General features: G+C 40.3%; 2 protein-coding genes, 3 long non-coding RNA genes and 1 pseudogene across 7 annotated transcripts; 2 read left to right on the forward strand and 4 right to left on the reverse strand.

Annotated features, from left to right (window-relative positions):
* Positions 1-500: 500 nt before the first annotated feature.
* Positions 501-2,831, reverse strand: LOC122489899. Its single transcript, XR_006299038.1, has 3 exons — positions 2,721-2,831; positions 1,458-1,535; positions 501-794 (listed from the first exon to the last, which is right to left on the reverse strand). It is a non-coding gene; the product is annotated as an uncharacterized LOC122489899 (long non-coding RNA).
* A 1-nt stretch (position 2,832) lies between these two features.
* Positions 2,833-84,617, forward strand: DSE (dermatan sulfate epimerase). 3 transcript variants are annotated; one of them, XM_043592163.1, is made up of 6 exons: positions 2,833-2,931; positions 30,836-31,304; positions 72,037-72,290; positions 76,810-77,049; positions 79,437-79,644; positions 81,953-84,617. In XM_043592163.1, the coding sequence occupies exons 2-6, from the start codon at positions 30,889-30,891 to the stop codon at positions 83,700-83,702; spliced, it is 2,868 nt and encodes a 955-aa protein (XP_043448098.1). In that variant the 5' UTR covers positions 2,833-2,931; positions 30,836-30,888; the 3' UTR covers positions 83,703-84,617. The 3 variants fall into 3 exon arrangements, with proteins under 3 accessions (XP_043448098.1, XP_043448099.1, XP_043448100.1); XM_043592164.1 differs by lacking the exon at positions 2,833-2,931 and having other exon boundaries at positions 31,195-31,300; XM_043592165.1 differs by lacking the exons at positions 2,833-2,931; positions 30,836-31,304; positions 76,810-77,049; positions 79,437-79,644 and having other exon boundaries at positions 72,208-72,290.
* Positions 84,618-96,508: 11,891 nt separating this feature from the next.
* LOC122490523 lies at positions 96,509-97,866 on the reverse strand (annotated as a pseudogene).
* A 6,087-nt stretch (positions 97,867-103,953) lies between these two features.
* Positions 103,954-108,873, reverse strand: LOC122489900. Its single transcript, XR_006299039.1, has 3 exons — positions 108,779-108,873; positions 107,351-107,537; positions 103,954-104,067 (listed from the first exon to the last, which is right to left on the reverse strand). It is a non-coding gene; the product is annotated as an uncharacterized LOC122489900 (long non-coding RNA).
* A 4,354-nt stretch (positions 108,874-113,227) lies between these two features.
* Positions 113,228-115,078, forward strand: CALHM6 (calcium homeostasis modulator family member 6). The gene is made up of 2 exons (XM_043592166.1): positions 113,228-113,913; positions 114,513-115,078. Exons 1-2 carry the CDS (start codon positions 113,383-113,385, stop codon positions 114,933-114,935), a joined length of 954 nt encoding a protein of 317 aa, XP_043448101.1. The 5' UTR covers positions 113,228-113,382; the 3' UTR covers positions 114,936-115,078.
* A 4,873-nt stretch (positions 115,079-119,951) lies between these two features.
* LOC122489902 lies at positions 119,952-122,396 on the reverse strand. The gene is made up of 2 exons (XR_006299040.1): positions 121,822-122,396; positions 119,952-120,207 (listed from the first exon to the last, which is right to left on the reverse strand). It is a non-coding gene; the product is annotated as an uncharacterized LOC122489902 (long non-coding RNA).
* Between the last annotated feature and the right edge of the window lie 8,773 nt (positions 122,397-131,169).

Consider the following 131,169-nt stretch of genomic DNA (forward strand, 5'->3'; position numbering starts at 1 on the left):
ACGCACACATGCACATTAGCTGCTGCTCTGGGACGACAAAAGAAAATATAATTAAGTAACACATGGATTCTCCATTGATGAGAATATTCATCAACACCATGCTGATTCAGTGTCAGTTGGCAGTGGAAAGTGCCTGGGAATGAGGACTTGAATGATGACACGGCACACAGACCGAATTTGCAGAAGACAAAATTGGAAGGTAGAATTACTCAATTACATCAGTGATATTCAACATGTCAACAAGCTAGAAGAAGAGGCCTAACTTAGCACAATCAAACTTAATGGAATCAATCACATGTTAAGTGATGAACACCAGCAATAATGAGTATAGGTCAGGAAGGTGTGTTTCTGGGCAGTTGTGAAAAAGACGACTGCTTCAGAATTTTAGTGGATTGTAATATAGGAGTCATCAGGGTAATACTGCTGCCATAAGAGCCCACAGGATTTACTTGAGGAAATACCGTAATTAGAACAAAGCTATTAACCATTTTTTTACTCTGTGTTATTTGGGATGAAACCTGGAATTTATTGTTGGGGTCACATTTTGAGAGGGACGATGACAAAAGAAACTGCCTTCCGAGAGCTCTTCAGAAAGGATGAGGAAGAGCTGATGGAGTTGGTAGGTACCCAGGCACACTGAAGCACTCTTCTGTGGAACTGATGTGCCAGATGCTTCCTGGAAAACACCAGAATGGCAGATCTTCGAGGCCTGTTGTATGGGGTGGGGGGTGGGGGGCAGGCTTTGCAAGAGTAGATGTTATCCAGAAACAGATTCCAATCAATTGAAGGCAAAACTGGGGGTGAAGAGGGGAGCAAATGACAACGGGTACTAACACTTTTGAAGAGTTCTAAATCCTGGTTGCACATTATGATTACCTGGGAAGAGATTTTAAATGCTTATGCTTAGATACTACTACCCCTAGAGATTCTGATTTATTGGTTTGGTATGGAGCCCTCATTAAAAAAGTATTTTTATCAAAGCCCCTCTGCTAATTTAATGATCTAGGTTGGAAACACACTGAACTAGATGACTACTTTGTTGAGAAATTAAATAAATCAAACCAGATGCTTTTTCTAAAGTGTCTCCCAAGTTTGAGAAGATCAGTGGAAATTAACTTCTGGATTACCTTTTACAGCTAGGCACTTTTACAATTAATCCTAATAATTGAATTAATACATTTAAATCCCTTAGCACAGCGTCTGGCATGTCGTAACTCTCAAATATTAGCTATTTTTATTGTATCCTCTGTATAAGGGTTCAATGGAGGGATTGTATCTCTACATTACAGATGAGGAAACTAAAGCTCTGCAGTCAGTTTTCTAAGGCCTCTGGTAGGAAACTGCAAGATAAGCACTTAAACCAGATTACAGCCAGATCTAAATTAGAAAGTCCTTTCTTCTCAGCCCCACAGGTCACCTTTAAACCTTTTGGAAGTTTATGCAAAACAGTGGTTTACCTGTGTGAACATTTAAAGATTTAATAAAACCACTTCCTCTTGACCTGTTGGTAAGTAATCTCTCTTCATATGCATTTTCTGAAAAAGAGAAGCATAAGAGGAGACATCCACTTTTTTTCCCTAATGTGGCCTGGTGGAAACTTCTCTGAAGGTCTTGAGAACCTGCGAGGACAGGGGAAATGGAGGTGGCCCTTTAGAGCTCAAACAAAGCACTTGGAAGTGAACGAAGAAAAGACACTGCTCTCAGGTAAAACATCTCCAATTCTAATGAATGGGTAAACATCTGTCACTTTTGTACAGCCTGGCTCTGGTAGGTTTGATTACACGCTAATACGGAGGGAAGCAAGTTAGGCCTTAGGTCTTTTAGAACACCTCCCTGGAGCCAGGTTAGACCAGGCTGCGCTCAGTGGCTGCTTAAGAAAAGAGTGGAAACTTCTCCAAGGGGGATTGTGACGACGACGACGACGGCGACGACTACTACTAAGGTTACAAATCCTCCACCTGAAAAACTGTTGGATAAGACATCTCTGTCCTCTCCTTCTTACTCCCTCCCTCTCCCCGCCACGCGGGCCTGGGCGTTAAGGTAAAAACTGCATACAACGGCTCTGTCCCTGACCCCTTTACCTTTGATGATTAAAATCCGTTCAGTTTGCGGGGTTCAGTGCTTTCGGCTTTAGTGATCTTAAGATCGTTAGTGCAGTTAAAGGGGAGAACTGCGTCTAAGTAGGTGATTTCCTCCCTTACTCTCTGAGAGTAAAACCAAATGCTGGAGGAAAGGAGGAGTAACTGTTGTGGAGAAGGGGAGGGGAGTGGGCAACAGCCCGGGTAGCAAGGTTCTCCGCGTTTTCCTCGATTTCCTTCCCCGGGCTGGACGGAAGCATCAGCTCCTCCCCTCTGGGCCTCCAAAAGTATCTTTCTGTTCGGGGCGATTCCAGAGTCGAACCCGAAACGTGTGGGTCACTTAGAAACGAGAGCAAGTTGGAGCCAAAGAGGCCCGGCAAGGCAGGGGTGCCTGGAGTTGGGGCCCCAGTGGAGGGGAAGGCCGAACTCAGCGCCGAGCCGCGAGTCCCAGGAGAGGAGGAGCGGAGAAGAAGGAGGGCGGGCCGGAGGTCGGGGTCCGGCGGGGAAGGGGGTCCCCGTTTCCCCCTCCCCATCTCGCCTCCCCGGGTTCTGGTGACGTTGCGGTTTCCTCCCTCTAGCCGAGCCTCAGCGCCCGCCGCGTCCCGCCCTCCTCCTCCTCCTTCGCCCACACCCCTCACCCACCCGCCCGCTCGGCTCGCAGTAGCGCCGCCCGAGGCTGAAGCGGCGCATCCCGTGGCGCGGCGCCCACCGGCACCCGAGGCGCGGCGGGCGCGCTGAGGGCTCGGCTCAGAGGGCGCCGGGGGGCCCGGGCGCCGTGGAGTGAGGGGGCCGCGGAGCCGGGGCCGAGGCTGGGGAGGCGACGCCCGGGAGGACGAAGCCGCGGCGGGGAGCGGTAAGCGGAGGGGCGGCGGCGGTCGCCGTTCTGGGCCCCGCGCGGCTCATCTTTCTTCCGGGGTCTCGGGCGGGTCGTAGGGTGCCGGCGGGAGGCGGAAAGCCACGTCCCCTGCCCCGCGCGGAGCGGCGCGGGCTGCGCGCCCGGGCCCTGCGCGGCTGGGCTGCTGGAGGGCGCGCGAGGCGTGGAGCCGGCGCCGTGGGCTTCCCGCGTCCGGGCAGCTCCTAGCCCCTTCCCAGCCCTTGAGCGCCCAGCGCAGAGTCGGCGCACGGTGAGGACCCCGAGATCGCTTTCGGTGCCTCGGCGCCGCGATTTCCCGGCCAGCCCACGGGGCTCCCGCTTCTTCGGCCGGCTGGGTGGCACAGCCTCGCGCCCTGCTTTCCCTGCGTGCCCTGCTAGTTGGGGAGGGGTTGGTGATTGTCGTGTGTGCGGACCCCGGCGCGGGTAGCCTCTCTGTGCGGCTGCGGAAGCCCGGGGAGCCTGTCCCGAGCGCCCCCCCCCCCCCCCCCCACCTCCCCAGATGCTGGATTCCAGCGCCGCTTGGCTCCCCCGAACCGGGAGAAATTGTGGGTAAACCTCACTCGCAGGCAGCTCCTGGTGGTGGTGGTGGTGGTGGTGGTGGTGGTGGTGGGACGCCTGACTCACAGGCTGGGAAGCTCTGTAAGCAATGCCACATGGGCTCGAGATCTGTCGCGGCTGGAATCCGAGCTAAGTTTGTGACCCGAGAACTTTCTCGTTTTCATCGCTCATTTGAGGCAGCAGCCTCCGCTTGGGCTGGCTGGCTGGCATTAAAGGTTGAAACCAAACCCACTGCTTAAAAGCAGGAGGTGAGCCTAGTTTACCTGGGATTCCTTAGGTCAGGAAGTGACACTTTTAATTTCTAGGGATCTTCGTGTAATGAAGTTCTTAAATTTGTTGTTGTTGTTAGTCATGGCTTAGTTAATGATACATTAAATTTGAGAATGGACGTTCTCACTTAGAATTTTGACAGAATTTAATTTTTCGGGAGTCCCCTTCAGTTTTTGTTGTTGTTGTTGTTGTTTTGTTTTGTTTTGTTTTTTTTATGTCTTAGTAAGTGATAACCTCTGAAATGCTATATGTGCAGTATTTGGTAGAATGTTCAGACAGTACTCCCAAAATGGGATCACAAAAATGTAATGCTCATGAAAGAATAAAATACAGGATTATCTGACCATTTGTCTGTCATGTGTTAACTTTTTTCTTTCAAGTTCACCATACAGGCACAAGTCCTTTTATGAAGTGTGTAGGTTAGATGTGTTTTAGTATAAATGGAGAAAAGATGAAATTTAATGCCTCCAGCATCTAGTGACCCCTTTGTGTGAGTACAGCAAAAAGTGCAGGACACTGCTGGTAATTGAGGGGATATACAGAGATGTGTAAGAAACTGCCCTAATTCTCTTGAAGCTTCCAACGTGGAAAGGGAGAAAACATAAATAAAAAGCACCTGAGAGTTTGAGCTTGGGAAGTGTCATTGTCCATTGATGGGCATATCATGTCAGTATCAGTATCATCAATTTTTGGTTAATTAAATAAAAACAGTGGCCTGCAAAGTACATTTTTACATTCAGATTAATAAGTATTGATAGTACGGTCACCAAATAAAAGGGAGTTCTCCAAAAAAAAAAAAAGAATTTGGACAAAAAAAGGGAAATTTGCAACAAACAGTATAGGCCTTTGCCACCCTGAGGATTATTAGGATTTTGCTGGTTCTGCTGGGTGAAAGCTGTTTAATGTTCCTCCCTCTGAGGTTAGGGGCCTAGTGTGGGAAGACACCTGGTGAGAAGTCAGCTGGGTTGGCCACATGAGGTCAGGACCATTATAGTGACTTATAAAATTAGTCCACAGATTAGCAAATACAGGTTTTCAATGAGATTTGTGGTCTGGCTACTCAGTATTTTGCAGTGCTGCCTGGAGGGGACATGGTGGTCATCCATGAAGTTCTGAACTTTACAGATGTCCTTCCTCCTCCAGTACTTGTTTCTGTTTGTCTGTTATTTATTTTAATTAGAGAATGAGAGAGAGAGAGAGTGTGTGTGTGTGTGTGTGTATGCTTGCCCTTGAGTGAAGGAGAGGAAGAATCCCAAGCAGGCACCACATTCAGCACTGAGCCTGATGTGGGTCTTGATCCCATGACCCTGGGATCATGACCTGAGCCAAAATCAAGAGTGGGACACTTAGCTAACTGAGCCACCGAGGCACCCTCCCCTGCTGTGCTTTTTTTTTTTTTAAAGATTATTTAATTTCTGAAAAAGTATTTTGTATCATAGGTGAAAATGCATTCTGCAATTACATAATAAAATATTTATATATATCTTAATGTACTCTTTAGTGGATTATTTTGGTATTTATTTGTACTGCTTTGGATCACACTGTGTTGTGTGAATGATATTACATTATTCCCATTCAGTATTACAATTACAGCAATGATTGGAAAGGAATAAAGGATAAAATATTTAGATTTGCATTTCAGTATATCAGTAATCAATGTTTTCAAAGGGGGTAAAGAACTAGTAAAAGACTAGCATTTCATCATTGCAGCATATATGAAGTATTACTTAACCATTAGCATGTTTGAGTCTAAAATATAATTGGTATTCTTACTCTTTTTCAACCCTTCCTCCCCAGTGAAACAGAGAAATACTGTTATTGTCCTGGGATGTGTTTGTGGCAGGTCTTTGAGGAGGTGAAGAACATCATCGTGGTGGATATTGGTATTTCATTTACTGAAAGGGGCTGGACCTTTACTATTCTGAAGGATTGGGTAGGGCACATGATGAGGTTCGATGGGCATCAGCCTTCTGAAGGAGTGTGTGCAAACAGAGGACAGAACAGTTCTTGTTACTGATGCCTTAGGGTTTTCTCATCTTGGAATTACATTATCTTCCCCTAACTGGGGGTCACCAAATTACCAGCAGATGTTTGGATGACACAATAAAATTCTCTAAACCTAGAATCAGTGCCCAACATAGCAATTAGGCAAGTGTATAAGCCCAGAGTACCATAAAGAGAAATTATTTCCCCATGCAATTCATTTGGTGAGTTAGTAGTGGCAGAATAGGAAATAGAGATTAAAAATCCCAGATTCCTGAGGCACTGATCCATGCGTCCATTTGGTGACAGCAATAATTGGAAATGGATGAATTTCAAAAAGTCTTACCAACTCTAATGCCCAATTCTAAGAGGAAATTCCCTTTTAAAAATTAAACTCTGCATTAAGTGGATAATATCTTTAATTGAAGTAATTGTTCTTTGAAGAAAATCTGTTACCGAATAAACTCAGTCCCATATTCTGGCCCATCTAAATTTACTGTTTAAGAACTTCTAGTCTCGTATAGAAGATTGGTTTGGTTAGCTCGCAGTGGAGAAGTGTTACAGAAAAGATTCAAACTAGTGGAATGTATTAGGTCAAGAGGGGCCATTAGGATTAATAAATTCTTGCTTACAAATTCATATGTGTGTGGACAATTGAAGGAACGGAAAAGTCCCTGATAGATCATATGGCTATACTAATACTTGCATTTAAAAATCGCTTAGGGGGCGCCTGGGTGGCTCAGTCCGTTAAGGGTATGACTTCGGCTCAGGTCATGATCTCACGGTCCGTGAGTTCGAGCCCCGCGTCCGGCTCTGTGCTGACGGCTCAGAGCCTGGAGCCTGTTTCAGATTCTGTGTCTCCCTGTCTCTCTGCCCCTCCTCTGCTCACGTTCTGTCTCTCTCTGTGTCTCAAAAATAAATAAAACATTAAAAAAAATTTTTTTTTAATTGCTTAGTACTTTAAAATTTTTTTCAAATCTTATATTTTCATATTTTAGCATAGTGGAAATGGAGAGTGATATAGAGCAGGTGTCTTATCCTCATTTTAGGGGTGTGGAAATGAAAGTACTGTGAGGGTAAGAGACTTGTCAATCATTTTACAAGTAATTAGTGGTCTACCTTAAACATGAGAGGAAACTATGTTACACATTTAATTCTACTTTGCTCCTTTATGACTCCAAGTGCATGTTATTAAAGACTCTTACATTTCATTTTCCTACAGATCTAGTTTATTATCTCCTTTACTACTCACTACTGTCCAGGGACTGTCAGCTCCTGTCAAATGCTTATGTGCTTTCCAGACTTCTGTACACTGGCTTTTTACAGACCCCCTTCCTACAGCTCCCTCCACTTCCACTCTGGGCTTTGTAAGGATTCCATTGTGGGAATGGAATTCTCTTCTAATTCTCGAATTCCTGCAAAGCCCTAGGCTCACCGCTCAGTCCTCATTAGCTGACTTCAGGTCTTTGGGTGCTTTACCCATGGCGTGGCTTGCTCCTGCCTCTCAAGGCAAGCTCCAGCCTGTTGAGGGTGTGGAATCCAGATCCTCTTTCAGACGCCCAGAAGAGTATAAACCTGCAGGAGGCAGAGTGTTTGCAGAGCCTGGTGGAGATCACAAAGGAGAAAAGGGAATGATTTTAATTTGGCAAGAGAAGAAAAGAGAGTTGAAGCCATCTGTTTATTTCTTGAATAAAATAGTTTGTTCAGTTCTTAATTCAGAATAACACTGTGAGTTTTAATGTGTGTTAAGATTACCACTGGATTTCCTTCTAGTTGTTTCAACTCCTTTGAGAGATTTTGTAAGCATGAACTTGGTGTCATCAAATGTTAGTAAACAATTCCTGAAAGAACAGATTTGCCTCTTCAGTAATAGGTAGAACTATAAACATACTGATAATAAGTGTAGTTTGTTTGACATTTTATATTTGGGAATGGTTATAACCATCAGGTAAGTATGGTCCTGTTTTTAAAAAATAGAAGGCATATGGGGCGCCTGGGTGGCGCAGTCGGTTAAGCGTCCAACTTCAGCCAGGTCACGATCTCGCGGTCCGTGAGTTCGAGCCCCGCGTCGGGCTCTGGGCTGATGGCTCAGAGCCTGGAGCCTGTTTCCGATTCTGTGTCTCCCTCTCTCTCTGCCCCTCCCCCGTTCATGCTCTGTCTCTCTCTGTCCCAAAAATAAATAAACGTTGAAAAAAAAATTAAAAAAAAAAAATAGAAGGCATATATACAGTTAATTAACATATATACGACGTATCCACTGTAGGTTATTTGTGTCCATCTGCTTCCTACTAGACAGGGTCAGAGAGAGTTTGCAACTGAACGTATATGTCTGCATGCCAAAAAAAAATTTTTTTTTAAGTTTATTATTTCTTTTGAAACAAAGAAAGAGAGAGAGAACCAGTAGGGGAGGGGCAGAGAGCGACGGAGGGGACAGAGGATCTGAAGCAGGCTCCGTGCTGACAGCAGAGAGCCTGATGTGGAGCTCAAACCCATGAACTGTGGGATCATGACCTGAGCAGACATCAGACTGAGCCACCCAGGTGCCCCCCAACCCCACCAAATTTTTTTCATATTATTTAAGGAATGAATAGTGCCTCTCTTTCCCCCAGTTAATGTGAAAAAAGTAGCCAGAGAAACCTAGTAGGATTCCCTGTGTGTGTTTAAAGTGGTACACATTGCTCTTTAATAGAAATTGAATAGGTCCGCAATCAGTTAAATTGCTGTCATTGAAATCTTTCTATTTGAAATATTCATTGCATACGCAGATGGCTTAGCGTTGTAAATTTGTATTTGTTGATTAAATCAATGCTTCTGCATTTTTCTCATGTGTAACAAACTTAGCTACTAAGCAAAAGGCACTTAATGCATGCAGATGTTATACCACAACAAAGTTGAATCAGCATTTCATAACTCTTAAAAGGAATTTGTAAAGGAAATGGGCTTACCAAGCTTGTGGGTCTATAATATTTTTATTGATGAAGTACACAGGCCATATACTGGCTTTACTGTTGGGAGTCTAATGGCTATTGCAAGAAAAATGGGGGTATTTGTTAGCAATTCATGAAGTGGGAGGTAAAAACATTAGGTTGGTTGTATAAATTTTAGTGTAAAACATAGTAATCTCCAGATTATGTTGTGAATCTAGCAGGAATTACTCATTTACAAAAGTAACAGACTACAGATTGACACTGATTGAGGATACTCCCTGAGGCGCCTGGCTGGCTCAGTCAGTAGAGAGTGTGACTTTTGATCTGAGGGCTGTGAGTTCAAGCCCCACGTTGGATGTGGAGCTTCCTTAAATTAAATTTTAAAAAATTAAGACACTCCCTTAGGTTGAAGTATGGAAAGGGTTATTGCATTGCTAAAGTTAGCTTGCATCCAGAAAGTTGCGTCAGTGACAAGAAACTCAAGAATTGCATGATAAAAATCACCAAGTACTTTAAAAGTGTCCCATGCCAAGGTACACTCAACACCCTGACACACCGGGTAGAGCAGTAGTGAAGACAGCCTGGCTGCGGGACAATACTGCTTACCTTCTTCACAGTTCTGACTGTAATTCTTTCTTCTTGAACAGCACTTTTATTGTTAGAGTCTACTGAGAATAGACTGTAAGTAATGGATTTCTAGAATTCCACAAATTCTGGTGAAGAACTTTTCTTGGGGCCTTTGCTGTTTAATGATATCATTCCAGGAGGTACAAAAGGGGCCAGACTCACCAACCATGCAGCCTGGGGGCCAGCTGCATTTTGGAATCACCTGCAGTGTTTACACTTCTCCCTGGGGGGGAATGGGCCTGGCCGGAAGGAAAAAGTAGCCTGAAAGGGAATGTTGAACAGCTGTTTTCCATCTTCCCTGAAGAAAAAATAGAGGAAATCGACTTACAGCAAGCATCAAGAGGGATTTATGCTAAATACAGGGAAGTTTTTCTGAATGTTTTAACCTTTAGAATGGCTTTCTGAAGGAGGCCTTTGAGTTTTTCTGTGTTTAGAAAGATTTAAGTGAGGCTGTCCTGGAGGGATATTAGCTTTTGTCTTCTCAGGTTCTAAATTTATGAGTTTGGCTCATCTGGATATGAAAATCATGGGAATTAAAAAGGATTTAAGTATAGGAATATAGAAGAAATGGTCAGTTTTTGTGTTTGAAACACAAGTTGCCTTCATAGTTTCTACTTAGCATTTTTGTTTATTAGAACAAAGTATTTGCTCACTGGCTAAATGTTTATCATGTGTAAGAGTCCCGCAGCCTTTATTCAGGTACACATTGTAATATCTGAAAATTCCTCTTCTCTCTGCTTAATCTGTTCTCCCCCAAACAGGTCGGTTTTCCCCACATTTCTTTTTTAATCTAGAAAACCTTAAAAGATTTTGGCATCAGACTCTAGTATTCCATTTGGGCTTTTCAGTAATATCTTTTCTGTTTTTCTGCTCCATTTTTTATAGTATAACTAGACTGTCAGTAGTGGCCACAGGAACATATGGGGCATTCATCAGTTATTTGGTCAAAATACAGAGGTTGCCTATGTCAGAAAGAGTCTGGAAACTTTTCTCATTTACCAGACTTCTTATTACAGTATTTATGGTTAAAAATAATAATGGTATTTATAAAAACAGAATGTGAACTTCGTTTTTCTTTAGGAAGATAGAATCTCCAAGAGAATTGATTCTGTGGTGTCAGGCCGGTGGTTCTGTTTTTTCTCAATATTAAAATTAGTCCTTAAGATGTAATTATCTTAAAAGCAGGTTCATTTGGATGCGACATTAGGTGTTGGAAAAAGCACTCTCAGCCATTATTGGGTCACTGGGCAAGAAGTGAAGCCCAGCAAAGTCAGTGTCTTAGGCAATTGGAATTAAGTGTTTCAACTTACTTTTACAGCCCATGGTTTTAAAGCAGTTTTGAAATGTTTTCACCATGACCCTTTTCAAAGACAACTCTGATTCTTGGAAGCACTGAAAAACCTGCAGAGTTATCTTAGGTACAAGTGTCTTTTTGCTGGCCCCTTTGGTGGTAAGGTTAATTTCTTCTCTCCCTCCTTTATCTTTACTTTTAAGTCTTCCACAAGTTAGAGCCTATTGATTCTACTGAGAAACCCAGTAGAAGTAGAGAGCAAAATAAGAACCAATCTGTTGCTTTTATGCAATACTCCCCATTTGTCCTTTCTTAAACATTAGTGTGAAATTTAGGGGTGCCTGGGTGGCTTAGTCAGTTAAGTGTCCTACTTCGCCTCAGGTCATGATCTCACGTTGGTTGAGTTTGAGCCCCGTGTTCGGTTCTGTGCTGACAGCTCAGAGCCTGGAGCCTGCTTCAGAATCTGTGTCTCCCCTCTCTCTCCGCCCCTCCCCCGCTGGCACTCTGTCCGTCTGTCTGTCTCTCTCTCTCAAAAATAAATAAACATTAAAAAATGTTTTTAAACACTGGTGTGAAATTTTAAGCACCTCTGTTTCCTCTGAGAAAATCAGCATTGTTCAGATTGGATTCATCACATGTTAATAACCATGTGTTCTAATAACCTAGAACCATTTGAGTTCTAGGATTTTCACCGTTAACATTTTTAGACTTACTGTGACTTGTATAGAATTATTCCATATAAGATTCAAATTAACTAATAGTATTTTGAGTATCTGCTGTAGGAACGTGGGAACTTTACAAATTCAATTTCACTTCTACTTGTTGGATTTCATCTTCCAAGTTTCAGGTTAAGTTGGTCCACTCAGTATCTCTTTCTTGGGGAAGCAATGTGTATAGTATTTATACTACTAAGTTGCCATAAGATGATAAATCCTGTGCCTAAAGAAGCTGAATTGAGCTGGCAGCATCAGGGTGGTTATATAACAGATCCTTCTTTTTTTCAACGTTTATTTATTTTTGGGACAGAGAGAGACAGAGCATGAATGGGGAAGGGGCAGAGAGAGAGGGAGACACAGAATCAGAAGCAGGCTCCAGGCTCCGAGCCATCAGCCCAGAGCCCGACGCGGGGCTCGAACTCACGGACCGTGAGATCGTGACCTGGCCGAAGTCGGACGCCTAACCGACTGCGCCACCCAGGCGCCCCAACAGATCCTTCTTTGTGTGCCTACACCTTTTTTTTTCTTGTTGGTGAAGCCACTGAAGTTTGGTTCAGTGATTGCAAGTTTTAGAAGAGATAAGTCTGTGTTACTTGGGAATGAATGCTTTGATATATAACTTCTTCCAGTGTACTTTTGAACCTGGAGAGTTAGATGAAAGAACATTATACTTTAAGCGATAGAAATACTGAAAGGGTTTAGTCATTCAGCAAGTATTTGCCAGGTACTTCTGTGTTTGAAGGGACGTCTGTGTGGAGGCAAAGAGGGGAAACATACAAAATAAATATGACATGGGTTTCCAGCCTTGGGGAGCTATAAAGTCTGGTTGGAGAAGGATAATCAAGTATGAAACTTGATGAGAACAACTAAGTGCTGAAAGGGCCGAATGCATGCAGTAGAATTGCAGGAAGGAGAGAGCTGTAGGATTACATAGGCAGAGAATACCCATCCAGGAGCGGAGAATGAATTGGGCCTCAGGGGACTTTATGCCAAAAAGGGGAAGGGAGAAAGCATCACAAACAGGGCAGCTGAACCAAAGCACTGGCAGAGGAGTCAGCAGAGAAAGGGAGTGGCTGAGAAAGGAGAAGTTTGGGGAGAACATGAGAGAAGCGTGGGAATTCACTTCTCCTATAACATTCTGTTTCCTTTCTTCATTCTGCATCTACTCTTTCATTGTTTTCCACAAGTACTTCTTGAAGGTCGTATTGCATGTAGTCAGTGGTACATGACACTATAGGAAAAGACCAATTAGTACTAAATGCATACATTAGTAAACACATATAAAGCTATAGACATTTTTATTGACACCTTTTTAGGTCCAATTCAGGTACCCCCTTCTCAGTACATCCTTCTTTCTCCACCCTAGCCAGATGTGTTAACTTCTCTAAATCTCAGTAGTACTTTGTCATTCTCTTGCATACATCCTCCTTTTTATTTTAGTGGTGTGTGTAAAAATTTTATTTCTTTTGCCATCTTCTAAGATGGTGTTGTAAGCATCTTCTTGGCTGGCATTATTTCTGATTTCTCAAAGAATATTGAACAATGCAGGTATGAGGCCAGAGGGGAGACCACTTATGGATGGAGTTGCCAGGGAAGGCTTCATTAAGAACCTTGTGTTCTTTGAAAAAGAAAAGAGGTCGGGTGTGGAGCAGCACAGAGGGGGAGCCCCATGAAAGAGAGTGATAGTGGGAATAAAGAACAAAATGTGAGTTGTACTCAAGGAAGAGCAGGTAAGTGTGAAGAGAGAATTTGCATAGGGAAGAAATGAGTGATAAAATGAAGGTAGGTAAGTGTTAGGTTATGGAAGCTCTTGCATGAGAAATTTGTTTGTTTTGTTGTTGGAATAGAGGCTCTTGAGTAGGAAGGTGGTATAATGGTGATTCTTTAATTTGTAAGGAATTTTGTAGTTTACAAAGACACTTGTTTTGTAGGTAGTATGGTCAGCCTGTGGGTTTCTCTCTCAGCTCCTTCGCTTTCTATGTGACCTTGGGTAACATACTCAACCACCTATGCCTCAGTTTCCTCATCTGTAAAAAGAGGATGATATTAGTATCTACATTATGGGCTGTGGTGAGATTAAATGAGTTAATCCATGTGAAATACTTAACATGGTTCCTGGCATTTGGTAAGCGCTATATATATTTTTTGTTTATAGCAGCCTCTGGTTCAGATATAAGAAATACGACCTCTACTTTAGAAATGAGAGAATTGTGGAGCTAGGACTGTATGTTAGTTTGGTAGAGCTGCTGTAACAAAGTGCTTCTGAGTGGCTTTCACAACAGAAATTTATCGTCTCACAATTCTAGAGGCTAGAAGTCCAGAATCAAGGTGTTGATCAGTTTGGTTCCTGTGAAGGCCATGGAAGAGACTCTCTATTCCACGGCTTTCTGCTAGCTTCTGGTGGTTCCTGTCAATCTTTGGTGTTCCTAGACTTGGCAATACTTCACTCCTATCTCTACCTTCATCGTCATGTGGCATTCTCCCTGTGTGTCTCTCTGTCTCCAAATTTCCTATTTTTTAAAAATACCAGTCATACTGCATTAGGAGCCCGTTCTACTCCAGTATGACCTTATCTTAATTGTATCTGCAACAACCCTGTTTCCAAATAAGGTCACTTTCTGAGGTACTGTGGATTAGGGCTTTTACTTAGTGAACTTTTAGAAGACATGGTTCAACTCATAACAGATTCCAAGTCAGATCTTTTGAGTCTACCATACGGTGACCATGGTGTGCCAAAAGGATTGTGGGAAAGGGGAGGAATCTGTAGGTCTATATGAGAGACAACAGGCTTTCATTGGCTCTTCTGTCTCCTCTTTGCCTTAGACCTGCACCATTCCCTGAATAGTCACAGTGATGGACATGCCACAAAGAGCCTTGGGATATCAATATGTCCCTGTCTTCTGAAAGGATCTTTTGCATTTCTTTCTTCTTCTCAGCATGGTAGTCTCTGTGACTTCTTTCCATTTGGGGATTAGAGATAAGTTTAGGGACATTATACTTGCACTGGATAATTTCAGTCTTCCCTATAAATTTGAAAGATATATCACTGTCCCAAAGTATAGGTGATAAAGGAAGAAGTGAATACTTTTGGAAAGAGGCAAAAGTCCACAGTATCAACAGCAAGGATTTTACTAAAGGGTCGATTGGAGATGAGTGAGTGGGTAGATATGCAGAGGTAAGATAGAAGTTGATGCCTCAGGTTTATAGTTGGGATTGAGGTAGAATGAACACCTGGTCCCCCTCCCCTGCCTCGTTTAACTCAGGAATTGCCTGACAAGTGGTCATCTAGCCTCCACATTCATTTAGGACTAGACCTGAGAAGAAAGTTTACAAAAGGATTAGTACAAAAGGCGTTTTCTCCAGCATCCAGCTCAACGAAGAGAATGCCATCAGGTTTGACCAAAAGAAACAGCTAGGTGGGACCTGGCTGTGAGCAGAGATTGGGTGAAATGGGTAGGGCAGATATGAGAGGCATATGTGTAGATTAGGAGATGTGGAGAATGGGGCCAGATTCCCAGATGCTAAAGATAGTATGAAATGTAGACAGTCAAGTCAACTGGATATTCACCAAGATATCCAGTTAAGCATGCATGACCTTGGACATACAGACACAAACGTTAAATATCTGGCCATATTATAGGCTCTGACTTGGGGTATTTCTGGCAGGATACTTTTTTTTTTTGGCCTGTGGATCTGTGGCCAGTGCTTATTCTTTTCTGCCCAGTTATCAGAGTCTCCAGCAGTTTAGTAAAGCTTTTCTTTTCCTTAAAGATTGTTTCCTAGTAGTAACACTTTATATATGTATAGAAACTCACCGTAATAAGATATTTAGCACAAAATAACAGGAGTGGTATAGATGTACAAGAAATAATAATTCATTAGAAAGCATCTTTATTCTTTTAAATTCTCCAGATAAAAGAAATGTCAGCAGTACAGGAAATTTTTTTTTATTTGTAAATAGCAGCATTAATAAAGCCCTTAGACCAAACCATTAAATAATAATAATAATAATAATAATCTTTGGGAATATAGTTAAAAGGAGGGTCATGAAGGGAATCACTCTAAATTTCAAAACAGAACAACCTCAGTGAAAGTCTTAGCACCAAGACAACTAGCCAGTGGAAGGAGAGGCCTGCCCGGTCTGGGCAGGAGTGGATGGGAAAAGTGGTGGAATGTCTAACCCCATGTAAAATGGGCTGAAAGTTTTGAGGTGGCGTTTAGAAAAAGGCTTTGAGAAAAACCCAGGCAAACCATCCATGGACTGTTGGGAAACCAAATGAGATACTCTGGGTGAGGAGTGAGATCTGAGGTGGGCCAGGCACCTTAACAAGGACGTGGCAAGACTTAGGGGCACAGCAGTACCTCTCACTTATAGTGCGAGCTTTGTGCTCAAGGGAGGGTTGAGAAGGCAGAGGCTATGGTGCCAGCTGTCAGTAAACCGTAATCATTGCCCTGCGTAACCTTGAAAGGGTCAAGGTTGTAGTACATTTTACCTCCAAAGGGTTTGTCTTGGTACACAAAGAATTTTATCACTTCTCTATATGTAGTTATGTTTGTATAGTTATATGATTATATACATAATTATCCCTCAGTTTTTAAAGGTTTACATCTTGACACATTAGTTAATCTATTCAGTAAATGATCTTTGCATGTTTCTTAAGAGCTGGGCACTCTTCTAGGTGTTAGGGATATAGCAGGAAGCAAAGTGATCCCCTGGAGCTTAATTCTAGAGGATGGAGCTAGGCACACAAAAGAAATAAGTAAATTATATAGTAGATTAGAAGATTATTAGTGCTATAAAGAAAAAATAAAACCCGGAAGGGAGTTAGGGGATGGTGACGATTGACTTAAGTAAAATGAACACAGCCAACCTCACTGAGAAGGTGACATTGAACAAAAACTTAAAGGAGGTGAGAGAGCAAGCCATGTAGATGTCTGGGGGTAGCGTTCTAAGCAGAAAGAACAAGCACACAGATGCTGAGGAGGGAGCGTGTCCCATGTGTACCAGAAGAGCAAGGATGCCACATGGCTAGAATGGGGAAAGAGAGAAAGAGCTGTAGGTTGTGAAGGCAGAGAGGCAACGGGGCCAGGCCATGTTGTATCTTGAGAGCGATTGTAAGCACTTTGGTTCTTACTCTGAATGATGGGGAAGCCGTTGGAGGGTTTTAAATGGAGCAGTGACATAATCTGAATTGTGATCGAACAAGGATGGCTCCGGCTCCTGTGTTGAGAATGGCCATTGGGAGGTAAGGGTGAAGTCAGGCAGACTAGTTTGGAAGCTTTTGCAGTGATTCAGGCAAGACATGGTGTGGCTTAGGCATTATGGCAGTGGCGAAAGTGTCTGGATTCTAGGTATATTTTGAGGATGGAGTCAACAAAATTGGCTGATGGTTTAAACACAGAGACAGAGTAGGTAAGGGAAGGAGCGGGAGTTTGGGCCTGAATTGCTGGCAGGATTGGTTGCCAATAACTGAGATGGGCAAGTCCTAAGAAGACAGTGCCTGCATCTTTGGGTTAATTACATGTATGTATCATTGTTTCACAGACCAAGTCTGTGGTATTCTGAGTTTTGATTATGATTCATGAGAGGACATTTGGAAAGTACTCAGGGATTTTGGTGCCAAAGAACTATGATCTGTGAGACAAAAATGAGAATCAAAAAAAGTACATATAAAAATGGTTGAGAATGTGAAAGGCAGTGAAAAGAAAAAATTAAATTTTGTCATTGGTGAGTATTTGAAGATTGGAAACATGGAAGAGTGCTTGAATATAAGTAAGGAATGAAAAAGAACTTTAAATATAGCGAGAAAAACATCACTCTGCAGTATATACTCAGTAGACATACTCATGAATGTATATATGTATCCAGTAAATGAAATTTTAATTTTGATTATGCTGGAATTATGGGTTTGATGCCAGCAAATTACTTTCCCATGAAATTCTTTTAAGCTTTTTGCCTAACTTCTGTGTATTTCGTTTTTTATTTTTTAAATATTTTTAAATATTTATTTTGGAGAGAGAGAGACAGACAGTGTGAACAGGGTAGGGGCTGAGAGAGTGGGAGACATAGAATCCAAAGTGGGCTCCAGGCTCTGAGCTATCAGCACAGAGCCTGATGTGGGGTTCGAACTCACGAACCGCAAGATCATGACCTGAACCGAAGTCCGATGTTCAACTGACTGAGCCACCCAGGCACCCCTGTGTATTTTTTTTTTAGATACTACCTAAAGCTTTCAGGCGGTCTGTAAGTACAACACTGTATATTCTGCTGTGTCCTGTGCTTCAACGGCAACATCCTTGGACAGAGACAGAATCATTTTCCTGGGGAGAAAAAATCAGCAAAAGTTGAGTGGAAAAGAAGATTTGGTGAAGAGTATCACCACATTTTCTAATGGGGCAAAGTGTGTGGCAAGACTTTCATGATTCTAATGGGAATTTAGATGATTGGACTAAAAAGAAGGTTGGGTGGGGGCTTCCCGCTGACCACCATTGGGCCCAGTGATCCACTAGAAAGTACTCACAAGAAGCTGTTTTAATCATGAATATGGTTTAACAAAGCCAAAGATACAGATTAAAATCAGCAAAGGGACATGGTACATGGGGCAAAGTCCAGGAGACACCAGGCACAGGCTTCCAGGTGTCCTCTCTCAGTGGAATTGTACTCTGGCAACAGTATGGGACAGCAGGTGCAAAGTGTTGCCAGCCAGGGAAGCTCACCCCAGCTTGGGGTCCAGTCATGTAGATGTGGAGCACCTGCTTGGCTGACTTCGGCTCTTCAGACTCTAGCCCCTCAGAGCAAAGATAGGAGTTTGTCATAAGTCACATTGTTAGTACAAACCATCTGGTCATGTTGGGTACTAGATGGCCTGAGGCCTCAGGTATACAAAGGCTTTTTATCAGGCAAAATATTACAAAGGCTCAGAGCCCATCTCCTATGAGCCAGACAAGGGCCAATCCTGAAGACAGGCCTTTCTTAGAAATTTTGTAGGGTTTGAGCAGTAGGCCTATTGAGTTAACCCATTCCTGCATAGTGTGGTAGGGCTTTGAACATGGTATTAGTGTTTCTTAGAGTCATTATCATTAGAGGGTAAACCTCTAGGACCTGATCTTGGAGGAGAATGATATAAGGACATACCCAAAATATACAGTCTTAGCTAAATTCATAAATGAGTGAAACTAAGTAGATTACACGTGAGAGGTTAAATGTGTTTTGTGGTACTTAGGCTGAGAATCTATAATTGATGTCATGACTCATTCCACAGAAGTTTGCAGATACAGAAGTTTACTAGAAGAATGAACCTGCAAGTACATGTGGTATTGACTAAGATCAGGGAAGAGGTGGAAAGGAAGAAGGTAGCCCTGAAGTTAATGTCGAGGCAGAGGAATTGGTTCATTCAACTCTGGAGAAGTTCCATGAACTGCTGTCTGCAAGCTGGAGCCGAGGAAAGCTGGTTGTGTAACCCCAGTCCAGGGACAGGAGAAGGCTGATGGCCCAGCTCAGGCAGGCGGGCAGACAAGAGAGCAGGAGAGCGAGTGTGCACACGAATGAGAATGAATTCTCCCTTCCTCCACCTTTTTGTTCAGTTCAGACCCTCAGTGGATTGACTGAGGCTCACCCACATCAAAGAGGACAGTCTCGTTTACTTGGTCTACTCAAATGCTAAGTTTTGTGGAAACCCCATCACGGATGATCCAGAAATGGCCAGTCAAGTTGACATATAAAATTAACCATCACAAATGGTAAGAAAGGAAGTCACATATAAAAATCAAAGGGGAGCGTTGGTCACAGAATTAAAGGTAGTTTTATCCACAAATTCAAGGAATTACATTATCAACTGAAAGTTAATGCATATTGCCATTTAGGGGAAGTAGAAAATGTATTTCAATCAAACATCAGATTTTTGAAGTTGTATTTAGGTTTAGAAGTGATTCCTTTCATCTTTTAAATTTCATCAAGACTGGGGTTTCTAGGTTTAGGATGTTTTTCTGACTGTAAACACATGCGTCATTATGGTATATCTGTAAGCTTTATCTCTCTATATAAATATTGGTTGATGAAGAAATTGTGTTAGATTTGAAGATTTCTTTTCTTCTCAGATGTGTTCAGTTACTTGGAATACGTCGCCTAAACATTATAAATGTGCAGTTGAGCAGGAAGGAGAAACCTCTTGGCTTCACATACTTTATATTTGTCAAAATATTTTGATATTTTTAGGCTCCTGATGACTCTGCAAGATTCTGAACACACAATGCATTGTACCTATTTTAAAAATAACATTCTTCGTGTGTTAGTTCTGTGAGCGTTTCCTCCTGCTGTCATGGCCCCCTTGCTCTCAGTTGGACTGACCTTGGCAGTCTCATCGATAAGAAGATGATGGCTGCTAGCACTTACAGAACACCTCCTAAATCCTAGACACCCTTTTAATGTTTTAAGTAAATCAGCTACTTAAAGATCACAGAAACCCTATGAGGAAGGTATTATCCAGTTTACAGAAGAGGAAACAGGGGCATAGCTAGGGCTGTGGTGGTGCTGCGATTCATTCAGACCTTGGAAGTCTGGTTCCAACTTGTGCCCACAGCCACCAATCATGTTCTTTCCTTTCTTTTCTTTTTTTTTTTTTTTTTTTGAGAGAGAGAGAGAAGGTGCAAGTGAGTGAAAGCCAGATTGAGAGAGAGAGAGAGAGAGAGAGAGAGAGAGAAAGAGAATATACCAGGAGGGCAGAAAGAGAGAGGGAGGAGGAAAGAGAGAGTAGTGGGGCTCACCTGAAACGGGGCTCAAGCTCACCCTAAGCAGGGCTCGAGCACACCCGATGTGGGACTTGAACTCACGAACTGTGAAATCATGATCTGAGCCAGTCAAATGCTTAATGACTGAGCCACCCAGGTGCTCAGCCACTAACCATGTTCTGAGGTGAATGGTGATGGACAAGTATTTTGGGGGAACTCTTACCAGAAAGTGGTAAATGCTTTATAGGTGTTATTTAATCCCCCAACTGTTATATGACACAAATACTATTTTCATCTTCATTTGAAATAAGGGACTAGGTTTTTAGATAGTTATAGTTGACTTGTCCAGAGTCACAGAGCAGTAAACCAAGGCCACTCTGATACCCCTCTTAGCCACCTCACCAGTCTGCCTTCATCAATCTATGGCAAGAAGAAAAATTGTATTTTAGTTTTCATGAGTATTTATGGTTTAGTTTAATTGTTATTTGAAGCTATATGCAGTTGCATTCAGCCATGGGCTTCGGTATCTTTATCTTCCTTTCTATGCTTTATATTTTTAGCTAGTAATGCCAGAAAAGAGTGTTTTCATGGTTAAAGCTATTGCTGGGAAGGCCATAGGTGGTTTTGCATACCCTTCCAGGAAAGCTTTGGTTACTTACTGTTGAGAAAAATTTTGGAAAAAAAAAATATTTTTAATTTTCTTTTTGGACCAGGTATAGTCAATCATCAGTTAAATAAATTATGTTGGACAAAGGGAGAATTCTATTCATCTTTATTGTCAGAGTAATGTAAGCTCTGCAGTTAAAAAAACACAACTCAGAAACATCATTTTCTTAGATTTTTATCCTATAGTTATTAATTGAAGAGCATAGTTTTTCTTGTTTACCTTTTTTTGGTTTGTTTTTTGTTTTTTTAGAAAGAGAGAGTATGTGAGCAGCGGGGAGAGGGGCAGAGGAGGGAGAGAGAATCTTTGTTTAATGTTTATTTATTTTTGAGAGAGAGAGAGAGAGAGCACAAGCAGGGGAGGGACAGTGAGAGAGGGGGACATAGGATCTGAAGTGGGGTCTGCACTGAGAACAGTGAGCCTGATGCTGGGCTTGAACTCACAGCTGAACCGACTGAGCCACGTAGGTGCCCTGAAAGAGAGAGAATGTTAAGCAGACTCCACACTCAGTACAGAGCCTGGTGTGGGGATTGATCCCACAACGCGGGAATCGTGACCCCAACCCAAATCAAGAGTCAGTGACTCAACCAACTGAGCCACCTGGGCACCCGTCTTGTTTAGTTTTTACCCCATGCCTAGCATGGTTCTTTGACTTAATAGCTGCTCAGTACATAACTGAGTTAATTAATTAATGTTTATAAGTAATTCTTAGCCCCTACATGGATATTCCAGTTGTGGAAAAAAGTGCATTGGAAAACTTCATGTTCATAAGTTACTACTTCTTAAAAGTTTTGGAATACCAAAAAGAAATACAGTTAATTATACTCAGCATTATATTATTCTGAAAATAGTATCAGAGTAAAAAGTTCTGAAAATACTATAGGATATGGTATTCCAATACCATCATTAAAATCAATCAAGGGGTGCCTGGGTAGCTCAGTTGGTTAAGTGTCCAACTTCGGCTCAGGTCATGATCTCATGGTTCATGAGTTCAAGCCCTGCATCGGGCTCTGTGCTGACAGCTCAGAGCCTGGAGCCTGGTTCGGATTCTGTGTCTCCCTCTCTCTCTGCCCCTCTCCTGCTCGCACACTGTCTGTCTCTCTCTCTCAAAATTAAATGAACGTGAAAAAAAATTTTTTAAAGAAAATCAAAATTGTAATGAAGAGGTACCAATTAGAAGATGTCCAGTTGTTAGACTGCTAGATAAACTACAACTGATTTATAGCTTAGAAAGTAGAACCGTTTCGGGACTCCTGGCTGGCTCAGTCAGAGGAGCATGCAACTCTTGGTCTCAGGGTCATGAGTTTGAGCCCCACAATGGATGCAGAGATTACTTAAATAAGTACAACTTTTAAAAAAGTATAACCATTTCATTTCCTCTTTGTAAGCAAAATTAGCTACTTCAGTGTTCTCCCAAGTGATTTGTAGATCCTCCACCACACCTCTACCCTGCTTTCACTTTGCCTCCGTGAAAGTACAGATTTTACTTTCTTTCTATTTTCTGTAAGACAGCCATGCTCTCAAAAGCTGGATCTGACTTATTTGCTTATTTATTTAGGTAGTACCTTCATTTATTTGTTTTTTAAAGTAAGCTCTATGCCCATCATGGGGCTTGAACTCACAACTCTGAGATCGAGAGTCACGTACTCTACCAACTGAGCCAGCCAGGTGCCCCGAAAGCTGGACCTTAATGGTTCTTAGTTTTGTAGTAAGGTGCACCAGGCAGACAGAACTCTACTGCTAAATGATGCCTTCAGTTTGAGAACCACTAAATTACTTACTCAAGTAGCCCTCTGGTGAATGGGATCTGGAGCCTTCATTTTAAACATAATTTCGGTTAACCATTCTCACAGAAGAAAGTTATAGTTATCATTGTTGGCCTAAGAAAGAAGTGAGGTCCAGATTATATTGTGAGGAAATGTGTTATCTTCACAAACACTTTCCTGGGGACAGTGTTGGACTGCACAGAGCTGCACTTAACTTACAAACCTAACTTCAAGTTCCTCCAGTGCTGAGCATGAAGGTGATGTGTGCCATGATTATACATGGTGTGGTTTTGCTGTGTGGGTTCAGGGTTGTAATTACTCCCTCAGTAGCGTGTGTAAATTCTTAGGGGTTCCATATGCTGTAATTTCATATCGTGGATTTTTGTTTAGAAATGACTTTTTGGGGAGATATATTTCATTTCATCCTAAATAAGGAAAACAATAAGCCCTCAGTAAAAGGAACTTTCAATTTGATTAAGAGCCCTTGGTTTTAAATTTTTCTTTTTTGGCTGAGTCTATAGGCTTTACACATCAGGGAGTATAATTTTAGGGAATGATTGTATAGTACCAAAACCATATGTTTTCTTAGGATTTGATGTATGTAAGAATAATGTTAGATTTATTTCACTACAGAAATTTATGAAGGACATATAAGGTTTTATTTTGATATTGAGGTAAAATTATTTTTCAAAAAATTATCCAAATTATACATTTAATAAAAATTGAAATAGACAAGTAAGGAGAACCTTAAAAATATGTACATTCCGTTAGTTAAAAAATCCGTGGAAACAGTGGAGTAGTGTGTGTGAGACCACAGCAAGTTGTTTCTCAAATACTTGGAAATAGGTTTCTCTGAGAGTTAAATCCCAAAATAGATCAGAGAAGGAAATGTGCGGCTCTGTTACAATACGTTAGTGCTCTCAGGGCATCAGAGTTGCCTAAAACCCAATTAGAGGCCTAAAAATGAGGGAACTTGGTTTTCAGTGGAAGAACACACGAGAAAGAATTGCTGACGTCTACAGTGTGTATACATTTTCCAAGGAAGAGTGTTCTGTTGTCTGGTCAGCAGTTCTGCTTTAGCCCTTCATGGATATGGGCACATCCAGTTCTACTGTGGGAGGTATTTGTCCTAATCACGTAACTAACTGACTGCTGGGCCCATCCATTGGCTTGGGCAAACTGGAGCCAGTACTCTTGAGCTGAGCTTGATGGGTTTGGTGGCAGGAGCTGTGGGACATGTATATTTTGCTCTTCTTTCCTAAATGATTCAATTAAAAAATGTTTGTTCTTAATGATACCCCAAGGGCATCTGTGATAAATGCTGACAACACAGCCTCCTTTCAAGCAAATTATGCTCTTAACTGGTTGAGTTACCCCAATCCCAGGGCCTCTCCCCCAGCAATTATCTAATAATTTTACTCCTTGTGTACATTTCTGATAAAGTCAGAAAATATCTCCCAATCTGACTGATGGTTGTATTTCTTATGAATGAATGCACTGATACCCTGGGAGAGAAGGGTTTTAGTTTTATCATCATCAGATAGCACATCCCAGGATGATCAGCTGGAATACTGATGACATTGCCTGAGCCAACAGCAGACCCTTGAGGTTAGGGTCTTATCAACTCAGGCAGTGGCAACAGATGTCTCCCAAGTACTCATGCATCCCTTCAGTCATATAAATTTGTTACTAGGAAACACTCCCCAGCCAGAGATTTTCTTTTCTAGTCCCTGTTATATACTGGCTCTTTTGAAAGAATACAGTAAGAAGCAGTCACCTTTTATACACCCAAGAATTACAGACCTTGGGAGGCAGTCAAACTCAGATAATCATTTATTTAATCATTATTCTTTTCTTTGAGGGCCAAACCCCTGCCCAGTACTTAAAAATCTCAAGGGTTATATTCATTCTTTTCCAGTGAGTATTGAGCGAGCTAATGAAATATGTGTTAGAGTCAGGAGCATTGTGTTTGAGTTTCAGCTAAGTTTCTTTTTTTTTTTTTTAATTTTTTTTTAATGTTTATTTATTTTTGAGACAGAGAGAGACAGAGCATGAATAGGTGAGGGGCAGAGAGAGAGGGAGACACAGAATTGGAAACAGGCTCCAGGCTCTGAGCCATCAGCCCAGAGCCTGACGCGGGGCTCGAACTCCCGGACCGCGAGATCGTGACCTGGCTGAAGTCGGACGCTCAACCGACTGAGCCACCCAGGCGCCCCAAGTTTCAGCTAAGTTTCTAACAAGTGCTCGACCTTGCTCAGTCAGTTAATATCTGTGATTCTCCTTCTTTTGCTCCTTTTTCTTTCAAAAAAACTTTTATGGATGGATTAATATAACCTTGCATGCCCCAAACTTCTTCCCTTTTATTAAAAATATTTATAGAGCTCTGGGGTGCCTGGTGGCTCAGTCGGTTAAGCGTCTGACTTCGGCTCAGGTCATGATCTCAGTTCCTGGGTTCGAGACCTGTGTCAGGCTCTGTGCTGACAGCTCAGAGCCTGGAGTCTGTTTCAGATTATGTCTCCTTGTCTCTCTCCCCACCCTCAAAAATAAATAAACATTAGAAAAATTATTTATAGAGCCCTTCCTTCATGTCAGGTTCTATGTGAAGTGCATCACATAATATTTAATCACTCTGTGAAGTGATGGATGAGAGAATGGAGACTTTGAGAGCAGGAGTCAGTTGATCAAAACTAGCAGACAGCAGAGCAGGGGTTTATACTCATGTCTGCCCAGCTCCATGCCCGGTGTTAATCATAATGTAAGAGTGTTTTTAATCCATCTTAATTTGGGACATGTTTTACTTTCTACAGGGTAATCTCAGTCTTCAATCCTTATACTTTCTACATTTTCTGAAGCCAAGGAAATTGAAAGACCTTTTGTATCATCATGTGTTTCATTTATAAACTGTCCCAGACCATTTGGAAACCTTCATTTTTGAAACTCGATGTTACTAGTCTAGTTTCTAGTTCTTTTTCTTCTCGGCATATTCTTTCTGTGCTTTCTTTGTGTAAGGATGGCAAAAATGGAACTTTTAATGTCACTGAATATTGTTAAAAATTTCATTAAAGAAAAGAATGTTGGCTTATTTAAGAGATTGGGTTCTAGTTTTGCCTGTAAGATACTGTTAGAGAATCAGTAGACACTAACTCTAAATACTGTTTGTAATATTAAGTTATTATAAATTAAAGATCAAATGTGTGAAAAGCATTTTACACAAAATTTCTCTGTGTGTCAGTAACCATAACAGCTGCAGTGGATTGTTGGAACCAGGATTAAAGCAAAATAATTTTAGGCTTATTGTTGCTTTGTGAGGACCTACTTAAAACAATTAGAATTCAGGCATCCTCTTAGACACCTGTTGTGTTATTTGGCTTGGCCTAAGCATAATGTCAAACTTTGGACTGCTACTGATATAAGCAGGGTGGAGATGATTAAATTGCTGTCTCAATTATCTGGTAGTGACAGGTTAATTCTTAAATGACTACAGTATATTACAGTCATTGATTAGGTCAAAATTTAGGAATGTTTTCCTTTCCGAGCTGTGTTGAGTGAGACAAAAGAATGGGAAGAAAAGCTGGATAAGGAAAGTCAGTGTGTTATAGGAGAAGAGAAAGACTTTTAGGGGAAATGAGGCTCAGTAGAGTCATTCAGAACTATCCTGAGAATTGAACTATGGGTAGACTGAAATATTAGTGGCACCTGCTGAGGGTTGCTCGTGATTTTGCCGTATTGAAAATGCTATGCTCTGAGCTGGGCCAAATGCAGCCTGAAGATTGAAGGGAGTTGACAGTGCTCTGCTGTGTCTGCAACACACTGAACTGGGGGGAGAATGGCTTGAGAGATCATCCACAGACCTCTGAAAGTATAGACTTGTCCAGCGTGTGTCTGTGTGTGAATGAGTGTGTGTGTGTGTGTGTGTGTGTGTGTGTGTGTGTGCGCGCGTGCATGTGCATGCGTGTGTGTGTGTGTGTGTGTGTGTGTGTGTGTGTGTGCTCTGAGCTGTCAGCCCACAGGCCAACACGGGGCTCGAATTCAGGAACTGTGAGATCATGACCTGAGCCAAAGTCGGACGCATAACATACTGAGCCCCCTAGATGCCTTCTAGTTGGCCATTCTGGTAAACTCAGTGGCCATTGTTTTACTCAGCATTTCAACATCTTCCAGTAGTCATTCAGCTATCACCTTCAACAATTTTTGCCTTATCTATTTACTTTTTTTTAATATAAACTTTTAAACTTAAATTTGTTGTAAATAGGAATTTTATATCTGCTGTTAAAACTTCAGGTTAGATGTACTAGTTATAGTTTTTCCTAACATACATTGAAATAAGTTGGCATAAAACCTGTCCATCTGTGGTCTACCTAAAATTATCTTGAGAAATGCTCCTTTCATGTTATTCCAACTCTTCACAGAGTGGTACACAGAATGCTGAAGGTAGAAGTTTAAATATGTATATATTAAAATAATTTCTTTAATACGTATTTTTTTTTCAACGTTTATTTATTTTTGGGACAGAGAGAGACAGAGCATGAACGGGGGAGGGGCAGAGAGAGAGGGAGACACAGAATCGGAAACAGGCTCCAGGCCCTGAGCCATCAGCCCAGAGCCCGACGCGGGGCTCGAACTCACGGACCGCGAGATCGTGACCTGGCTGAAGTCGGACGCTTAACCAACTGCGCCACCCAGGCGCCCCAATACGTATTTATTTTTTAGAGAGAGAGACAGAGACAGAGAACACAAGTCGGGGAGGGGCAGAGAGAGTGAGGAGACACAGAATCTGAAGCAGGCTCCAGGCTCCAAGCTGTCAATGCAGAGCCTGATGAGGGGCTCGAACCCACGAATTGTGAGATCATGACGTGAGCTAAGGTCAGAGCTTAACCAACTGAACCACCCAAGTGCCCCCCAGAAGGTAGAAGTTTAAAGAGGAAACCCAAAGACTAGAAATAGGGGCTTTTTAATGGAATTTTCTAGACAGACTTAAGATGGTAGACGTCTCCTTTTAGGTTATCAGCCTCAGTAGTTTGGGTTAGGCTTTAATTAGGTTTAATTTCTTTCTTTTTTATCTTTCTTTCAAAATTATTTTTAGGCTGCAGGAGTTTCTAGGCCTTGTAAATAGTTTGTTTCCTCTATAAGTTTCCTAGCAGAATTTTTTTCTGAAAAATTCTAAACTTGCTTTGGCTTCAAATAAGGGGGAATAAGGTTTCTCCTTTCTCATTTTTAATGATGATAGCTACTCTGCCAGTCCTAAGCCCAAGGGTTAATTCAGTTCAGCCAGCATCAGGAGCTGCCTTTTCCTCGTCAAGCACAGTGTTAAGCCCTGTGATACAAAGAGGAAGCTATGGTCCCACCTTCTGTGAGGCACAGCATATAAACCGCCAGAATAGTTCCATGTGATACAAGGATGTGCCAAATACAGAAGAAATGAACTCTTTGGGTAGGTCAACAAAGGCCTTAATCACCAGGAGAGCTGCGAAGGCTGGGTGGTTGAGTGCAATGTAATAAGAAGGCAACATAGTCTGTGACACGATGAACGCTGTGGTCCTTTCTTTTCAGGCAGTCTTTGTGATTGTTCTGTGGAATTTCTGTGGGTTCTGCATCGATCCACATGGTATTCCAACAAGAATTAATGTCTTAAATGTGTGGTAGGTAGCTCACAGCCTTTCTGCCCTCATACCCGCATGTGAATTTGAAGCAATAACTAGGGAACTTTCAACAACAGTTGGCATGTTGAGATGGCATCATTCCCAAAACAACATCTTAATGAGGTTCTGTGCTTCAGGAGCAACTCTTCTTGTTTAAATACACTTAGCCATGACCTACGTAACTGGACGCAATGTGGCAGAAGTGCCTGGGATCACAACATGAGTCCTACATTGTAAGGGATCCTCTGGAGCGCCCCACTACCTCAGTAACTCTGGACCTGAGTAGGAGGATAGTATGGATAACAGGAGGAGGAAGAGAATAAAACCAATCTGCCTGTAGCTATGTTTAGGGAATGTTGGTATAGGATCTAAGACAAATTCTAGTCTCCCAGTGGGTTCTTAGCCATCCCTGCAAAATCCAGCACCTCACAAACACCTAGAACGTGAGCTACACATTCAAAAATGAGTAGTTGAGAGAAGATCTTCAATTAAGCATCAAAGGAAAAACTCCTAATCCATCCTCACACTGGGTGCCTAAAACCTCCAGAGTGTTAATTGCATTGGTAACTGCATCCAGCCTTAGACTTTGGGGGATTTAACATATGCAAGCTCTTTTTTTAATTGTTTGCATGGATATTCAATGAAAAAGAGCAAAAAATAAGCCTCGGAGTGGAGGTGGGGGCAGTGGGGACTAAGCATGACTTCAGACCCAGCCATGTCTCTGTGTTGCCAGAGACCACACCCCTCCTCAGATATAACCACGGAGGACTATTTCTTTTGGCCAGGCCTCTGACCTTGAAGGGTCTAGCCAGCCGCCGTGAAGCTTTGGGTGCTAGACATAATATGAGTAGATTCCAAGAGTTATTTCTATTTCATATATTTTATTTAGCATGGCTATACCAAATTTTTTTTTAATTCATCACAAGTTCTACTCTTGAAATACATCTAAAATGCTTTGCAAAATTGCTGCCATTGAATTTCATACATATAGTCTAAAACACATTCAGAAATATAAAGAATATTAGAATTAATGGCAGTGTCCATAAGTGATGCCATATTGCCTTTTTCTTGGAGATACAGCAAGCTGAGAGTGTGGATTGATCTCCAATGTGTGTTAAATCTTTAGTTTTCTTTCTTGTGAATTTGATGAGGCAGTTTTTCCTTGGAAAAATAGTTTGTGTTCAGCTGGGGAGGTTGATTTTTCTCCATCAGTTTCTCTCTTTAATAATTGAAAACTACTGTTCATTATTTACATAAAACTGTCTTTTTCTGGTCTGCTTTCTATAACCTTTCCCCTCTGAAGAATTTTAAGAATTCCCTGACTTTCCTCTGGGGGATTTTATGCCTGCTTTATCCCAGATGTAGGACATAGACTAGGCTGAGGTTTTCTTTTTTCTTTTCTCTCTTTTTTTAAATGTTCTTGTATTTGAAAGACGTTCTTTTAACCTGTGCCACTGAAAAAAGGGTTTTTAAGAAAGTTAAGTGGTTAAGAAAATATGAGCTTGGTTTCAATGTCTGACTTACTGGATGACATACCAAAATCCCATGTGCAAAATGAAAAAGTGGGCAGCAGTGTCAAATAATAAGGGGAAAATGCACACATGTTCTTTCAGCCTTTTGATTCTGGGGTTTTATTTTCTGAGTGAAGGCCTGTCAGTTTCTAGTCCCAGCAGCTCCTTGTCTGGTCTTTCACTGCATACTTGGCTGATGTCAGCCCAGGGATTGCAAGGGCTTGGCTGACGGTTTACCCTGCTTTGTCTTCTCCGTCCCCACCTTCTGCTGACACAAAGAGAATATAGCCTTACTCGTAATATTTTGTCTGCTCACATTCTTACAGATGTATTGATCCTAATCCCTGCTTTAGAATGCAGATTGTTAGGAAGCTGGGAGAGGCCAGAGTAAAGGAGCCTATATGAAGAAAGACAGGATTAGGATGCCTGGGTGGCTCAGTGGGTTAAGCATCCGGCTCTTGATCCGAGCTCAAGTCTTGATCTCAGGGTCGTGAATTCAAGCCCTGCATTGGGCTCCACACTGGGGGTGAGGCCTACTTAAAAAAAGAAAAAAGGAAAGACAGGATTTTTCTTCTTTCCTAATGTCCATTCAGATTCCCAGACAACATTTCACCACCAGCTTTTGGTTACTGTGGTTTTCATATTAATGTCTAAAAAATACCATAAAATCTAAACTTTTTTTGTATGACAAAGTGTGAGAAAAATACCAAGGAGAGTTTTTCTTCCCTGCTTGAGCAAATATATTACGTGGTTTCCCCAAGTCCAAAGTTCTGTTTCCCTCAGTGAATATATATCTGATGTATCCTGTTTAATTGATTAATTAATAAAATTAGATTATTTTTATTTAAGTATGGTTGAGACACAGTGTTACATTAGTTTCAGGTGAACAACTTAGTGACTTGGCAGTTTTGGACATTATGCTGTGCTCACCACAAACGTAGCTACCATCTGTCACCATGCAACGCTATCATAATATCATTGACCGTATTACCTATTATGTTGTACCTTTTATTCCCGTGACTAAATTATTAGGTTTTAGTAAGTCTCTTCCTAGCTCAGATTTTTGTTGCATTTTTTAAAAAAACCTAAATCCATAAGCTTTATTTTTTAGATATTTAGACCTCATAATACAAGCAAAGTTGTGTTTCCTATTGGTCATGTTCCCCTGGTTGACATACCCTTTTCTTCCTTTTTCCTCATGTAGGATCTTTCGAAGATGGTTTGGCTGCCTTGGAGACTTGGAGATCTGATGCCACGATGAGGACTCACACACGGGGGGCTCCCAGTGTGTTTTTCATATATTTGTTTTGCTTTGTGTCAGCCTACGTCACCGACGAGAACCCAGAAGTCATGATTCCCTTCACCAATGCCCACTACGACAGCCACCCGATGCTGTTCTTCTCCAGGGACGAGGTGGCGGAGCTCCAGCTCAGGGCTGCGGGCTCCCATGAGCACATTGCCGCCCGGCTTACCGAGGCCGTGCACACCATGCTGTCCAGCCCCTTGGAGTACCTCCCTCCCTGGGACCCCAAGGACTACAGCGCCCGCTGGAATGAAATTTACGGCAACAACTTGGGCGCCTTGGCAATGTTCTGTGTGCTGTATCCTGAAAACATTGAAGCTCGAGACATGGCCAAAGACTACATGGAGAGGATGGCAGCTCAGCCTAGTTGGTAGATTTTTGTCTTTTTCTTCTTACTGTATTAACTCTGTAATTTAAAGAAATGAATTTATACTCAGATGAGATTTCAGAGGTCAGATTTTCACATAGGTGTGTGTGAGTGGAGGGGAGGAGTTGCTTGTTATTTGTGGTGTCAGCGGCTTATGAATGGTCCACAGTTTCAAAAGACCCAGTAACGTCCATGTTTAAAGTTAGCAGGAAAATATTTAGCTACAGCCTAGCCAAAGAAAACATAATTTGTTGAATTGAGTAAATACCATCATCTCAATTGTTGAGAATTCTTTCCCCCCTGTTTAACAAGCATGTATTACGGTCATCTGGCTTTAGATTTTGCTTGAGCCCCAAGTGGTTAAGACTTTTGCCAACAAGAGTTAGCCAGTTAAGATCTCTTTACATTTTATGACAATTAGGAGCTAAAAATGAATGTGATAGGATTAACTGGCAATTTATAAACAAGATCTTATCCAATAACTACCAAACTATACTTATCCAAGAACTACCAACATTAGGAAAACCAGTGTTGTGTAATTATGTGAGGAATTCTAATTACATAATAATTTACTTCAGATTTCCAAGATTTGAAAACAAACTTACTACTTCCTTGTTGATTAGCTTAAATTTATTTTATTTGTTTATAGTGAATGTGTCTACCTGCTGTCAGAAAGATAGGCAATGAGTTGATTAGGGATCCTGTGGGTATTCTTACTTGAACTGTGTTTTTTGTTTTTGTGGTTTTTTTGTTTTCTTTTTTGCTGTTAGCACATTTTTATTTTATTTATTTATTTTTAATATAATTTATTGTGAGGTTGGCTCATATACAGTGTATACAGTGTGCTCTTGGTTTTGGGGGTAGATTCCTATGATTCATCACTTGCATACTTAAACTGTGTTTTAATGCATATTCATGGTATAATTGCACCAAAAAAATACAAATTATATGAAATATCCTTTTAAAATTACAGAGGCTGCTACTTTTTTATAGGGCTATAGACAGCTCATTTTTAAATGCTTAGAAAAAAATCAGTGAATACATATAATGCTGTGATGAGTTATATCCCACACATCACAGGGGTGAAAAATGGTCATTTGCAAGCTTCCTGAATTCAGTCAATATGGTAATGAAATTTAATTCTTCCCAAATTTCTGCCAGTATCATCAAGAATGCTGTTTGCTTATAGAGTTTGAAGGGTTTTCTGGAATTTCTTAATGAAGAACATTACGGAAGACCTGGTGTTAAATCCATATCAGAGCTGACTTTTTAAGATTCGTTGTTAGGTGTGTATAATCATTTTGAAGCTTATAATATTTTAGGTTGGAAACAACCTTTTTATTTGGTTTGTTTCAAAATTGAGCCATGTATGCAGTTGTTTCTGATTTTGATTTTAATTAACTGAGTTTACTCTATTCCTGACACCAAGAAAGAAAACAAAATATGTGTGAAATTTATTTGATATTTGAACTATGAGATTATATTATCAAATGTTATAATTACTCATTTGACATTGTGCCATTGGCTAAAATGGCAACCATTAAATACTTTATTTAGGAAAAAAAAACTGTTGCCTATAAAGCTGTTTTTCTTTTCTTTTTAAAAAAAGTTTATTTATTTTGAGAGAGAGAGAGAGAAAGCACACAAGATGGGGAAGGGTAGAAAAAGAGGGAGAGAGAGAAAATGCCAAGCTGGCTCTGCACTGTTAGCACAGAGCCTGATGTGGGGCTTGAACCCACAAACCGTGAGATCGTGACCTGAGCTGAAGTCAAGAGCTGACACTTAACTGACTGAACCACCCAGGTGCCCTTTCTTGTTTGTTTGTTTGTTTAATGTTTATTTAAATTTGAGAGGGAGAGAGTATGCACAAGCAGTGGAGGAGCAGAGAGAGAGGAAGAGAGAGAATCCCAAGCAGGCTCCGCACTGTCAGCTCACACACTGACAAGGGCTTGATCCCACAAACCACGAGATCATGACCTGATTGGACGCTTAACTGACTGAGCCACCCAGGCGCCCCCGTGTTTGAAATTTATTTGGAGATTTTACTCATTGTTCAAATGACTTTCTAAACTAGAACATCTGTTTAATTCACAAAGTTTTCCTTTTGGCCTTGTTCCATTAAAATGCTCAGTGATGCTCCCCTGGGCCCTTTTCTTACGCCTGTAAGAATCTGAAGGTAACGCCAACGAAGAAGGCTTAGGGGAACATAATGGTGGTGTGTCTTTTATCTGGTATTAAGAAGAAGTACATCTGAGGTGTACATGCATATAAGTTTCTTAATGTGGTTTATTTTTCAGTTGAGTATTTTGTAGGTAAAGAGCTAAAAGGTAACATCTCTATATTCACTTATTTAAGGCTTTGGGGCCATCGTAAAAGAAAAGTTACAGGAAAATACTATCTAATTATACTGATATAATATATAATATTCTGTATAATATATAATTATATGTTTGATATAATATATAATACTAATATAATTATACTGATATAACTGTTACGTGTCCATTTTATATAATGCATACCATAAAGTACAAAGGGAGTCTGAAAGATTGATCCCAAGGGTGGTAGTGATTGAAAAACAAGAGCGTGCAAAACTTCTTTCTTCTCTTAGCATCATACTTGCGTGGGTCTCCCAGTACCCCAATGCGTGGGCTGCACAGAAAGATGAGTCCTGTCTGTGTGCTGTATGTGCCTTTGCAGAGATGCCACATTCTCTCTCACACTCTCCTTGGTTCTTCTGACTTCTTCATAGTAGTAAAAGTAGCAGAATAATTTAAGTTTGTTCTTAACTTAGTTCTAAAAATCAAATTCAGGGGCCCCTGGGTGGCTCAGTCAGTTAAGTGTCTGACTTCAGCTCAGGTCATGATCTCATAGTTTGTGGGTTTGAGCCCCGCATGAGACTCTGTGCTACAGCTCAGAGCCTGGAGCCTGCTTTGGATTCTGTGTCTCCCTCTCTCCCTACCCCTGTCCTGCTCGTGCTCTGTCTCTGTCTCTCAAAAATAAATAAATGTTTAAAAAAATGTTTAAATAAAAGCAAATTTGAAAAGATGTCATTTTTAACCTCTGTATAAAGTGGCAAATCATTTTCAGCTGTAGATCTCATCTTCCAAATGAGAACTAGAATTTGGGCTGCAGTTGGCTCTGTATTAGATGAAAGCTTGATGAGAGCTTGGGACTCCTGGTGGCTCAGTCGGTTAAGCATCCAACTCTTGATTTTGCTCAGGTCATGATCTCATGATTGTGGGATCGAGCCTTGCATCCGACTCTGCACTGAGCGTGGATCCTATTTGAGATTCTCTCCTTCTTTCACTGCCCCTCCCTACCTCAAAAAAAAAAAAAAAAAGTACTTAATATGAAATCATTTGGAGAAAGCTTAATGACCTGATACCCTAAATCTAGAGCTGGTAACAATAGAAATGCATTTTGATTCACTTAAAGTAAATTCACTTTTTATATAATTCAATTTTTATATAGTGTCACCTAGTCACTAGAGCAAGGTCTGTGTATGTCATTGGCCTTTGGGGGTATTCTCATTTATAAATGGTTGCTTTCTACCTTCAGACCTTACATAGTTAAAAAGAACACAGCCAGGGGGTGCGTGGGTGGCTCAGCTGGTTACTCATCTGACTCTGGATCTCAGCTGAGGTCATGACCTCATGGTTTGTGAGTCTGAGCCCCACATTTGAGCCCAATACTGGACCCTGCACTGACAGCATGGAGTCTGCTTGGGATTCTCTCTCTCTGCCCACTTGTGTTCTCTGTCTCTGTCTCCCAAAAATAAATGAATAAATAAACATTAAAAAAAAAAAAAAGAACACAGCTAGACTTCAAATAAATATTCTCCATCAGTTCCCCACCCCCCCAACCTCCCAGAAGCTTAAAATTTAAGATAGGAAAAAAATAAAAGCAGTTCTTAGTAGGGATTTAAAGAAATATCCAGAAAGTCAATTTTTGGAGTTTTGGGAGTCAGCATATATTACTCTACTTTCCTAAAATTTTCATGTGTATATTTTCATTTACTTATTTCTACTATACCTTTCCTCCCACAAGACTGAGGAAACAAAAAATATAAGATTGAAATTAGAAGTAGCTGAGAAAGAAAGGGAAAGAAAAAGGTTGGGGATATCAGCTGAATTAAGAATGAGACCGTTGTAAAATGTTGTCCCTCACAGACCATGAGTGGGCCAAAGTGGGCCCGGCGTTTTTCGACAGCAAAGAGAGTAGGCTTCGTTAGTTCTGAAGTGTAGGGTGTCCATGATATCAAAAACGGATCAGTTATTTTACAGAACTACTACCTTTGAGCCAAGCACCAGACAGAAATGTCTCCTGGGGTTTGGGGGAAGAATCTTCCCAATGATCTCATGAACACCCTTACAGTGCACGTGTGATGAGTTGCTTGCATGGTGCTGTTTTTTACGCCAGACCAGACTAATGTTAAAGGCAGGGTTGTGTCTTTGGCTCACACATGTATCCTCCAGCTCGTAGCATGGCATGAAGTAGATTTCTGTCCAGTGAATGAATATACCATAGCATCCCTGGATAAAGCATCTCCAAAGTGAAGTTCATTGAAATACAGGGATGTATGGTTCAGCCTCAGACCACTTTTTTTTCCCCTAGTCTAGCTTAATCCTTCAGTAGAATTTTGTATATGTATCGGGCAGGCTCCCTGTACATTGTGTACCTCACTTAAGCTAGCGATCAGTAGATACCATTATACTCCTTAGGAAGTTCTTGCAGGGATCTATAGCTAAAAACAAACAAAGGAAGTAGAAAAAAACTCACTCGTGATTATTGGAAAACACTACAGATCCTTAACCTCTTAAGAAACGTGCAGTTAGGTTGATCCTATTTTACTTAATAACGTGAAGAGATGAGTGCATTTAAAAGAGATTTAAGATAAGATTGTAACAAAAAGGATTTGTTGTTCAGCTCTAGTTGATAGCATATAGCAATCCTGTGTGCATTTCCAGGCAACAGGCTTTTTTGTCTAAGCATTGTACACCCTGGGGAACGGGCCTTGCATAGTGGTCTTTGGAGGCAAAACAGTGCTGGCAAGAAACTGAGGTTTCCACAGGTTTAAAAACCTGCCATTTTATTCGCCATGCATCCTTTGGCAGGTGTTTTACCCTGTAGAAACCTCAGTTTCTTCATCTATAAAATGTGGATGAGCCTTCCTGTGCAAAATAGTTCTCGGGATTAAATGAGATAATGCATGTAAAGCTTTTAGCGTTATGTACCTGGCCTGTAGCTTTACTAAAAAGCCTATTATCTTTAGATATGAACATGCAGTTTGATTCTCAAGTTTCTTGATACACACTACTCTGTTTTACCTGCTCTGTCACTCCGGAGTTGTGTTTTTGAGAAGGATTCATTGTGAATCATGCTTTCTTCCTTTCTTTATAGTATTTTTGCTTACTTATCGTCAGAAAATAAATCACAGAGGAAAGAAATTACTTCATTCTTGCATTGGAGCCAGTCAGCTACAGGAAATCAGAACTGGTGAGGGAAACAAAGAAAGTTGAACTTTGGGACAGAGAAGTAATTGTACTTTGATTTGCAACAGACTGAGTACTAAATCCTTGCCTATGAATCGCAACTTCTGGACAGTGATATCCGAGAGTGTATTTGCAAAATAAAATAAAATAAAATAATAAAATGAAGGAGAGGAAAAAAGAAAAAAGAAAGGAAAGCCTCTGGCATATGGAAATGAACCAATCAGTCTTATTCCTGTACATTCCAAAATGAAGTGTGTGCCTGTCTTTCTCAGTGTGGCCTGCTGGCTCCGAATGCAGTTCCCTACAGCTGTTTTGCAGACTTTTTACTTTTCTAAGTTGTTCGGTAAGGCTGGGAATCAAAGGAAGGGGGAGGGTGTAGCTGGGTCCCAACACGCGGAGCCACAGCACTGTGAGTAAAAAGATCAGGTTTTCCTCTCCTGACTTTACAGTGGTGAAGACTGGGAGGCTTAGCCCAGAATGCACCTGGAAACCATTGGATTCCTGGGAAACAAATGTTGGGCTCTCAGAAAACCCAGCCCCCAGTTCTCCTGCCTTTTTGTCATTCCTGTTTCTCCTTCCTTTTACCCTTTCCCTTATCGATTTGCCGCTCTTTTTCTCTGTTCTTCTCATTCTGTGATCTAGAAGAAGTGATCCCTTTTTACCCTACTTCAGATCCTTGAAAATAGAAGGCTAAAACTGATGACTATGAGGCTTTTGATGATAGTCAGATGTTTTATAAAAGAGAGCCTACATTTATTTTATTTATTTTTTTAAGTAAACTCTACCCCCAATGTGGGGCTTGAACTCATGACCCTGAGACCAGGCGTTGCATGCTTTCCTGACTGAGCCAGCCAGGCTGCCCGATGATCAAATTCTTAAAAATGTATAGAAACACATGTTAGGAACCTGGCCACTGGGAATTCTCTTCTTGGAGGCTATTTAATAAGCAGGTTGTTGCCAGTATAATAATAAACGAAGACATTGGGTAAGGATTGAGATCAGGTGACCCATGGTGGGAGGAAGCATGTGAAGAGTGGCTAATTGAGAGGTGACGTCGGGTGTGCGGGTTAGCCGAGCATCTCCTTTGGGGTATGATTGTTCGATACACAACAAGCAAAGCGTTCTCCACCTATTATTTCAACTGCTGGTGAGGATAAAGTAGTTTTAACAATGCTTCTTTCTAACAACAAATTTAGACGTTCTACAGCAGCTATGATCATACACAAGTGAGCAGAAATCCCAAGTTAATTTTTCTGGTTTTCTTGTTGTTTGACTCTCAGAGTCCGTATTGGTGATGAGTGACTCTCTCTCCTACCCCTCCTGCCCTTTTAGTGTCATTTTGCCTTTTTAAGTGTAACATGGGCTTTTAGAGTTCCCAGAGGGAGCCATGCTTAAGGCCAGAGGAGTTCTTGTTCATCTTTTGATAGAGCTCTAAGTCAGTGCTCCTCACCCCATATATACAAACAGGGGCAACACAAGTGGTCCATGTGGTCTTTACAATCTGGACGCTTAAATTTTTCTAATATGAAAAACTTGCCAAGCATGATGTTTGAATTTTGTGCATTTCTTGCCCCTTATCTGGAGGGAAAACATTAATTGACAAGTGCTGCTATGTGTCTGTATTCTGTTCCAATGATGCTTCATAGTCATTTTTTTTTAAAGTTGGCTTTCTCTGTCAGGTAAAATAGCAATCAATTTAATACTACTTAAGATGTAGGGTCTTCAGGCACCTGGGTGGCTCAGTCGGTTGAGCATCCAACTTCCGCTCAGGTCACGATCTCACAGTTCATGAGTTCGAGCCCCACGTCAGGCTCTCTACTGTCAGCTTGTCCGCACAGAGCCCGCTTTGGATCCTCTGTCTCCCTCTTTCTGCCCCTCCCCACCCCATGCTCTCTCAACAATAAATAAATCTTAAAAAAAAAGGGGGGGTCTTGCCGACATTAGGTTCTTACTAACGCCGTACAGATATTTCTAACTCCTAGAGAGTAATAATGACGTGAGTATGCCCGTGGAGTCTCTTATAAGTGAATAGTTCATTTTACCTTAGTGATCTTCAGAGTGGCTTTTTATTTCTTCCTCTCCTTCTGCCATATCCATTGAGGGAACATGTTTTAGCCATGCTTAACACAGTCTGCCTCATCCATCTTTCCTTTTCCTTTCCAGTGTCAATATGCTGCATTGGGACAGCAGGAAGAGACATTGTCAGGGGCCTCCAGATCACTGCTTATCCCACATAAACCTGTGATTTAGAAGCTTTGTGTGTGGGATGGCTTGGAGGGGAGGAATCAGGAGGAGGGAAAATAGGTAGAAGCTTATAATATTAGTCCAGGAAGGAAATGAAGACCACAGTTAAGACAGTGAGGGTGGAGAGGGGCACCTGGGTGGCTCAGTTGGTTAAGCATCTGGCTCTTGATTTCAGCTCAGGTCATGACGTCACAGCTCGCAAGATCGAGCCCTGCATTGGGCTCTGTGCTGACAGCACAGAGCCTGCTTGGGATTCTCTCTCCTCTCTCTTTCTCTCTCTCTCTCTCTCTCTCTCTCTCTCTCTCTCTCTCTCTCCCCACCCTCTCTCGCAAAATAAATAAACAAAATAAACAAAATAAAAAAAAAAAAGGACCGTGAGGGTGGAGAGAAGGAATGATTTTAAAAGACACTTAGGACAGAGAAGCTGCACAGGGATTGATTGGATACGAGATACTTTCTCACCATGTAGTTCTGTCATCAGAATTCTATAGATGTCCTTTTTTTGGGTAGGGGGAGTTAATAATTGTCTTTATTTCCTCTTAATCTTAGGTCATGAGTTTGGGCATCACATTGGACACAGAGCCTACTTAAAAAATGAAAAATTATGGGGTGCCTGGGTAGTGCAGTCGGTTGAGGGTCCGACTTCAGCCAGGTCACGATCTCGCGGTCCGGGAGTTCGAGCCCCGCTTCAGGCTCTGGGCTGATGGCTCAGAGCCTGGAGCCTGTTTCCGATTCTGTGTCTCCCTCTCTCTCTGCCCCTCCCCTGTTCATGCTCTGTCTCTCTCTGTCCCCCAAAAAAATAAATAAACGTTGGAAAAAAAATTTTAAAAAAAATGAAAAATTAAACAATGGTCTATTTCATATCTGCAAAAAATCATACTACAGGTCCAATTCATTTATAACAAATATACAAATAGATTAGGGTTTTTTTTTTAACATTTATTTATTTTTGAGAGACAGAGCAAGCAGGGGAGGGACAGAGAGAGAGGGAGACACAGAATCTGAAGCAGGCTCCAGGCTGTCAGCACAGAGCCTGATGTGGGGCCTGAACCCACAAACTGTGAGATCATGACCTGAGCTGAAGTCAGCTGCTTAACCAACTGAGCCACTCGGGTGCCCCAAGTTTTTTTTTAATTGAAGTACAGTTGACATACAATATTATATTAGTTTTAGCTGTATAACAAAATAACTCAACAATTATATGTTATAAAATGTTCACCACAAGGAGTATAGTTACCATCTGTCACCATATGAAGTTATTATAATATTATTGACTATATTCCCTGTGCTGTACTTTTCATCCCTGTGACTATTTTATTTCTAGAAGTTTGTACCTCTTAATCCCCTTTACCTATTTTGCCCATCCCCCCCACATTCTTCCCCTCTGGTACCTACTGGTTCTCTGTATTTATGGGTCTGTTTTTGTTTTGTGTATGTGTGTTTGTTTATTCATGTGTCTTTTTTTGTCTGATTTATTTCACTTAGCATAATAGCCTCTACACCCATCCATGTTGTCAAGAATGGCAAGATTTCATTCTTTTTATGGCTGAGTAATATTCCGTCTCTGTACACACCACATCTTCTTTATCCATTTATCTATCAGTGGACACTTAGGTTGCTTCCCGATCTTGGTTATTGTAAATAATGCTGGAAGAAACATGGGGTACATACATCTTTTTGAATAAGTATTTTTATTTTCTTTGGGTAAATACCCAGAAGTGGAATTACTCGATCATATGGCATTTTGATTTTTAATTTTTTGAGGAACCTCCATACCATAGTGGCTGTAGCAAACTACATTCTCACCAAAAGTGCATGAGGGTTCTCTTTCCTCCATATCTTCACCAACACTTAATATTTCTTGTCTTTTTGTCACTAGCCATTCTGACTGATATGAGGTAACATATAGGTATTCTTAAAAAGACAGATCCCTGGGCTCTACACAGACTCCGTGAATCACCGTCTCTTGGAGCCAGCCAAACCACCCCCAACCCCGTGTGATTCTGAGACACACTAAAATTTAAAAAGGGAAGGAAAGGGACGTTTTAAAAAATGGTACTTGGCTTTTGTCTTGGGTGAAATGGTTGCACACCGATGCCCAGATGAGTTAGGGAATATGGGAGAGAGAAGATAGTTCACTTTTTCACGTCTTCTGGCGTCACTATTTCTTCTCCCTACTTTATCTGTCTCACTTTGTCTCTGTTGATACCAGCCAATGATGTGGACAGATGCATTTCAAAGCCCTCTGCCTCGGTTAACCAGCACAGAGGCTCAGAGATACCCTTGGTGGATATCTTGTGTATATTTATTACTGTACATACTTGGGCCTCCTGTAAGTTCAGTGTCTTACACTTTCACCTGTCCTGTGGCTTCTGCACTGCCGCTGCTAGTCTCTACCTCCACCGTTTTCTCCTCCCTCGTTTATTCTGTTGTTCACTCTTGCCACTCTGTGATTGCATTTTGCTATTGTTGTTTGTGTCATTGTTGAATGTGGGTAAGCTTTTCAGGAAAAAATATCTTTAGGTGTCAAAAAAAAAAAAAAAAAAAAGGTCAGCCTATTGTCATCATAAAACATGTCCCTGTCCAGAGCTTACAGATTTTTGGTCTTATTTTTCCTAGAATTTTGTGATTTTAGTGTTTTAAGCTTTTCACTGACAGGCATTGATGTGCATCTCCCCCATGGTCCACTTGGATCATACGTGACTGGCATTTTCTTTTTTCTTTTTTTTTTTTTTTTTTAAATTACACTTTTTTTTTTTTTTCAATGTTTATTTATTTTTGGGACAGAGAGAGACAGAGCATGAACGGGCGAGGGGCAGAGAGAGAGGGAGACACAGAATTGGAAACAGGCTCCAGGCTCTGAGCCATCAGCCCAGAGCCCGACGCGGGACTTGAACTCACGGACCGCGAGATCGTGACCTGGCTGAAGTCGGACGCTTAACCGACTGCGCCACCCAGGCGCCCCATGACTGGCATTTTCAACTCTGCCCTTAGTCTACTGGCAGTAAGTTTACAAACCAGCTCTGAGTTGGTTTTTCTGCCTACAGAAAGATGTATCTGTTCCTTTCCTTCCTCCTTTCCCTCCAACCCTACCCAGACTTCAAAATCCAGTTTAATTTCTCCTTTCTCCGTAACATTTTCTCTAGCCCGTTATCCTTCTCAAATCCCACAGTTATTGCTTTTCATGTGACTTGTGGGTTTGCAATGGTAAGTGGGTTGTTTACTACTTGGTTCTCTGATCAGGAATATATATCTTCAAGATGCAGCCCACTCACAGTGTTTTTCCAGAAACATCCGGGGCTGTAGCTTCTACCCATACCTTCTCCACTGATTCAGATATGCCAAGGGAGCCATGCAGACTTCTTATAGGATGTTTTGTCTGTCCAGTAATTCTTGCTTTATTTGTTTGCCTATCCCACTGGCACATAGGCTTAATGAGGGTAGCACCATCATCATGTTTTACTTTTGAGTCCTGAGAGCTATAATATGGTCACCAAGATGCTAATAAATTATACTGAATGAATGAATGAATGAATGAATGAATGAATTTTTATTGAGAGTCTGAGCTTACCAAGAGCTGAAGTCCTGGATCTGTACACATCTTTGCATCGGATTTGGTACCTTGTACACCGTGGATGCTCATATTTGTCTGCCTCACTTTAGCTCCTCAGGCCTGCGTGTCATCAGCCTGTAATCACAGAGGTATTGTTCCTTGGCCCAGTTGAAGGCCAGTAGAAGGTATGTCAGGATTTGACATCTCAGTGGATAGTTTACCAGGAAAGTCAGATTACCTGCTCTTTGAAGTGCTCCCGAACCTGGTATTCTCTTCTCCCCAGGTCCTCAAATTTTGGCATCTGGCATCTTAATATGTATGTAATATTCATGGGTGTTCCCTATCAGGTAACCTCAGTAGGCATTTTGTTTTTGTTTCTGTTTTCCCATTAAAGCCACCCGCTTCAGTCTTCTAAATGTTTGGTAGTGATATTAGGCAGTGGGAGGTGATAATTTATTGGAATTAGAGCAAGGGCTGGGGAGCCCGACTGCCTGTGTTCTAATCCCATTTATGGATTCTGTGACCTGTAGCATGTTAGTTGGCTTCTCATGGTTCAGTTTCCTCACCTATGAATTGATGATAAATATAATACGTCATAGCAGAGCATTAAATGAGTTAATGAAAGATTACCTAGCATAAGGTTGTTACCTTTATTACTTTGCTTATATTTTGTTTTCTTATAAGTTGATGCCAACAAAGGTAATTTTCATTTATAATAAATACATGTACATATTCATTTTATGTATGTGTACTGTGTACTTACTCTGTTCTAGGCATCGTGCTAGGGATTGGGGATATGAAAATTTGAGGGCGTGTTCTACATCTTGCCTTGTTGTTGACGTATGGAAGATAGCCACTAGTGAACAAGTATGAATGCAGATGATAAATGCTGTGACTGGGAAAGTACAGTGTGTAATGGGTACGTAAAGAGGTACTTTCACTCAACATTAGAGCATCAGGGAAGACTCACACTAGGGGCTGGCAGACAAATAGGAATCAGCCAAGTGAAGGGGAAAGAGAGTGTGTTTGATTGTTTCAAGCAGAAGTCACTGATGTTCAGAGGCCATGACCTAAGAAAGCACAATGCTTTTGAAGAACTGAAAATGTCATGTAGGGAGGAGACTAGCGTGTGTGGAGGCTCTGAGTAGGAAGCCAGGGGCTACAAGGCCTCCTCTGCCATGTGAAGGAAGGAGCTTGGATTTTTCCTCACAAGCACTGTGAGGCCATTGAAGGGTTTTAACAGGGCAGTGACATGGTCCAATTTGTGTGTGTGCATGTTTTAACCTGTTCAGTGCAAAATAAAAGAGAATACCATATGAACAAGTGTGTAGTTTCATAAGGTAACTGAAGGAAATTCCCTGGTAACCACAGCACAGACCCAGAAATAGCACTTTGCCTGCCATCCTGAGAAGGCAGCACTGTGCCTGCCTCCACAGCTGAGAAGTCATAGCTGTCCCCACAAAGCTTACCCTGACTTCAGTCATCGTGCCCTCGTGCTCTGTTATACTTCATTCAGTTGTGCCTCCCTAGGTACAAGTTCAGTCTTCAGACTTTTTCTGTGTGCCGTTTCTCCACCATCTCTGTCCTTTTGTTACAATTTATCTGTGGAAGAACCTGGGCCCTTTGATCTGTGCAGCCTCCCGCAGTCTGGATGTTGCTGATTGTATGTTCAAGGAGTCCCTCCACCCTGGGTATTTCTTGAAACTGACGGCAGGATGCTGAGCTGGAGCCAACTGTTGTGATCAGTGTGACACAAGCGTAGGTGGTGGTTGTTTTCTCATCAGGGGACATAAAAGGGCTGCTGTTTTCTCCATGTGACAGATATGTGTTTTAGGAAGAGTCTGGCCACATGTGGAGACTAGCTTGCAGAGGTCAGACCAGAAAGACCAGTTAGGCCTTTTGTGTTTATCCAGATGAGAGCCTGGAATAGGGGCTCTGAGAATGGAAAGCAATGCTGGGCTCCAGAAAATCTCAAGAATTCAAGTGTATAAGACTTGACAACTGTATAGGAAGACAGGACAGAGGAATTTCTTTCTGGGATGCTGAGAGAATGGCCAGACCTTTCAGTGAGATTGCAACATTTGGAACTGTTAGAGAATGCCAAAAAAAGGTTGGTTCTAGATATACTGATTATGAAGCACCTGTGAGCCCAAGAGGAGAAGTCGAGTTTGCCACTCTCAAGCATGTTTTTAGCCACTTCCTGTTTATCGTCAGTGTATTGTGACTTAAAAAAAAGTCACCACAAAAAAAGATTTTTTCCAAGAGAAAAATGCGCTTCGAGTACAATATACTGTTTCTGTTGATGATAGAAAAAATGTAGAAGGAAAGTTCAAAGAAGGTCAGATGTAATTAAAGTAGGCCTACCATAATAAATAAATGAATAACAATTGGAAGAATGAAAAGGCAAGGCCCTAATGGAGCATTATAGCCACTTGGGTGTCTTCACGTTGCTCTTTTGGAGCTGAAACCAAAATGAAACATCATACAGGCGGCACTGCAGGAGGAAAGCATCAATTGGAGCGGATTGGCCTCTTTCTTCTAAAGTTAAAGGAAGAGGGGCGCCTGGGTGGCTCAGTCGGTTAAGTGTTTGATTTTGGCTCAGGTCATGATCTCGTGGTTCATGGGTTCGAGCCCCGTGTCAGGCTCTGTGCGGACAGCTCAGAGCCCGGAGCCTGCTTCAGATTCTGTGTCTCCCTCTCTCTGCCCCTTCCCCAGCTCACACTCTGTCTCTGTCTCTCTCTCTCTCTCTCTCTCTCTCTCTCAAAAATAAATAAACATTAAAAAACTTTTTTCTTTTAAGTTAAAGAAAGAAAAAGAAAAGATTCTTGAGGAAGTGTGGATAACCATTGGGCTTATAACAATTGGGTGAGCAAATTTGAGTTCGTTTCTGTTGATTCATTTACAGGAAATTCACTCTTAGAAGAAAAAATCTGGGGAAAGGAAAAGATAATATACACAAAGAAATGAAAATAACTAAAAACAAAACAAAAGAAGAAATCCAGAGATATTCTGAAAACTTTATATTAACTTGAATATCTTCCTGCCCTAAACTTGTGGCCATAATTTTGAAAAACCAGATGGAGTTTACTATTTTACCTTCCTTAGAGAGTTTGTTGACCTGGGAGAGATTTTGAAGTATTACTGAATCCAGTTTGAACCTTTTCCTCTTGCTTTTCTACTATGGCCTGTCACTGGTCACAGAAGATGGAGAGGATGTGGTTGCTTTCAACATTTGGGGTGGGGTCAACTTTTATTTTCAAAATGATGTAACTCTCGATCTAAAACTTGGGAGTGTTTAATGCTCATGGCATGGTGTCTATAGTTTACAAGTTTGGCTCACAATTGAAATTTCGTTTATTCATTAATTTTGTTTCCTGGCAACATGTGAGCTAGCACATCTTCCAAATTTGTTATGATTCACAAAGAAAAATCTTAAAGTGACTTTTTCCACTTTACTGCCAGATTACTTTTTAAGAAGTACTTAAACTGTGTCTTGAGGACATGAAATAAAATAAACATTATTGGTACCGACCGCTATTCATAGGCATTATTTTATTTCATTGTCTCTCTTGAATGTAATTGGCTTCAAAGCAAAACACAATTGCTTTGGGGAGGATGAGAGATGTTTTTCTGCATAGTGATAAATTATTTTTCATTCCTGAATTGACTGCCTGTGCCTGTGTGGTGTATTCTGTCCGCCTTTATCCTACGGTACCTTCTGCCCTCTGCTTTGAACCCGACTGAACTTGTCTAGTGTTCTGGGTTCCTTCCTGGTGATCTCACGATGGGATTTCCCAGTGTTGGCTTGGCCCTGTGCTGGAAAGTGTTCTGGGCAGGCTGGGTCTCAACCAAGCTCCACCCATTGAAGCAGGCCCTGGGCCCAGGTCCTCTCTGCCTGCAGGATGCATCTGGCCAGCTGCTTGTTTGGTGTGGAGTTTATCCTCTGAGACCTTCGCAAACCTTTCTGATTGTGACGCATAGGAAGAAAAAAATGTTGGCATCACAACTCAATACACAGGTACCTTTAACTCCACATTTGTAAATATGTAAGTGAAAGTTGCACGAATTGGCCCTTGCATTTAAGTCATGCTTCGCACGCTACAGTTTTCTATTCTGTTCCATTTCATTAAATTCCACTAAGATGTGTTGGTCATAGCCCATTATATTTACTTCATAATCTGTTAATAGCTTCTGATTTAAGATTTGAAAACTCTCCCTGACATTCTGATAAACATGATTCCTTTTCAGAGAACCCTTTCTTAATATCCTTCTTCGTAAATATCACCAGTGAGGGGACTGTTTCACTCTGGGAGGTGGCCTCTCTATTCCTTATTTTGAGTGTTTAGAGTACTTGTTCCTAGAATATATTAGGAAGGATCTTTTATTCATTAGGAAAGAGTGCAAATCTGTGATTAATGATTACATTTCAGGTTTCCAGCGCTAAGTGGAATAAATCCTGCAGCACATTGTTTCCAATTGGTGCCCAGAATAAAATCAGCCACAGCTCATTTACTGTTATAAAACCTTTAAAAAGGCATACTGTAAAATAGAAAAATTTTGACAAAGCATTAAAAAATGGGAATTTGGAGTAAATATTAACCTTACTGAGGAAATCATAAGAGAAAGTTAAATATCTTTTCATGTATCCTAACACCTTAAAGTCTGCCTCATTTTGGTTTTGATATTTTCCTACCATTAGGGCAACAAGATTTAGCAATTTGAATACAGTTTTTGCCATTGTTAAGGTGTCCTTTACTTTTTAAACTTTCTATTGCAAATAATTCTTTACTTTTTTGCATGTGGTGTTGTCAGAATATTAGGGGATTGCTCTTTAAAATAAATGGGACTAGGAGCGCCTGGGTGGCTCAGTCGGTTAAGTATCTGACTTTGGCTCAGGACATAATCTCACAGATTGTGGGTTTGAGCCCCACATCGGGCTCTGTGCTGACAGCTCAGAGCCTGGAGCCTGCTTCGGACTCTGTGTCTCCCTCTCTCTCTCTGCCCCTCCCCCCCTCAAAATAAATAAACATAATTTTAAAAACCGTTTATAAATAAATGGGAGTAACCTCATGTTCAGGTAGAAAAGGATCTGAAATTCTTTATGAAATTCTGAATTCTTTATGCTGGAATGGCTAAAGCAAAGAACCAGTTCCATTAATTTATATGGAAATATTTTTTTAGTGTTCCCAGACCCAAAAAATAACCTGTCTTAGGCTGTTCTGATAACTTAGGGCACGTCTTGCTAATGATGTGCAAAAGACATCCAAATAAAGCAAAGATGCTCATAGACACAATTCAAGTTTTGGCATGTGGATGCTGAGATACCAAGTGTGGTTCCCAGGGAAGGATCCTGGTGGTGCCACTCTTGCTGCTTGGGGCATGTGCTGCCTCTAATGGCTTGCTACAAGACAAGTGCTGAACGCTATTTTGACTTTTCCGCCTTTTTTTTTGTCAAAGGGAAAATCTTGAAATTTCCTTCAGCTAGCAAAAAATGCGTAGTAATGTAGGTCTTTCGTAAAAGTAAAGTTGCATAATTCAGACTTTGGAAAGGTGGAAGGAGCCTGTATTCTTAACCATTGATCTTGAAGAAGTAGCCTCCAGAGCCTTTTGACTTGTGATGATGTGGCTCTGCTGTAAAGCTGTTGATTTGTTCTCCTTTTCTATCTTGTGTTGGATTCCTTGTGCTGACTTCTTTTGGGGTACATATCCTCATTTGGTGGAGCAATTCTCCATTGGTTTCCAGAGAAAGTGTTCACGAGAGGTAGATTTTGAAGCCTCACATATCTGCATGTGTTTATTCTGTCCTCCAGCTTGAATGTAACTTGGCTGGATATGGAATTATACTCTGGAAATTGTCTCCCTGAGTTTCGAAGGTGTTGTTCTATTGTCTTCGAACCTTTAGTGTGCTGTTGAGATATCTGATGTCACTCTGATTCTTGATGGTTTGAACGAAACTTTTTTTTCTCTCTGAGGCTTTTTTGGGTCTTTTCTGTCACCACTGTTATGAAATTCTGGGTGTTGGTTTGGAATGGTTCTCTTTGCATCCCTATCCTGTTGCACCTGACGGACTCTTTCTAGTCTAGAAACTCCTGCATTGTAGTTCTAGGAAATTTTCTTGATACGTTTGATTTCTTCCTCTTTGTTTTTCTTTCTTTCTCTCTCTCTTTCTTTCTTTCTTGCTTGCTTGCTTGCTTGCTTGCTTGCTTGCTTCTCTTCTTGGTGAGATATTCAACCTCTAGGACCAATCCTCTGATGTTCTTTTCTGTTTTCTATGTCATTGTCTCATATCTCTGTTTCTTGATATTTCTTCAACTTTCATTTAACCTTTCTAATTAAGCTTGTCTTTCTGTTACTTTTCATTTTCAAGAGTTCCTTTTTGTTTTAAAATTTTTTCTAGGTGCATTTATCATTTTGTTAATCTGGGCCTCTTCTTTCCTATTATGGGATTTCCTTAAGTCTCTGGTAGTAATTGACTGCCTATTCATATGTGTGGACCTTTATATTAGTTTCCTGTTGTGGTTGAAACAAATCACCACAAACATAGTGACTAAAACAATACAGACTTATCTTACACAAGACAAGATATAAGGTTAGATTCTCACTTGGGTCTCACAGGGATAAAATTAAGGTGTTAGTAGGACTCCATTTCTTTTTGGAGGCTCTGGGATGAGCTTTATCTAGGTTCTAGAGGCCACATAAATTCCTTTGCTCTTGGCTCCCTTCCTACATCTTCTAAGCCAGCAACATCGCATCTCTCTGATTTTTTTCTCTGGTCACATGTCTCTATGACCACAGCCAGGAAAGGTTCTTTGTTTTTGAAGACTCATGTGATTGGATTTGGTTCATCTTGATAAACTAGGATAATCTGTCACCACAGCCCTTAATTTAATCACACCATCTGTGAGTTAGGATGTGGACATCTTTGAGGGGACCATTGTTCTGCCTACCACAGGTTCTAAACAGCTGATTATCCATTCTATGTTTGTGTTGGGGAGGAAGTTTCATGTACTATAAGGTTGATAACAATTTGGTTCCATCCCTTTCCTTTGGAAACTTTGATGTCAGAATCTTTAGATCTTTAGTCTAGGTCATAGAGTACTTAAGCTTTATGTATCATGTTATGTTTGCAATAGATGACATTTTTAATTTTGTATGTCATGAAATTCATATTGAATTTTAGAAGAAAAATAAATATATAAAGATAAACACAATTATTATAACTGAGGAGCCACTGTCAGAGCCAACATTTATAAATTTTTGTTTTTTTCTGAACTTAATTTGAAAACTTTCATAAATGCATAGAAGTTAAGGAATTATATAGTTATATCTACTTACATATTCATTTCCTGTATTCAACAATTATTTGTATTTCTAGAGTCAATTTTCCCTTGGTTGATTTTCTCTTACTACTTGTCTCTTGTATTTCATAGATTTTTGTCTTTATTATTTGTTTACTACTATTAATGTTGGATTTAATTCCTTTTTAGCTTCTTAATGTGGAAGCTTAGATCATTGATTTTATACCTTTTTGTTTCCTAATATAAACTTTATGGTGTCATAAAATTTATTCTAAGGACTGCATTAGCTGCATCCCCCAAATTCAGATACATTCTATTCTCATTATCATTTGTTTTTGCACTAATTTATAATTGTCTGTGATTTGTTCTTTGACCCATGAGTTATTTAGAAGTGAGTTGATTTTGGGGCGCCTGGGTGGCTCAGTTGGTTGAGTGTCCGACTTCGGCTCAGGTCATGATCCCACGGTTTGTGGGTTCGAGCCCCGTGTCGGGCTCTGTGCTGACAGGTTGGAGCCTAGAGCCTGCTTTGGATTCTGTGTCTCCCTCTCTCTCTGTCCCTTCCCCACTCGTTGCTCTCCCTCTCTCAAAAATAAATAAAAATGTTAAAAAAAATTAAAAAAAAAGAAGTGGGTTGATTTTTATATACATTCAACTTTTAGCTATCGTCTTATTGCCTTTGTTGCAGAAGCATACTTAAAATGATTTCAGTCCTTTGACATTGATTGAGACTTGTTTTTATAGCCCGGCATTAAGTAGGTTTTGGTGAATACTCCATGTACCCTTAAAAGAATGTGTGTGCTCAAAATACTACAAGAACTGATAAATAAATTCAGTAAAGTCACAGGATACAAAATCAGTGTTCAGAAATCTGTTGCATTTCTATACACTAATAATGAAGCAGCAGAAAGAGAAATTAAGAAAACAATCCCATTTACAATTGCACCAAAAGTAATAAAATGCCTAGGAATAAACTTAACCAAAGAGGTCAAAGGTCTGCACTCTGAAAACTATAAAATATTAATGAAAGAAATTGACAACACAAAGAAATGGAGAGACATTCCATGCTCATGGGTTGGAAGAACAAATATTGTTAAAATGTCTATACTACCCAAAGCCGTCTAACACATTTAACGCAATCCCTATCAAAATACCAATAGCATTTTTCACAGAACTAGAACACACAGTCCTAAAATTTATATGGAGCCACAGAAGACCCCGAATAGCCACAGCAGTCTTGAGAAAGAAAAGTAAAGCTGGAGGCATTCAAGCAAAGCTTGAAATCCACAATTCTGGGCTTCAAGTTATGTTACAAAGCTGTGGTCATCAAAACAATGTGATACTGGCACACAGATCTTAGACACACAGATCAATAGAACAAAACAGAAAACCCAGAAATAAACCTACAGTTATATGGTCCGTTAATCTTTGACAAAGGAGGAATGAATATCCAATGGGAAAAAGACAGTCTCTTCAACAAATGGTGTTGAGAAAACTGGACAGCAACATGTGAAAGAATGAAACTGGACCACTTTCTTTCACCATACACAAAAATAAATTCAAAATGGGTCATGGACCTAAAATGTGAGACCTGAAACCGTAAAGATCCTAAAAGAGAGCACAGGCAGTAATTTCTCTGACATTGGCTGTAGCAACAGTTTTCTAGATATGTCTTCTGAGGTCAGGGAAATAAAAGTCAAAGTAAACAACTGGGACCACATCAAAATAAAAAAGCTTCTTCACAGCTGAAGGAAATAATCAACAAAACTGAAAGGCAATTTACTGAATGGGAGAAGATGCTGCAAATGACATATCCAATAAAGTATCCATAATATATAACAGACATACACAACTCAACACCAAAACACCCCAAATAATCCAATTAAAAAATGGGCAGAAGATATGAACATTTCTCCAAACAAGACATCCAGATAGCCAACAGACACATGAAAGGATGCTAGGCATCACTCATCATCAGGGAAATGAAAATCAAAACAGCAATAAGATACCATCTCAATCTGTCAGAATGACTAAAATTAAAAATACAAGAAAAAACAAGTGTTGGTGAAGATGTGGAGAAAAAAGGAACCGTCCTGCACCGTTGGTGGGAATGCAAACTGGTGCAGCCACTCTGGAAAACAGCATGGAAGTTCCTCAAAAAGTTAAAAGTAAAACTATCCTATGACCTAGTAATCGCACCCCAAAGTTCAAAAGCACTAATTCATGCACCCTTATGTTTATTGCAGCATATTTACAATAATCAAATTATGGAAGCAGCCCAAGTGTCCATTGATGGATGAGCGGATGGGGAGGATGTGGTGTGTGTGTGTGTGTGTGTGTGTGTGTGTGTGTGTGTGTGTGTGTGTATGAAATAGAATATTATTCAGCCATAAGAAAAGTGGGGTCTTGTCATTTACAACAACATGGATCGAGCTCAAGAGTATAATGCTAGTGAAATAAGTCAGAGAAGGACAAATACCATATGATTTCACTCATATGTGGCATTTAAGAAACTAATGTGCAAAGAAGAAAAGAGAGAGAGATAAACCAAGAAACAGATTTTAACTATAGAGAGTAAACTGAAGGTTACCAGAGGGGAGGTAGGTCAGGGGGATGGGTGAAATAGGTGATAGGGATTAAGAGTACACTTATGATGACCATTGAATAATGTATAGAATTGTTGAATCGCTATAATATATACCTGAAACTAATACAACGCTGCAGTTAACTATACTGGAATTAAAATGAAAAAACTTCATTAAATTAAAAAAAAAAAGAATGTGTGTGCTTTCTACAGTTGTTGGATGTAGTGTTTTATAAAAGTCAATTAAGGAGCACTTAGCTGACTTGGTTGGTAGAGTATGTGACTCTTTTTCATTTTTAAAAAGTTTCTTAATTTTTTAATTTAAATCCAAGTTAGTTAACATATGGTGTAATAATGACTTCAGGAGGAGAATTTAGTGATTCATCACTTACATATAACACCCAGTGCTCATGTCAACAAGTGCCCTCCTTAATGTCCATCACCCATTTAGCCCATCCCCTCCTCACTTCACCTCCAGCAACCCTCAGTTTATTCTCTGTATTAAAGAGTCTCTTATGGTTTGTCTCCCTCTGTGATTTTGTCTTCTTTTTGCTTCCCTTCTCCTATGTTCACCTGTTTTATTTCTTAAATTCCACATATGAGTGAAATGATATTTGTCCTTCTCTGACTGACTTATTTTGTTTAGCATAATATACTCTAGTTCATCCACATTGTTGCAAATGGCAAGATTTCATTCTTTTTGATTGCCGAGTAATAGTCCATTGTATGTATGTATGTATACATACATACATACGTGTGTGTGTGTGTGTGCGTGTGTGTGTGTATCAGTTCATCAGTAAACGGACATCTGGGCTCTTTCCATACTTAGACTATTGTTGATAGTGTAAGCATGTGACTCTTAATCTCAGGGTATTGACTTCAAGCCCCATGTTGGGCATGGAGCCTATTTAAAATAAAAAAAATAAAAAGCGTCAATTAAGTTAAGTTGGTTGGTAATGCTGTTCAGATCTTTTATATCCTTACTAGTTTTTTCCTTCTTGTTCTATCAATCTGTAGAAGAGTATTAATATCTCCAACCACAATTGCAGATCTATTTTTTCTTTCTTTAGTTTTTCCAGTTTTTGCTTTATATATTTCTGAAGGCCAATTCATAGGGTGCATAAACATGTGGGATTGTTATATTTTCATGGGAATCAACACATTTTCATTATAAAACATTTTTTTTTAATTTCTGGTCATATTCCTTATCTCAAAGCCTACATTGACATTAATATAACCATTCCCACATTTTTTCTCAGTGTTTATCTTTCCTTTGCTTAAAATCTGTTTGTTGTATCTGTACGTTTCCATTTTGCTTTTTTTAAAATACAGCCTGGCAATCTTTTTACATGGTGGATTTGTCTGTTTACATATACTGTAATCATTGATGATTGGGTTCAAGTGTACTAACTTGGTATTTGTTTTCTATTTATCCCTTCTGTTTTTGTTCCTCTGTTTTTCCTCTCCTGTCCTCTTTTATATAAGGCATTTTTTAGTATTTCATTCTATTGTTTCTTTTGGCTTTTAGCTATACTACTTTGAGTTACCCTAGTGCTTGCTATGAATTACATTATTTACAAGATACAAATTATACATCAGAAAAAAATGTAGAAACCTTACAGCAGTATAATTCTATTTACTTCCCCTCCCCTTTTTGCTCCTATAATATATTATGCTTCTACATTTGTTGCAGACTTCACATTACATTGTTACTTATATTCTCTTCAAAGAGACACTCATCTTTCTTAAAAGTTTAGAATGAATGAATATCCATACACATATATAAATATAAATATTAGAGAAAAATGTCTTTTTATATTTGCCCCCATGGTTATCCTTTTTGGTATTCTTGATTCCTCTGAATAGAGTCTGGTTTTCATTTATCATTTCCATCAGCCTGAAGGAAATCTTTTACCATTTCATTTAGCACAAGTTTGCTGGTAACAAATTCTGTCACCTTTTATGTTAAAATTCTTTATTTCAGGGGCGCCTGGGTGGCGCAGTCGGTTAGGCGTCCGACTTCAGCCAGGTCACGATCTCGCGGCCCGTGAGTTCGAGCCCCGCGTCAGGCTCTGGGCTGATGGGCTCAGAGCCTGGAGCCTGTTTCCGATTCTGTGTCTCCCTCTCTCTCTGCCCCTCCCCCGTTCATGCTCTGTCTCTCTCTGTCCCAAAAATAAATAAACGTTGAAAAAAAAATTAATAAAATAAAATAAAATGAGAACACTTGAGTTCTAAGCTCTTAGCAAATTTCAATTATGCAATACAGTTGTGTCAACCATAGTCACTATGTTACACTTTAGCTCCTCAGACCTTATTCATATTATAGCTGAAAATTTGTACCTGTTTATTAGCCTCTCCTTGTTTCGCCTGCTCCCTAGACCCTGGCAACCATCATTCTACCCTGTTCCTGTGAGTTTGACTTTTTTTTTTTTTTTAAGATTTTACATAGAAGTTATACTATGTAGTATTTGTCTTTCTCTGTGTGAATTATTTCACTTAATGTCCTCCAGGCTCATCCATCTTGTCACAGATGATAAATTTCTTTTTATGGCTGAATAATATTCTTGTGTGTGTGTGTGTGTGTGTGTGTGTGTGTGTGTGTCAAATTGTTTGTATCCATTCCTCTGCTGATGGACATGGGTTGCTTCCATACCTTGGGTATTGTGAATAATGCTGCAATAAACGTGGGAGTACAGATATCTCTTCAAGATATTGATTTAGTTTCCTTCGCGTATTTACCCAGAAGTGGGATTGGTAGATCATAGGTATTTCTGTTTTTAATTTTTTGAGGAAACTCTATTCCATTTTCCATGTGTCTGTACCAGTTTACATTCCCACCAGCAGTGTAGGAAAATTCCCTTTTCTCCACATCCTCACCAGCGTTTTTCTCTTGTCTTTTTGATAACAGCCATTGTAATAGGTGTAAGGTGATGTCTCGTGGTGGTTTTGGTTTGCATTTTCCTGGTGATTAATGATTTGAGTACCTTTTCATTTACATGTTGCCTGCTTTTATACATTGTTTGGGAGAATGTCTGTTCAGTTCCTCTGCCCATTTATTAATTGGGTTATTATTATTATTTTTTTAAGTTGTGTGAGTTCCTTATATATCTTGGATATTAACCCATTATCAGATAAGTATTTTGCAAATATTTTCTTGAATCCCATGGGTTGCCTTTTCATTTTGCTGATGGTTTCCTTTGCTATATTTTTTTTTTTCTGAAGCGTTTAGTTTTGATGTCCTATGTGCTTGTACTTTTGGTGTCAAATCCAAAATAGCCTTCCTAAGACCAGTATCAGAGAGCATTTTTGCTGTTTTTTTCCTAGTAGTTTTATGGTGTTAGTTCTTATGTTCAAGTTTGATCCATTTTGAGTTGATTTTTGTGTACAGTGTAAGATAGAGATTCAGTATAGTTCCTTTGCGTGAAGCTATCCAGTTTTCTCAACACCATCCATTGAAGACACTATTCTTTCCCTATTGTATATTCTTGTCTCTTCTGTCAGAAACTAATTTGCTGTATACGCATGGGTTTATTTCTGGGCTCTCTATTCTCCATTGGTCTATATGTCTGTTTTTATGCCAGGACAATACTGTCTGATTACTGTGACTTTGTAATACTATTTGAAATCAGGAAGTGTGATGATGCCTCCAGCTTTGTTGTTCTTTCTCAAGACTGCTTAGTCTATTCAGTCTTTTGTGGTTTCCTATGAATTTTAGGATTTTTTTTTCTATTTCTGTGAAAAATGCCTTTGGAATTTTGATGGGGATTGCATTGAACTTATGAGTGGTTTTGGATAGTATGGACATTTTAAACAAGATTAGTTATTTCAATTCATGAGCATGGGATAGTTCTCCATGTATTTGTATGTTCTTTAATTTCTTTCATCAATGTTTTATAATTTTCAGTGTTGAGATCACTTACCTGATTAAATTTATTCCGAAGTATTTTTTGATGCTATTATAAATGAGATGTTTTTCTTAATTTCTCTTTCTGATAGTTGTTAGTGTACAGAAACACAGCTGATTTTTATAAATTGATTTTGTATCTTGCAACTTTATTGAATTCACTTATTCTAACAGATTTGTTTGGTAGTTTTGTTTTTTGTTTTTTTTTTTTTTGTTTGTTTTTTGGGCTTTTTTTGGTGGAATCTTTAAGTATCCCTAAAAGATACCTATAAAGTGTCCTTTGTATAATATCATGTCATCTTTAAATAGAGGAAGCTTTACTTCCTTCTGATTTGGATACTCTTTCTTTTTTTCTTTTTCTTTTTCTTTTTTTTTTTTTTGTTTGCCTAATTGCTCTGGTTAGTACTTCTTTTTTTTTTAATTTTTTTTAATGTTTGTTTATTTTTGAGAGAGAAAGACACACACACAAAGTGTGAGTGGGTAAGGGGCTGAGAGAGGGAAACACAGATCCAAAGCTGTCTTTAGGCTCTGAGCAGTCAGCACAGAGCCCAGTGTGGGGCTCCAACTCACCAACTCAGATCATGACCTGAGCCGAAGTTGGACGCTTAACTGACTGAGCCACCCAGGCACCCCTGCTCTGGCTAGTACTTCTGACATTACATTGAATAAAAATGGTGAGAATCGGCATCATTGTTTTGTACCTGATCTTAGAGGAAAAGCTTCTAACTTTTCCCTGTTGAGTGTAATGTTAGCTGTGGGCTTGTCATATATGGCTCTTATTATGTTTAGGTATGTTCCTTTTATACCCAGTTTGTTGAACTTTTATGATAAAAAGATACTGAGTTTAGTCAAATGCTTTTTCTTCATCTGTTGAAGTGATCATATGATTTTTACCTTCATTTTAGTAAATGTGGTGTATCACATTTATTGATTTTTACATATTGAGCCATCCTACATCCCTAAAATAAATCCTACTTGGTCATGGTGATGATCTTTTTAATGTGCCATTGAATTCAATTTGCCAATATTTTGTTGAGGATTTTTGAATATATGTTCATCAGGGATATTGGCCTATAATTTTCTTTTTTTTACAATGTTTTTGTCTTCCCTTGGTATCAGGCTAATGCTGACCTCATAAAATGAGTTTGGAAGTATTCCATTCTCTTTTATTTTTTTGAAAGAGTTGGAACAGAATTGGTTTCAATTCTTTAAATGTTTGGAAGCATTCATCAGTGAAACTATCTAGTCCTGGACTTTTCTTTGCTGAGAGCTTTTTGATTACTGATTAAATCTCCTTGCTAGTAGTTGGTCTGTTCAGATTTTCTGTTTCTTCATGGTTCAGTCTTGGTAGGTTGTGTATTTCTAGGAATTTGTCTATTCCTTTAGGTTATCTAATTTGTTGGTGTATAATAGTTCATAGTGATTTCTTTAAAAAAAATTCTTTAATGTTTATTTTTGAGAGACAAAGGTGGGGGAGGGGCAGAGAGAGACAGAGAGACACATGTACACAGAATCTGGAATAGGCTCCAGGCTTAGAGTTGTCAGTATAGCACAGAGCCCAATGCGGGACTCAAACTCATGAACCCCTGAGATCGTGACCAGTTCCAAAGTCTGACGTTTAACCGACTGAGCCACCCAGGCACCCTGTTCATAGTAATTTCTTATGAGCCTTGGTATTTTTGTGTCATCAGTTGTAACATCTATCATTTCTGATTTTGAGTCTTCCTTGCTTTTTATTAGTCTAAAGGTTGGACAATATTGTTTATCTTTTTTAAAAAAAAAACGGCTCTTAGTTTCATTGATCTTTTCTATGGTCTTTTTATTCTGTTTTATTTATTCCTGCCTCATCTTCATTATTTCCATCCGTCCATTAATTTTGGACTTAATTTGTTCTTTTTCTAATTCCTTGAGATGTAAAGTTAGCTTGTTTATTGGGGAGCTTTCTTTTTTCTTAGTGTAGGCTTTTATCGCTGTGAACTTCCCTCTTATATTTTTATTTAAAAAATGTTTTAAGTTTATTTATTTTAAGAGAGAGCATAAGTGGGGGAGGAACAGAGAGAGAGGGAGAGAGGGAATCCCAAGCAGGCCCACAACTGTCAGCGTAGAGCCTGATGTGGGGCTCAAACTCATGAACCAGGAGATCATGACCTGAGCCAAAATAAAGAGTTGGCCACTTAACCAACTGAGCCACCTAGGCACCTCTGTGAACTTCCCTCTTAGAACAGTTTTTGCTGTATCCAATATGTTTTGGTATGTTGTGTTTCCATTTTCATTTGTCTCAAGGTGTTTTTTTATTTTCCTTTTGTTTTCATCTTTAACTCGCTGGTTACTTAGGAGCATGTTGTTTAATTTCCATCTATAATTGATTTCCAGTTTTATACCATTGTGGTTGGAAAAGATGCTTACTGGTCCAGCTCCTGGGTGGCTCAGTCATTTAAGCATCTGACTTGGGCTCAGGTCATGATCTCGTGGTCCATGAGTTCGAGCCCTGAGTCGGGCTCTGTGCTGACAGCTCAGAGCCTGGAGCCTGCTTCAGATTCTGTGTCTCCCTCTCTCTCCACCCCTCCCCCATGCACACTCTGTCTCTCTCTCTTTCAAAAATAAACATTTGAAAAAAGAAAAGATGCTTACTATGATTTCAATTTTCTTAAATTTATTAAGAGTTGTTTTGTGACCTAACATATGATCTATGCTGGAGAATGTTCCACATGGGCTTGAGAAGACTGTGTATTCTGTTACTGTTGGATGGAATGTTTTCTAGATGCCTATGTGGAGTCATCTGGTCTAATGTGTAGTTTAAGTACAATTTTCCTTCCTGATTTTTTTTTGTCTGGATGATCTATTCATTGTTGAAAGTGGGGTATTGAAATTTCCTACTATTACTGTATTTGCTGTTCATTGCTGATTACTGTATTGCTAATGATCTGTTAATATTTGCTTTATACATTTAGGTGTTTCTACGTTAGGTGCATACTTATAAATGTTATATCATCTTGGTGAATTGACTCCTTTATCATTATGTATCGACCTTCTTTGTCTCTTGTGACCATTTGAGGCAACAGCACAGAGCCTGATGCGCGGGCTCAAACTTGAAACAGTGAGATTATGACCTGAGCTGAAGTCAGGACACTTAACTAATTGAGCCACCCAGGCACCCCGATAACTTTACTTTTAACACATACAAAAGCTCTACATTTTTACACTCTTCCCCACCACATTTTATGTTTTCGATGTCAAAATTTACATTTCTTTACCCCCATTTACATTTTTAAATATTGTGCATCTATGGGGCGCCTGGGTGGCGCAGTCGGTTAAGTGTCCGACTTCAGCCAGGTCACGATCTCGCGGTCCGTGAGTTCAAGCCCCGCGTCGGGCTCTGGGCTGATGGCTCAGAGGCTGGAGCCTGTTTCCGATTCTGTGTCTCCATCTTTCTCTGCCCCTCCCCCATTCATGCTCTGTCTCTCTCTGTCCCAAAAATAAATAAACGTTGAAAAAAAATTTTTTTATAAAAAAAATATTGTGCATCTATTAAAAAATTATTATATAATTATTTTTTGTGTTCTTTTAAAATTTATACTAAAGTTCTAAGTGATTTACTCACAACCATTACAACATTAGAGTATTCTGAATTTGGGTATATATTTATTTTTACCTGTGAGTTTTATACTTTCCTATGTCTTCATGTTAGTAATTAGCATCCTTTCGTTTCAACTTGAAGAATTCCCTTTAATACTTCCTGTAAGGCTGGTTAGTGGTGATGAGCTCCTTCAGCTTTTGTTTTGGTTAGCTTTATCTCTTCTTCATTTCTGAAAGATGACTTTGATGGGTAGAGTATTTTTTGATTGGCAGGGTCTTTGTTGTTGTTGTTGTTGTTGTTGTTGTTGTTAGTATTATTATTAAAACATTTTGAATATGTCATCCCACTCCCTTCTGACCTGAAAGGTTTCTGCAGATAAATCTGCTCATAGTCTTAGGGGGGTTCCTAAGTATGTTAACGACTTACTTTTCTATTGCTACTTTATGATTCTTTCTTTATCTTTTATTTTTGACAATTTAAATGTATCTTGTGGGTCTCTTTAGATTCATCTTTTTTTAACCCTTTGAGCTATCTGTATCTGGATGTCTGTTCATTTCTCCCCCAATTTAGCCATTATTTCTTTGAATAAACTTCTGTCCCTTTCTCCCTTTTTTCTTTCTGATACCCCTATAATGTTTCTATTGGTCCTCTTCATAGTGTCCTTTAAGTCCCTTAAGCTATCTTTCCTTTTTTCTTTTTTTTCTTCTCTGGCTGGTTGAATTCCACTTCCCTGTCTCTACGTTTACTGTTCCTTTTTTCCGCTTGAGCTAGTCTGCTGATGAATCCTTCTATCAAATTTTTCGGTTTCATTGTTATATTTTTCAGCCCTGTGATTTCCATTTGGTACTTTTAATATTTTCTTTTTGTTGAAATGCTTACTTATTTCATACATTGCCCTCCTGACTTTGGTAAACATCTTTATGACTATTATTTTAAACTCTCTATCAGGCAAGCATTCATCTGTATTTCATTAAGATTGCTTCCTAGAGATTTACCTCATTCTTTTGGGGAACATATTGCCCTGTTTGTTCATTTCGTTTTGAATCAAATCCCAAACATTCATTTCACTTTAGTATTTATTTGACATATATTTAATTTGAAATATTTGAAACATTTACATAGTTCACAATGTGCCATATCAGAATCCTATTACATACAATCCTTGAGAAAACAACCTTATACATATGTGCTTTTGTCTTTGTGGAGCTGTATTTCTGTAAGTAATAGAAGTAGGTCAAAAGATAAAATGTTTATATAATGTTGTTAAATTATTGCTAAACTCTACCCTATAGGATTTGTACTATTTTGCACCTCTAACAGCATTTTGACAGTGACCTCATTTCTCTACAGCTTTTACTAGAGTGTTTGTCATAGTTTGATATTTTACTAATCTGGATGTTACCTTATTGTTGATTTAATTTACATTTCTTTTATTGTGAGATGAGAATTTGGGAGGGCACATATATTTGCCTTTCTTTTTTGTTAACTGTCTTGTCTTCTGTTCATTTTTCTAATGACATTATGATTTTTTTTTTTTTATTTTAAGAGTCTTTTGTATGTTTGGATAAGTGTAGTTGTATTCAAGATATATGATGCAGGTATTTTTTCCCAATTTCTTATTTGTGTTTGACTTTGCTTGTGGTATTTTTTTCCCCTATGCAAAAGTTCTTTTTAAAGTTCTATATGGCCAAAACGATCACTTTATTTTTCTGTGCTTTCTGTTTTTGAGTCATGGTTGGAAAGGTTTTCCTTCCTTAGGTCACAAAGGAATTCATCCATTTTTTCTTCTAAGAGTACTGTGATTTCATGTTTTACATTTAGAGGCCTAATTTATTTAGAGTTTATTTTGCTGTATTCCATGAGGTTTGGATTCAGTTTTATCTTTTTTCAAATGACTGTCCAGTTGTTCCAAGAAACTTGTTTAAAGATACTTCTTTTTCCTGTTGATTTTTGATGCCACCTTTATCATGTGCCAAATTTCCACATTTCTGTTTTGCTTCATTTGTGTGTCTTTCTGTTCATATGTCAGTACCACTCTGTTTTGATTAGTGAAGCTTTAGAGCATGTTTTCTTCTCTGCTGAGCTAGTTACCCTCCATCATTGTTCTTTTAATTGACCTCCTTGGCTATTCTTGCATGCTTAATTTTTGTAATCAAGTTGACGATTTTAAGGCATTGTTTCTTACATGATCGTTGTATGCTTGCATAGTCATTGACTGAAGCAATGACGCAATAAGCTGTCCTGCTGAACCCTTTGAAACGTATTTTACATTGTTAACGTATAAATGTGTATGTGTGTAACATGTAAGTGTGTTTCTACTTATAAAATACCAAGATACTTTTTTAAATGTGCAAAAATCATTCGAATAAACTTTGTGAACAATATAGGCAAGTCTGTGTTATTCTCTCCTATTCTTTGTAGGTTTCACAGTTTTTCCATTATAATGGGTTCTTTGATAGTTTCTCATTAGAATTTGATAGGTAAGGACTAGGGTCCTTTGAGCTCTGCCATTCCAATGAAACAGAGGTCTTGTTATCAAATTCGAATCATCTTGCCTATCATGTTTCTCCGCCTTATCTTTTCAGGCTGGACACTAGCCCAGGCTGGACACTAGCCCACTGGTCAGCTAAAAGGGATTACAATCATAAAAGCTACTTGATTCTATTTAAATAGATTATGCTTGGATGGCACACTTGGATGTTTGGTTAAGACTTGTGTCAGTGAACTAAACATTGGAATAATGGCATAGCAGTGCCTTTTCCCATTTAACAACACTATTCATTTAGCTTGGTATATTTTGACATTCAAATTAATTAATTTTCTCTACACATTATTTAGAATATTTTTTTAAGTAAAAAAGAATATTCTCTTTAATTTCTGCTTTCACATAAGTGATTCCTCAATATTCTGCTTGAGTGAAGCCAACCTAAACTAAATTTTTGTATTTTAGATTTTAAAATTTGGGATACTGAATTCTCATCCTTAAAATGAAATTAAGTGGTAATGTTTTGCTGTACTGAATCTAGTAATTTAATGAATATAGAAATACAGATAGTGGGAGAAAATGTCTTTTATTTTTTAGGGGTGATAAGATATTTTTCCTGAAGATCTCTTAATGTATATATATTCCTTCCAGCAATACTTTTTACCAAGTAGGGAATAAAGTAGATGTTAAAAAGGAAGCTCACTGACCATTTCTGTTTATTGTAGCCCTGTCCTGCTTAAGGGGCTAAAGGTTCTGAGCATGCAAGTTCAGGCCCACTATCCCCTTCACCAACCGTACCTGGAGTAGAATATTGGGAGCCCCAGGCTCAGTGGATGTCTGTGGAGAGAGAAAGAGTTGTTTCAGGCATTCTTCATGATTGGTATCTCATGTTCCTTGGGTGGGTGTTGAGCAACCATATGGACACAGAATCATGGTATCTCTTCTAATGTCTGCCTTTTTCCCCCCACATTTCTTGCCTTGTATCTGCCTTGGTGTCATGAAAATGGCAGGACTTGGAACCCTGTAATGTATTTCAGCCTAAGTGCCCTTCTGCCTCGCTCTTGGTAGGTCTGTTAACTCTAGCACTTTCTTCTGGCCGGGTTCTTATTGCAAACTTGGTGACTTTTCTTTGAAAGCACTGTGCTTTTCCTCACAAAGAAGTAAAATGATTCTAGATTCAGATGATCTTGGATGCCATTCTTGGCTCCACCATTTAACTTAACTGTGTGATCTTAAGCATGTAATTTTCCTGTCTCTAAATACTACTTTTACAGCTTATAAAATGGACATGTAATACCTAATGTGAGTTTTGAAGATTAGATGAAATAAAGTACATAAAGGGCTTGGCACATGCCATGTGCTTAATATGAAGTACAACATCTCTGTTTCCTCCCAGTTATAAATAGTGAATTTTGCTTGATGATGCAAATGCCACTCTTAGGCACCTGATCAAACACTTGGAATATGGACACCAAGGCAGGCCAGAATTTAGCTGAATGTGCCCCTTGGATACCTGGCCACCCACTCAGAGGCCCCCACATCAAGTCTCTCTAAATTCCAGGTTTATTCTGCTCTCCTTGGAAAGTCACTGTCGAGGCCCCAATGTGCTTCACAGGCAAGGCCACACGGCTTAGAAATCCACTTCCTTTGGCTAAATTTTATAGGAATAACTTACGATATTTAATGTATTACTGACATTTAACATTCATAGTTAGTTTTCATGTTTAACTTATGGAAGGAAAAAAGATGAATCACAGCTGCCATTAGTCATGTTTTAAAAACAGTGGTACTACATGACTCTCCTAACTTATTGGAAGTTGTTTCTAAGCACACAAAGGCAATTGATTGAAAACTGAATGACTTTCTATCAGATTGCTGTCTTCAGGGTGCTTTTAGAGTGAATAGACTAATTTACATCTTAAGGTAGAATTGACCTTATTTTGGCATATTTGGGTGTGTGCCCCAGGGCACACAGTAGGCAGAGGTGTGGCTAATATACAGTAGACACAACAGCCATGAAGCTGGTAAAAGTGAAGTTGGTACTGCTCCAGCCTGTAAAGTTTACCCTTGGGAATAATTTCTGAAGTGTTCATTGCTATGTTCTACATTTAAATTCCTAATTATTTTAAAGCTTCTTTCATTTTTCTTAAATTTATATTGCTATAAATATCAAGTGTCTAAAACCAGATTATGTTAACATAAAAAGAAAATTTTTTTAGTGTTTATTTTTGAGAGAGAGAGAGAGAGAGACAGACAGAGCAGGAGCGGGGGAGGGGCAAAGAATCTAAAGCAGGCTCCAGGCTCTGAGGGGTCAGCACAGAGCCTGACATGGGGCTCGAACTTGTGAACTGTGAGATCGTGACCTGAGCCGAAGTTGGATGCTTAACCGACTGAGCCACCCGAAAGCCCCTAAGCCAGATTTTTTAACATGAATCTTCTGTATGAATTTACTAAATATTTTATAGGTTAATAAAACTAAATGTTACCTCAAAATGAGAAAAAGGATTGTTTTTGAGTTCTGCTTTTTGTAAAAGCTAAACAAGCAGTAGAGCTTCATTTAAACATGCTTATAAAAATGTATAAATTTGCCTATACCATGGATCAAATCATGACCTTCAAGATATAGTTACATATGGAAAAGTATGACATAAAATTGTTAGGCTGTAAAATGTGCTAGAAAACAGGACTAATAACCATGATAACATTGTAAAGGGAGTTACGAGTTGTCCCATTGTTTCTAGTATTTATTTTTTCTATACTATTGATTCATTTAAATAAATATCAGTGATTTTTTGACCCCTCTTAGATTTTAAACACCAAACTTCTGTTATTCCAAGCATTTACCTTAACAGTATTTGTGTAAATGAAATAACATAAAAGTATTCTGTGACCCTTGTAATACTAAATGTTAATCTTTTCACAGATGGTTATTTTGAAAGACTATGTATCTAGTAGAGCTATAAGACAAAAATGTAAATGCAGTCATTTGATCATAAATCTATAGAAATAAAAATAGATGCCAATATTATTATTAAGCTTCTTTTTACTCGTTTTATCAAGTGAACTGTCCAATTTTAAGTATGACTTCTTAGAATGCCCACTGTACTCTGTGCATAATAGATGGTTCAAAAGGCGTTTATGATAATGGAGGCAGTCTGTTCATATAAAACTATTATAAAAATTTGGATCAATGAAGCTATTGCATTTTGGAAAGATTTTTATGCCACTTTTCTTCCTTTTGTAGCCATCTTGATTCATGGAAGCAGCGCATCTTGATAACCTCTGTTCCTCTCCTCACCAACACCGTACCCCCAACCTAGGCCATTGATAGTTCATTTTTGTGTTCATATCCTTCTGTTTCACATAAATTCACTTAAACTTATCTCTGAAAGTGGTCTAGGCAGCTTTTTAAAAACTTTTTAGAGTCAGAACTCTTTTACACTCTTAAAAATTAATGAAAACATCAAAGAGCTTTGTGAAGACTATACCTATTGATATTTACTATATTAAAAATTTAGGCTGAAAGATATTTAAAATATGTATGCGTTCATTTTAAAGGTTCATTTTTTTTCCTTTTAGGGTGAGCGGTCCATTTTGTATTAACATTAACATAATTTTAGGAAGAAATAACTATACTTTTTTAAAACAAAGCATTTAGCACGAAAGAGATCTTGGTTGCTCATTCTTGCAGATTTTGCATGTCTGCTGTATTCAGTCTGTCGCAGTGTGGTGTTTTGGTTTCTATATATGAAGAAAACACAACCGCTTCATATCAATATGTGCTTGAAAAGGACAGAGTTTTTAAGAATCTTTTCAGAAAATTATGGACATTCTTTGATTCTATACTAGAACTTGACAAGTAGTAGTTGCATAAAAGTTGGTTTTAAATGGACTCTGATTCATAAAAGTATGGGATCTGAAGCCATGTTAATGAACTCCCATCTTTTAATTAGTAGACTAATCCATTGGTAGATTTTGCACGTCCAGGGGATCTTTTATCTGCGCATGGTTTTATAATACCTTGCCTTTTTTATTTTGAATGTTTGCTTGCTGAGTTATTCCAGTCTTCCAAGTGTTGATGTATTTAGTTATACAGTATAAAAATAAATCACATTTGTTATTACTGACCTCATCAGAAAAACTTTTATGTATTGGTAAACTCTTAAGTACATGGTAGATACACGTTTTCTAAAATTCTTATTTTCTCTTGGAAGCTCCAATTTAGTCATTGGCAGCAAAGGCTTTCAATTTTCTTTGAGCCGGCAGGCTTCTTCATCTTCAAGAAAACTTCCACTTAAATACCTAAGTCTAAATAATTGCAATTTGTCAGTTTGTCATTTTCTCACATAAAAATGATGTTTCATGGAAAAAAAAAAAAGGAGCTACTTCAGCTCTTAATGCATAGTTTCTTTTCGTTGTGATAGTTACTGCACTTTGGTGTCCACTGTGCTTTTTACATAGTTTTCATTTCATCACACAGAATATGGAAAAGAGATATACTCAAAGATTTGAGATTTGATAAAATTAATAATCTTCACACTTTATCAAGGATATTCTTTTTTAAAATTTTTTTAAATGTTTATTCATTTATTTATTTATTTAAAAAAAATTTTTTTTCAACGTTTATTTATTTTTGGGACAGAGAGAGACAGAGCATGAATGGGAGAGGGTCAGAGAGAGAGGGAGACACAGAATCGGAAGCAGGCTCCAGGCTCTGAGCCATCAGCCCAGAGCCCGACGTGGGGCTCGAACTCACGGATCCCGCGAGATCGTGACCTGGCTGAAGTCGGACGCTTAACCGACTGCGCCACCCAGGCGCCCCTAATATTTATGTATTTTTGAGGGAGAGAGAGAGAGCACAAGCAGGGGAGAGGCAGAGAGAGGGGGAGACAGAGAATCCCAAGCAGGCTCCAAGCTGTCAGCACAGAGCCCAAAGCGGGGCTCAAACTTGCAAACTGTGGGATCGTGACCTGAGCCTAAGTCAAACACTTAACTGACTGAGCCACCCAGGTGCCCCCTTTATCAAGAATATTCTTAAGTGAAACTGGCCTATGTGTGTGTCTGTGTGTGTAGCTTAGAATTCATGACAGTATGCAGAATCAGGCAAGGATTGCTAGAGCAGTTTGGTACCTCTGCTGGACTCTTGCTTAAGGTGCCAGTGTTTTTAACCTGTAAGTACTGTGGCACCATCAGTGCAAATGTCAGCATATAACGTATTTGTATTATCGGGAAACTAATTTTTACTTGAGGATTTCCTCAAAGAGTCTCTAAGGCCCTGGAGATCCATGGACCTTACTTTAAGAATGGCCCGTAAGGGAAGAAGGTATACTTTATAAAAAGAGGGCTACAGTAAACATTTCTCTAACCCCCCTCTTAACTGACTCGCCAGTGAAATTAGCCTCCATTCCTTGTGTCATCTGGCAGCAACTCTCACAAAATGCTGAATGTCAAGGTTGGCCAGCTGTCCTCTGCTATGTCCATTCATCTCTGTTCCCACCAGCAGAGTGAAGTGTTTTTGCAAATACCAGTTGTATTCTCAAATGACTTTATGCCAATGCCATCAATACTTTAGTTACACAATTTTAATATTATGTGAGTAAGTAGGAGTTCAAAAAGAAAAAACTTAGTGTTTCTAAAACTAACTTAAATGCTTTGGAATGACTTACTGTAAAAGATTGCTATCATATAATTTACTGTGGATGAGATTTGTAAAAGGTTAGGGAAAAACATGCAAATCTGGAAGGATTCTGCATTCCTTCACAAATATCTTTGATTTCTATATTATAAAGAAACTAAAGCTTGCAATTAGGATGATGTGTTGTGTGTGTTCTTTGCAGGAAAGAACAATGAAACCAATCTTTAGACTCACATTTTAAAAAATTTTTTATTTATTTACTTATTTTTTTAATTAAAAAAAATTTTTTTTATTTGACGTTTATTTATTTTTGAGACATAGAGAGACAGAGCATGAACGGGGGGCGGGGGGGGGGGGTCAGAGAGAGAGGGAGACACAGAATCTGAAACAGGCTCCAGGCTCCAAGCTGTCAGCACAGAGCCCGATGCAGGGCTCGAACTCACAGACTGTGAGATCATGACCTGAGCCGAAGTCGGTCGCCCAACCGACTGAGCCACCCAGGCGCCCCTCACATTTTTTTTTTAAAAAAGGCTTTTATCTCACCTTCAAAAGATTAATGAATGTATGTACATACGGATATGTTAAGCTGAAGTAAAATTCATAAATTAATACCTGTATCTTTTTTTTTAATGATTCACCACTTAACCAACTTTTCCAATAGATTTGCTGACCAGTAGTGAGAGTCACATTGAATCAGATAGTTACTTTGCGGCTATCCATGTGCTAGAAGCAAATTTCCTTTGGTTTCCATGATAGTAAAATATGCTCTCTCCCATCATTGCACTTTGAATCTGTGGCTGGGTCAAATTGTATTGGTAAAGTATTTAGATAACCTTTTAGAAATATAACTCTTACAGGTCAGATTTCATAATGATACAGTGATGAGCCGGATGGTATCAGCTTTTTTTTCAAAGTCAGTATACTAGCATTTTGTTGAGTTGGGAACTGCCTGGAATAAGCAAGTATATGGGGGCATCTTGGGGATTTCATAGTTTGCCTAATTTCATAAATTGCATAATAATACTTCCTGAAGGATGAGAATTATAATAATAAGTGTTCTTTGATCTACAAAAATAAGTTCCCTGGTCAATCAGATGTGTCAGGATTGGGGCGATGGTAGCGGTTCACTGATGTCAGCTCTACCATGGCCAGGTACGTATGTTGTCGTTAATAGATGCATCGTGACATGGTGCAGAGACAGGGGCTGGGAAACAAATGGCCTGGACTCTCTGCCTGGCTTGCTTAGCAACCACCAGGAGTCAGTGAAGACTGTGTTCCTAACTCCCTAACAGTGAGCTTGCAGGATAAGTTGTTTTCCCTGGAAGTGGAGGGTTCATTCATACTCTTCACACTGTTAACAGTGTGGCCTGGTTTTGTAGGCCTGTTCCTTCTTTTTTCCTTTTTTTCCAAAAATGTTTACTGAGTATCTGCGGTGTGTCAGACACTGTTGTAGGGTTAGGGATCCTATAGTGAATACAATAGAGGCAAAAATAAAACCCTGCACTTGTAGAACTTAACACCTGGTAGAGGATACATATACACATACATATACATGTACATGTACATACACAATCACACATACATACATGTATACATACACAAATGCTAAGAGGACAAAAAAAGTGACAAAGGGAAATGAGATACTGTTAGTTGGAATTCTGCAGGGTGACCATAGAAGGCAACATTAAGATCATGTCTTTTTTTTTTCTTTTTTTTTTTCAATATATGAAATTTATTGTCAAATTGGTTTCCATACAACACCCAGTGCTCATCCCAAAAGGTGCCCTCCTCAATACCCATCACCCACCCTCCCGTCCCTCCCACCCCCCATCAACCCTCAGTTTGTTCTCAGTTTTTAACAGTCTCTTATGCTTTGGCTCTCTCCCACTCTAACCTCTTTTTTTTTTTTTTCCTTCCCCTCCCCCATGGGTTCCTGTTAAGTTTCTCAGGATCCACATAAGAGTGAAAACATATGGTATCTGTCTTTCTCTGTATGGCTTATTTCACTTAGCATCACACTCTCCAGTTCCATCCACGTTGCTACAAAGGGCCATATTTCGTTCTTTCTCATTGCCATGTAGTACTCCATTGTGTATATAAACCACAATTTCTTTATCCATTCATCAGTTGATGGACATTTAGGCTCTTTCCACAATTTGGCTATTGTTGAGAGTGCTGCTATAAACATTGGGGTACAAGTGCCCCTATGCATCAGTACTCCTGTATCCCTTGGGTAAATTCCTAGCAGTGCTATTGCTGGGTCATAGGGTAGGTCTATTTTTAATTTTCTGAGGAACCTCCACACTGTTTTCCAGAGTGGATGCACCAGTTTGCATTCCCACCAACAGTGCAAGAGGGTTCCTGTTTCTTCACATCCTCTCCAGCATAAGATCATGTCTTTCATACAAACTCCTAAAAGAAGGCTATAGTCTAGAGGAAGTGGTCTCTCAGGACATTTTTATGTGTGCAAAGAGAGAGAGAATCTTAAGCAGGCTCCATGGTCAGCCCAGAGCCTGATGTGGGGCTTGAACCCATCATCTTGGGATCATGACCTGAGCCGAAATCAAGAGTTGGCCGCTCAGCTGACGGAGCTGCTCAGGTGCCCCTTTCAGAACATTTTTAAGTATCCTTGTCCTGGGATCTCTGGGGTTTGCATGGGAGAAATACTGCATCTTAGTTTTCACGGACTCTAACTGAAATTTAGCATTTCTTCCAAATGATGTACATAGGTAACCGCTATAGTAATATTGGGAGAACTTGTAACTTTGTTGCAGAGAGATATTTTTGTGTCCCATTATAGGTATTGTAGACACTCTTGCTTATGCTCATCACGACTTACAAATTATGGTAGTTCCTATCTCTACTGTTAAATCTTGGTTTTTAGTGCCGTAATAAAGAAGCATAGAGATTGCAACTTTTAAAAACTCTGTATTAATAGTTAGATGTCAAAGTAATAGTTTTCCTTATATCCCTACGTATTCTATCTTATGAATTTTAGAGCGTTGAGAAAGAGGCTGAGGCTTCACCAGATTGCCAAGAGGTCAGGAGGTTCCTGGCATAGAAATATTAAGCTTTCATTTAATCCCCAATCGAGAATTTTCTTCAACCTCCCAACCATACAGCACTTCCTTCACTTGTGTCCTTCTCCTAGAGATTAGTCACATACATCTTGAGATGGTTTGGGCTTTCTGGATAGTTCCGTAGAATTGTGATTGTGAAAGATCCCTTTTAAAAAGCTTCCTCTGTAATGCGGGCCACACAGTATTAAAACACTTGCAGAATAATGTAGCAAGTTAAGCAGAAAGTTCGCTTCCTAGAAAGTGACGGTTTCATATTTCACAGGTCAGCTTTTACATTTCTCTGGAAGTTATTACTCAGAGGACCTAAAGGCAGTGCAGTTCATCTTAAGAGAAAGAACAAGATGTAGAAATCTGAGTTAGAATCAGTTCATTTCACTCACTTTAACTAGATTTCATAGGCTGTGATACCTTGACCTTGACCTGCCTATGGGAAATAAGATGGGATGTACAAGTTCCACTGGTTTGGCAAGGAAGCCCTAAGAATAAAACTGAGAACCTCTTACACAGGTAAAAACGGGAGGGTGAGTATTGGTGAAATGGGTACTCCTGAGAATTTTGCCCTGCCACTACATGTGATATGCCTTAGATCTCTTTGACCATATCCTTCTACCTCTCGTCGAAAGTAAAAAGTCAAAAGTAAAAATTCTCAACATCTTGATGTTGCCAGAAATCTAAGAGAAAAAAAATCATTTGTTCTGTAATTTTCCCATGAGATGAGCCTTATGCTTGTGTCTACTGTGGAAGGAAGCTAATTGTGAGGCACTAAACCTCTTGGATTGTGTCTTCAGTGGTGCCCTTTCCTTCTAAGAAACAGATACTCGAAAAGTGGGATGAACGCTCTAAGACCCTTGCACTCAGTCACGTGGTTGATTTTCCTCTGCAGGCTGGTGAAAGACGCTCCTTGGGATGAAGTCCCGCTTGCTCACTCCCTGGTTGGTTTTGCCACTGCCTATGACTTCTTGTACAACTACTTGAGTAAGACACAGCAGGAGAAGTTTCTTGAAGTGATTGCCAATGTCTCGGGATATATGTATGAAACTTCATACCGAAGAGGATGGGGATTTCAATACCTCCACAATCACCAACCCACCAACTGCATGGCCTTGCTCACGGGAAGCCTAGTTCTGATGAATCAAGGTGCGTGTGGACACAATCGAGGGGATGCCCAAGCCAATATCAGTCACAGTTGCCTTGAGAGCAGAGCATTTTTGTACCTAGCCTTAGTATATATGTTCATAGTCAGATCCCAACTAAGTTCATGAGATGAAGTAATACCTAGGACATCCCTTAGAGAATTGAGACACATCTCTTTCCTCATTTCTGCTAGTTATATTAGCCTGCAGGTTATTTACGTAAGGCTTCTGATTGTGCCAAGCCATATCCTTACAGCACACCGTCAGTGGTGAAAATTCATTTTCCCAGAGAATTTTGACAGTGAAGACAGCCATCCTGGATAAATGGAGTTTTTAGTTTTATTCATTCATTCATTCATTCATTCATTCAAATTTGTATTTAAATTGTAGTTAGTTAACATGCAGTATAATATTGGTTTTAGGAGTAGAACCTAGTGATTCAGCACTTAAACATAACACCCAGTGCTGTCTTGCATAATACCCGTCACCCATCTTACCCGTCTCCCACGTACGTCTCTCCTTCAACCCTCAGTTTGTTCCCTGTCTTTAAGAGTCTCTTGTGATTTCCTTCTCTCTCTCCCTTTTTATTTTTCTCCCTTCCCATATGTTCATCTTTTTAAAACCTAAGTGGGTGGTTTATTATTTGAAATGACTGTTCTTTGCAAATAGATGTCTATCATTACAACACTATTTTTTTTTCTCTAAAGACTTGAAACAACCAATCTAGATCATTTAGCTCAAATTTGGAAGTGACTTTTGTGGATCACATAGCTACTTTGCATTAACGTATTATGTAATTGCTGATATTACATTTTCTCTGCTTCTATAATTCTGACTTAATTACAACACCTGTGAAAGTCTACAAATGATTAAATAAGACTGTATTTAAGAAAAGCAGCCCTAAGATCACAGTGAATTATTAGGATACTAAATATATACTTGGAATAGGCAAATCTAACAGAACTCTTGACTACTTCCCCATGAGATTTAGTATGCATTTTGTAGATTATCCAACATCAGATTTCCTCAAGTCTAGCTTTCTCCCTTGTCTTACCAACCAGCCATCACTTTTAATTAGTCTTAGAGGAAAAGAAACTAACATTGCCTAAGCATATGACACGTGCTAATCCTTGTCCCTGTTTTATTTAATTATCGCACTAGCCATATAAGGTAGCTGGGATTTGGACCTAGTTCTGGCCAAACTCAAAGTTCACTCTCTTTCCATTACATTTTGTTGCCTCTCTTGGAATAGAGATTCAATTTATAGTAATTTAAGGAAAGCTTTAAGAGGGTAGAGTTTCATCCTAGCTCCCTTTGTCCCCTACTCTTACAAAAACAAACAAGATTTAAAAGATGAAAATGCAAATTAATTAATTAATTAATTAATTAAAAAAATGAAAGATTAAAATGCAAACCTTCAAAGTATTTATAAATCCCAATGCCTGTGGAATGACATCATCATGAAATGGTGGAAGGAACCCAAGATGAGCTAGTCTCAGCCCGGGTCCTTGGTTTTAGCCCAATATAGTGTTATTTCTTTATATAAATGTTTAGTTCTTTAGTAGCAGGAAGAGAGCTTACTTCTTCATTCTTTGTGGTAGATAAAATTGTTCCAGAAAGTATGCAGGCATCGAAAATACTGGTTCAGATTGGATCAAAATGTGTAGTTCTCCCCTGGCAGGAGTTTACATTGTGCATTTATTTTGTGATTACAGTTCTGGTTGCTCAGAACTATGGGATACAGTCTTACAGAACCCCCACATAGGCAGTGTACGCCTTTTTTTTTTTAAGTTTATTTATTTTTGAGAGAGAGACAGCTGGGGAGGGGCAGAGGAGAAGGGCACAGAGGATCTGAAGTGGGCTCTGTGCTGATAGTAGAGAGCCCGATGCGGGGCTTGAACTCACAAACTGTGAGATCGTGACTTGAGCCGAAGTCGGAGGCTTAACCGACTGAGCCTTTCAGGTGCCCCAGCAGTGTACACATTTATGAGACGATTAGACAGACGAAGAGGTGAAATCTCTGGCCCTGCACATCTCAGTTAATAATCAGGCTTATAGTCCTGGCTTTGTTGGCGTACCCACTACCTTTAGGGGCTACCTCACAGGCTGTTTCAACAATCCTGCGTCCTCCAGACCAGCCTCGGAGATACTGACTAGGTAGCTTAGTGTATCGGTAGTTCTCAGCAGACTCACATAAAAATCTCAAAAGTGGGAGAATTAGAACTCGGTGCACAGGGACCGCAAGATCACACATAAGCAGTTTACACATCAGTTGCAAAGAAGATAGATGTGAAATGTTAAAGTGATTATGCAATAGTTATAATAGCAACAGAGAATAAAGTAAGAGGTACCATGAAGCTATGGTTAAATATCAATTGAGTGTATTAAGTTTGAATTCAGGAAAACAGTCTTCTTTAGGTGGGTTAGAGAAGGTTCATAGAACTTTGAAAGATTGACAGGGTATGGATAATGAAAATAATGAAGCACATTCCAGGCAAGGTCTATATGGATGGTAGATAAACACAGAGCATAGCATCAATAACAATCCCAGCGCCTCATATTGACAGATTTGAAGTTCACAAAGGTAGACATTGCCTCATGTCTCCTGAACAAGGTTGTTGTAAGGAAAAAATAAGGAAAAGCTAGGTAATGCGATATCACGGAGCAGTAAGTTAGCAGGCCTGATTTTAAGCATCACATTAGTGTCTGGTTGGAGATGGTAGATATGGAGAAGAAAAAGATGATGACTGGAATTTTTATTTTTTTAATGTTTATTTATTTTTGAGAGAGGGCACGCAAGCAGGGGAGGGGCAGAGAGAGAGGGAGACAGAGAATCCGAAGCAGGCTCAGTGCTGGCGTATTTTGCCCCTGATGTGGGGCTCCAGCAGTCCTCGAACTGTGAGATCATGACCTGAGCCGAAGTTGGATGCTCAACTGACTGAGCCACCCGGACACCCCTGGAACTTTAAACCCTAATGATTAGAGAATGGAAACTGAAAACTCTCCAGAAGACTGGCATGTCAGGTGTAGAGCTGGGTAGGAGGAGTCAATGTACAATTAACAGTCACCTCTGCAAAAGCTGAGCCTGAGAACAGTGCTGCCCTCATGAGATGGGAGCCCGGTCCTGCATAGCCTAGGACCTTGGATTTAGGCTGGGGTCTGTGGTCCCGGGGCCCCTGGAAGCCCTCACCCCCAGCACATGTAGTAAGCTGTGGCAGTGTTTGGCACTGGTGATCACACACATGTCTGTGGGAGTGAAGCCACAAAACTCCATCCACATCAGGAGGCAATGAGCTTAATTTTATCCTCACTGGTTCTATGTTTTAAATATAAGCAAACAAAACAAACCTGAAATCTAAAGACCTAGGTTCAGATCAAAGTCCTGTTCACTTTTAGTCATGTGTCAGAGGTCTTGAACAAGGCAAGCTTTCTGTAATTTTGGAGTAACAATGCCTAATTGAATTGTTAAAAGGATTAAGTAAGATTGTGTTCAGTGCTGTGGAGATTACAAATGTTTTAGAAATGTGAGTTGTTACTGTTACCAAAATGCTAGCCTTGCAAGAATTATAGAAAACTAGCATTTTTGAGTCAAAAGAATTTTATAAAGTTTGTAGGCCTTTACTTTTCAGTTGCAGAAATTAAAAAATGTGACAGCTTGAGCACTTGAACCAAATTTTGGACCTCATTTTAGGTAGGTTCAGAACTCCAAGTTGATTATTTTTACCATGAGATTGTCACTCCAATGGTCTCTCTACCCCGCTGTGCTGCCTTTTGAGATCCTCTGGAATCTAAAAGCACATGAAGAATGAGAAACTGTCTTTAATGACAGGACAAACTGAAGACTATCTGCTTAGGCTTTATCGTATTTGCAGCTTATTAAAAACCCTATAAAATAATGGTGCAAGTTGTATGAAGTATTAAGCTTCAAGAATATTTTCAAGTAGTAGTTTTTAAAAAACTTGAAGGAGTGCCCGAGGGGCTCAGTCCGTTGAATGTCCGACTTCGACTCAGGTCATGATGTCTCACTTAGTGAGTTCGAGCCCCACGTCAGGCTCTGTGCTGACAGCTCAGGGCCTGGAGCCTGCTTCGGATTCTGTGTCTCTCTCTCTCTGCCCCTCCCCCGCTCACACTCTGTCTCTCCCAAAAACAAATAGATATATTTTTTTTTAATTTAGAAAAATTGAATTAAATCTCAATATACAAGATCTTTACATATAGACATAAAGTTATCTTAGATGTGATGAGGTTTCAGTTTATTTAACAGCGGTACTCATTTCAAGGTTTATCTTCATTTAATAAGGGACTTGTATTCAAGAACTTTTTAACCCACATCATGGACCCGACCCAAACCTAGATTAGCAGAATGCTGTTTGTAATGTTGACAAATGAGTTTTGCAAAATGCCATTTGTAATATAAACTAGCCAGATGACTCAAAGGGTTTTATTCGGCTATCATTTTGCCAAATTTTGTTTATGCTTTATTAGAGCCATAGTGATTGTATCCGTGTGTTTTCATTCTTCAGGGTATCTCCAAGAAGCATACTTATGGACCAAACAAGTTCTGACCATCATGGAGAAGTCTCTGGTCCTGCTCCGAGAGGTGACGGATGGCTCCCTCTATGAAGGAGTTGCCTATGGCAGCTACACCACTCGATCCCTCTTCCAGTATATGTTTCTCGTTCAGAGGCACTTTGATATCAACCACTTTGGCCACCCATGGCTGAAACAACACTTTGCGTTTATGTATAGAACCATCCTACCAGGTACGGTGAGGAATCAGAAGTGGGAAAGTGGGAAAGCATTAGCTATTATGTTTGTTTCTGATTATGAAAATGGGCTAGATGAGGAGAAGAAATGTGAGGTTTGAGTCATATTGAGGTTAGACTTTTTGTCAAAAAAATAAAGAATTCAAGAGTTATGTATCACCAGAACATTCGGGGAATTAATGCGAGGATTTGTGACTTACACACTCTAAAACTTGGAGCATAATGGATCAGATGCAATTCATAGCCCCCATAGTACTTTTATTTTTGTAGATGTAAAACTTGGGTACGTATACAAATTACTTTTCATGAATCTTCACAAAATATAAACATTTATGATTACATGGTAATTTTCCTTGACGTATGATCATAACTTGAGTCTCTTTCATTTTTTAGTTTTTAGTTTTTATTTCTGAACTATATATATATTCAAAATGAAAGATTACACCTATGTATTTGCTGGAGCTTTGGTGTTTTCTTTAAACAGTTTATTGAAAAAAATTACATAAAAAATAAAAAAATGAATTGCTGTAAGGGCATCCGGGTGACTCAGTCAGGTCTGACTTCGGCTCAGGTCATGATCTCACGGTCTGTGAGTTCGAGCCTCACGTTGGACTCTGTGCTGACAGCTCAGAGCCTAGAGCCTGCTTTGCATTCTGTCTCTCTCTTACTCGCTCTCTCTCTCTCTTTCTTTCTGCCCTTCCCCTGCTCATGCTGTGTCTCTCTCTCTCTGTGTATGACTCAAAAATAAATAAACATTTGAAAAGTCAAAAAAAATGAATTGCTATAAAACTTCTAAATTCTGTGTTGCTATGTAGCTTGGGCTTCTAAGAGAACTGGCTCTAAAAACAGATGTATTTGATTCAAGAACGCATTCATTTCTAGGACAGCCTTATAACTCTCATTTCTAAACAAGACTAAGATGTTTGAAGAAGTTTAGGATGTAGATTTTCATCAGGATGGGGATTTTTTTTTTACCCCAGTGAAATGCAATTTTTAGATGGTGATTCTAGACCTCTAGTAAAAATCCAGTCTTTAAATCTTTTGCTCTGGTTGTTTACACATGAACTGAATAGTACTTCCATTGTTGGATTAGTTATCTAGAAAACATTACAGAGCAAAAGAACCCTAAGATTCTTAAAGTTTAGTTGAGACTTAACATTCAGAACCCTATTGTTTCACTGCATATTCTTAGATAGAGGAGAGGTCTGTTTTGTAGTTTATCTTGATAAACAAAGGCCATCTAAAGCAAGGGATCTTGAAGAGGTCTCACTGCTTTGTAATTTGAGCTGAGATCTAACAGCCAGCCGCATCACTGCTGTGAGCTGTGTCCCTGACTGCATCCTAAACTGGAAGACAGTATAAATACCTCTAAGAGAAAGATGCATGTATTTGTGCCAGTTAATCCAGCAAATCTTTATTAAACATCTACATGCCAGGCATTGTACAAGGCAGGGGATTCAAAGAGAAATAAAGCATATCATCTGCTTTCAGGGAATTCACAGATTAATAGAAGATTCAGAAGTCACATTTTATCATAAGACTTATTTGCAGTAGCATCTACGAAGCTGGTAGAAGTGAAAACACTAGCTGTAAATTCTGTAAATACAGTCATGGCATCTTTTTGGAAGGGATTGTGTGTTAAAAGTCAGCCTGTTCTCAACAGCATTTCTCTTTTTGTTCCCTCTACAATGTCTGTTCTAGTACCGTTTATTCCTGTCTGGCTCAGAGTTGCCTCCCATTCTTCAAGGACACCTGGATCATATCCAGTCTTACCTGCTTTTGTTTTGCTGACCTATTCCTGTATGATCTTTGCATTTTCTAACTTCCAGCAGTATGTATTAGCGGGCTCTTCCATGGGAATTGTTTTCTTCCTATAGAAATGGAGTTTCTCCCTTAAACCTTAACACTTCCACTTTATTGGGTGCAAGATTGAAGCACCTTCTGTCATTATCTTGGCGTAGAACGTGGGTTGAGTTGGTAGGAGAGCTGATGTTCATTCCAGGTTCTGCAGCTCACCATGCACCAGAGGATAGATAGCCTGTGTGTCTACGCAAATATAATTACACGTAGCATGGACATTGGAAAATGAGGAAGGGGGCCGTATACATACGCATTAGGAACTATGGCATTTCTGTTACCAATAATAAGCTGCCACATAACAGACACAAACTTGTACACAAGATTTGTGGAAGGGCTTCAGAGGGATTCTGATTAACTGGGCCTGATTAACCAGGAGTAAAGCCTGGACATTGTGTTTTTGGTTTTTTAATCCAGGATACAGAATTGATTCTAATTTGCAACCAGCATTGAAAATCATTGGTTAGATCTTCATGGGAATATGCAGTTTTACATTTATCTTAATTCTGTCAAACCTCTTACCCCAGGGTTTCAAAGAACTGTGGCTATTGCAGACTCCAATTACAACTGGTTTTATGGTCCAGAAAGCCAATTAGTGTTCCTGGATAAATTTGTCATGCGTAATGGCAGTGGTAACTGGCTGGCTGACCAAATCAGGAGGAACCGTGTGGTGGAAGGTCCAGGAACACCATCCAAAGGCCAGCGTTGGTGCACTCTTCACACAGAATTTCTCTGGTATGACACGTGGGGCTGTCTAGGGGGGCAGGGAGGGGGGAATTGGGCCCTGGGGATACAGGGTGCTAGTTTATTGCAATTAAAAAGAACAACTATCTAAAGTACTTTGTAACCCTTTCTCCATGCCCCCTCCCGCCTTGCAGCTTCAATTCATATCACAGCCTTTGACACTGCTAGAAACATTTAGAAACAGTTCCTTACATGTAAGATCTCATCACTGTTTGCGGTTTTTTATTTTCTCATACTGGGAGATGTCTTAGGCTCACATATTTAATAGATGTGCATGTTTTGATTTCCATCATTTTTGAAACTATATAAAGAGAAAAGCACAAAATTTAGACTGGGATTTACTCCGACAATCACACCAAAGAAATAAATAAATAAAGGTAGTAAAATGTTTTGTTTTAGTAAATGGAGCATTATAATCTTCTAATAGCAAAGCTGTTACTAAATTTTCAAAATTAAAAGTGTTTGACAGTATTTGACAGTTTCACTTTGATAATAAAAGAACCATGTAATTTTTTTTGCCTTAATCTTTTAAGCCCAGAAAGAGAAGCCAGGGCCTCCTGTTTAAAGTTCTGCCAAGTATATTGTTGGCATCCAATAAGTTAAAATAAAAATTACAGGGAACTGGTTAATCATTAATCCTTGATGTCTTTTCAAGCTATTGAAATGTGTATTCAACTCCAAGATCAGCTTCTGTGGTTTGCTCTGCTTCTCTTCATTATTTTTTTTTAATTTAAAAAATTAAGAGAGGACAAAGACATTAATAAAGTTAAAACTGGTTATCCTTTAACCAGCATTTTAAAAGACTGTTGTCACAGATAAAATAGTAATTTGATGTGATTTCACTTACCCTAAATATATGACCAGGAGAGCCCTATAAAGCTGACTCTAGGAGTCAGATTGATGCTAAATCTCACTTGGTTCAAATTCTGCCATTTATAGGAATATGCAAAGTGACCAAAGTCAGAGAAGTATTACCAATTTGTTTTATATCTGGATTTGTTAAATCACAATAATTAAGTCAACATTATTAACTAGACCTGAAAAGAGACACAATTTCTGATGGCCTGAGATTCTAGAACAAGAGACAAAACGGCCAAAACCAAACACCAGTAAGATTAACTCTACCATTGGTGATTGATTCATTTCAGAGAAAAGTATCTAAGAGCTAATAATCTAGGCCTGCCTTTCTTCCCTTGAGCAGTAAATCATCCAGACCTGTCAGAAATGTTATCTCAAATCATCAAAAGCAAACAGTCTTGTTTATGATTACTTTGGGGGCCTCTCTGAGCCACAAACCTGTGTTCTTAATCACTGTGAAAGTTTAATGTTAATTACTGTATAAATTTGACAATAAGCATTTGTCATAAATAAAAAAATGAGAGGCCATTTATTGTCCAAAATGCATGACATCATCTGCAGATTAAAACAAAACCTGTGGGTCCAGGTAGGCACTAGTAGGCCACAATTACAAATCTCCTGGTATTAATAGTTTGTTGAATTTCATCCACTTGCATTTGTTTTTTTTTTTTAATATTTTTTAAGTTTCTTTATTTATTTTGAGAGAGAGTACACACAAGCGGGGGAGGCGCAGAAAGAAGGAAAGACAGAATCCTAAGCAGGCTCCACCCCATCAGCACAGCACCCGATGTGGGGCTCGAACTCATGAACCATGAGATCATGACCTGAGCTGAGATCCAGAGTCAGATACTTAACCGGCTGCGCCACCCAGGCGCCTGTCATCCACTTACATTCTTACGTGTGGTATTGGTAGTAAATTTTATCTAGTGTGTGAAATTCAATTCTATTTAAATCTATTTTTTTAGAGGGTGAAAGTACTCTACCAAACTTTCAGTAATATCAGCCATGACAGAACAGTATTTCCTAACAACTTGAGGCTTGTTAGAGTCTAGATCCTAACACGGGGTTCTCTAGAATAGGCACCCCTGGACTAGTTTAGATGGGAACTTAATTCTGTGAGCCCTGGTCATTTGGATGGCAGTTCTGAAATCGTTACGTGAAGAACGTCCCTGTAGTATGAACAGCAGCAGCCATTTCAGGCTCAAGCCCGAGGATCCCACGGTATGAAGTACTCCTCTCCCATTCAGTGAGGGTGCTCCCCTGTGCATGCTTATCCACGGGTGTTTCCGGAAATGTCCCAAACACAGAATACACTGCCGGCCCTCTGGGGAGCATTGTGTTGTTTCCTCCAGCCACGTCACAAAGTGGCATCACAGTCATGATGTGTGATTTTAACTTCCACCAGAAACCCATTTCATTGTTTAAAAATGAATCCTTTCAGGTATGATGCCAGCTTGAAATCCGTTCCTCCTCTGGATTTTGGCACCCCTACGTTGCATTATTTTGAAGACTGGGGTGTTGTGACTTACGGAAGTGCCCTGCCTGCAGAAATCAATAGATCGTTTCTTTCCTTCAAGTCAGGAAAACTGGGGGGCCGTGCAATATATGACATTGTCCACAGAAACAAATACAAAGATTGGATCAAAGGATGGAGAAACTTTAATGCCGGGCACGAGCATCCTGATCAAAACTCATTTACTTTTGCTCCCAATGGTGTGCCTTTCATCACTGAGGCTCTCTATGGGCCAAAGTACACCTTCTTCAACAATGTTTTGATGTTTTCCCCAGCTGTGTCAAAGAGCTGCTTTTCTCCCTGGGAGGGTCAGGTCACGGAAGACTGCTCATCGAAATGGTCTAAATACAAGCATGACCTGGCCGCCAGCTGCCAGGGGAGAGTGGTTGCAGCAATGGAGAAAAATGGAGTGGTTTTCATCCGAGGGGAAGGTGTGGGAGCTTATAACCCCCAGCTTAATCTGAGGAGCGTGCAGAGGAATCTGATCCTCCTTCATCCACAGCTCCTTCTCCTCGTGGACCAAATACACCTGGGAGAGGACAGCCCCTTGGAGACCGCCGCAAGCTTCTTCCACAATGTGGATGTTCCCTTTGAGGAAACAGTGGTAGATGGGGTCCACGGGGCTTTTATCAGGCAACGGGATGGTCTGTACAAAATGTACTGGATGGATGATACCGGCTACAGTGAGAAAGCAACCTTTGCTTCAGTGACATACCCTCGGGGCTATCCCTACAACGGGACAAACTACGTGAATGTCACCATGCACCTCCGGAGTCCCATCACCAGGACCGCTTACCTCTTTATAGGGCCGTCTGTAGATGTTCAGAGTTTCAGCATCCACGGGGACTCCCAGCAACTGGATGTGTTCGTAGCCACCAGCCAGCATGCCTACGCCACTTACCTTTGGACAGGAGAGACCACGGGACAGTCTGCCTTTGCACAGGTCATTGCAGATCGTCAGAAAATTCTGTTCGACCGGAGTTCAGCCATCAAGAGCACCACTGTGCCCGAGGTGAAGGACTACGCTGCTATTGTGGAACAGAACCTGCAGCATTTTAAGCCAGTGTTCCAGCTGCTGGAGAAGCAGATCCTGTCCCGAGTCCGGAACACAGCTAGCTTTAGGAAGACCGCTGAGCGCCTGCTGAGATTTTCAGACAAGAGGCAGACGGAGGAGGCCATTGATAGGATTTTTGCCATATCGCAGCAGCAGCAGCAGCAGAGCAAGTCAAAGAAAAACCGAAGGGCAGGCAAACGCTATAAATTTGTGGACGCGGTCCCTGATATTTTTGCACAGATTGAGGTCAATGAAAAAAAGATTCGACAGAAAGCTCAGATTCTAGCACAGAAAGAACTGCCCATAGACGAAGATGAAGAGATGAAAGACCTTTTAGATTTTGCAGATGTAACGTATGAGAAACACAAAAACGGGGGCTTGATGAAAGGCCGGTTTGGACAGACGCGGATGATGACAACTCGCAGCAGAGCCCCTTCCGCTTCGTACACCAAACTATTCCTGATCCTGAACATCGCTATTTTCTTTGTCATGTTGGCAATGCAGCTGACTTATTTCCAGAGGGCCCAGAGCCTGCATGGCCAAAGATGCCTTTACGCAGTCCTTCTCATAGACAGCTGTATTTTACTGTGGTTGTACTCGTCCTGTTCCCAGTCACAGTGTTAGCGCTAAAGCCATGCGTTGCCGGATCGTTGTGTGGTCGCAAGAGTCTATGCAAAAAAAAAAAAAAAAAAAAAAATTGCCCTAGTTTGTTACTGGACTTTTTATCTCAGATTCATTTTAACAAATTAAGGGGAAGATTTTTTTCATACAAGAGGCAGGGATATGGAGAAATCGGAATTGGAAAGGCAAAGGTTTATCAGAGGAAGAAGAGTAGCTTGGTGTTTCTGGAAGTAACTGGCTTGGCTAATTTAGCAATGCATATATAATACTACCCTTAGAAGAAACAACAAGTCTGATTTTAAGTGATATTTTTTTCTTGAGAGAAAACGATTTAGATAGATTTGGGTTTTATTAATATTAATTTAATGATGTTTAGCAGTTTCCAGATACTATTTTATGGCAAAGACTGAAGCCCACAATAATGAGAAATTCAGAAAAATTTTAATGGTGGAATCATGTTGAAAAATAAGTATTGCTAAGTCCTGGGATGGCAGTGTTCACTTCCTTGGAGGGTAGTTCATCAGTGAAGTGACAGCAGGATCTGCATATTGGATTACTATTCGGACAACATAATAAAATGATGACAGATGATCATTAAAAAATTGAAATATATTTTTCTGTAGAAAACACATCAGTGAATGAATATTTCCTTGATGTTGGTCTCTGCACACACATAATGCATCCATTGGTTGTTCAATAAATAAGACAGTTACAGGCAATTTAATTTTCTATTTTCCTTATATGGAAAACTGTTATAGACCCAGTGACTCAACTTCAGAAGAAAATATTTTATACCCCGAACATTGATTTCAATACCAAAGAAGATGGGGGAAGCTAAAATTTGGATATGATTCTTATGTTTTTTTAATAGAAAACTTTAAGTTTATTTTGCTAAATAAACATCATAATTATGATTTATCTATAGTGTCTTTCTTCATTGTTGGATTACATTAAATGTGTGTGCAACAGTTTTGAAATCTTTGAAGAGAGCTGTTTATTTGGACCATGCATCACTTAAACTTATAAAGTAGTGTTTGAATTGAAAGAAATACTTTCTCTGCTACATACCTTTTTGTTGTCTAATCCTATTTTAAACATTTGGAACAAAAGCCAACTTCTGATACTTAAATACCAAACTTAAAAACATAAACTTGCTATAGTTATTTTAGTTAAGTTCTCAGGTGGTAACAGGAGCACAGAGTACTTGAAACATATTCCACAGTTTATATTTCAGCGTAAGAAAATTATCTACTTCCAGGGAAGTTAAGAGTAAATTATCTGACGTTCCACATAGTTGAGTCTTGCAGATTTCCTCCTTGAAAACAGAAAATATGCTTAGCTCAAAGTTTACAGTAAGAACGCATGCACTGATTTGTAGGTTTAAAATAGTAATGGCAGTCTTTTTACTTGTCCCTTTCGTTCATGGACATATCAGTAAGTAACACAAAACAAGGAAATGGAGAAACTCTTAGAATCACCTTTTTTGCGGTTCAATTTTGAACCTTCTTATGTAAAGTAAACCCAGGTTTTAACTCTTAACTGTGCTTCACTCATTACACTTGGAATCTAGAAAATGACTTCTGAGGAAGTATTTTTCCTTCTTTCATGGAAGAAGTCTCTAGGGAGGATGTCATTACACACTGTTTAAAAGAATAATGTTTTCAAAAGAATAATGCTTCCGTTTGTCCTGCATGGATGCTGTTACTGGGATTTAAACTTGTTTTATGTGACAGTTTCTCCGTTTACTTAACCTCATTCAAGATTCCCCTCTTCTGTTTTTCATTCAAAAGGATGAATTGTCTGAAATGATCAAAAGCAAATTTAGGAAGAAAAAAAAAAAAGGGAAAATTGCTCTTTGAGGCTACCAAGCAAACCTGATCTCAGATCCAAAAACTCAAGGCATACTTTCTAATACCGATTAAAAGCGCAAGCGAGTGTCAGATTCAGCTCTCCTTTTGTTTTCGTTAGGTTAGGGCAGACAGTGAATTAGTCATCGTAGCATGGCCCAGTCTAACACATTAGCTCATTTTTTAAGCAATTTTTAAAAATATGGTAATCATGCATCCTTGAAGCAAAATTCATTCACTGGGTTTTTTTCCCCTTCTAATTGGACCTCATATTTCACTTAAAAGAAACTTCCAGAGGCAGTGTCTTAAGTGGTTAAGTAAAAAAGAAAATGCTGAAACAAATCACAGCTCTTTATAGTGAGACATGTTTTATATCAGGGATAGTGCATACTTGAATAAAACTAAGCAACTCTTTGTCCCAGAAAACCAAGCAATGTTAAATCTCCCTTGTAACGGAGTAATCAATTACGGAATCTGTTTCAGGGCTGCTCACTGAAAGCAGTGTTTCAAGTTCACTGAATAATATGTAAGCTGTTTTTCAGGGGATTGGCAGGACTCTAGCCTTAACCTTAAAAAAAAGTTTGGGAATTAATAGCATACACATTTTGTGCAGTGGAAGGGGCATGCGTATTCCCTGGTTGGTAACTGATTAGCTTACAAACAGCCATGAAGATGGATGAGACGTACCTACTAAGAACATTCTTTTGAGATCATTGTTATAATTGTTAATAAAGTCGGTGGCAGACCTTGTTCTGGAACTGTTTTAATGATTAAAACTTATTGTATTGCCTAGAATATTGAATTCATTCTCCCACGAATATTTAGTCATGATTTTAAAGAAGTAGCAAATGTCCTAAGTTTGATAGTTTTAACAGAATATCGTGCACACTGAATGTTTTTTGGAAAGAAAAATTTACATTATGATTTAATCTGTTAAAAAAAAAAAATCTTGATAGTTTACAAAACTGCCCACAAAGGAATTTGAGATTTCTCCAAATTTTTCAGAGAAAGCAAGTTGTGAAATGTTGTATTTGTAAGTTAAAAACTACATTCATGTTTTTCCTTAGAAATCTAAACAAGATTAAAATGGATATGACGATGGGGAATAGGCCCATGTCATTTATCATCTGAACTAGGCACTTTGGAGAGTTAAAGGAAGAGCAAACTACAGATATAAACCAAGAATGTTCTGGGAGCACTAGGACATATGGTCATCTATGCCATAGACCATTAGTTAATTCAGGAAATGGAAGAGGTTAAGGAGGTGCGTGCAAACGTCTCGCTTGTACTTTAGTGCTAAAAAAGGAACTTGAGATGATCTGATTGTGCCTCCAAATTCTACAGGTGGGGAAACAGTCTTCAGCAAAGGGGCTTTCCTCTCTCTCACTTCCTGTCATGCTTATTCCTGCGCTCATTCCATTTCCGTTGGCAAAGTCCATTGGCTTGATTCTCCCGTCTTTAGGATCATGTTGAGAAGAGGTCAGTTTCTGCAGCTTGTTTAGCTTACTGGCAAAGATAAATACTTTCCCAGCAGTGTTTCAGCTATTTGCTTTATGCTGTAACACAGATGAACTGCTGACATTTCTCAGGAAATGACTGCAAGGAATCATGCAACCCACTCCATAGTCTAAATAGTTAATTTTCGGTCCTCTATTTTAACAGGTTCAGACACATCACCACTTGAAGAACAAAGGTCGAAGTTGCACTGTGACTTTCTTGTTCTTCTGGGCTGTATAGTTTCCCTCTCTTTTGGGGAAAGAGGTTTTTGGGGGTTTCTTTTTCAGTTTTAGATTTTTTCCCCAAGTTATACACATACATGATTAAAAAGGTAAAATAGTACTAAGAGCCTTGCATTTTTATTTATTTTTAAATGTTTATTTTGAGAGAGTGTGCAGAAAAGCGCAAGAGGGGGAGGGGCAGGGAGAGATGGAGAGGAAGAATCCCAAGCAGGCTCCAAACTGTCAGTGTAGAGCCCAATACAGAGCTTGATTTCATGAATCATGAGACCATGATCTGAGCTGAAATCAAGACTTGGACACTTAGGGGAGCCTGGGTGGCTCAATTGGCTAAGCGTCTGACTCTTGATTTCTGCTCAAGTCATGATCTTACAGTTCGTGAGATCCAGCCCCGTGTCAGGCTCTTCTGCACTGACAGTAAGGAGCCTGCTTGGGAATCTCTCCTTTCTGTCTCTGCCCCTCCCCCACACGTGTTCTCTCTCTCCCTAAATAAATAAACATTTTTTAAAAATTAAAAAAAAAAAAGGCAGACTCTTAATCAGCTGAGCCATCCAGGTGCCTCAAAAGGCATGTAATTTTATTTATTTATTTATTTATTTTAATTTTTTTTTTAACGTTTATTTATTTTTGAGACAGAGAGAGGCAGAGCATGAACGAGGGAGGGTCAGAGAGAGGGAGACACAGAATCTGAAACAGGCTCCGGGCTCTGAGCTGTCAGCACAGGGGCCCGATGCGGGGCTCGAACTCACGGACCGCGAGATCGTGACCTGAGCTGAAGTCGGCACTCAACCGACTGAGCCATCCAGGTGCCTCAAAAGGCATGTAATTTTAAACACATCCTGCCCACTCGTTTTTCACTCTAGGTTCATGCTTTCCAGAAGTAACTAATTTTTGATTGTCTTAGCTGCTCTGTCCGTTATGTCCTTGTTTATGATAAGGTCTAAAACTTCTTACCAGTGAAGAAGAGGATTTAGCTCCCTTGTCCATCTCCTCTCTCTTCACACCTGTTTCATTCACCCCCAACCTTCTAACAGAGCTATCATAATTTTTGGTTAAGTCACCATTCAGCATTTCCATACTTACCACCATGATAAGTAGGACCTGCGGGTTAGCCATGTAGAGCACTATCTTGCTTCTTTCCATGTAGAACTTTGGTTTCCCCAAGGTTAATGACTATTTCTTTTTTCCATTTGCTTAGTTGTCAAGCAATTTCATTTCATCTCCCAGTTTTTCCAATAGGAGTGGGACTCTCCTCCCTCTATGTTCAGTCACCTCTATGTAATCGGATAGCCCTTTGTGTTCTTGGGACCAGCCCTCCTTACATGGTAGTTGTGCTCAGATCTCTTTTCTCCATCATTCTGAGGATTCTGTGTGCCCTTTTCTGTGTAGATCTTCTGCTGCTTGAACTTCATGCTTCCTTTTTCTTCATTAATATCTCTTTTTTTTTAACATTCACTTTTAAGAATTGAGAGAGCAAAAGCCAGAGCATAAGTGGGGATGGGACAGAGAGAGAGGGAGACACAGAATCAGAAGCAGGGTCCAGGCTCTGAACTGTCAGCACAGAGCCCGGTGTGGGGCTCGAACCCAAGGACCACAAGATCATGACCTGAGCTGAAGTTGGATGCTTAACCGACTGAGCCACCCAGTTGCCCCTCCTCCCTAAGATTTCTGAGGAAGAACACGTGAGTGGTAAATATCTTGCCCCTTTGCATATCTGAAAAAAATTTTTATTCTCTCCTTTTGGTCAATCACTTAGCCAACAACTACTGTAGGTTGGAAATAACTTTTACTGAAAATTGTGATGGCGTAGCTCCATGACTTCCCAAATGTTACTGAGTTTTCTCCTGGACAGAGCAATTTTCAGCAAAGTCTCCACTCTCCTCCCTGGTTACTTCAGCGGAGGGATGTGGGGGAAGGAGGCGCTTAGTAAACCTAACTGCCTGTGTTCTCAAGGTCATGGAGGAAGGGAGCTAGAAGTCTCACTTATTCTCTGATTAAGCTCAGCATCTCCACTCTCAGCTGTGTCGTGTCTTTAATTCAGAATCCCTCTTCTCAGTCTCTCTGGAGAGGCAAAGCCTCATCTTCTGCTGGAGTCCAAGTGTGCCTCTGCCTGCTCTGTGGTTGGATTTTCCACTTCCAACTGCATTTCCCCCACCCCCACCCCCGATCAGGGGTGCCTCCTGCCAATTCCTGAGCCTCCTTGCAGTGCTGCAGAGCAAACTGGCTTATTTCTGTTGACAACCCCATTCTCTTCTTGCTTGGATTCCAGCCTCCTCTTTAGTCACCATCCATCCATCCATCTTCTCTCAGCTTCCACAGTCTTATTCCATTCTCCATTCATTCATTCTACAAATATGTATATATATATATATATATATATATATATATATATATATAATTATTTTTTTTATTTTTTATTTATTTTTTTTGAGAACCCACTTAGTGCCAGGCACTGTTCTATTACTTAGAATATTACATTAGTGAAACAAAGATTCTGCCTTCTTGTTGCTTATGTTCTAGGGATGGGTCTGACAAATTAGCATAATTTATAAGTGAATTACATAGCCTATTAAAGGATGATAGGTGCTGGAGGATGTAATTGAGACTGAGAAGGGAAGGGTGTAATTTTAAATAGGGTGGTCAGGGTAGGCTCCATTGATGTCCCCACTCCCGTTCTCCTTTTCATTTTTAAAATCCTTTTACTGTCAATTTAGTGGAGTCTCAGGAAGAAACAGATATAAATTGATATTGAACCTAGTATGTTTAACTGGAAGCACCATATCACTTTTTAAGTGAGTTGGTAAATAAGAATGACAACAGCACACTTTTACTGAGCACCTACTATGTTCCAGGTACTGTTTTAGGAGCTAGAAATTTGGTAGAGAACAACAAAATAGAACCTGGTCCTTGGGTAGTTTATGTTCTGATATGAGTGGGTGAGAGGGAGAGGCAAGTAACAACCACAATAAAAATATAATATGTCCAGTAGGGTAAGCATTATGGAGAATAATGGGAAGGGATGTAAAGTGATGGTGAGCTGGTACTGTTCTATAAAAAGTGGTTTCATGTGTGATACATATGAGCAGACCCTTGAAAGAAAGGAAGATTTCTAGGAGAAGTGTGTTCCAGATGGAACAGAAGTTACAAAGGCCCTGAGGTCACTATGTGTTTGATGTGTTTCAAGAACAGGAGGCCAGTGTGGCTGGAGCAGAATGGGAAAGGGGAGAATATTGGGAAGCAAGATCTGATTATACATTCCTTCATGGATTGTAGCAAAGCCTTGGATTTTGAGGGGGAGAAGTCAGTGGGAGATGTGGCCAGCTGCAGGAGAAATAGCCAGGGAGAGGTGAGTCCAGGAGCTTGTATATTTTCTAGACACCCAAATGGTCCTAGAATCCAGGAAGAGGCTGTGGCTGTAGATAGAGTTGTTGGTGCCTTTTTTTTTTTAAGTTTATTTATTTTGAGAGAGAGAGAGAGTGGGGGAGGGTCAGAGAGAGAGGGAGAGAGAGAGAGAATCCCAAGCCGGCTGTCATGCCAGACATGCTGTCAGCACAGAGCCAGACGTGGGGCTTGATCCCACAAACCATGAGATCACGACCTGAGCCAAAATCAAGAGTCAGACGCTTAACTGACTAAGCTGCCCAGGCGCCTCAGTTGTTGATATCTTTTTAAAGGTTAAATGGAAAATCCCTAGCTGTGTAAGGGGAGAAATGCATTCTTGGTAAGTGGAATAGCATAAACAGATGTATGAAAAACCAAGACTTATTCAAGGATTGACCCAGATTGATGTGGTTGGCTCATAGGGCATGAAATGGGGAGTGGTTGAAGATGAGACTGGAATGGAAAGCCGGGAGAATATTAAAGTGGACTTTGAAAAAATAAATAAGTAAAGAGGACTTTGTATGGCATGTTAAGGAGTTTGGACTTCATTCTGCAGTGAGGGCTCCTCAACCTTTCTTATGCTTCAGCATAACTGAGGGATACAAACAATGCCTATTACTGAACCAACATGGCAGTAATTTTCACCAGGTGGGACGTGTGGATAGGGTGGCTAAGGGGACTTGAAGGAAGGGAGGTAATGATAGCACACATCCATGTGTGTATGTGTGTGTGTGTGTGTGTGAGGTTTTGAAAAATCCTTGAAGTGGTGCTCATATGCCCCATTTCCCACCCATTCACTCTAGTGGAAGTTTTCCCTCTAGTTGGAAATCACTGCAAGCAATGGAGAACCATTGAAAGATTTTCTTTTTAAATAGACAGATTTGCATTTTATTTGCATTAAATTTTGTGAGCATTTATTTATTATTTTTTGAGAGACAGAAAGAGACAGAGCATGGGCAGGAGAGGGGCAGAAAAAGAAGGAGACAGAATCAGAAGCAGGCTGTAGGCTCTGAGCTGTCAGCACAGAGCCCAATGCAGGGCTTGAACCCACGGACTGTGAGATCATGACCTGAGCTGAAGTTGGACACTCAACCGACTGAGCCACCCAGACACCTCACAGATTTGCATTTTAGAAAGACAGCTTTAGCTTCAACACGGGATGGACCCAATAGGGAAGAGATAGGAAGTTTTTTGCACAGTCCTTCCATAGGTAGGAGATAATTCGCTCTTTAAGTCTAGAGAGGGAATATTTAAGATCCAGCTCACAGGCAAAACATGTGACCAAAGGGATATATATTTTGTGGAAGGATAGGTCAAAAGATGATAAATCCAGGGGCCCTCAGGATGTATGTGTCTCTGCGTCCCATTTACTGTAGAAGAGCACAGTTGCCTGGCACACCTCTGCTCCGATCCTCTTGACTGTCCCTTAATAAGCTTCGGAAATTGTCCAAGTCTTCCTGCCACTTCTATTTTCAGCCTGCCTGTTTCAGTGACTCCACACAGATTGGTGTGGTTGGGGTAGAGGGTGTACGATGGAGGGTAGTGGAAAACAAGACTAAAAAATTAGACAGTGATGGGTGCCTGGGTGGCTCAGTCGGTTAAGCTTCCAATTTTGGCTCAGGTCATGATCTCACAGCTTGTGAGTTCGAGCCCCAAGTCGGGCTCTGTGCTGACAGCTCAGAGCCTGGAGCCTGCTTTGGATTCGGTGTCTCCCTCTCTCTGCCCCTCCCCTGCTTGCACTCTCTCTCTCTCTCTCTCTCTCAAATAAATAAACATTAAAAAATTTAAAAACATTAGACAGTGGGGTAGAGGAGATGCCCCTTCTCTCCCCTTAATTTTTTAATTTCTCCCCTTAATTTTTTAAATAGTACCAATTGTATGGGCATTTTGATTAATGCAGGCAGTCGAAATACCTTCTAAATGGGAAAATTAGAGGTGCTCCTTCCTCCTCCTGCTGTCTCTGGAAGTTATAGGGCAACTTTGTCATGGAAGGATCATGTGACTTTAATGGTGAGCCCCAAAGGAAACACGAATGATTGGGGATGGGCTATTGAAGCTTTGGTTTAAGGTGGATTTTCTTTTTTAACGTTTATTTATTTTTGAGACAGAGAGAGACAGAGCATGAACGGGGGAGGGTCAGAGAGAGGGAGACACAGAATCTGAAACAGGCTCCAGGCTCTGAGCTGTCAGCACAGAGCCCGACGCGGGGCTCGAACTCACAGACCGCGAGATCATGACCTGAGCCAAAGTCGACCGCTTAACCAACTGAGCCACCCAGGCGCCCCAAGGTGGATTTTCTTAAGGCAAGAGCTTCTAAAAACATTTCAGTCAGCTCACATTTTCCAAATTAAACAAGGAGAAGTGATTTTAGTATATATTTAGGAATTATTTTCTGAATAAAAAAAGTTTCCAATGGTTTAGGCACCTTCTTTTCCTTTCAAATAAAGTGTAAGAACAGGATATTGGAATTACCCTTCTCTGTGAAGGGGACATACTAGCAGTCTTTTCTGCTTTTCACTTTTTAGCATTTGTTGTTTACCACTTTTTAATTTTGTCCAGGGTAAGAGACCACAGGTAAAATACAGAAAATTCTCATTTATTGCCTTCTTATGCAGATAATCTTGATTCCTTAGTTCCCTCACCCCACTCTCTAAGGAATCTGTTTTAGTGACAAAGCGTATCCATGCCATTTATTCGAGTTCTGAGGAGAATTCTTGGAGCACTATATATATTTAAAGCTCTGTTCCTTATACAAAACGGACTGAAGGAAGGAAAATGTGATTATTTTGAAAGATGAATTCACAGAACTTTTTATCAAAGTTGAACTATAAATTGAAATAACAACTGAAAACATCACTATTACTGAAAATTGCCCTTGGGTACCTCACACTTAGAAGACATAAAGAGAACATAAAAATCACTACTCTGACTTCCCCACTACACTACAAACCTTGAGGGCAGCGATTAGGTCTCCTGCTCATTGTGTTTTTTATTTTTTAATTTTTATTTATTTTTTATTTTGAAAGAGAGAGAGAGAGAGGAGGGGCAGGGGAGAGGGGCAGAGGGAGAGAGAGAAGGAGAGAGAGAAAGAATCTCAAGCGGGCCCCATGCTGAGCAGGGAGCCCAACACAGGGCTCAATCCCACGACCCTGGGATCATGACCTGAGCTGAAATCAAGAAGCAGATGTTCAACCAGCTGAGCCACCCAGGTGCCCGTCCTGCTCATTGTATATACATGATTCTTACACAGTGCCTGGCACATCCATGGTATTCAAACAATATTTGACAAACTGACTGACGGAATACATGAATGGAACGTAGTCTCAGAAGACCTTAACATATAGAACTCCAGCTGGTGCAATGAGCTAACATCACTAACCTCCCACATCGCCGTGAACTTTGGCCCTGAGAGATGCTCCAACTAGACCCTAGAGCTGTTTCAGCGTTGAAATCTCTGGGCTATGTGGTGGTTCTAAAATTCAATCTCCAGGACAAGCCACATGAGAAAGACAGATGTGAACTGCTGCGCTATGGCTGTAATACATGTGGTGGTCCCAAGTGGGATAGAAAGCCCAGATGCCAAAGCACGACTTAAAATAACACACCATTTGTGTGGGATGTTGTAAACCACCAGTAATCAACAGAGTGTTGCTAAGCTTCAGGAATTGCCCAGGAGAATGCCTTTTGAGTTCACGACATTGTGCAATGCAGCAAGCAAGGCAACGCCAGCACAGCTGACTTCCTAGAGAACACAGGACAATGTGGTGTGGGTGCAGGGGATGTGGGCAGGCAGTGTGGCCAGGAGGGTTGATTATTCAGCTGGCTTTGCAGCCACACCTACACGCGTGGAGAGTCATGCCAGGGCACCTAGGAGAACATCGGACTTCCTGGAGAAAACTGGCAAGCGGAGGAGCTCATATAAGTTACTGCATGTTTTCTCTACTTCTAAATAGAGTTTCTGTGTTGCTTAGTGGATGTTTTAAAAGTCTTATAGATGATGAGAGGACCTTTGTGAATTTACTGCTTAGGAGAGGTCATTTTTTTATTTAAAAAAATAATTTGGATGCCAGAGGAAGAAATAGGGAATGAAAGGGCATTTGATAATTCTGTAAAATAAGTCTTGTTTTTAAAATAAGATATAAAGAGGGGCGCCTGGGCTCCGTTGGTTCAGTGGGGCTCAGACAGAGGGGCTCATTTGGTTCAGTGTCTGCCTTCGGCTCAGGTCATGATCTCACGGTTCGTGGTTTTGAGCCCCGTGTCGGGCTCTGTGCTGACAGCTCAGAGCCTGGAGTCTGCTTCGGATTCTGTGTCTCCCTCTCTGCCCCTCCTCTGCTCTTTCTCTCTCTCTCTCTCTCTCTCTCAAATAAATAAACATTTGAAAAAAATTTTTAAATAGGATAGATATAAAGAGCCCACAATTCATGAAAACACTGTCCTCTCCATGTTTACACCATTACTATGTTAAAGCATATGGGCGAGCAGTGATAATAATAGCCATCTAACTGAGACCTGTAGAGCAAGAATTTTGCAGACATCTGCACACCACTTTGGTAAGGATGTAAGGAAGATATAAGCTATAGCCCCATCTTATAAATTAGGAAGCTAGGCTCAGCAAAGTTAAGAAATGGGACTAGAGATGCACAGAAATCATTATGGACTATTTTATGAATCTCAAAATACAACAATGTTTTGGGGCACCTGGGTGGCTCATCATTTAAATGGCAACTCTTGATTTTGGCTCAGGTCATGATCTTGTGTGGTTCGTGAGTTCAGGCCCCACATGGGGCTCTGTGCTGACAGTGAGGAGCCTGCTTGGGATTCTCTCTCTCTCTCTCTCTCTCTCTCTCTCTCTCTCTCTCGCTCTCCCTCTCTCTCTCTCTCAAATCAAAAAGGTAAAACAATATTTTAATATTTGCTTCTAATACTTGAAATGTTCAAAATGCCTCATTGTAACAATTTAAACTATTAATTGAGTTATGAGCATAATCATGTGAAAACTACTAAAGTGTCACTGCAGTTTCTACCTTTAATCTTGTGAAACTGAAAACAGCAACAAAAGGGTTGTTTTGTTTTTGTTTTTGTTTTTTTTTTGTCAAAGTAGACTTTAAAAAATAAGATAGACTTGGGGCACCTGGATGGCTCAGTAGGTTAAGTGACTTCAGCTCAGGTCATGATCTCATAGGTTCTAGAGTTTGAACCCCCACACCGGGCTCTCTGCTGTCAGCGCAGAGCCCATTTTGGATCCTCTGTCTCCCCCTCTCTCTGTCCCTCCGCTGCTTGCTCTCTCTCAAAAATAAATAAACATTAAAAAAAGACTAAAAGACACCCCCGTATTTTATTTACTTATTTTTTTTAAACTATGGCTCTTTAATCGCTTCTCGGCCTTTTGGCTAAGATCAAGTGTAAACTATGGCTCTTTATTTTCAAGTGGACAGTTCAGAGGAAGTCATCAGTAGCTTTTGCTTAATGCAAAAAGAAGAAGAAAGAGAAGTAGAAGGAGGAGGAGGAGGGTGAGGAGAAAAGGAGAAGGAGAAGGAGAAAAAACCCACCAAAATAGAGAGAACTTTTGGGTTTAAAGGAAACCTGAGTATCACTAAGAGCCTGGTTGAAGGATTCACATTTTTAGAAGGGAAATACAGTGCAGATTTCTCCAGAGAGCGGGTTTGTTTTTTTTTTTTAAGTTTATTTAGAGAGAGAGAGAGAGAGCGAGCATGTGCACGAGAGAGAATCCCAAGCAGGCTTCCCACTGTCAGCACAGAGCCCCACACGGGGCCAAAACTCACAAACTAGGAGATCATGACCTGAGTGGAAATTAAGAGCCTGGTGCTTAACCGACTGAGCCACGCAGGCACCCCTCTTCAGAGAGCAGTTTTTCAAGAAGCTGGGGATGGGTGTTAAGTTTTAAGGCTAGCTTGGGGAACTTACTTCCCAGGCTTAATTTAGGGAAGGTGTCAAAGTGCTAGGTATAGGGTGATGGGACACTGGTCACAGCCCAGGATTGTGGAACAGAACTTGCTGTCACACAGTGCAAGGTAACAGAGAGTGACACAACAAAAAATGTAATCAAGATTGCCAACCAACACTTTGGTAGGCATTCATCATGTAGGTCCAGAGGTGCCCCAAACTGTCAGTCAGTGGTACGGCCTGTAGCAATTCCCCCAAAGTCTTGATGCTCTTGGAGAGAGAAGCCAGCATTCTTTTTGTTTCTCTTGGGGTTTTAAAGGTCCATTTCTTCCTGAGCCCAGTGAGGCCGCACATAGCCCAAGGGGCTCACGGGCAGCCAAGCCCTTCAGGAAGTTGTGAAAGGCTTCCCCCCTGCGTGGCTGGTACTCCAGATGCATTAGACCTTGCCTGGGTTAGGTCCCTAGGCTGTTACCAGCACAGAGGTGTCCAATTCAGCCAGTCACTCAGCCTTCCTGATCATGGTCCTCCTCACCGATGCCCTTGGAGACTTTGAGTGGGCACTGGTGGGAGGGCAGGACCACGCCACCGTACCTTCCTTGTCTCACGCCGCTGACCAGTACTGATGGGATAGCTCAGGCAGCTCTTGAAGTTCAGCTGGTAGTTTGTTCTCTGAACATTTGGTCTGGTGGAGGCACAGGATATCTGGGGCTTCTTCCTTTACCCAGTCTCAACCTTTCTTCTTAATCCAGACTTGAAGCCCACCCACATTCCAGGTGCAGATCTTGAACGTGTCTGATTTGCCACTGGGCAAGGTTTTCCCATCTGTGGGGATGGGGGTCCTCGTACAGGACTCCCCCTCTCCTGCTGCCTTTTTTCCATTTTCCTTTGCTCCTGCCTTACTCTTCTTGACTTCTGGCTCAGTCTTGGGCTCTTTCTCATCTTCTGCCACAGTTCGATTTTCCCCATGCTTCAGCAACACTGTAATGAATGCCCTTCTGAACCTGCACCTCGCTGCCCACCAGAGCAGTATTTTTACCCCGTTACCTTCTCGGGTCCCAGCCTGGCTTGTCCTCTAAAAGACAACCCCATATTCTAGAAATTACAACTATTTGTCGTAGTTTAAGATTCTGCAGCACGGCTTACACAGGGCATCAGATATATCATCAGTGCAAAATCAGACTTCTGCTTTTTGTTTCTGGTCTTATCTTACACCCAAACTGCGAGTCACTTTGATTCTTATGAAGTAGCAATGCTTCATAAACATAAAAACAAATTATTTACTGATTTCTTCATATTCATCCCTTAATATTGTTATCTGGATTTTGCTCTTACTCATAAATGTTTGTGGGTTTTTCAGGTTGTTTGAAATGAATGAAGTCATCGTAAAACTATAATGCTGGCTTATATTGGCTGGCTAATACTTTATATAAAAGAAGTCTACCTCATCTCCCTCTCTTAAAGACAAATATTTGGGGGCGCCTGGGTGGCGCAGTCAGTTAAGCGTCTGACTTCAGCCAGGTCACGATCTCGCGGTCCGGGAGTTCGAGCCCCACGTCAGGCTCAGGGCTGATGGCTCAGAGCCTGAAGCCTGTTTCAGATTCTGTGTCTTCCTCTCTCTCTGCCCCTCCCCCGTTCATGCTCTGTCTCTCTCTGTCCCAAAAATAAAAATAAACGTTGAAAAAAAAATTTAAAAAAAAAGACAAATATTTGTCTGAAATAATTATTAACAGGTGTGGAGATATAAAAGAAGCTAGAAAATACTTCACAATCAATACATCTTTGAGACAGCCAATCACTTGTTACTCACACTGCTTTTTATTTTTTTTAATTTTTTAATTTTTATTTTTATTTATTTTTATTTTTTTTCAATATACGAAATTTATTGTCAAATTGGTTTCCATACAACACCCAGTGCTCATCCCAAAAGGTGCCCTCCTCAATACCCATCACCCACCCTCCCATCCCTCCCACCCCCCATCAACCCTCAGTTTGTTCTCAGTTTTTAACAGTCTCTTATGCTTTGGCTCTCTCCCACTCTAACCTCTTTTTTTTTTTTTTTCCTTCCCCTCCCCCATGGGTTTCTGTTAAGTTTCTCAGGATCCACATAAGAGTGAAAACATATGGTATCTCTCTTTCTCTGTATAGCTTATTTCACTTAGCATCACACTCTCCAGTTCCATCCACGTTGCTACAAAGGGCCATATTTCATTCTTTCTCATTGCCATGTAGTACTCCATTGTGTATATAAACCACAATTTCTTTATCCATTCATCAGTTGATGGACATTTAGGCTCTTTCCACAATTTGGCTATTGTTGAGAGTGCTGCTATAAACATTGGGGTACAAGTGCCCCTATGCATCAGTACTCCTGTATCCCTTGGGTAAATTCCTAGCAGTGCTATTGCTGGGTCATAGGGTAGGTCTATTTTTAATTTTCTGAGGAACCTCCACACTGTTTTCCAGAGTGGCTGCACCAGTTTTTATTCCCACCAACAGTGCAAGAGGGTTCCCGTTTCTCCACATCCTCTCCAGCGTCTATAGTCTCCTGATTTGTTCATTTTGGCCACTCTGACTGGCATGAGGTGATATCTGAGTGTGGTTTTGATTTTTATTTCCCTGATGAGGAGCGACGTTGAGCATCTTTTCATGTGCCTGTTGGCCATCCGGATGTCTTCTTTAGAGAAGTGTCTATTCATGTTTTCTACCCATTTCTTCACTGGGTTATTTGTTTTTCGGGTGTGGAGTTTGGTGAGCTCTTTATAGATTTTGGATACTAGCCCTTTGTCCGATATGTCATTTGCAAATATCTTTTCCCATTCCATTGGTTGCCTTTTAGTTTTGTTGATTGTTTCCTTTGCTGTGCAGAAGCTTTTTATCTTCATAAGGTCCCAGTAATTCATTTTTGCTTTTAATTCCCTTGCCTTTGGGGATGCTCACACTGCTTTTTAAACCCCAGCGTTCAATGGAAGGAAAGAATGAAACTGTTTTTTGTTTTGTTTTGTTTTATCTTCCTGTTTTGGAAGATTTAAAGAATTATTTGTTTTTTCACTTTTGATTGAATTTTGGCACTTTTTGGTTGAATGTTTGTAATTTCTGGAGATCATGCCTGTTTCCTTCCAGAACCAGAATTGTGGATTACAAAATGTTAGAGTTGAAAGGGACCCTGCAGATGATCTAGTCCAATCCTTTCATTTCACAGTTAAGGAGTCACCTTGCTTGGCATTTCTTCACTTTGGTGCAGGTGAAGGCGTCACCAAAACCAACATTGCCTGCTTTGACATTTCCAACTGTAAGTTAGACCAACCCTTGGTTGGGGAGAATAAACAAAACAGGGATGAAAACAAGTTTATGATGCCATCAATCCAGCTGTTGGATTGTTCTTCCCCCAAATAATTTCAAGCAAGTTGCAGACTTAAATTTTTGAACTGTATTCATTTATTTCCCTGAATAAAGATGGCTGATAATTTGTTTACTAAACTGTCTTTGATTCTCTGTTAGATGATCAAGTCAAACGTTAACACCCCATAGAGCCTAAGAGCCTATTATGGCAGTGAACTAGCGCCCTCTAGCACATTTCTGAGTCACCACTGCTAAAAAAAAATCTTTTATAAAATCTAACTGTAAAACCAAAATGACCTAAGTACTGTGCTGGGTTCTTTCCACTATCTCACTTCAATTCTCACAAAAATTGTATGATCAATGGAGACAGCCAAGTGAAGAGAGGCAGCTAATTTGTGGTGTGGTGAGAGCTCCCTCAGGAGTGAGAAGAGCACTGGACAGGCAACGACTGACTTTGCTCAGTGACACAGTGATGAATACGAAGAGGCCCTGGCCCTCTGGGAGCTCCCAGATTAGTAGGGGAGACAGAATTCTGGAAAGGATTGCTGCAGTAGGCACCGTAAGGACTGTTGCAGACTTATTTATTTATTTATTTAATAGTGTGGAGCAAGGAAACAGAACTACTAACTCCACTTGGGGGTTTTAAGGATAGCCTCCATGAAAACATGACATTGGACGAAGTATTAAAGGAGGAGAGTAGTTTGCCAGGTGAAGAACAGAGAAATGGCATTCCAAGCAGCAAGCAGAGCTAATGAAAAGACACATAACTGAGGAACACTGTGATAAGTCAGTACAGGTAATGTAGGGGGCAGCGCTGTGGGAAACTGGGGTGCACGGGATGGAGGGGACAGAGATGTCTGGAGCAGGACTGGGAAGAGATCCCATATAGTTGGGAATACAGAACTTGTCCTATTGACAATGGGAATATTGAGGATATTCAACCAGAAAATAATGTGACTGTATTTGTTTCTTTTTCTGCCTGATAAGTTAAGAAACATAAGCCACAGTTAGAAAACTAGTAAAAGAAATATACTGTATAAAGCATAGTTATAAAGCAAATACTTCTGTGCCCCTCACCCTGGTATAGAAATATAACTTTGTGAACACTCCCCCTTCTTTCTATCCCAGTCATAATCCCATTCAAGCCCCAAAGACAGTAATCACTGTGTCTGTGATTCTTCCTCAACACTTTCTTTTTCTTTACTGTTTCATGACTTTTATAAACATCCTCAGAAAATAAAATTTCATTTTAACTGTGAACTTTTTATAAATGGAGTCATACTTAAATTTTTCTTTGTGTTTGATTTTTCTTGCTCAACATAATGTTTTTTTAAAAATATTTTTTTGTTAATATTTACTTCTTGAGAGGGGGGAGGAGGGGCAGAGAGAGAGGGAGACACAGAACCTGAAGCAGTCTCCAGGCTCTGAGCTGTCAGCACAGAGGCGGACATGGGGTTTGAACTCACGATCTGCGAGATCATGACCTGAACCGAACTCAGATGTTTAACTGACTGACTGAGCCACGCAGACAGCCCAACATAATGTTTTTAACATGCATCCTTGTTGGTTGTCGCTGTGTCAGCGTTTATTTACGCTGCTGTATAGCATTCTCCTGTTCGAATATTTTTGCAATTTCTCCTGTGTGACGCTGTTGGATACTTACTGACATTTTTTAAACCAGTTTTTTCCTAATACAAACAATACTGCTATGAGCTTTTGTACTTTGTACTTTTCACATGTGCACAACAGTTTCTCCAGCCTAAGTCAGATTTCTTTCAGGAAGTTAACTCTGTCTGATAGGACTGTGTGGCATCAGCTAGAATGGAGTGAGGGAATAAGGGCCTGGTTCACTTTCAGTGAGGGTGGAGAAGAGGTCCAATATGAGGGACGGTCCTGGGGCAGCACCGAGCTGCACAGGAAATGGAGTGGCACTTACAGGTGACCCTCAGTTTTCCAGCTTGAAAGACTGATATCCTTAAGTGACATCAGAATTCTGGAGGAAAAGTAAGTTTTGGGGGAAAATGAGTTCTATTTTGGGTTTGAGATGATTGCTGGACATAAGCAAAAATGTCTGCTATAGGAAATCAGAAATACCCATAGAGAACTTAGGAAAGGGGAGGACTGGAGATGGGGATTTGGCAATGGTGACATACAGTTGGTTGTCAAAGCCATGGGAAAAGAGAGTAACAAGTAATTGACAGCACGTTCTGAGCATTTACCATGTGGCTGGCACTAGTCTGAGAACGTTACATGTATCTCAAGAAACAACAAGTGTTGGTGAGGATGTGGAGAAAAAGAAACTCTTGTGCACGTTGGTGGGAATGCAAACTGGTACAGCCACTGTGGAAAACAGTATGGAGTTTCCTCAAAAATTTAAAAATAGGACTACACTGTGATCCAGTAATCACGCTACTAAGTATTTACCCAAAGAATATGAAAACCTAATTTGAAAGGATATATACACCCCTGTGTTTATTGCAGCATTATTTACCATAACCAAATTATGGAAGTGGCCCGAGTGTCCACTGATAGATGAATGGATAAAGAAGAGGTGATATATTTATATACAATAGAATATATATTATTCAGCCATAAAAAAAGAATGAAATCTTGCCATTTGCAATGACATGGATGGAGTTAAAGAGTATTATACTGAGAGAAATAAGTCAGTCAGAGAAAGACGAATACCCTATGATTTCACTCATGAAATTTAAGAAACAAAACAAATGAACAAAGGAAAAAGGGAGAGAGACAAACCGAGAAACAGACTCAGTTTTTTAAAAATGTTTATTTATTTTTGAGACAGAGAGAGAGTGTGAGAGGGGGTAGGAGGGGCAGAGAGGGAGACAGAAAATCCCAAGCAGGCTCTGTGCTGTCAGCACAGAGCCCGATGTGGGACTTGAATTCGCGAGTCATGAGATTATGACCTGAGCTAAAACCAAGAGTGAGACACTTAATCAACTGAGCCACCCAGGTACCCCAAGAAACAGACCCTTAACTATAGGGAACAAACAGATGGTTACCAGATGGGAGGTGGGTGGGGAGATGAGTGAAATAGGTGATGAGGATTAAGAGTATCCTTATCATGATAAGTATTGAGTAGTGTATAGAATTACTGAATTACTGTGTCATACAACTGAAACTAATAGAACACTGTATGTTAACTACACTGGAATTAAAATTAAAAACTTCATAAAATTCAAAAAAAGAATGTTACTTATATCAACCCATGTAATCTTCACAACAACCCAAGGAGGCACATAATACTATTATTTTCATTTCACAGATGAAAGAACTGAGGCACACAGAGGCCAATAACTTGCCCAAGGTCACACATCTAGCTAGTGGTGCACCAAAAGGAGATTATTCGGGAAGTGTATGTGGAAAGGATTGAATTCTAGCGACTACCAACATTAATGATTGGAGGAGGAGCCTGGGAAGGACACTTAGATGGACAGCCACCAAGTTAGGAGGAGAACCAGAAGAGTGTCATTAGTAGCCAAACTTTAATTAACTTAATAAGGTAAGGCAGGTGCCCGGCACTACCGGAGAAGGTCAGGTAGAGTGCCAAAGTGGAGTCACAGTCAAACTTGAGACTTAGTGTCCACAAAACCTATTCATGCTTGGCTCATTGCTCCCAAGAAAGGAAGTGAAACCTCTTTGAGGAATCGAATAATAAAATATAGACAAATTGTTATTTACCTTTGGTTGCTGTCTACAGCTAATGTAAAAAGAAAAATCCCTCCCTTAAGAAATACAGCTATGTGTGGTATGGGAAGGTGGTGGAGAAATGGGGCCTGTTGTGAGGAAGATGAGAGCTTTACACCAGACAAGTCTGCTGAGTAAACAGGCTGAGCTGGGCAGGAAGGAGGAAGTTGTGGGGGAGTCACTACTCTGTCAGTGCCTGTGGCTCCACCCCGACCCCCCACTGTGCTTGGTGACTCTGATGAAAGTGGGTGGGAGTGGGTGTCCAGATGGCCCTTCAGCTGTACCTGGAACCTGTCCTATGGCCCTGTTGTCTCCTTGGTGTTGCCCTGTTTCTCCCTGGATACGTTTACCTATTGTTTATCACAAGGTTGGCGATTCAAGAGGCTCAGACAGACGTGATCTCTGTAGAAGGGTTCAAGTTCCGAGCTGAGCAAAGTACACGTGGTGGTGACTCTGCAGTAAGAGAAGAGAAAAATCCAAGTCTGCTTCCCATTCATTCGTTCATTCATCCATTGATTCACTCCTTATACCCACAGATATTTTTAAACACCTATAATGTCCTGGGTACTGTGCTAAGACTTGTGTAACCAAAGAGGAGTTAGATCTCGCCGTCACAAAACCTATAATCTAGTTGGGGAGATGGAAAAAATGGTAAGCAGCAAATAAAAGATGATAAAACTGTCATATGTAATAAGAAAACAAATAGGAGGCTTAAAAAGATTCAGGGGTGGATGGGGGAATTTAGAAAAACTGATCGTGTAACGCACGGTAGACCTCACACATTCATGTTTGTGCAGTTCTGTTCACCTTTAAGGCACAGGAGAGGACCATACTCCCCCTTTCCCTTGCAGTTTGGTGGAGCCTTATGACCAGTTTGGACCAAATATTGGTATTTGACGTGGGGCACTTCCATGATAAAAATCATTTGTCATCGTCCTCACTATCTGCCCCATTGTTCCCCTGTCTTCCCAAACCCAAACAGAAGAGGATGAAATAAGGGAGGCATTTTTCTTTTTTACTTCAGCTGTAGACAACAACCAAAAGGAAGTAACTTTTTCTATGTCTTATTGTTAGATTGCTTGAAAAAGTTTCACTTCCCTTCCTAAAATTTGTGGTGTTAGTTTAGCAAGCCAGTGGTGAACAGCATAGAAGCTGATAATGGAGGCCAGTGAGGCCACAGTTCTTATTTGGTTGCTGATAAAATGAACTTCTGCATTAATTTGGAAAGATTATATATATATATATATATATATATATATATATATATATAGCTAAAGAAAATGTGGCTCTAGGAGAAAAAATGAGAAAACAATGTTTCTAGTGTGTGTTGATTGCTGCTGGCTACATTTTGGCAAGACTTTATGACCTTAAGAAAGAACTGGTTGATTTGTAAGAAGAAATAACAAGGAATAGAAATATTTCAGAAAAATGAGGACTTGCAAAAACGGAAAACCTGACAGGTTTTAGACGCCAAACTCAAAGAGAGAATTTGGGGAAGCCTTGGAAGACCAAGTCCATTAAAATAAACTCATGGAAAGGCCAAATTAAGTGTGGCTTCTACACCTATTGGCAATACCTCTCAATAAGTTCAGAACTTTGGCGCAAAGATAAAATTAAGGTATTCAATTGGCAAAGAGCCACAGAAAGATCAAAATAAAGGTGTAGCTTTCCCACAGAAAACTATAGTCTCATGTTTACTCAGAGTACCTGTACTGGCAAGAGAAAAAGACAGGTATGTACAAATTAGTGGGGGCAGAGGGAAGAAGAGAGAGAATGGGGCAAGAAAGCAAAAGCATATAGTATATCTGAGAACTATGTTTTGAAAAGAACTGTGAGTAACGGTATTGGCAAATATATTTTACTGAAATCAGAGACAAGAAGCTTACTAAATAATTTGGGGAGACATTTACAGTCAAAGGAATCAAAAACCCAACTGGACTTGTGGTCTTCCAACATTGTACAAGTAGCACATGAACTAAGAACACTAGTCTGCTCCCAGAAGAGCATATACTCATTGAGTATGTGGCCAAGGACAGTAACATAAGAAGACTCTCCAGAGGGTAGAGTCGAGATTCAAGGAACACTTTTCAACAGCCTTGTTTTGGGTAGAGGCCTTTCTGGTATTTGCCCAGAAACATAAGAGGTCAATCAGTGCCTGCTTCTGGCTTCCATTTTTCCCTTTCAGAATGGAGTATTTCTTGTGGTTGTTCTGGCCCTGTTCCTCCACTCTACATTGTCTGTGGAGGGACAGATTAATCTATTACTGTGAGTTCATGGGTCTGTATCCCAAGAAGGGCCACATGAAGACCTAATGTAGAGACTACCATGCACTACCCAAACTCTGGACTGTGAGCTCCATGTTTGGACTTCTGCTTTTTTGTTCTTTGTGTTTTTATTGTGGCGGGGGGGGGGGGGGGCGGTTAGAAGGGGTGGAAAGAAGGTTTGTGAGTTCGGGAGTGGGAAGAGGAGTGAAACAAAAGAGTAGCCTATAGTAGAACTAATGATCATTCCTTTCCTTCTGGCAAATGGAAAGATTACATGTACTTGTCCCCGTACAGTAAAGTGCACCACAAGAATTCACTGAAGTATTTAATAGCTATTGGGAGATCCCCACCCCTCAGGAGCGAGGGATCTTTCTGGAGCCTCTTTTATAAGAGCACTAATCCTACTCTTAAAAACTCTCATGACTTAAACACCTCAGAATGGCCCTACTTACTAATACCATCACTTTTGGGGGTTGGGGTTTCAATGTATGAATTTTGGGGGACATATTCTGATCACATCACTGTCTATAATGAACAGAAAGAAGGAACAGAAAATGTCTTGGAGACAGGATATTATGGTATTACCCAAACTTTCCCAAGATGCAAATGCTGCCTAGTAGAAGAATGTAGACACAGAGAAGATGATCTATATGTTCATCATTGAAAAGCAATCCCTAAAGAGGAGAGAGTTGCTTCCTATAGGAGCAGAGTACGCAGCTCCCAGAGCTGGAGCAAGGAGAGTGTGGGGTTCCTGGGAAGAAGCCAAGACTCCATCTAAAAGACAGTGGTGTCCCTCCAACCTGGTTTTCTAGTATCCCTGAAGATTATCTGTCAGTGTGTACAGATGAGAAGCCATTTCAATTCAGTAATCAATTCCCAGAGTGCTAATATCTGCCCCAACTTCCTCCTCCTTCCATGGAAAGAGAGTAGTGCTTTAATGGTATTTCTTTTCTTACTGTTCTTGCAACTTGATAATAGCCCCCCAGGAAAGAGATCCTGGGATAAATTGGAATTCTTTTTACTAGGAATCACTTCTCTTTCCTTAAATCTGTTGCTCAGTTAGGAGCAGTTCCCAGCCTCCATTAAACAATATCTTAACTCACCAAACACTATTGGTTTTCTGGATTCCCCCCGTACATACATGGTTTTTAAGGAAGCTAGACCAAAACAGGTAGCTCCTCGAAACCCAGGAAAAACTTGTCTGGATCAACATTTAAAAGAAGCAATAGTGGTTTCTAAACTGCTGGAAGCTGAACTCCCTATTGCCCTTCAAAAGCTCCACAATCTAAACTCTCACCCACCTTCTTTCTTTACCACCTGGCTTTCCTCTCTGCCTTGTTTCTGTGACAGTAATGGATACATAGGAGACTCTACAGAGTAGAGCTGAAGCCCTCTCTGAAGGAGACAGAATTTGGACAAATGTTTCCCTCTTGTTTCCCTCAGAATTTGGACAAATGTCACCCAATCCCAACCTTTCCACTTGATCTTTTCCTCTTGGCCTCCTGCTGCTTTTTGCCACCTTCCAGTTCTCAAACACTCAGTTTCTTTATCTTCTATATTCTTCAAAAGCAGTCAGTTTCTCGCTATGATTTATTACTTTTGCCAGGGAGAGGTGAATGATTGGCATGCAGGCTCAGGGAGCAACCCTTGATAAAAGCCCTGTGTACAAAGAAGGAAGGACAAAGAAGAGCCTGTGAAAAAGCCTCTTTCCAGACTTGTTCCTCAGAGATTCTCCATTAGATCAAGACATTTCATGTTAGTGTTTTTTAATTGTAGAAGAAACATATGCATGTTTTTAGAAGGCAAACAGTGAAGAAAGATATACAACCAATCTCTCTCCCTGCATTCATTCCCAACCCTCTCCATTACTTCTCAGAGATAAACATTTGACAGTATTTTTTTAATGTTTATTTATTTTTGAGAGAGAGAGAGAGAGAGATGTGGGGAGGGGCAGAGAGAAAAGAGGACAGAGGGTCTGAAGCGAGCTCTGTGCTGATCGCCCAGAGCCCCATGTGCGGCTCAAACCCACGAGCCGTGAGATCATGACCTGAGCCCCAGTCAGATGTTTAACCAACTGAGGCATCAAGGCATCCCTTGACAGTATTTTTTAATCTTGCAGAATAGCGTACACATCTGCAAGGGACATATATACATTTTCTTTTTCTTTTCTTTTTTTACACAAATGTATGACGGGCAGAATTTTGGTTTACCTTTTCCAATTAACATGTCAACTCTGCCTTTTCACCATACTAGCACATACAGATCTACCTCAATCATGTGTACTTACTTTGTATTCCATTTGCATAGATGTGAGTGTTTTCAATATGTGGCGTATTTCATGTGACTTATTTTTTATCTTATCTATCTTATTATTTTTAAGTAATCTCTATACCCAATGTGGGGCTTAAACTCATGACCCTCAGATCAAGAGTAGCATGCTCTACCAATTGAGCCAGCCAGGTGCCCCTCATGTGATATATTCTTTTAGGAAAGACCTTCCACAACACTTTTTAAGTTCTCCATTAACGTAAATTTTTTTGAGACTTTGCGATGTTATTTATAATTTGAAGAAACCCAAATTTCCTCCTATTAAATTACTTTTCTTCTTTATTCTTGTCCTTTAATCTTATTTGCGATTCACTATTATTATCTTTGGAAATCCAAACCTTTCATCATAGTTCACAAACTGGTAAACCAAATCGGCACGGCAGGGGAACTGAGGCTCGGGATGAAGCAAAGTGTAAGTAAGTGGCCATTGACCATGAAACTCTAGCACACAGTAAAATCACCTGTGAAATAATTTGAGTCGAGGGAAAAACATAATTTAATTTACCAAAATCCTTAATAGACATAGGTTCTAAGAACCACGGCGGGAAAACTACAACCTTTAATAGACTTACGGTGTTAGATGGTGACGATGACGATGACGACAGTGGTCCCAGCAAAGACTGGCCACATCTAGGTCCTCAGGGTTAAAATAATCATCTTTTGTAAAAAAAAAAAAAAAAAAAAAAGTATTGTTAGTGTGTGAATCAGTGAATACTTAAAATTTTGTGACAGGTTTAGAAAATTCATGCTAAGAAAAAGAGAAAACAATCCGTAAAAAGGTTACTTGAACCGTCATGGGATTGCCATTTAACAAACGACATCCTGTGTCTGGAGAAGGGTATGATCTTTCCCTCCTTCGGCTTTAAACTTCCACTGGAAGAACTTTTATAAACATTCAAAAATCTTCAGATAATATCAGGTTAAGATTTTCAAATACATAACATAAATAATAAATCCATAAATTACAGCTCACAGAAAGGTATTCTCTAAGATTGTCAGATTTTTCTAAATTTACGTGTTATTTTTGGCATCTAAAGTTTTGTCTTGTACATGGTGGATACTTAAAATATAGACACATTTTGATTTGACTTTACTTTCGTGGGTGGGTCTTGGGGCCGGGATCAACACATTGCTAGAATCCAGCAGTCATATTCCAAGCAGGGACATACCAGTAGTCTGAGTTCTCAGGAAGACTACAGAGAATAATGTTTGAGAACTAGCTCACTCGAAGACGACTAGAAGGAACTTTTCCATTCAGTGTGAAATTCTTTCAAGAGTTTCTTTTCCTGTCTCTTCCATCAAATTTTTTGTGGTTTCTGAAACCCATTCCTGACAGTGGTAATGAAAGTGCTGAGAAAGAAAGTATGACAGTTAAAACAAGACAAAACAAACCCCATAACCATTGGTTTTCCAACATGCTTACCATGAGAATCTCTCATGCATTTTTTAAAAGCTAAAGTAAATTGGTGTTAAATTACAGATTGCCCAAAGTGTAAAGGTCTTTCAAATATTATTTAGTCTACTTTCAAGAGAAAATTCTTGAATCCTCTCCACACCATTAGGCTGTTACTCTATTTCCACTAAACACTGAACTTCTCAGCGCTATTTTCTCCAAACGGAGCTGGGTATAAAGAGCTGAACCATCTTCAATAGACTCAGAACTAGAACCACCCGCTGCTCCAGAGATGGCAGGGATAGATATCAGGGTACTAGACTCATCTGCTGGTTCTGGGAGAAAATTCAGACTGGCAGGCAGAACCCAGACTCACAATTACGGTAACCTGTAATAAGTGCAGAGTTGGGGAGTACGGTGGCAACCCCAGGAGGTAGTGTTTGGAGACACAAGCTGATAGGATAATCAGTCAGGAAGCAGCTCAGTCTGTAATGAGTTTCAGGGGCAGGGTTCTCAACCACATACTCTGGTCTATAAAGCCCCTAAACCCAACCATTCACCTGCACCTCTGCCCTCAAAATGTGCCAACTTCCTTTTCACCTTTAATGTCCCATCACTCTGGCTTTCTTTCCAACCACAGAATGCCAAGATCCCTTGAACCCCAGAGCCTTGGTCATTCAGATGGACCCTTAAATGTCCTCCCCTTACAAAGGCTTTTTCAGGAGACTCTCTACTACATGATTCCATTTTAATTATTTGCATACCCTTGAGACTTGCCTCCTCTATCTATCTCCTCACTAATATAAGCTCAATGAAAGGAGGGTATCTATTTGTGTTATTCCCTGTTGTACCCAATAATACCAGGCACTTTTATAAGTTCCTATCGTATCATGGGGGCTTATTACACATTTTAGATGAGCGACTGAATGAACAAATGAACAAATAAACTGTTAAACAAATTCGACGGATAGGGGACTGGCAAAATGAAAGTTTCCATAGCTAAAAAGATATGAAACCAAATCCTTGACTAAATAACAGGAGCTAGGGAGACGAGGAAGGCTGTCACCAGATGCGAAAGTCTTGATAAATGCAGGGAATGAGCACGGGTGGCAGGAGTGAAGTGGGGGAGGAAGTTGTGCTGAATAGCTTGACTCCCAGTGGAGAATAAAGTATTAGAAGATGACAGGAAAGCCTGGGTTTGGACATTGTGCTGGGAGAATGCCAGCCAACCCTCCTCCTTGTTTTGAGAAATGTGGGAGAATAAAATAAACCTCACTCAAGAGGACAGAGCGGGCACATTTTAGTTTGGTTACAGTTAAGGGAGATTTGGATAAAGCCATCTGCATAAAGGTGTATATAAAAGAATTTGTTCATGGTGATATATGGAAAGCGAGGAGGGGGAAGGCAACATCTTTAGGAGACGTGTGGTGGGAGTGAAGAAGAGTCTAGCAGTAAAAGAGCAGAATCACCTGAAGGACAACGGGAGAGAAAAAAAAATTTTTTTTGAGATGTAGGAATAAAGAGATGATAGTCATAGAAGAAGCGATGTGCCTCAAATATGGACTTTTGCTGCAAGTTTACAGGGAGCCCAGCAGTACCTGGTTTAATCTCAGAGAAATGGTCCCCAACTGTCCTGCATGACAATTTAGACTCTGATCTGGGGGTAGCTTCTTAAGACTCACACAGAGAGGACAGCTTTTCATCAAAATGCTAGGGAATGGTGATTTGGGGCCAGGCACTGGTACTGGGAGGTTGCTAAGAAGGCACGCTGGACTAAGACAAGAATAATACATTTCTTTTCCATGCTCTAACAGTCCACATGGTTCTTTAGCCTACTTACTCTTCCCAGGTGAATAAGGCAAACCTGGTGGACGGGTGCTGACAGTAACCAGTTCACTATGACCTGTCCACCCAGACTCCATAACCAAATACCCTCCTTGTAGTGAGGTGGACCTCAAAGGGCACAGCAATTCTCCTAAGGCAAGAGAGGATCATCGACTCACTGAATACAATCCTTGGTCTAAAACTGAGCATTAATATGCATTCTTTTTTTTTTTAAATTTTTTTTTTCAACATTTTTTATTTATTTTTGGGACAGAGAGAGACAGAGCATGAACGGGGGAGGGGCAGAGAGAGAGGGAGACACACAGAATCGGAAACAGGCTCCAGGCTCTGAGCCCTCAGCCCAGAGCCCGACGCGGGGCTCGAACCCACGGACCGCGAGATCGTGACCTGGCTGAAGTCGGACGCCCAACCGACTGCGCCACCCAGGCGCCCCTAATATGCATTCTTAAATCATGTACAACACAGTTATTTGTTGTCTCTTCCCAGCGTTGCGATATAAGAGGCAATCCCTCACATTAAACATTCATTCGGGGTGCCTGGGTGGCTCAGTAGGTTAAGCGTCCAACTTCAGCTCAGGTCATGATCTCACAGTTCATGAGTTCGAGCCCCGCGATGGGCTCTGTGCTGACAGCTCAGAGCCTGGAGCCTGCTTCAGATTCTGTGTCTCCCTCTCTCCCTGACCCTCCCCCCACTCATGCTCTGTCTCTCTCTCTCAAAAATAAATAAACATTAAAAAAATTAAAAAAAAAACATTCATTTAATGGGCACACCTTATATATAAAGGTGTTTTACATATGCTACTCAATTTACTTGTCTCAACAATCTTGAAAAGTGAGGACTATTCTGCTTTTACAAATGGGGATGCAGAGTCTCAGAGGGGTGCACTTATTAAATACACGCACAGACACGATACACCCGACTCCAAAGCCTATGTTCTTTCAAGCACCTCTCACCTCACTCTGCAGCCACAAACCAAAATGGCTCAATTTCACCGAAATGGTGACAGTTTGAGTCAGAGCAATGCTGCTTTTTGAGAAAGGTGGAGGAAACAACATGTTAGTTGGATGTGGCATCAGTTGGAATTTTGGGGGTTCAATCAGTGTTTTCCGAATAACCATGTCTCCGCTGCCTCACCACCCACCTCTGATCACCTTGGTGGTCACTGAGTAAAAATTGGACATTTGTCAAAGTACTGCCAATGCTAGCACATACCTGGGGGAATAAAGGAGGCAGAAGTCAATACAATATATCCAGTCTAACGACCTGTGGGAGATCAGAGAAGTCCGTGTGAATTATGCTGGTGATTCTGTCCAGAAGGAGAACAGGAGGGGAACAGAAGATCACGGAGGTACCCGAACTTGAGCTGGGCTTTGTGGTGATTTCGCTTATGAAAGAGAAACTAGAAAATTTGTCCTTGAGTAATGTTTCCCGTAAATGACCAGGTTTTTTCGTAATCATTTGATCTGACTTGGAGTTGGCTTAGGAACTAAGTAGGGTGGCCGCAATAAGGGAAGATGGAGTGTTTTCCTTTCTGCCCAAATACAATGTATTCTTTTCATTTGGGGAGCTGCATTGAATCAGGATGCCAAGGAAAGCCCCCTAGTTTCTTATAAGTTGGGGGAAAACAAAGGTAACAATGGAATGGGGTCTATCCTCAGTCAGGTTCCTGAACTGCGAGAGAGAAGTCACCAGGGGTCCTGCGGACGTCAAAGGTGTGTGTTGGCCACAGCTGCTCTGCCTGAAATAAGAAAGCGAAAGCTCTCGGAGCCCGGAGAGGCCCTTTCCCCCTGTCCGGAAGCTGCTGCTTCGCAGAGTGGGAAGCCCTAGACCTCAGTCCACCCAAACCACTGCAAGCGCGGGGCAGTGAAAAGTGCAGGGCGGTGAAGAGGCAGAAGCATCCGGCCCCGTCCAGGGCGCCCGGTCCACGGCACGAGGCCCATGGATAAGTTTCAGGCGGTGCTAAACCTGCACCTGCAGCATCCCCGCGCGCTGGGCTACGGCCTGGTGACGCTCCTGACGGCGGGCGGGGAGCGCCTGTTCTCCGTCGCGGTGTTCCAGTGCCCCTGCAGCGCCGCCTGGAACCTGCCGTACGGCCTGGTCTTCCTGCTGGTGCCCGCGCTGGCGCTCTTCCTGCTGGGCTACGTGCTGAGCGCGCGCACCTGGCGCCTGCTGACCGGCTGCTGCGCGCGCGGCGCCCGCCCCGGGGGCTGCGGGCCGCGGCTGCGGGCCGCCCTGGTGTGCGTGCAGCTCAGCGCCACCGCCGCCGTCGCGCCGCTCACCTGGGTGGCCGTGGCGCTGCTCGGAGGCGCCTTCTACGAGTGCGCGGCCAGCGGGAGCGCCCCACTGGCGCGGCTGCTGTGCCGGGGCCGCGACGCCGCCTGCGAGGCCCAGCTGCCGCTGGCGCCCTGCCACCAGGCCCGGGCGCCCGACGCGCAGGACCTCCTGAAGGAGCTCAAGGCCCAGTCTCAGGTCAGGCGCGGGCGCTGGACGCGGTTGGGAGGATGGGAGCGGGGTCGGCCGGGCCGGTGCCCTCGCCCCAGACACGGGACCCCGGGCGACAAGCTGGACCGGCGACAATTTCAGTAAAACGAACGAAAAGGAGGGAAGGCACCTGCTCTGTGTCGGATACCGCGCCTGGCCGTTCAGCTCCCGTCCTACCTTACTTACTCTCTTTTTAGCCAGTACACCAAGTCCAGATCGAGTTGTTTGTCCGGCCGGAAGAAGGCAGAATTGTTACAATAAAATGGGCCTCCCTGGCTCTAAAGCCCCTGCCCCACACTGCTTCTGGGCATATAAAGCCCGGAGACTCTTGAAAATGAATGTTTGTTTCATTGGATTTGCCGAAATTCCACGTGTTGAATTCTAGCCGAGTGACGAGTAAGTAGGCTTTTCCCTGGGCCCTCGACGGGACTTGGAAAATGACCTGTCAAGTGGTTGAGGCGTTTGGGAGGTTGTCTCTTCTTTCTCTTAAGAGACTAAGACCTAAAACGGTTGCTTGTTCATCAGCATAACTGTGAGTAGTTCAACCTTTATGTCACTAAGTTGCTGTTTTGTTGTGTTTTCCTCAGGTGCTGGGCTGGATCCTAATCGCAGTTGTTATCACCTTCCTTTTGATTTTTACGTCTATCATCCGATGCCTATCTCCAGTTAGTTTTCTGCAGCTGAAATTTTGGAAAATCTATTTGGAACAGGAGCAGCAGATCCTTAAGAGTCAAGCCACAGAGCATGCGACAGAATTGGCCAAAGAGAATGTTAAATGTTTCTTTGAGTGCTCACATCCGAAGGAATACAATACCCCAAGCATTAGAGACTGGCAGCAGATTTCATCACTATATACTTTCAATCCAAAGGAGCAGTACTATAGCATGTTGCACAAGTATGTTCATAGAACAGAGAAGAGTGAGAGCATCAAATCTAAAGAAGGAGATACAGTGATTCCCATTCTTGGCTTTGTGGACACACCTGGTATGCACACTACTGCTGACTTATGACCTTATTAATGGATATGAGGAAAGTTCTCTTGAGTTATCGCTTCATTTTTTAAAAATCAACTTTGGTATTTTTATGACTTTTTTTTTCCGATTTTTCAAATTGTGGAAACAATTTTAAATCAAATAAAAAATTGAGAACTTTACCTATTTATTATATTAGTTATGAAAAAGGAAGCAAAGTCAAATGATTCTGTCCAAGGGACAAACTGGAACTAGATCAAAAGTTTTACACCCCTGGTTTAGGGTCCTTTTCACTGAATAAGAATGTTGTCAAATAAAAGACTTTAGTAGCAGAGACAGTAGCAGAAACAGCGGAAGAATGATTGAACTTTTGACCTTCCTGTTAGGTTATCTGATGTTAGTTTCAAATTCACTTTCTTGAAGATAATACATTGTTTCAAACTTTAAAATACCGCCTCTGACGGCTCTAATGTGGGTACTAAACAAACAAAAAATTATCATGAACAGGAAAGTCAATTTTTTTTAAATACAAAATACGGAAAACGACAATTGCAAGCCTAACTGTTGGTTTGAGTTTGTAGGGTCAGAGGGCAGATTTTAAAACTTTATTTTGGTAAATTTCAAATATGCACAAAAGTAGAAAGGATCATGTTCTGAGCCCCTGTATAGTCATTATACAGTTTTGACAGTGTAGGGAAGTCAGATGAAACCCATAGCATGCAAGTAAATATAGAAATACCAATTGTGGCCTGATTTAGAGTACAGGAGGGGGCTGGGAACTCTGTGAGAAACTGAAACCTGAGGAACGGAAGAGCATTTCAGTTTGCGGAACAGCATGGCAAAGACTGAGGTGAGAAAGATCTGAGCGCAGCTGGAAGCCTTAGTTAGAGGTGACTGGAAAAAAGGAGCAAGGGACAGGTGGTGCGGGTCCTCGAATTCATGCGAAGGGTTTTGGTTTTCACCCCATGAGCATTTTAGGAAGACTGTTCTGATTTTCTTGTGGAAAAAGGAATGGCATGGGGGAAGGCACAGAGCCAACATGGAAACAGAAAGACTCGTCAGGAGGCCACTGCAGTGAAAATAGGTAGGAGTGAATTTGAAGTGGGTCGATCGTGATGAAGATAGAAAAAGTGGATAGAATCAAGGTAAATTTTGAACATAGACATGACAGGATTTGTTGATGGAGAGAAGGCAAACATTTATTGAGAGCCACAGTATCTGTAGACAAAATTATTTATTTTTTAATGTTTATTTATTTTTGAGAGACAGAGAGCATGTGAGCGGGGGAGGGGCAGAGAGAAAGGGGGAGACACAGAATCCGAAGCAGGCTCCAGGCTCTGAGCCGTCAGCACAGAGCCCGACGCGGGGCTCAAACCCACAAGCGGTGACATCATGACCTGAGCCGAAGTCCGACGCTTAACCAACTGAGTCACCCAGGCACCCCACAAAATTATTTTTTTTAAGTTTATTTCTTTTTGAGAGAGAGAGAGAGAGAGAGAGAGAGAGAGAAAGAGAGGTGGGGGGAAGGGGCAGAGAGAGAGGGAGAAAGAGGGGATCCCAAGCAGGCTCTGTACGACACGAGGCTCGAACTCATGAACTGTGAGATCATGACCTGAGCTGAAATCAAGAGTCGGGTGCTTGACAATATCAAGGGACATTAGCTTGTCATTCCTGCACATCTCCCAAATTTATGGCTGTTTTGTGCATTTGAAAAAAATAAAATATGAAAACTTTAAACTGTAAAGGAATTGAGCACTGGGCCTACTTAGCCCTTCTTCCTCTCTGAACAGATCTCTGTCTTGGGCTCTATTTGCCCTTTGTTGCACAGGATCGTTTAAAAGAACTTGTCAGCAGAACTGAATATCCTGTTAGTCTATATTATAAGAAGGTTAGTGGCAGAAACTACATGATCAGTTTTATTTTCTATTCCCTAATGAATAATTTTGAAAATCGTATCATCCTTTTATTTCTGCTTCCTTTGTTTCATCTTCCCATTTCTTTTGTATATTCTTCTCTTTCAATGCTTTCCCCCCCCTCTGGTCTAACATGGGCACTTATAGTATATTGTCTCCATTTTGTTTACTTCCTCTTGCACAGTCTTTATTAATTATCGTTCAAGTATATATGCTTAAGAAAAAAATGATAACAATAGAGAACTATGTGAAGTAAAACGTACACTTACCTCATTCCTTTGCAATATAGTTTTACCAGAGGAAGCCATAGGCTCTGTGTCTACACAAATATTATCGTATTATAAATGTGGTTCTGCAACTTTTTCACATTAAATATCATTGTTCCATGTCCCTATATAACAGTTTCTCTCATAAAAAATTCCGCTGATTAGAATTTTTAGAATTAGAAAAGAGTTATGCTTCCTTTTTTGTTAAAAAAAAGTACACCTACACATATATAAACACATGCATTCATAAAGTACATAAAGATAAGCAACAAATTGTCAAATTTGGTCAATTCTAAAGACTAGTAATAAGGCCGAGGAGTTTTTCTTTAAGTCTTATGTGTTTTGGGGGCACCTGGGTTGCTCAGTCGGTTGAGCGTCTGATTCTTCATTTTGGCTTAAGTCATGGATCGAGCCCCCATCGAGCTCCATGCTGAGACTGGAGCCTACTTGGGATTCTCTCTCTCTCTCTCTCTCTCTCTCTCTCTCTCTCTTTCTTTCTCTCTCTCTCTTTCTATGCCCCTCTCCCCCGCTCTCTCTCTCTCAAAACAAAAACAAAAACAAAAAACCCCACATAAAACCAAAAAACAAAAACAAAAACAAAAAAACAACCCGCTCCTGAACAAACAAACAAAAACCTCATGTGTTTTTGATCTTTGGATGTTTTTTGTAATGAATAATAAATGTTAACTGTGTAGTTAGAAAAGATTAAAAAGAACCCTTACAATGGTGTAGGGCTTTGCAGTCAACAGGAAGTTTTATATCTTTCTCTTCAGTTCATTTTTACAACGTTGTAGGGTACCCACAAAACACATCACTCACACGTACAAGTGAGGAATTGAAGGTTGGAGTGGTTACATTACTAGACCAAGGTCATACAGTCAATGGCAGGCAGAACTAAAGTTAGTGGACTGAGCCTGTCTGGATAGTGTGGTTCAGAGTGGCCACCTGTTGTCCTTATTACTGGGCCAGTTTTGTCCCTTTTTAGCCCATGTGCCCTTATGAGCAGAAAAGATGCAGATGTCATCTACTATTTTTCATCTCATCCAGGAACTTGGCAACTCTTGATACCTGAGACCACTTTGAATAAACATAAGGAATCAGGACACAGAAGTTATTTCATGGTGGGAACATGGTCACCACTATTTGGTAGGACACACTACTCCTAGGAGTCCAGCCACAAACAGGCCACATCATGGGCTTACGAAGCATTTCTCCACTGGGTGTATACAGTTGATCCTTGAACAACTGGGGCTTCAAAGCGCTGACCCTCGTACAGTCAAAAATCCATGTATAACCCTTGACTCCCCTAAAACTTAAGTACGAATAGCCTATTGTTGACTGGAAGCATTCATGATAACATAAACAGTTGATTAACACACATTTTATATGTTACATGTATTATTTACTGTATCTAGAGTAAAGAAAATCATAAGGTGAGAAAATCATAAGGAATAGAAAATACATTTACTGTATTATACTGTACTGAAAAAATCTGTGTACAAGCTGTGCAGTTCATATTTGGTTGTCCACGGGTCAACTGTATTTATTTGCTGGCTCACCAACTGATTCTTTATGATCACCCTGGCTTTATGCTGCCCTAAAGGCTTCAGCTTAGAAGAGATTCAGACACAGCATCTGCTAATAATATTTGCTGCAAAACAACCATATTGTTCTAAGAGATGACTCCACACTGCGTTGAGTTAGGCAAGATGATACAGTTTACAGAACCTCATAAGATTAGGCATGATCTCTTTGCTCCATCCAAAGCCATAGATCAAAATATCAATGCTCTACAAACTAAAGAAGCAAGTCCTGAGGGAGCATCTGCAAACAGAATTATATACAACTGTCTACATTTGTAGACAGATGTCTACACAATGTCCCCACAAATGTCTCTGGCTGGAAAACATCTGGGAACCCTAAGTTTCACAACATCTTACCTACCAGGTGGCCTATTGTAGAGAATTCTTCCTAAAACAAAGATTGAGAAATACTCCCTGTCTGAGTCAGCCCCAGCCGCCACTGCCTATTTAGTCAGCAGCAAGCTTCCATTGGGTGCTTACCATGTGTCCAAAACTGGGTCTGCCCTGAAAGCTAAGCCTGTAGTTGATCTTATTTTGTCCCTTCCTCCTCATTGCCACCTTACGAAATATCTCCTGTGAATTGCAATATAAGGGCTGTGGAACTGATGATATTATATTCTTATCTAAAGAAAGAGACCTGTATCAAAAAAGGGGTATTGTCTATCAAGATCCTTTGCCACAAGGAATAAAACATGAAAAATTTCTGAATGAAAGAAATCTCTATAAAATTGGGCAATTTATTGTCATTTTAAAAATTGTGGGTTATCAAACATAGAGAAGAGTATATGAAACATTTGTGTCCATTTAAAAAAATAATTACACAGTAAACATCTACGTAACCGCCACAGAGGGGAAAGAGAGAGGACATCTCCAGCAACCCAGAAAACACCTGCCCGAGTGTCACTTCACAGGGTCAACTCTCTCTGCCTAAATGTGGGCAGCAGGCGGTCGGGGGCGCGGGGAGAGATCATTCTCTTACTTTTTTTTTTTTTTTAAGTTTATTTAGTTTTGAGAGAGAAAAGAGAACAAGCAGAGGAGGGGCAGAGAGAGAGGGGGACAGAGGATCTGAAGCAAGCTCTGTGCTGATGGCAGAGAGCCCGATGTGGGACTTGAATTCATGAACTGTGAGATAATTACCTGAACTGAAGTCGGATGCTTAACTAAGCCACCCTGGCGCCCTCATTACATTACTTTTATTTATAGTTTTACCACCTATGTGCGCATTCCTAAATTATTAATGTTTATTTTTGTCTGTTTTGGAACTTTGTATGAGTGAAATCACTTTCTAATTGGTTCTCTACGAATTGTTTTATCATCTTTTTTGCTTTTATTTGATAGATTCATCCATAGTATGCCTAGAACAACTTATTTGTCTTGATTCCTGGATAGTATTCTACTACCTGAATATACCACAATCTGGTTATCCATTTAACTGCTGATGGACATTTGGTTTGCTCCCAATTTCCGGCGCTTGTGAGCAATGCTGGAGTGACCGTTCCTGTATTTGAATTCTGGTAGGTATGTGCAAGTGTTGCTTCAACGTGTGTTCCTGGAATAGATGAAAGCATGAGGTCATGTATATATTCCAGTTTGCTAGATAATATCAAATGTGTGCCGTAAGTGTTATACCAGTGCACCTACTATGAGGGTTCCCACTGCTTCTCACCTCTGCCACACTTGGTATTTCCAATTATTTATTGTTTGTCACTCTAGTGAGTATGTAATGGTATTTCTCATTGTGTGTTTAATTGTCATCTCCCTAACCATTAAAGGTTTTCAGCATCTTTTCCTAGGTTTACTAGTCATTTGGATATCCTCTTTTATGAAATGCCTATTTAAGCCTTTTGCCCATTTTTTAATATTTGGGCAAATATTGATTGATTTGCCCAATATTGATTGATTGATTGGGGCAAATATTTCCTATTGATTTCTATGATTTCATTATTCACTCATTTAGACTAACAAATATTTATTTAGTGCCTGCTTTGCTTCCAGCATGTACTAGGTACTTGGGATACATCAGTGAACCAACAGCAAAGACCCTGACTTTGTGAGGCTTACATTCTAAGGGGAGAGAGAGATAACAAACAGTAACGATAATAAATAAGCAAATAATTGAAGGTAAGGAAGAGAAGAATACCGTGAGGAAAAAAAGAAAAAGGAGAACACTCTAAGAGGCATTAGAAGTGCTGGAATTTAGAGAGTTGTTGTCCTCACTGAGAAGTCACCTTTGGGCAGAGACTGGAAGGGGTGAGAAGTTAGCCAGTAGATCATAAAAAGCATTTGGGCCAGAATAAGGGCTTTGGGTTTTACCCTAAATGAACTGAATAACCACCTCACACATTCCCTACAAAGCCTAAATCAGTTGATTACTGAGCAAGACCATTGGATACACCGGGGTAATCAATGGAAGGCAAGAACATGCTGATTCCAAAAAGAGGAAGTGATACTCCCTTTTAGACTATAGATGGCCTGGGGGCGCCTGGGTGGCTCAGTTGGTTAAGCGTCTGACTTTGGCTCAGGTCAGGATCTCACAGTCCATGAGTTCGAGCCCCACGTCGAGCCCCACGTCGAGCCCCGCGTCCGGCTCTGTGCTGACAGCTCAAAGCCTGGAGCCTGCTTCAGATTCTGTGTCTCCCTCTCTCTCTGCCCCTCCCCTGCTCATGCTCTGTCTCCGTCTCAAAAATAAATAAAAACGTTAAAAAACATTAAAAAAAAAAGACTATGGATGCCCTGGAATTAGAAAAATGATGCCCAAGACTTAATAGCATATGTTACTGTGGAATTAAAGTCAGGTGAAAAGTATATGTGTATGTGTGCATGTGTACATGAGTGTGTGTGTGTGAGTATGTACATAGTTCTTTTATGGTGCCTTTAGTACATTTTTGATAGTTTTTTTTCATTTCTTTTTGCTAGGAGAATATTAATTTAAGAAAACTTGGTTTGATAAGATTATTAATAATGGGGATAAATGAGCTTATATACTCAAAAGAAATTGTATAATTACAAATTGCTTTTAAAACTCTGCAAGTCACTTTAAAGTAATTCTCCTTGTCAAGTTTTGGGCCTCATTAACCAATCCCCTCATGGTCACCATCATCTTCTTAATATATGCATTTTCAGTCATTCAAGAAACATCCAAACATATATTGAGGATACCTACTGTGTGTGGGAGTCTTTATAATACCATGATTAACAGCTTAGTCACTGGAGACAAAGTACTGTAGACTGGGTGGCTTATGAGCAATAGAAACTTATTTCTCACAGTTCTGGAGGCTGGGAAGTCCAAGATTAAGATATCATCAAATTCCGTGTCGGGTGGGTGCCCATTTCCTGTTTCATAGATAGGGGTCTTCTCACATGGTAGAGGGCACAAGGGAGCTCTCCGGAGTCTCTTATATAAGGGCACTGATCCCATTAATGAGTTCTCTGCCCTTATGACCTAATCACCTCCAAATTCCATCACACTGAGTGGATTATGTTACTTGAGAGAACACAGAGCTTGGGGTACCACCATCGTATAACAAATAGTAATCAAGCCTGCTCTTTGTCCAAGAGGGGAACTATTTCACCTCTCCATGTTGCTTGCTGCAAACACACTCTGAGAAATGGCCTGGGTAAAAAGCAATCATAGCCTTGCATTCTTGGCATACTAGTGAGACATGTAGGAACGTGCACATAATTTTCTGTCTTTCAAGCCCCCTTTCTTTTTTTTTTTTTTAGGTTTATTTATTTTGAGAGGGGGGTGGGGAGAGAGTTCAGAGTAGGGGCAGAGAAAGGGAGAGAGAGAGAATCCCAAGCAGGCTCCACACTGGCAGTCCAGAGCCTGACATGGAGCTCAGACTCACAAACCATGAGATCATGACCTGAGCTGAAACCAAGAGTCAGACGCTTAACCCACTGAGCCACCAGGCACCCTCAAGCCCTCTTTCAAATCACGCTTTCTATTCAAAGCATTCCCTGATGACATCCGTCCACATAACTTCTTTCCCTGAGCTCTTTATGACTTCATCTCTGAAACTCACTGTAGCACTTGGTCACATACCTCTTTGTGTCATATGAACTGTGTTTTCTCTCCTCAGCATGATTTTATGCCTTATAAAGACTTAAAAAAAAACTGATTGTCTTACAAATGTCACAATACAGCAAAACAACTGATAAAAACAACTGAGAAAGACCAAATATTTTTAAAACTTACTGAGATAAAACATTTTATTTTTTTAATGTTTATATATATATATATATACATATATACATATATGTATATATATATATAAAGAGAGACAGAGAGAGAGAGAGAGAATGAGCAGGGGAGGGGCAAAGAGACATTGAGAGAGAGAGAGAGAGAGAGAGAATCCCAAGCAAGCTCCACGCTGTCAGGGCAGAGCCTGACATGGGGTTGATCTCAGGAACCATGAGATCATAACCTGAGCTGAAATCAAGAGTTGGAACCTTAACTGACTGAGCCACCCAAGCACTCTGGCACTGCATTTCTTAAAGGCTGATTATAGAGTAAGAAAAATAATTGTATAAATATATTTAATATTTTACTTACATATAGTAAAGAAACAAAACTTAATAGACAAAAGTGTGTTTGTTTGTTTGTTTGTTTGTTTGTTTCCAAGGAGTACGCATCAACAATTTGGGTTTCTGATGTTCTACAGGTCACAGTTTGGGAAACATTACCTTAGATAATGAGAGGCAGATGGAAAATCAACTGTTGTTTGGCTTACTTCATAGTATTCTTAAATCACATGGTCTGTCCAAAAATAGCAGCTTGAATAAACTCAAGTCTGAGACATGGTCAAGCTGTAGGGCAACTTATTTCAGTGGCCAAACAAGTAGATGGGTACATTCCGGATTCATTAAATGACACTTTATTTCACAGAGACAAGATCGTCATCTGTCTAGGCATCTTTAAAGGTACTTAAAAACGCTTGGAGAGAGGGCAGTGCATAAAATCAAAACCAGATGTTTTTCCTCTCAAAAATCAAAATAATCTTAAATCCTTTCTCAGCTCCCAGCTCTGCTCAAGATTTCTTGATGAGATGATTGTTCCTATTCAATTCCTATCCAATCCAAGAAGACTAACTTTATTTATTTTTTATTTTTTTATGTTTGTTTACTTTTGAGAGAGAATGAGAGATAGACAGAGTGTGAGTGGGGGAGGGGCAGAGAGAGAGGGAGACACAGAATCAGAAGCAGGCTTTAGGCTCTGAGCTCTCAGCACAAAGTCCAATGTGGGGCTCAAATTCACAAACCTTGAAATCATGACCTGAGCTGAAGTCGGATGCTTAACCAACTGAGTCACCCAGGGGCCCCTAAGAAGACTAACATTAAATGAGTTCACATTCTTTAACTTTAAATCTGTTTGCCACTGTTAATACCAACAGAATTCCACAATTTTCCAGCCTCGTAATCACATCTATCCCAGCTAGAAACTGCCTATCTCTCCCTGCAGATACACAAGGAAGCTCTTCTATCAAAGTTTTTTATTTTCCTAAAATCTAAACCTTTATTATAGGTCCTCTATGTTCTCACTCCAACTTGAGGTTGAACAATTTACACTTATTAAAATGCTTGGTAAATATGATTATTGGCAGTGAAAGACAACTGAAAGAGGTACTTCTGGTTAAAATTGTTGGTTTGAAAGTAGGTATTCCACCACAATAAAACAAAAGTATAGAGATCATTTTTTACATCAGAAAGCAAATAGAGAACAGGAGAGAAGAAAGTAACACAATTTTTAGAAGTTAGAAAGCAGATGGTAAATGGCAATTTTCCTAATGGACCTGAAAAATCTAAATACCAAGCCAGAACTTGAGAAACATAAGAAATGAAATGATTTTGGGGTGCCTGGGTGGCTCAGTTGGTTAAGTGTCTGACTTCGGCTCAGGTCATGATCTCACAGTTCATGAGTTCAAGCCCCGCATGGGGCTCTGTGCTAACAGCCCAGAGCCTGGAGCCTGCTTCAGATTCTGTCTCCCTTTCTCTCTGCCCCTCCCATGATTGCACTCTGTCTCTCTCTCAAAAATAAATAAACATTTTTTAAAAATTAAAAAAAAAAGAAATGAAATGATTTTTACCATGGAATTTGTCAAAAAAAAAAAAAAAGGTCAGGAATTAGCAGCACCAGTCACCTCTGGTGGTGGGGGCAAAAAACAGCATTGGTTGAAAGCTTCTTTAAGAATTGGTCCCTCAGATCTCTGTGCCCATTCCAAGTGGCTGGACAACTGCTTCTCTGTAACCTAGAAAAAGATGGCAATTTCAATCTCTAGATACAGTTTTTTGAGCAGATTTTTTTCTATTAATTTCTATGTTTATTTATTTATTTAAGAAAATGTTTATTTACTTTTGGGAGAGAGAAAGTGTGAGCTGGGGAGAGCCAGAGAAAGAGGGAGACAGAGGATCTGAAGTAGGCTCTGTTGCCGGCCCAGAGCCTGATACAGGGCTCAAACCCACAAACCAGGAGAGTTGAAATCAAGATTCAGGTGCTCAACCAACTGAGCTATCCAGATGCCCCTAGAAGAGATTTCTGAACTGGGGAACACTAGGCTAGTTGAAGGCAGAGTCAGTATATTGAGCAAATGGGAATTAAGCTAAAATGTACATACCGAATTTTTTTTACCCCCTAGCCTTCTTACCCAACCTGGTTTCCAGAATACTGGCATTCAGGCCTTTATTCTCTAGGCAGTAGGTCAGAGGATCTATATCTAGCAAATCTTACTGCCCAAGAAAAGATATTTCAATAAAACAACACATTTTCAGATTCACATTTAAGTGCCCTCCCCCAGTTATTATCCTATGTTGTAGTCCATAACCTCCAAACTCTACCAAAGTTCATATTTTATCCAATTTGAGAGGCTAACCAAGGATCTCCAGAGATTTGAAAAAAGTATGAAAGACAGAAGTCAACACAAAGAAAAAGGCTACTTAGAAGAAGCAGAAATTATATTTTTTAGAAAACTTAAAAAACCTTACCATAATGATTTTAGAGATATAAAAGGAGACATTACATGTATGAAATGAGAGTAGAATAGTATTAAGAAAACAATTGGAGAACAAAAGAGTTCTTGGAGATTAACATGACAGCAGAAATTAAAAATTCAGTAGAAGGATTGGAAGATAGACTTGGAGGAAATCTCACAGGAAGTATGGATGGAGATAAAGAGATGGACAAGAGAGAAAAGTAAGAAAAAAATTAGAAAACTAGTCTAAGATATCTATCACCCTACTAATAAGATTCTAGGAGAAACAGGAGAACGAGGTAGGATAGAATAAGATACCACCAAAGAAATAATTCAATATGTTTTCCCCAGATGAAAGGACACGGATTTCTAGATTGAAGAGTTCCATCGAGTGATCAGTACAGTGGAAGGATACAGACCCACAGTGAAGTGCATCATGGTGCAATTTTGGAACACTGGGTTTAGGTATCCTTGTGAGATTGCGCTGTGCCTTGTGAGATTGGGCTCCGTGCTGACCACACGGAGCCTGCGTGGGATTCTCTCTCTCCCTCTCTCTCTGTCCCTCCCCCTGCCTCAAAATAAATAAATAGACAAAAAAAAATATGATGGCAATTCAGCCCTCCATAACAAGATTAGCCCCGGGTGGGTTAGTCAAGGGTTAGACAGGAAGAAAGTCAAATTTTTGTCAAAATTATGAGTTTTTAATATTTTGCTTAAAAAAAAAATCATTGCAACCTCTTTCAAATAATGTGTGGTGGCTTTACAATGGATCCCCAGATTCTGTGACATGCCTACCATCAAGAGGTAGAGATGAATTCTCTCCCTTGGTTGTATGCTGGACTTACTGACTCACTTCTGAAGAATAGGAAAAAGTGGAAAGGATGATATGTGCCTTCAGAGAATGGACCGTAAAAGGTGTTGCAGCCTCCTTTCTCTCACTCTTTCCTGGACTGCTCTTTTGATGGAATTCATGGCCAGGCTGTGAGGATGATGAAGCAGCCCCTGGAGAGGCCCCTGTGGTGAGAAACTAAAACCTCCTGCCCACAGCCACGGGTGTGGCCTGTCTTAGAGTAAAATCCTCAAGTCTTCATACGGCTGCAGGCTTCACTGATGTCCCGACTGCAGCCTCGAGGGAAACCCTGAACCAGAACCACCCAGCTGAGCTGTTCCTGAATTCATGGCCCACAGAGACTGTGAGATAAATTGTTGTCACAAGTCGCTGAGTTTTGAGGATATTGGTTACACAGCAAAAAGTAACTAATACACAGCCTACTGAAATTTGGTAACTCGACTACTATAAGGTCCCCCCTCCCTAACGTTCCTAAGTGACATTACATCTCATTTTCTCCACCTGAGCATCACAGGCTCCTCTTCTGCTGCTAGCCATGAGGCAATTTTTCAAGAGCGTTTTAGATTGTACTCATGAGTAAAAAGAGCTATAGTTTTGATGGGTTAAGGAAATGGAATTTGAATATGCCCAGCCACTGGCTGGGAAGAACCTCTCCTTCCTTCCTGTGTGCAGTTCTCAGCAATATTAAAATCTCAGTTTAAATTTTGAGTCAGTTTTTTCCCCCCACTGCAACAGCTAAGTAGGGAGACAACATCAGAAGGCTTGAGACTTCTTTAAGAAGATACATTGATAGAAAAGTTAATGTACTGAATAATATTGAGAGAAGATATATTCAAATGGGGGAAGAGTTTGAAGACTAGTGATAAGAATAGAGAAAGCTCAGAAAATGTGAAAATGATTCTATTGTTAACTCCAGGGAAATCTACTCTTGGTATGCTACATGGTCCAGTGGTCTATAGTGTTTACACAGTCATGGTAGTGGAACCTCAGAATACTGGTCTAAGTCCAATTCCACATAATAGGAGGGAAGAGGGTCAGGAAGTTGGTACATGTGTGTGGTTAGGATGAAGGCTGGGTGTGAGAAAGCCTTGCATTTCTATGTGGAAATTTAAAAAAATGGTGCCTCAAACTGAAAAATCAAGAAAGAGCTTATATAAGCATATTATGGACAAAAATGAAGTAGATTCCAGAAGAACCGGTTGACAAGAGTAGAAAGGAGGTGCTGATATGAAGCAGGAAATGGTGGAAAGCAGGACTGGTGAAGGTCAAGGAGTGGTAGGAAATGATTTATATTCTTATCTGGCTCTTTAAATTGTTTGTGTGAATACATTTTTAATAAGTAAAACTTAACAAGAAAAGAGAAACAGGAGAATTACTAAAATAATCATTAAAATGTATGGTGAGAATCTGCAAATGTTACCAATGTTACTAATTGGTGCTTTACATCTTTTGGAGTGCCAAATTCTCTTTCAGGTGTCCTCCAAATAAGGTTCTCACATCTACAGAGAGGAATATCTACTTATTAACTTCTGCTTAAGTTAACTTCTGCTTTCCGTGTTTTCTGAAGTGATTAAAAATAATCACTTAAATAATCATTAAAAATATGACTGGACTCTTAGTGATTTGCTCTTTGAGAAGAATTTTTTTGTGTTCTGAGATGAAACAAGATCTTTTGTTATCTATTTAATCAGTTCTTGTGACTATTTTGTTTTCTCTATTGATGTAGAGTATGGAAAGCAATATTCTAATTATTGAATAGGTTTTGTTCATTTTAGCCTTGCCTTCTCTTTGCAATGTCACCCAAAAGTTTTTGAAGCAGGAGCCAGTTTGATTTAATAAATATTTATCAAGCATCCATTATACTATCATAGTCTAGTGAGGGGGGCAACCCCATAATCAAATAACTATAATGCAATGAAATTTGTGTGAAGATTATTAATGTTTATACATGTCCGAGAAATAGTAGAGTGATAATTTTTCTGGGAGCTGCATCGGATATTTATGGAATGAAGCAAGATATAAACTGACTAAAGAGTTGTGAGAGATGATAAAGGAAGGTTTTAGAGAACATGAGCCCTGAAGAGGTTTTTGGAAGATGAATTGTTTGTCAGGTGTACAAGCAGGGGAAGAGCATTCCAGGAACAAGGAAGACCATGTGTAAAGGCACAGAGGCACGAACAGCATTGTGTATTTAGGAACCGAATTACTTCAGCATTGCCCTGAATGCAGGCTGGACAGCAAAGCAGAGGGCTGGTCACTGAGGGCTTCATTTGTCATCATAGGGAACTTACACTTAGCCCTGTAGACAATGGAAAGGTAGTAAGGAAATTGGTGATACCATTGGATATAGATGGATCATTCTGGTGAAGGATTTTTAAAGTAGATATTATGAAAATTATATATATTATATAAACACAGAGAAATGTGTTTCTCTGTGTAATGAACCACTATAAACATAGATTTCAGAATTGTAAACATTTTAAAAAAGTGTTTATTATGGGAAATTTCAAGAATAAACATAAGTAGAAAAAATAACATAAGGAAGCCTCTTGTACCTCTAAGTCAGTTTCAACAATTATCAACTCATTACCAATCTTATCTACTCTCCAACACACTTCCCTCCATTCCCAGATTATGTTGAGACACATCCCAAATGTCATACAATTCCTTCTGTAGAGTATATATTTTAGAAAAGAATACGTAAAACATCCACAGAAGGTACACCACCAAGAGTGAACCATTATGTGAACTACAGACTCTGTGTGATTATGATGTGTCAGTATAGCTTTGTGAGTTGTAACATATACCACTCTGGTGGAGAATGTTGGCAATGGGGAAAGCTGTGCATGTGTAGGGGCAAGGGATAAAGGGAAAAGTTCTGTACCTTCTCCCCCAATTTTGCTGTGAACCTAAAACTGCTCTATAAAACCAAAGTCTCAAAACAAAAACTACTCCAAAAAGCAAAGCCCTCAATATCATTATCACACTTAAAAAACAACAATAATTTCTTAATATCATCAAGTATCCAGTCAGTATTTAAGTTCCTACTTGCCTCATAAAAGTATTACTTGTTTGAATTGGGATTCAAATAAGGTCCATATACTATAAAATTGGTGTGCCCCTTAAATGTCTTTTTAAAATATAAATTCTCAGGGCACCTGGGTAGCTCAGTCAGTTGAGTGTCTGGCTCTTGATTTTGGCTCAGGTCATGATCTCATGGTTCATGAGTTCAAGTCCCTCATCAGGCTCTGTGCTGGTGGTGCAGAGCCTGCTTGGCATTCTCTCCCTCTCTCTCTCTCTCTTTCCCTCCCCCATGCTCACTCTCTCCCTCTCCCTCTCTCTTTCTTTCTCTCAACATAAATAAATAAACATTAAAAAATAAAATATCAGTTCTTTATTTTAGTCATTTGATTCATTGCTTAGAAAAATTTTAATTGTGGTTAAAATTTACCATCTTAACCATTACTAAGTGTACTTAGTAGTACTAAGTATTTCACAATGTTGTGTAACCATCACCACCATCCATCTCCAGAACTTTCAGCATCTTGCAGAACCAAAACTCCATACTCATTAAACAATGACTCCCCAAACCCCCTTTCCCCAGCCCTGGCAACCGCCATTCTATTTTCTGTTTCTATGCATTTGACTACTCTAGGTACCTCATGGAAGGTTCATCCATGTTGTAGCTTCTGTCAGAATTTCCTTCCTTTTTAAGGCTGAATAATATTCCATTATAAGTATATATCACATTTTGTTTATTCATTTATCCTTTGATGAACACTTGGGCTGTTTCTACTTTTTGGTTATTGTGAATAATGCTGCTGTGGACATGGGTGTACAGATATATCTTTTTGAAGTCCTGCTTTTGATTCTTTTGGGTGTGAACCCAGAAATGGAATTGCTGAATCATATTTTTAGTTCAATTTTTAACTTTTTGAAGAATCACCACACTGTTTTCCATGGGGCTGCACAATTTCGTAGTCCCACTAACAGTGTGTGCACAAGGATTCTAATTTCTTGATTCTTCAACATACTTGTTATTTTCTGTTTTGTTTTGTTTTTTGCTTTTTTGTTTTTGTTTTTGTTTTGTAATAGCCATCCTAATGAGTGTGAGGTGGTTATCTCATTGCAGTTTTAATTTGCATTCCCCTAATGGTTTGATGTTGAGCATCTTTTCATGTGGCCATTTGTATGTCCTTTATGGAAAAATGTTCAAGTTATTTGCCTACTTTTTTCATTGAGTTGTTTCTTTTTTGTGGTTGAACTGTAGGAGTTCTTCATATATTCTGGATGTTAACCCCTTATCAGATATATTATTTGCAAATATTTTGTACTATTCCATAGGGTGCCTTTTCATTCTGTTAATTGTTACTTTTTAAATATATTTTTTAAAGTCTATATATTCATTTTGGGGAGGGGGTGGTGAGAGCAGAGAGAGAGGGAGAGAGAGAATCCCAGGCAGGCTCCACACTGTTAGCACAGAGCCCGAGTTGGGGCTTGAACTCACGAACTGTGAGATCATGACCTGAGCTGAAATCAAGAGTCAGACGCTTAACCAACTGAGCCACCCAGGTACCCCTGTTGTGTCCTTTGATGCACATAGTTTTTAATTTTGATGTACTACAATTTATTATTTTTTATTGCCTGTGTTTTTGGTATCATATCTGGATTTTTTTAAATAAAAATATACTGA

The sequence above is a fragment of the Prionailurus bengalensis genome, chromosome B2 (assembly GCF_016509475.1).
Source record: "Prionailurus bengalensis isolate Pbe53 chromosome B2, Fcat_Pben_1.1_paternal_pri, whole genome shotgun sequence".
NCBI lineage: Eukaryota > Metazoa > Chordata > Mammalia > Carnivora > Felidae > Prionailurus > Prionailurus bengalensis.

Coding starts and splice junctions, on each gene's coding strand:
- CALHM6 (XM_043592166.1), top strand. CDS start 113,383: ATGGATAAGTTTCAGGCGGTGCTAAACCTGCACCTGCAGCATCCCCGC. Junction 113,914..114,512: donor AGCTCAAGGCCCAGTCTCAG/GTCAGGCGCGGG, acceptor TGTTTTCCTCAG/GTGCTGGGCTGGATCCTAAT.
- DSE (XM_043592163.1), top strand. CDS start 30,889: ATGAGGACTCACACACGGGGGGCTCCCAGTGTGTTTTTCATATATTTG. Junction 31,305..72,036: donor ATGGCAGCTCAGCCTAGTTG/GTAGATTTTTGT, acceptor TTTCCTCTGCAG/GCTGGTGAAAGACGCTCCTT. Junction 79,645..81,952: donor CTTCACACAGAATTTCTCTG/GTATGACACGTG, acceptor GAATCCTTTCAG/GTATGATGCCAGCTTGAAAT.